This window comes from Oryx dammah, unplaced genomic scaffold (assembly GCF_014754425.2).
Source record: "Oryx dammah isolate SB20612 unplaced genomic scaffold, SCBI_Odam_1.1 HiC_scaffold_16, whole genome shotgun sequence".
NCBI classification, from domain to species: domain Eukaryota; kingdom Metazoa; phylum Chordata; class Mammalia; order Artiodactyla; family Bovidae; genus Oryx; species Oryx dammah.
The window spans coordinates 31,535,989-31,680,167 of record NW_024070200.1 but is presented as its reverse complement, the minus strand read 5'-3'; the positions used below and the strand labels follow the sequence as shown (position 1 = coordinate 31,680,167).

General features: G+C 37.6%; 1 long non-coding RNA gene and 1 other non-coding gene across 2 annotated transcripts; one reads left to right on the top strand and one right to left on the bottom strand.

The window, feature by feature from the left end:
- Positions 1-39,132: 39,132 nt before the first annotated feature.
- On the top strand, positions 39,133-119,705 carry LOC120875414. The gene is made up of 3 exons (XR_005723954.1): positions 39,133-39,346; positions 41,089-41,161; positions 119,547-119,705. It is a non-coding gene; the product is annotated as an uncharacterized LOC120875414 (long non-coding RNA).
- On the bottom strand, positions 43,602-43,703 carry LOC120875787. The gene has a single exon (XR_005724083.1). It is a non-coding gene; the product is annotated as a U6 spliceosomal RNA (small nuclear RNA).
- Positions 119,706-144,179: the final 24,474 nt, after the last annotated feature.

Genomic DNA, 144,179 nt, shown 5'->3' with positions numbered 1-144,179 from the left:
CCAAGGAGTAAGCGTCTTTTAATTTCATGGCTGCAGTCACCATCTGCAGTGATTTTGGAGCCCAAAATAAAGTCTGACACTGTTTCCACTGTTTCCCCATCTATTTCCCATGAAGTGATGGGACCAGATGCCATGATCTTCGTTTTCTGAATGTTGAGCTTTAAGCCAACTTTTCCACTCTTCTCTTTCACTTTCATCAAGAGGCTTTTTAGTTCCTATTCACTTTCTGCCATAAGGGTGGTGTCATCTGCATATCTGAGGTGATTGATATTTCTCCCAGCAATCTTGATTCCAGCTTGTGCTTCTTCCAGCCCAGCGTTTCTCATGATGTACTCTGCATAGAAGTTAAATAAGCAGGGTGACAATATACAGCCTTGACGGACTCCTTTTCCTATTTGGAACCAGTCTGTTGTTCCATGTCCAGTTAGTCAGTAGCAGACAATTACCACTGCCACGGTCCCCATCCCCTCTCTCCTGAAAGTCTGCCAAGTTCTGAACATTTTATTTTGTTCTGTTTTTGTTTCTCATTGCCTGTGTAAGATCAGAAATTTGTTTTGTGAACAGACACTATGTTTCACATGCACAGCTCTCCCTTGATTACCAAGAGAAAAATTCTGTTTTTGTTCCTGATACTGAATGTTGACGTCTTTCCTCATTTCCACTTTCATTATCATTACTCTAAGTCATATATTAATCATATACACCTGAGTTATTGCAACAAATCTTCCATTGATCCACTTGTCACTGTCTTTTTCTCTTTAATTCATTCTTTAACCTCAAATAATTCATTCCATGAGACCAGTATTATCTTGGTACCAAAACCAGACACATCACAAAAAAATGAAATTGCATTAAAGTTTTCTCTTAGGAAATCAGAGGCAGAAATCCTTGTCAAAATACTAGCACACTGAGTTTAACAACATATGAAAAGGGTTATACATCATTACCAAGTGGTATATATATCCATTGGTAAGACATACTGGTTTAGTATATGAAAGTCCACCAAGGTAACCCATACTACTAGAATAAAGGACAAAACAACATGGCCATCTCAACTGATGTAGAGAAAGCATCTGACAAAATTCAGCATCCTGTCATGATAAGAATACTTAACAAACTAGAAATAGAGGGGAACTTCCTCAACTTTATAAGGACATCTATTGAAAACTAACAGATAATACTAAGTAATATGAAAACACAAATACATTTTCCCTCTAAGATCAGGAAAAGTAAAAGATATTCACTCTTGCTACTTTTACTTAATATTGTATTGGATTTCTAGCCAGAGCAATTTGTCAAGAAGAAGAAATAAATGAGTATCAAAATTCGCAAGAAGTAAAAGTGTCTCTGTTTATGTTACCGACCAGGGTCCTTGAATTCCTTAATCAATAGAAATTGATAAGAGGCCAGATGAATTCAGGCAAAGTTTTACTGGGGTTCATGGTGCATCATGAGGGAGAGAAAACAAGTGACAGGTGTCCTTGCTCACTCCCGAGGGAGGCAACTGTTGCTTAAATGGAATGAGTGTGGGGGAGATCGGCGGGTTGGGGTGGAGGGGTGGTTTAGGTGGTCTGCCCACATCCTTGGTAGTGCTGTGTGCAGGGGTAATGCATAGTGCCCTAATTTTGCTCCCTATACCTCAGAAGTGGCAATTTAATTTTAGTCTTTTTGTATCCTTTTGTTCATAAAGTGAAAATGAAGTTGCTCAGTTGTGTCCGACTCTTTGTGACACCGTGGACTGTAGCCCACCAGGCTCCTCTGTGCATGGGATTCTCCAGGGAGGAGAATACTGGAGTGGGTTGCCATCTCCTTCTCCAGGGGATCTTCCCCACCCAGGGACTGAACCTGGGTCTCCTGCACTGCAGGCAGATTCTTTACCCTCTGAGACACCAGGGAAGCCCCAACTGTGCATGTCTGCAGTTATCTTTAGTCTCTTAGCAGTTTCTTTGTATTTTGTTGCTCAAGGAGACATTTGTCCAGGTGCAAGCACTGCAGTGATGGGTCCAGGGTTCTAGCCTGTCTCACTTATGCAACATGAGTGACATGATTTGTATATGTAAAATTCAGACTAATCCACAAAACAACTTTTAGAACTAATAGAGGAGTCCAGTAAGGTTCTAGGATATAAGATCAATATAAAAAATCCATGTATTTCTATATACTAGCAATAAACAATTTGGAAATAATATTAATAAATCAATTTTATTTATAATAGGATCCAAAATAATTTAAAACTCAGGGATATATTTAACAAAGAAATGTAAGACTTGTACACTTCAGACTAAAAATCATTGAAACAAAATAAAGAAGCCCTAAATAAATAGAGGAGATATCTTATGTTTATAGATTGGGAGACTTAATATTGTTGGGAGAGCAATACAACTCAGATTTGATCTACAGATTTACCACAATTCTTATTTTAAAAAATCCCAGTTTCACCTTTTTGCAGAAATTTCTGTATTGATCCTATCTCACCTCATATAAAAACATAAATTCAGAATGGATAAAAAACCTATACGTAAGAGCTGCTGCTGCTGCTGCTGCTGCTGCTGCTAAGTCGCTTCAGCCATGTCCGACTCTGTGCGACCCCATAGACGGCAGCCCATCAGGCTCCCCCATCCCTGGGATTCTCCAGGCAGGAATACTGGAGTGGGTTGCCATTTCCTTCTCCAATGCATGAAAGTGAAAAGTGAAGGTGAAGTCGCTCAGTCCTGTCTGACTCTTAGCAACTTCATGGACTGCAGCCTACCAGACTCCTCCGTCCATGGGATTTTCCAGGCAAGAGTACTGGGGTGGGGTGCCATTGCCTTCTCCGATATGTAAGAGCTAAAACTATATAATTCTTAGATTGAAACATAGAGAAATATTATTGTGATCTTGGATCATGCAATGATTTCTTATATACAATAACAAAAGAATAAGTGACAAAAAGGGTGTAAGCTGGACCTCATCAAAATCAAAGAGTTTTATTCTTCAAAGTAAAGTCAAGAAAGTAAAAATACTTGAAATTGAACTTGAGAATATATCATTTCAATAATAAGAAGACTAATAACCCAATTTTAAAAATAGGCAAATACTTGAAATGATAATTCTTAAAGAAAATATAGAAATAATTAAAAGCACAGGAGTGATGTCCAATATAATTAGTCATCAGAGAAATGCAAACCAAAATCACAATGAGATACCATGTTGTGAGATAGCTCACAATGAGATAACCACCCCAAGAAGGTTTAAAACATTTTAAAGATATAAAATAACAAAGATGGCAAAGCTGTGGAGAAAAGATAACCCTCATACACTGTTGATGGCAAGTTAAGTAATGTAGCCATTTTGAGGCAATTTGTTCCTCAGATTGTTAAATCCGTAGCTGTTATACTTGCTTGCATGATTGTGAAGCTGCTTCAGTCCTCCACAACTCCTTGCAACCCTATGGACTATAGGCCACCAGGTTCCTGTGCCCATGGGATTCTCCAGGCAAGAATCCTGGAGTGGGTTGCCATGCCCTGCTCCAGGGCATATTCCCACCCCAGGGTCAAACCTGCATCCCCTGTGGCTCCTACATTTCAGGCAGATTCTTTGCCACTGAACCAGAGCTATTATTCAGTTCAGTTCAGTTGCTCAGTTGTGTCCAACTCTATGTAACCCCATGAATCGCAGCACACCAGGCCTCCCTGTCCATCACTAACTCCCGGAGTTACCCAAAATCATGTCCATCAAGTCTGTGATGCCATCCAGCCATCTCATCCTCTGTTGTCCCTTCTCCTCCTGCCCCCAATCCCTCCCAGCATCAGAGTCTTTTCCAATGAGTCAACTCTTCATATGAGCTGGCCAAAGTATTGGAGTTTCAGCTTTAGCATCAGTCCTTTCAAAGAACACCCAGGACTGATCTCCTTTAGAATGGACTGGTTGGATCTCCTTGCAGTCCAAGGGACTCTCAAGAGTCTTCTCCAACACCACAGTTCAAAAGCATCAATTCTTCGGCGCTCAGCTTTCTTCACAGTCCAACTCTCACATCCATACATGACCACTGGAAAAACCATAGCCTTGACTAGACGGACCTTTGTTGACAAAGTAATGTCTCTGCTTTTGAATATGCTATCTAGGTTGGTCATAACTTTCCTTCCAAGGAGTAAGTATCTTTTAATTTCCTGGCTGCAATCACCATCTGCAGTGATTTTGGAGCCCAGGAAAATAAAGTCTGACACTGTTTATTGTTTTCCCATCTATTTCCCATGAAGTGATGGGACTAGATGCCATGATCATAGTGTTCTGAATGTTGAGCTTTAAGCCAACTTTTTCACTGTCTCTTTCACTTTCATCAAGAGGTTCTTTAGTTCCTCTTCACTTTCTGTCATAAGAGTGGTGTTATCTGCATATCTGAGGTTATTGATATTTCTCCCAGAAGTATTGATTCTAGCTTGTGCTTTATCCTGCCCAGCATTTTGCATGATGTACTCTGCATAGAAGTTAAATAAGCAGGGTGACAATATATAGCCTTGACATACTCCTATCCCAATTTGGAACCAGTCTGTTGTTCCACATCCAGTTCTAACTGTTGCTTCCTGACCTGCATACAGATTTCTCAGGAGGCAGGTTAGGTGGTCTAGTATGCCCATCTCTTTAAGAATTTTCCAGTTTGTTGTGATCAACATAGTCAAAGGCTTTGGCGTAAGCAATAATCAGGAGTAGATGTTTTTCTGGAATTCTCTTGCTTTTTCTTTGATCCAATGGATGTTGACAATTTGATCTCTGGCTCATATTTTGTTACATCTAACATTGTGAATGAAAAGCAGACCAGAAGTGACATGCCTTCATAGCTTTTTCCTTATGGTAACTTATATGGTATCTTAAGTATGGTAAACTTATGGTTTTCTATAAGATACCATATAAGTTACTATACTTGAATATAATTCCTTGTTTGATTTTGTGCCTCTCCCACTACACTGGAAAATCTATGAAGGTTGAAACTCTGTCTCTTCTAGTCCCCTTTTCATTCCCAACGTTAGATGTAAAAAAAATATATATTTGTTGAATGAATGCATCAATAAATGAGCTCACTCCAGTGTGAACAGCTTTCTTGATGATGGCTTCAATAATAGTTTTAATTAATGAAGCTAAAAAGCTGAACATTTTTCCTATAAAACATTACATTTCCTTAGGGAAGTTTTCTCTGAATTTGTATTCTATATTTATGATGTTGCAAAACTGATACTTTGATAGTCTTAGGTACATTTCTAACTACTGAATATCTGAGTCTTAACAGGCATCCTTATTTTTCATTTAAACAATACTTTAAAATTTCAATATTTCATTTATGCTTAATATAGTGATATAAATACATTTTCATGGCATTATATTGTTTGAAGAGTAAATAAGAATTTGGATTTTCTTTTAAAAAATAACTATATGGACACCTTATCTTTGACAAAGGAGGCAAGAATATACAATGGAGTAAAGACAATCTCTTTAACAAGTGGTGCTGGGAAAACTGGTCAACCACTTGTAAAAGAATGAAACTAGATCACTTTCTAACACTGCACACAAAGATAAACTCAAAATGGATTAAAGATCTAAATGTAAGATCAGAAACTATAAAACTCCTGGAGGAGAACATAGGCAAAACACTCTCCGACATAAACCACAGCAGGATCCTCTATGATCCACCTCCCAGAATTCTGGAAATGAAAGCAAAAATAAACAAATGGGACCTAATTAAAATTAAAAGCTTCTGCACAACAAAGGAAAATATAAGCAAAGTGAAAAGACAGCCTTCCGAATGGGAAAAAATAATAGCAAATGAAGCAACTGACAAACAACTAATCTCAAAAATATACAAGCAACTCCTGCAGCTCAATTCCAGAAAAATAAACGACCCAATCAAAAAGTGGGCCAAAGAACTAAATAGACATTTCTCCAAAGAAGATATACAGATGGCTAACAAACACATGAAAATATGCTCAACATCACTCATTATTAGAGAAATGCAAATCAAAACCACAGTGAGGTACCACTTCACACCAGTCAGAATGTCTGCGATCCAAAAATCTGCAAGCAATAAATGCTGGAGAGGGTGTGGAGAGAAGGGAACCCTCCTACACTGTTGGTGGGAATGCAAACTAGTACAGCCACTATGGAGAACAGTGTGGAGATTCCTTAAAAAATTGCAAATAGAACTACCTTATGACTCAGCAATCCCACTGCTGGGCATACACACTAAGGAAACCAGAATTGAAAGAGACACATGTACCCCAATGTTCATCGCAGCATTGTTTATAATAGCCAGGACATGGAAACAACCTAGATGTCCATCAGCAGATGAATGGATAAGAAAGCAGTGGTATATATACACAATGGAGTATTACTCAGCCGTTAAAAAGAATACATTTGAATTAGTTCTGATGAGATGGATGAAACTGGAGCCAATTATACAGAGTGAAGTAAGCCAGAAAGAAAAACACCAATACAATATACTAACACATATATATGGAATTTATAAAGAAGGCAATGATGACCCTGTATGCAGGACAGCAAAAAAGACACAGATGTGTATAACAGACTTTTGGACTCTGAGGGAGAGGGAGAGGGTGGGATGATTTGGGAGAATGGCATTGAAACATGTATAATATCATGTAAGAATCGAATTGCCAGTCTATGTCCGATGCAGGATATGGCACGCTTGGGGCTGGTACGCGGGGATGACCCAGAGAGATGTTGTGGGGAGGGGGGTGGGAGGGGGGGTTCATGTTTGGGAACGCATGTACACCCGTGGTGGATTCATGTCAATGTATGGCAAAACCAATACAGAATTGTAAAAAAATAAAATAAAATAAAAAAATAATAACTATATTCTTCCGTTCTTAGATCAAAAGCTTATTTTGGTCAGACAGGTCAGGTTCCATAAGCCTATGTCTGCTCAAAGTTAGTTATGCAGAGATCAAGATTCCATAGGCCTCCTACTGGTTTCTAGCACTAATGTGAGTGTGAATTGACCTTGAGTGTGAATTGAACTAGTGACTTGCTTCTAGCCAACAGAATATGGCAACAGTAATGGGAAAGTCCTTCTCTTGTTGTAAATACTGGATGTTATTCTGTCTTAGCAGACTGGAATAAGAGTTTCTCCTATTGATTGTGAAGAAGTAATTTGCAATATTATGAGTGTACTAACTCACAAAGAACTGCCAGGGCCTCTAGTTGCTGAGAGTTGCTAACAGCCATCAAGGAAGCAGCAACTTCAGTTCTAAAACCTTAAGAAATTAAAATTTGACAGCTGCAGCCTGGCAAACAACTAGATGGCAACCTATGAGATGTTAAACAGATGTACCCAGTTTAACCATGCCTAGACTGCTGATTCATCAAAACTGAGATAATAAATGTATGTTGTTCTAAGGCTCTAAGTTTGTAATAATTGTTAAGCAGCAGTATAATTATGTAATATTCCTATTGTCAAACTCTCCTCTAACCTTAACATTAAAAACTATTTTAACCATAATTTGAAAAGTGGATAGGCAAATTGCGTTTCATTATAACTTACTAGGGCAATGTAGAAGGTCCAAAAATTGGATTGAGAATTGAGATCTGTGCAGAGGCACGACTGAAAAAAAATTCCAATCTGAAAACAGTTAAGATTTGACTCAGAAATTTAGCATACAGCAAAAGCGTGTTGGCAGTAAGAGGAAAATGTATTCAATACAGTATGTAGGATAAGAGAACAGGCATATTTTGATATCTAAGCAGACACCTTATGTTGCCAAGTTTGTAAAACCATTGCAGGGGTTTGGCTTGCAGGCCCAACACTCAATTACCTCAGAGGAACTACACAAAGTCAAGGCTCTATACTAATGAGAGCCAGCAACCTAAGCAGGAACAGAATTTAGGGCTGTTTATAAGACAATTTCTCACTTATGAGAACTGGATTACATGTAAGAAATTCTGAAACTCAGGTATCTGTAATATAGTTACTTTTCAGCTCAGTTCAGTTCAGTCACTCAGTCGTGTCCGACTCTTTGCGACACCATGAACTGCAGCATGCTAGGCCTCCCTGTCCATCACCAACTCCCAGAGTCCAACAAAATCCATGTCCATTGAGTCAACGATGCCATCCGACCATCTCATTTTCGGTTGTCCCCTTCTCCTCCTGCTCTCAATCTTTCCCAGCATCAGGGTCTTTTCAAATGAGTCAGCTCTTCACATCAGGTGGCCAAATTACTGGAGTTTCAGCTTCAACATCAGTCCTTCCAATGAACACCCAAGACTGATCTCCTTTAGGATGGACTGGTTTGATCTCCTGGCAGTCCAAGGAACTCTCAAGAATCTTCTCCAACACCACAGATCAAAAGCGTCAGTTCTTCGGCACTCAGCTTTCTTTATAGTCCAACACTCACATCCATACGTGACCACTGGAAAAACCATAGCCTTGACTAGACGGACCTTTGTTGACAAAGTAATGTCTCTGCTTTTGAATATGCTGTCTAGGTTGGTCATAACTTTTCTTCCAAGGAGTAAGCATCTTTTAATTTCCTGGCTGCAATCACCATCTGCAGTGATTTTGGAGCCCAAAAAAATAAAGTCAGCCACTGTTTCCACTGTTTCCCCATCTATTTGCCATGAAGTGATGGGACTGGATGCCATGATCTTAGTTTTCTGAATGTTGAGCTTTAAGCCAGCTTTTTCACTCTCCTCTTTGACTTTCATCAAGTTACTTTTGGTTAAGTTTAATTCAGAGAGTTCTAGATTTCTTCCTCATCTGTGACAAAATAAATATCACTGGCATCTAAATAATTAAAGCAATGATCTTTGTACTAAAATGCAAACTAGAATACAAACACATATATACATAAAATGACCCTTTTATTCTGCACGATAACCTGCAGATCTTAAATGATAAGGACTCCCTTGAGAGGTTCTAGCTGCCTGATCATCACCAAGTACCCAGATTTTGGGCTCCAAAATCACTGCAGATGGTGACTGCAGCTGTGAAACTGAAAGATGCTTGCTCCTTGGAAGACACACTATGATGACCAACCTAGACTGCATATTGAAAAGCAGAGACACTACTTTGCCAACAAAGGTCCAGCTAGTCAAAGCTATGGTTTTTCCAGTAGTCATGGATGGAATTGAGAGTTGGCCCGTAAAGAAAGTTGAGTGCCAAAGAATCGATGCTTTTGAACTGTGGTGTTGAAGAAGACTCTTGAAAGACCCTTGGACTGCAAGGAGATCCAACCAGTCCATCCTAAAGTAAATCAATCTTGAATATTCATTGGAAGGACTGATGTTGAAGCTGAGACTCCAATACTTTGGCCACTTGATGCAAAGAACTGATTCATTTGGAAAGACCCTTATGCTGGGAAAGATTGAAGGCAGGAGAAGAAGGGGACAACAGAAGAAGAGATGATTGGATGGTATCACCGATTCGATGGACATGAGTTTGAGTAAACGCCAGGAGTTATTGATGGACAAGTAAGCCTTGTGTGCTGCAGTCCACGGGGTCACAAATAGTCGGACCTGACTGAGTGACTGAACTGAACTGAACTGAACCCAGAGTGGAGGAAGGAGTTTTGTACTAAAAGATAGATTTGGAGCCAAGCCCTTGCCTCTGATAATGTTCAGAAAACATCCACAGCAGCAATCCAAACTCTTTGCACAAGATGATTTAATGAAAAGTATTAACAGTTGGTCATAGGTTACCTCAATCCAAACTGAATCAGTCCACAAAACATTTGGCACTCTTTTTAACTTTATTTTTTTCCCCTCAATTGTCTAACAGATCCACATCTCTCTTTGCCTTTATTCAAAGAGCAGCAATCCTAGATTTTCTCTGCTTCTCTTAGATACACATTTACCTCATAAGGGATTGTAAGAAATAGTTATACAAGTTATTAAATGTTTGCTGAGGAATTCTCAATGTAAACTCATTTTTAAATCATCTCAATATCAAGAGCATGCATAAGCAGTACAAACACACAGGCGTATTTGGATGGAGAAAAACAACTTCAGATTATTTTATCACAATAGGACTCCCTGTCTCAGGTCACCCTGGTCCTAGAGAAAGAACTGAACATGTCAAATATCTGTAACTTAGAATAAAAGGAATATAGAGTCTATATACGAGACTCCAAACAATATTACTGAACTCAGCTCTTTCAAAGGCCAGCATTCAGTTAATATTCTCATTCAGATTCAGACAAAATTCCAAAATCTTGAACATTGTATTCCCAATTTCCCACCATCTAGACATACTACATTTTTCTAATCTTATGTATATTACTTTTTATTTTGTACTCCAGCCAAAATACATACTTTCATTTTAGTCTAGGAGGTCCTATCAATTTTAAACACTTCATATGCATTCTCTGTTCTTTTTGTCTGGAATACCCTTTAACTGATATCACTTGCTGGAATACTCCAATTTTCCTTAAGTTTTACATCTTATATTCTGCCTAGAATCATAGTAAAATGTTTTTGTTCTAAAATAAATATGTCCTAAATGCAGTTCTTGTTCTAAAAATTTCCCCCTATCTTTCATTTATACCCCAAATCATCTTACAGCATCACTGCCAGCAAGATAGTTGACTAGATCTCCTAGAAAAAAAGTATTCCTCCAACAGTAGATGTTCTAAAAATGCTGAGTAAACTATAACCTGCTCTCAAGAAAGTAAGCGAAGTCTATAGGTGATGAGTGTGATAAAGTAGAACTCAAGTCTGTTATGAGGATGTTGGAACTACAGGTGCCTTGAGGCTGTTTACAGATCTCATTAGCCTAGAATCTTGGGAAAATAAAACCTTTTCTAAGGTTTCCATATGAAGGTCTTTATCCTTTCACTGGAGATTGAAATTTGCTATTTATATTACCTATATGATTCAAGAAGGACTTCCCTGGGGCCTCAGACAGTAAAGCATCTGCCTACAATATGAGAGACCTGGGTTGGATCCCTGAATTGGGAAGGTCCCCTGGGGAAGGAAATGGCAACGCACTCCACTACTGTTGCCTGGAAAATCCCATGGATGTAGGAATCTGGTAGGCTACAGTCCGTGGGGTCGCAAAGAGTTGGACACGACTGAGTGACTTCACTTAACCTTAACCTTATGGTCCAAGAAACCCTAAGTCGAAGCATGAATTTAAAACTGCAATTGCTTAGTGGTGCCTAGCAGAAAGAAATACAAATATTCTCTGAAGGGATTCAACGTCAATTCAGAGCACATAGATTCCCACATGTAAATCCCTGCCAAACTTGAGCTCACAATACAAAATTTCCAAAAAGTACAAATAAGCCACCACAATTAAGAATTACTAGAAATAAGAAGCAGAAAAATGAGAAATTCTAAAGCTACAGATAATGAAAATTTGAAAACAGAATATATGGTAAAAGATTGTACTTGAAGAAATAAGGAAGTAAGAAACTTTGAAAACATACCTAGCGTTGTTCAGTGAAGAAGAGTTGTATCCACACTTCAGAAAAATATTCCAACTGGACCAAAGATTTCCACATAAAATATGAAATGATGAAAGTACAAGGAAGAATCATGGAAGAATATTTTATAACCTCATGGTGTGTAAATTCTTTCTGAAAATAAAAATTCCAAAAATCACTAAAGAAAGGGCTAAAAGATTCCTTTATAGACAAGTTAAAAAAAAAAATTCTGCATGGTAACACTGAACAACAACAGAGTGCAAAGAAAAATCACAAAATGGGGGGAAATTATAACTCATAGATGAAAAAAGATGAGACAGCTTCCCATGTATTAATAAAGTATGTCTACAAATTAAAAATAGAAAGATTAAAATTAAGGATAATATGAGTATAGGATATGAACATGTAGTTCTCAGTAACAGAAATGTAAATATCTCTTAAACATGAAAATGCCTTTCAAACACGAATTCAAGCTCAATGCCAATAAAACAATTAAGAAAAGGCATATCTCAGGTATCAGATTAATAATATTGCAAAAGTCTGATGATACATTTTACTATTTAGACTGCAGTTTACTAGACTCTTAACATACATTGCAAATGAAACTACAAATGTCTGCAATCCTTAAAGAATGGAATTTAGCAGAATTTTTACAACAGATTCATATAACTTTGACCCAGAAAATCTACATGAACATTAATTTATATATTTAGTTATTTATTTAAAAATTGCTAGTAATCACATGATAGTGTTAGTCGCTCAGTCATGTCCAACTCTTTGTGACCCCATGGACTAGAGCCTGCCAGGCTCCTCTGCCTATGGAATTCTCCAGGCAAGAATACTGGAGTGGGTATCCATTCTCTTCTGCAAGGGATCTTCCCAACCTAGGGATGGAATCTGTGTCTCTCACATTGCAGGCAAATTCTTTACCATCTGAGCCACCAGGAAAGCCCAATAACATGACATAAATAATCTAAATATATATTATTAGAAGGCTGAAAAATAAAGGGAAAATATTAATAAAACGGACTGCTTTGCGTCTATGTACTGACAAGATCACAAGTTTAGTATGTTATAATAACTAAAGATAAGAAGCCAAGTTAAAGAAGTGACACTTGTATATCAATATTGTGTATTGTATATTTTATATCAGTACTGTTTATGTAAATAGTGATAATGTTTATCACCAATTGTGATAAAAAAAGGAGAACAAATAAGTTAATCTCTTTAATAGGTATTAAAATATCTCTATGTTAGTTCCAAATAGCATCAACAAACATATTATATTAACAGTAAGTGATGGGAATTAGGTGAATGAGGATCATAAGAGTTTTCATAGTATATATTTGTATTGTTCAAGGTCATATTGGGAAGGTCAATCCAATAGTTGGTTAAACTGAAGGTATTTTCAATCCAGAGGTTTTTACTATGTATTAGGCAAGGTTAAAGAAATTAACAAGAAAGATTGAGGCACCTAGAAATTAACAACTGTAGGAAGCCATTATCATACATGGTACCCACAGAAAAGGGGAGGAAATAGATTTGCAGGAATTCAGTAAGAAAAGACCACCTGATCAGATCTGTAGCTGGAGTGGGACTCAGTAACTGGCAGAATCCCTGTGCCAAAGCAGAGGAAAGGGGGAAGAAATATTTATATTTCCCTTCCTTCCACCCCTCTCATATTCTCCCTGTGCCTTTCATTAGACAACCTCAATCAGAAGTCAGACAGCAAGGAATCCCAGCAAGGTAGTCCATAAGGGTGAGACTCTAGGAACACAGAGCATGAGAAAGAAGAATAAGAATATATTCTTACATGCAAATTAATATCAGAATTATTGAGCGACTTCACTTTCACTTTTCACTTTCATGCATTGGAGAAGGAAATGGCCACCCACTCCAGTGTTCTTGCCTGGAGAATCCCAGGGACGGGGGAGCCTGGTGGGCTGCCGTCTATGGGGTCGCACAGAGTTGGACACGACTGAAGCAACTTAGCAGCAGCAGCAGCAGCAGCAGCAGCAGCATACAGATTGAAGAACCTAAGTTTGACAACTCTGTGTTAGTAAAACTTTGGCTCACAAGCAATTCTTGTACATAACCAATGGATATGTGAATTGTTGGCCCCTTCAGAAAACAATTCAACAATATATCTAATTAAAGTTGAAGATGTACATTCTCATGAACCAGGAATTCCATCCTAAAATAAATCATTCAGGGAACTGCACCTGGAGACATGTACCAGAATGTTCACCACAGTTTCTCTGTAATAGTATCCATGAGAGTGTGCTAAGTCGCTTTAGTCATGTCCTACTCTTTGTGACCCCATGGACTGTCTTTCTCTGTAATAGTATGTGTGCATACATGCTAAGTCACTTCAATCGTGTCCTACTCTTTGCGGCTCCATGAACTATAGCCCATCAGGCTCCTCTGCCATGGGATTCTCCAGACAACACTGGAGTGGGTTGCCATTCCTCCTTCAGGGGATCTTCCTGACCTAGGGATTGAAACTGCGTCTCCCGTGGCTCCTGCATTGGCAGGAACGGTAAAGAATTTGCCTGCAGGAGCCCTGGGTTTGATTCCAGGCTTGGAAAGATCCCCAGAGTGGGAAATGGCAACCCGCTCCAATATTCCTCCTTGGAAAATTCCATGGACAGAGGAGCGTGGCGGGCTACACCCATGAGGTCTCAGTGAGTTGGACCTGACTGAGGGACTAAACAATAAGATATCGAAAGAGTGGTGCCCTAATCCAGGAAAACTAGTGTCCTTATGAGAACAGAAAGTACACGGAAGTGGTGGTAAAAGTTCACACAAAGGACATCAAGATGTCTCAGAAATAAGACAGGCTTCTTAAAATTAAGGAGAGAAAAGTCGGGAGAAAATAAACCAGTCAACATTTTGAGCTTGGACTTACAGCCTCCAGAACTATAAGAAATCTGGTTTTTAGCCACTCAAACTGTGGTATGTTGTTATAACAGCCCTAGCAGACTAATAGAGCATACAATTTATTTTTTGGTATCCACAGACAAAACTCTGAAATTCAGATATTTCTTGGCCTTTCAATTGAATTTTCTTTCATAATGCTCATAGGTATAACTTCCTAATAGTAAAATTCAGTGGCTCTTTATATATATATATATATATGAATGTATACACACTTCAATGTAACACTGAAGAAACGACTACTGCTACCCCTTCTTTATATTCTTTTTTGCCTGTGTTCATCATGTTGAGTTTTGCTGATTCTCCTCCAAAATCTTTAATCTGTTATTTACTTCCACATTTGTTCTCCATCTGCTGAAATATAACTTCTCCCAAGTCTATATCTTGCCTCTATTGTGTCTCTTCACTTTCCTCCATGGAATATCATTCAAGTAAGTTATTTTCATTATCACACTCAAGTAAATAATTCCCAAAGTCATATTTGAAAGACTTCTCTCTCTCTTATTTCCCCAGGACAGAAACTAACTTCTGTTGTCTACTGCTGGGTAGTAGTCATTTTATTATGCACTGACATATATTGTCATTTAGTGTCTACAATTACTCTAGGAATATCGTACTCTTAGTCTCTGCTGTTACAGTAGCAAAGGCTGATTCAGTGTTGTGAGTAATGCAGTTTAATGGAAAGGAGAAATAAACCCAACTAATAATGAGAAGACGAGTGCAGAAAGGATCTTAGAGCTAACCACATGTAGAGATGTGTTTCAGCCCTTTTTAATGCAGATTTTGCTATGGACTCTCAATCCTTCCCTATAATTACCAGCTCCACATTCCATTAATGCCTCTAAAAACATATTTCTAAAACCAACTTCATAATTTTATCTTCATGTTTGTTTTTTCCGTTGTCTTTACCACCTTTATTTCCATTGCCATCTTCTGAGTCACTTAAGTGTAAAAACTTTGTATTGTTTCTAATTCCTTTCCTCTTTCTTGCTTTCCACGTGGAGTAAGTCACTTCCCCAACCCTTTTATTCACTTCCATCTTTTGCTTCCTATTGGTATCATTTCTCATAAGGCTTTTGAAATCATATTTTAACTGATCTTTTCTTTCCAGTCCCCTTCCTCTAGTAGCTTAATTACTAGAGTAATTTTTTTTTTTTAAACCGTACTGCATGGCATATGGAATCTTAATTCTCTGACCAGGGACGGAAACTATACCCGCTGCACTGGAAAATTGGAGTCTTAAACACTGGACTAGCAGCGACATCCTGAGAGTAATCTTCTTGAAACCTAAGTGTGATCCTACCAAGCCCCTGATGTAGAATTTCTATGTCAGGTCTAATACATTCCAGTGCTGCAGGGAAAATTGCTTTTAAGGCTTGACTGCCTCACCAACCCACTGTCATCTTATGCATTCACTTTCTTACCACTTCCTACTCTGCTTTCCATTGGCTTTGAAGTTCCTTTTGTGAATGCCATTCATTCCTGGTTAAAGCATGTCCTTGATTTATGATTTATTATAAAACAGAGCTTAATTCTGATCAAGTCCTGCGTATGAAAATATTTTTGGCTTGGTATCAATCATATATTTGTAACATTTCTTCAGTCACTGAAGGATTTTTCTAGCACGTTTTAAAGAAAAGGTTATGCCTATTTTGTAATGGAGGAAATACAATGTTTAGGAATTATCCACGTATGAAAGGGAGAATGTATCTTTACCTCATTGTTTCCAGGTGACCTTTTCTGGTGGACTGAAGTTTTAAATTCTCTTTGTAGCTGACAAAACTAGAAGCAGTGGCGCTGTTCTGTGTTTAGTCCCTCAGTCCAGTCCAACTCTTTGTGACCCCATGGACTGTAGACTGCTAGGCTTCTCTCTGTCCATGGAGATTCTCCAGGCAAGAATACTGGAGTGGGTTGCCATGCTGTCCATCGGGGGATCTTCTTAACCCAGGGATCAAACCCAGGACTCCCCCATCACAAGCAGTTTCTTTACCATCTGAGCCACCAGGGAAGCCCAAGAATACTGTAGTGGGTAGCCTATCCCTTCTTCAGGGGTAACCATGTCTATTTAACTAGCTTTATCTAATGGCTGTTCAAAGCCATGCATGAAATACACAAGGATACAGAATAGGATAGGATGCCTTCCCTATCATAGTACATTTGATTTCCCTTCTTTCACATCTGTGATCTCTATTTTTGAAAATTGGTAGGCACATCTATCTGTGCGTGTGCCAGCACTAGGGCTCTAGTTGTGAAAATCTGGTTTACTGTCTAGACAATATATGTGCATTATCACATACAACTTCAAATCTCAGTACTATCAGTGGCAGCAAAGCATTGAATTTTAAGATTACTTCCCCCCACCACCCCGCCCCCAAGGGCTTGCTAGAGTTGCTACACTGAGAATTCCAGACTGGGAGGACTGCTAACTGCCTCCTGCATGGAAACCTGCCAAAGAAGGAGAGGCTGTAGTTTAAATTAATCTTCAAGTGGGGGTAGGGAAGACCTCGACAGTCCCCTGGAGGATTTGAAAAACATATTTACACCTCCTGCTTTGCCAACAGAGAGCGCAAAACAAATCATTGCTCTGTGCAGGCAGCATGAGGGAAGCATATTTAACTGAGGGGAAGTTAAAAACAACAATTGCTCAGATTACCTCAGAACAAGGCATTTCAAGAAGGCATTCTGTTTTTTATTTTTTATTTTTTTTTCTGTTCCTTATCTTTTTTTCAGAGAGAACAGAATATTCTCCATCTTATTTGCCACCCCTCCCCCATTCCAATCTAAATGATACTCTGATCTCAGAGAGGGTTCTTTCCTAAGCCCCTTTCCCTAATCTTTCCCAATAAGTGAAAAATCCAGAGCTTACAATTCCAAAGCAAATATATCATTGACATTGTAATTGTATCATTGATATTGTAATTGTCAAAGGGGTAAAGAGTTGAATCTGGCTTCTGTAAGTGTTTGGCTCTTAATCCAAGGTTAACAGAGGCAGTACTGAATTCGTGGAGATGTGATTGGGAAGCGTTACAATGACCCGTTCCTCTTAAAATTCCTTGTTTTTCTTCATTCTGTTTCTTGATGTGGGATGGTAAAGAATGTGTTAAGATTTCAGGAAAATTTTCATTCATTTTATCTTATCTTTTCCCTGCTTATCTCCATTTAAGTATATATTTAACTCATGTTGTATTTCATGTTGCCAATTTGCCCGCCTGTTCTCTGAAATTTTCAGAAAGTCAATCCATAAGACAGTTCTGTGCATTTCCACAGTCTTGTAGACATCTGTGATATTACTACACTTGTGAACACAATATAACACCCAATTTTGTGGAAGTGAAACTCACATTCCATTATGCAGAGTCTCCTTTTGAGAATAGAAGAACCCTTAAGAACCCTTAGTGACCTCACTTTTCTGTGGGTTTGTTTTTTTTTGTTTTGAAATAAGGGATTTAGCTCTTCTAAATTGGCCAAAGCCTCTTCCTGTTTTCTGGCAAATAATATAGTTAACTTTCCTGACTTCTAATCAACTGCTTTACCTACCTTAGCCTTGATTTGGAACACATTTAATATTTCTCAGATGTCCCTAGTTATAATTTATCAGTTTTGATCAACTTAGTTGATAAAATAGCAGCAGTGTAGTTCCACCCTGGGTATAATTCTGCTATCAAGCAGAATTGTATGGTACAGAGAAACGTTTCATGAAACGAAGAGTCAACAGACATAGCCAACTTCATTGTTGTCCTTTTTTAAGAAATTTTCACAGTCACCACAATCTTCAATAATCATTATGCTGTTGTTCAGTCACCCAGTTGTATCTGACTCTCTGCGAACACATGGACTGCAGCATGCCAGGCCTTTCTGTCCCTAACCATCTTTCAAAGTTTGCTCAAGTTCATGTCCATGGCATTGATGATGCCATACAGCCATCTCATCCTCTGATGCCCTCTTCTTCTTCTGTTTTCAATCTTTCCCAGCTTCAGGGACTTTTCCAATGAGTTGGCTGTTTGCATCAGATGACCAAAATACTTGAGTCTGAGCTTCAGCATCAGTCCTTCAAATGAATTTTCAGGACTGCTTTCCCTTAAGATTGACTAGTTTGATTGCCTTGCTGTCCAAAGGACTCTCAGGAGTCTTCTCCAGCAACACAGTTCAAGAGCATCCATTCTTTGGCACACTGCCTTCTTTACGGTCCAACCCTACGTGACCACTGGGAAAACAATAGCCTTGACTATACGGACCTTTGTTGGCAGACTCATGTCTCTGCTTTTCCCCACACTGTCTAGGTTTGTCATAGCTTTCCTGTCAAAAAGCAATCGCCTTCTGATTTCATGGCTGCAATCTAGTCACCATCAGCAGTGATTTTAGAATCCCGGAAGAGGAAATCTGTCACTACTTCCACCTTTCCCCCTTCTATTTGATATGAAGTAATGGGGCAGAATACCATGACGTTAGTTTTTTAATATTAACTTTTAAGCTGTCTCTTTTACTCTCCTTCTTCAACTCAGTTCAGTTCAGTTGCTCAGTCATGTCTGACTCTTTGTGACCCCATGGTCTGCAGCATGCCAGGCCTTCCTGTCCATCACCAACACCCGGCGCTTACTCAAACTCATGTCCATTGAGTCAGTAATGTCATCCAACCATCTCATCCTCTGTCATCCCCTTCTTCTCCTGCCTTCAACCTTTCCCAGCATGAGTGTCTTTTCAAATGTGTCAGTTCTAGCCATCAGGTGGCCAAAGTATTGGAGTTTCAGCTTCAACATCAGTCCTTCCAATGAACATTCAGGACTGATTTCTTTTAAGATGGACTGGTTGGATCTCCTTGCAGTCCAAGGGACTCTCAAGAGTCTTCTCCAAAAACACAGTTCAAAAGTATCAATTCTTCGGCACTCAGCTTTCTTTATAGTCCAACTCTCACATCCATACATGACTTCTGGAAAAACCAAAGCCTTGACTAGATGGACCTTTGTTGACAAAATAATGTCTCTGCTTCTTAATATGCTGCCTAGGTTGGTCATAACTTTTCTTCTAAGCAGCAAGCATCTTTTAATTTTATGGCTGCAGTCACAATCTGCAGTGATTTTGGAGCCCCCAAAAATAAAGTCTGTCACTGTTTTCATTGCTTCCTCATCTATTTTCCATGAACTGATGGGACTAGATGCCATGATCTTAGTTTTCTGAACGGTGAGTTTTAAGCCAACATTTTCATTCTCCTCTTTCACTTTCATCAAGAGGCTCTTTAGTTCCTCTTCACCTTCTGCCATTAGAATGATATCATATGCATATCTGAGGTTGTTGATGTTTCTCCTGCCTATATTGATTCCAGATAGTAACTCATCCAGCCCAGCATTTCTCATGATGTGCTCAGCCTATAGGTTAAATAAACAGGGTGACAGCAGACAGCCCTGTCGTACTCCTTTCTCAATCTTGAACCAGTCAGTTGTTCTATACAGAGTTCTAACTGTTGCTTCTTGACCTGCATATAGGTTTCTCAGGAGACAGGTAAGATGGTCTGATATTCTCATTTCTGTAAGAGTTTTCCACAGTTTGTTATGCTCCACATAGTCAAAAGCATTAGCATAGTCGATTAAACAGAGGTAGATGTTTTTCTGGAATTCCCTTGCTTTCTCTATAATCCAGCAAATGTTGGCTATTTAATCCTTGGTTTCTCTTCCTTTTCTAAACCCAGCTTAGAAATCTGGAAGTTCTTGGTTCACATAATGCTGAAGCCTGGCATGCAAGATTTAAACCATGACCTTATTAGCATGGAAGATGGGTGCAATTGTCCAATGGTTAGCACATTCTGTAGTACTACTCTTCTTGGCAACTGGGATGAATATCGACCTTTTCCAGTCATGTGGCCACTGCTGGGCCTTCCAGGTTTGCTGACAAATTGAATGAAAAACCTTGATGGCATGATCCTTTGGGGTTTTGAATAGTTCTACTGGAATTCCATTACATCCACTAGCTTTATTAACAGCAGTGCTTCCTAAGGCCCACTTGACTTCACACTCCAGAATGTCAGGCTCTGCGTGACTGACCACACCATTGTAGTAATCCAGTTCATTTTTTGTTTGTGTGCCATTCTTCCATATATTCTTTCTATTTCTTCTTGATCTCTTAAGCATCTATTAGGTGTCTAGTGTTTCTGTCCTTTATTATGCTCATCTTTGGGCAAAATGTTCCCTTGATATCTCTAATTTTCCTGAAGAGATCTCTAGTCTTCCCCGTTCTGTTGTTTTCTTCTAGTTTTATGCACTGTTCATTGAAGAAGTCCTTCTTATCTCTCCATGCTTTTCTTTGGAACACTGCATTTAGTTGGATTTACCTTTCCCTTTCGCATTTCCTTTTTGCATCTTTTCTTTCTTCAGCTATTTGTAAGTCCTCCTCAGATAATCACTTTCTTTTTCTTTGTGATGGTTTTGTTTGCTGCCATTTGTACAATATTACAGATATACAATATTACAGACCTCTGCCTATAGTTCTTCAGGCATACTGTTAACTGGATCTAATCCCTTGAATCTATTCATTACTTCCAATGCATATTCATAGGCTATTTGATTTAAGTTGTACCTGACTGGATTAGTGGTTTTCCCCACTGTCTTTAGTTTAAGCTTGATGATATGCACCACAGTCAGTTCCGGGTCTTGTTTTGCTGGCTGTATTCAGCTTCTCCATCTTTGGCTACAAAGAATGTAATCAATTTGATTTCAATATTGGCCATTTGGTGATGTCCATGTGTAATGTCATCTCTTGTTGTTGAAAAAGGGTATTTAAAATGACCAGTGCATTCCTTTGGCATAATTCAGTTAAACTTTGTCCCACTTCATTTTGTTCTCCAAGGCCAAACTTTCCTGTTATTCTGGGTATCTCTTGACTTCCTTCTTTTGCATTCCAATACCCAGTGTTAAATAATTTTTCTGGTGTTAGTGTTAGGAAGTCTTCAAGGTATTCATCAGTTCAGTTCAGTTCAGTCACTCAGTTGTGTCTGACTCTTTGTGACCCCATGAATCACAGCACGCCAGGCCTCCCTGTCCAAAATCAACTCCCAGAGTTCACTCAAACTCACATCCATCCAGTCGGTGATGCCATCCAGCCATCTCATCCCCTGTTGCCCCCTTTTCCTCCTGCCCCCAATCCCTCCCAGCATCAGAGTCTTTTCCAATGAGTCAACTCTTTGCATGAGGTGGCCAAAATACTGGAGTTTTAGCTTTAGCATCATTCCTTCCAAAGAACACCCAGAGCTGATCTTCACAATGGACTGGTTGGATCTCCTTGCAGTCCAAGGACTCTCAAGAGTCTTCTCCAACACCACAGTTCAAAAGCATCAATTCTTCGACGATCAGCTTTCTTCACAGTCCAACTCTCACATCCATACATGACCACAGGAAAAACCATAGCCTTGACTAGATGGACCTTTGTTGGCAAAGTAATGTCTCTGCTTTTAATATGCCATCTAGGTTGGTTATAACTTTCCTTCCAAGGAGTAAGTGTCTTTTAATTTCATGGCTGCAGTCACCATCTGCAGTGATTTTGGAACCCCCAAAAATAAAGCCTGACACTGTTTCCACTGTTTCCCCATCTATTTCCTATGAAGTGATAGGACCTAATGCCATGACCTTCATTTTCTGAATGTTGAGCTTTAAGCCAACTTTTTCACTCTCCACTTTCATTTTCATCAAGAGGCTTTTTAGTTCATTTTTACTTTCTGCCATAAGTGTGGTGTCATCTGCATATCTGTGGTTATTGGTATTTCTTCCAGCAATCTTGATTCCAGCTTGTACTTCCAGCCCAATGTTTTTCATGATGTACTCTGCATAGAAGTTAAATAAGCAGGGTGACAATATACAGCCTTGACATATTCCTTTTCCTATTTGGAACCAGTCTACTGTTCCATGTCCAGTTCTAACTGTTGCTTCCTGACCTGCATATAGGTTTCTCCCTTCTTTTTCAGAATTTTCCACAGTTTATTGTGATCCACACAGTCAAAGGCTTTGATATAGTCAATAAAGAAGAAATAGATATTGTTCTGGAACTCTCTTGCTTTTTCCATGATCCAGCAGATGTTGGCAATTTGATCTCTGGTTCCTCTGCCTTTTCTAAAACCAGCTTGAACATCTGGAAATTCATGATTCACATATTGCTGAAACCTGGCTTGGAGAATTTTGAGCAATACTTTACTAGCATGTGAGATGAGTGCAATTGTGGGATAGTTTGAGCATTCTTTGTCATTTCTTTTCTTTGGGAGTGGAATGAAAAGTGACCTTTTCCAGTCTTGTGGACCCTGCTCAGTTTTCCAAATTTGCTGGCATATTGAGTGCAGCACTTTCACAGCATCATCTTTCAGGAGTTGAAATAGCTCAACTGTAATTTCATTACCTCCACTAGTTTTCTTCATAGTGATGCTTCCTAAGGCCCACTTGACTTCACATTCCAGGATGTCTGGGTCTAGGTGAGTGATCACACGATCATGATTATCTTGGTCATGAAGATCTTTTTTGTACAGTTCTTCTGTGTATTCTTGCCACTTCTTCTTCATATCTTCTGCTTCTGTTAGGTCCAGACCATTTCTGTCCTTTCTTGTGCTGATCATTGCATGAAATGTTCCCTTGGTATCTCTAATTTTCTTGAAGAGATCTCTAGTCTTTCCTATTCTGTTGTTTTCCTCTATTTCTTTGCATTGATCACTGAGGAGGCTTTCTTATCTCTCCTTGCTATTCTTTGTAACTCTGCATTCAGATGGGTATATCTTTCCTTTTCTCCTTTGATTTTCACTTCTCTTCTTTTCACAGCTATTTGTAAGGCCTCCTCAGACAGCCATTTTGCTTTTTTGCATTTCTTTTCCTTGGGGATGGTCTTGTTCCCTGTCTCCTGTACAATGTCACAAACCTCAGTCCATAGTTCATCAGGCACTCTGTCCATCAGATCTAGTCCCTTAAATCCATTTCTCACTTCCAATGTATACTCATAAGGGATTTGATTTAATATAATCAATCTGATTTTGGTGTTGACCATCTGGTGATGTCCATGTGTAGAGTCTTCTCTTGTGTTGTTGGAAGAGGGTGTTTCCTATGACCAGGGCGTCCACTTGGCAAAACCCTATTAGCCTTTGCCCTGCTTCATTCTGTATTCTAAGGCCAAATTTCCCTGTTACTCCAGATGTTTCTTGACTTCCTACTTTTGCATTCCAGTCCCCTATAATGAAAAGGACTTTTTTTTTTTTTTTTGGTGTTAGTTCTAAAAGGTCTTGCAGGTCTTCATAGAACCGTTCAACTTCAGCTTCTTCAGCATTACTGGTTGGAGCATTGACTTGGATTACTGAGATATTGAATGGTTTGCCTTGGAAACAAACAGAGATCATTCTGTCATTTTTGAGATTGCATCCAAGTACTGCATTTCGGACCCTTGTTGACCATGATGGCTACCCCATTTCTTCTAAGGGATCCCTGCCCACAGTAGTAGATATAATGGTCATCAGAGTTAAATTCACCCGTTCCAGTCCATTTTAGTTCGCTGATTCCTAGAATGTCAACGTTCACTCTTGCCATCTTCTGCTTGACCACTTCCAATATGCCTTGATTCACGGACCTGACATTCCAGGTTCCTATGCAATATCGCTCTTTCTGGCATTGGACCTTGCTTCTATCACCAGTCACATCCACAACCGGGCATTGTTTTTGCTTTGGCTCCATCCCTTCATTCTTTCTGGAGTTATTTCTCCACTGATCTCCAGTAGCATATTGGGCACCTACTGACCTGGTGAGTTCCTCTTCCAGCATCCTATCATTTTGCCTTTTTATACTGTTCATGAGGTTCTCAAGGCAAGAATATTGAAGTGATTTGCCATTCCCTTCTCCAGTGGACCACACTCTGTCAGACCTTTCCACCATTACCTGCCCGTCTTGGGTGGCCCCACAGGGCATGGCTTAGTTTCATTGAGTTAGATGAGGCTGTGGTTCTAGTGTGATTGATTAGATTGACTAGTTTTCTGTGATTATGTTTTCAGTGTGTCTGCCCTCTTATGCCCTCTTGCAACACCTACCATCTTACTTGGGTTTTTCTTACCTTAGATGTGGGTTATCTCTTCAGGGCTGCTCCAGGAAAGCACAGCCGTTGCTCCTTACCTTGGATGAGGGGTATCTCCTCACTGCCACCCCTTCTGACCTTGAACTTGGAGTAGCTCCTCTAAGCCCTCTGCGACGGCACACAATTGCGGCTGAAAGGAGATACCCCACATCTGAGGTCAGGGGCAGAAGCTGGGAGGACTCCATGCCCAAGGGGCAGCAGCCAAGAGGAGCTACCCCACGTCAGAGGTCAGGGTCAGCGGCCCAGAGTGCCAGGCTGTGACGGCACAAGAACAGCTGAGAGGAGCTACCCCACATCTGAGGTCAAGGGGGGTCTCTAGGTCTTCATAGAACTGATTAACTTCAGCTTCTTTGGCATTGGTAGTAGGGACATAGACTTCAATTACCTATAATAATTATTATATACAGAAACAAATAAAGAATGAAATTACAGGAGGGAGGGGGAGAGAGAGATTAAGAGAGAGAATAATATTAAGTGGCAGGCATATCATACACCTGTAGTGAGACAGTACTCAATTATCAATACCATTTACATATTTATAAATCACATATAGGGAATATTTATGTAACCTAAATGACAATGACAATATAACTATATCAGAAGGAGGAGGGTTTAGGAAGTCTTTATTGGTTATGAGGGAGAGGTGGTACTGTGCAAATGACATCTAGATACTCATTCTCCATGAAGGGATGCCAACAGAGAACTGATTCAGTTCAGCCGCTCAGTCGTGTCTGACTCTTTGCGACCCTAAAATCACAGCACGCCAGGCCTCCCTGTCCATCACCAACTCCCAGAGTTCACTCAGACCCAGGTCCATCGAGTCAGTGATGCCATCCAGCCATCTCATCCTCAGTCGTCCCCTTCGCCTCCTGCCCCCAATTCCTCCCAGCATCAGAGTCTTTTCTAATGAGTCAACTCTTTGCATGAGGTGGCCAAAGTACTGGAGTTTCAGCTTTAGCATCATTCCTTCCAAAGAAATCCCAGGGCTGATCTCCTTCAGAATGGACTGGTTGGATCTCCTTGCAGTCCAAGCGACTCTCAAGAGTCTTCTCCAACACCACAGTTCAAAAGCATCAATTCTTCGGCACTCAGCCTTCTTCACAGTCCAACTCTCACATCCATACATGACCACAGGAAAAACCATAGCCTTGACTAGCCAGACCTTAGTCGGCAAAGTAATGTCTCTGCTTTTGAATATGCTATCTAGGTTGGTCATAACTTTTCTTCCAAGGAGTAAGCGTCTTTTAATTTCATGGCTGCAGTCACCATCTGCAGTGATTTTGGAGCCCAAAAAAATAAAGTCTGACACTGTTTCCACTGTTTCCCCATCTATTTCCCATGAAGTGATGGGACCGGATGCCATGATATTTGTTTTCTGAATGTTGAGCTTTAAGCCAACTTTTTTGCTCTCCACTTTCACTTTCATCAAGAGGCTTTTTAGCTCCTCTTCACTTTCTGCCATAAGGGTGGTGTCATCTGCATATCTGAGGTTATTGATATTTCTCCTGGCAATCTTGATTCCAGCTTGTGTTTCTTCCAGTCCAGCGTTTCTCATGATGTACTCTGCATAGAAGTTAAATAAGCAGGGTGACAATATACAGCCATGACGCTCTCCATTTCCTATTTGGAACCAGTCTGTTGTTCCATGTCCAGTTCTAACTGCTACTTCCTGACCTGCATACAGATTTCTCAAGAGGCAGGTTAGGTGGTCTGGTATTCCCATCTCTTTCAGAATTTTCCATAGTTTATTGTGATCCACACAGTCAAAGGCTTTGGCATAGTCAATAAAGCAGAAACAGATGTTTTTCTGGAACTCTCTTCCTTTTTCCATGATCCAGCAGATGTTGGCAATTTGATCTCTGCTTCCTCTGCCTTTTCTAAAACCAGCTTGAACATCAGGGAGTTCAAGGTTCACGTATTGCTGAAGCCTGGCTTGGAGAATTTTGAGCATTACTTTACTAGCATGTGAGATGAGTGCAATTGTGCGGTAGTTTGAGCATTCTTTGGCATTGCCTTTCTTTGGAATTGGAATGAAAACTGACCTTTTCCAGTCCTGTGGCCACTGCTGAGTTTTCCAAATTTTCTGGCATATTGAGTGCAGCACTTTCACACGACCCAGATAATCATGATGATGTGATCACTTATCTAGAGCCAGACATCTTGGAAAGTGAAGTCAAGTGGGCCTTAGAAAGCATGACTACGAACAAAGCTAGTGGAGGTTATGGAATTCCAGTTGAGCTGTTTCAAATCCTGAAAGATGAACTGAACTGGACTGAATACTATTTACATGAAAAGAAAGTGGAAGTTGCTCATTCGTGTCCAACTCTTTGCCATCCTATGGGCTATACAGTCTTTGGATTTCTCTGATGAGAATACTGGAGTGGGTAGTTTTTCCTTTTTCCAGGGGATCTTCCCAACCTAAGGATCGAACCCAGGTATCCCACTTTGCAGATGGATTCTTTACCAGCTGAGCCACCAGGGAAGCCCAAGAATACTGGTGTGGGTAACCTATCCCTTCTCCATGGGATCTTCCTGACCCAGGAATCAAAATGGGTTCACCTGCATTGCAGGTCGATTTTTTACCAGCTGAGCTACCAGGGAAATCCCATTATTTACATACATGTATATACATATATATATAATAAATTTACATAGAATATATTTTATATATATATAATAAATTTTAAAAGATGAAAGTGGTTACCTCTTCAGTAAAATTGAAGTGGGGATTAATTGTTGATTTTTGTTATAAGTCATATAGTATTATTATTTGAGTCTTTAAACTATATGTAACTACTAGTTAGAAGTAAAAATAAAATCAAAAGAAATGGCATAAAATTTCCATAAATTTTATATTCTCCCAGAAGAGTACTTGAAGTGCTAATAGTCTATGTTGCATTTTTATTATAATCTTGTATCCTGAATAATCAAATGAGCTAAAAGTATATTTTTGCCCTTATTTGAACTTTCTTGGTTTCACCACCTATAAAATAAATATAGTTGTATGCAGTCTTGTATTACTTGCTTGAATGTTCTGAGGATACTTGACATACCAGAAGATAGAAGTATAATCTGTTTAGATCAACTGTAGGTAATTTAAATGTTGTATATTATTTGATCAGTGTTGAGAGGAGAAATACATGAGCCCATCGGAGGTTAATAACTTGCATGAGAAATTTCTATTGGCAAATTGTCATAATAACAGGAAAATTCTTTAGTACCGTTACATGCTTAACAGAAGCATCCAATTATAACATTTTTCTTCTCTTGTTCACACCAAAAAAAAAAAAAAAAAAGAGAGAGAGAGAGAGGCTATACTTAAGTTTTAATTCAGATTGTTTTCACAAAAAATTGAGGCAGCTTCTCTATAGGAATATCCTGGAGCATTTCATAAATATAGCATACTGCATGATAGTTCCATTAATTTGAAAGTGTCAGCATGAAAAATCTTTGATTCATAAAGAATTTAAAAAGTATATTTCTGATGTATTTTTTTGTTTTGTTTTGTTTTGACATATCATAGTTATGTTAGTCTGCCAGCTCATAACTAGATGACTGCTGTTGGCAGAGCCAACTAGCCAAGAGTCAACCTTGATCCTCCTATATCCCCGCTACACAGCACTTTCCTTATCATCAGTCCAGAAAGATGCTATTTATCAAGGCTCCTCAGGCAGAAACTCCCTAGGGTAAGGTGAGTTCCAGAGTCTACTTTGGTAGTACAGAAGAAACATAGTTGAAATACATACTAAGGAGAAATTCAAACAAAGAAATAAGTCACAAAAGGGCTGATGTACAAAAATAGGGGAATATAAGGTATCTAAATGTTCTTTTGTATACCACACATCTTTTTACCCCCCACTTATTGCAAAGGGAAATTCAAGTATTAATGTATCTAAACCCTGTAGTCTCTCCAAGATATATCAATTATTGGTAAGAATGTTTATTTTTATTTGGAAGCACACAATTTCTTCTTGACAAAATTAGGTTGCTGTAAATCTTCAGTATTTCTATCAGATGATTCAGTCAAGGTTTTTTGTTTTTTTTTTTTGATAATAGGAAATATTCAGTAGACAGTACTTATTATTAGAAGTAAAGGTTAGCTTAGATTAAGGTCTTAAATTTTTTCTATAAAGGATCAGTTAGTAAATATTTTCAGTTTTGCAGGCCATCCAGTCTCTGACAACTACTCAACACTGCCATTGTAGCATAAGAGCAGCCAGAGATGATACACAAATGAATAGGTGTGGCTATGTTCCAAAAAACCTTTCTCCACAAAACAGGGAGCCAATGGAATGTGGCTTATGGGCAGGAATTTGCTGACACCCTGGATTAGAAGATTTTATAAATAAGTAATCAGAGGTGACTGAATCTTCTACCACTTCCTAAGTAGTCCCCAAGAAGAATACACACATTAGCAGTAGTCATATGGGAAATTAAATACCAACTTAGGAGGGTTGAAATCAAGCAAATTCCAAAGCTATGGATCTACCTGGCTGAATCACATGAATAAGCATATGGGCCAAAATGGGGGTTTCTTTTCTGTCTACATCAAAAGAGAATCTGACTATTTGGATATTATTGATCTCTTTCTGGTCATATCCCACAAAAAAGAGTAACAGTAACAATCAGGCAGAGGTGAAGAGTGTTGGTGTGGTTCCTGAAGGGAGTTGAGCACCCACTAAGCAAGCACCCATGCTGGGTATAGTAGGGATGGATGGAATGAAGCAGTTCCAGCTCCAGACTGGCCACAGTTTAATTTACTGAGATAGCTAGATACCCAGAGAAAGTATAAAAGATGTCATCCATGAATTAGCTTTTCAGAGAATGGTGATCATGATTAGTAGTGACTATAGACTAATCAATCATTAGGTATTAATCATTCAGATGATTAATTTTCCATGCCTGTATGGGGAGCCAAGGAATAGAATAAAAGACTGAAACTCCTTCCAGAGAGAGAAAGAAGAGGGGAAAGAAACTTTAAATTAAAGATATGAAATTTTTCTTTTTCAAATCTGTTCCCAATGCTTGATAATGCCTCAATAAATGTTGCTTATACTTCTCCTTGAGATCTAGCCTTGGCCCTTCCACGGATTAGCTGCATATATGGACAATTTAGGAGAAGGCAATGGCACCCCACTCCAGTACTCTTGCTTGGGAAATCCCATGGATGGAGGAGCCTGGAAGGCTGCAGTCCATGGGGTCGCTGAGGGTCGGACATGACTGAGCGACTTCACTTTCACTTTTCACTTTCATGCATTGGAGAAGGAAATGGCAACCCACTCCAGTGTTCTTGCCTGGAGAATCCCAGGGACGGGGGAGCCTGGTGGGCTGCCGTCTATGGGGTCGCACAGAGTTGGACACGACTGAAACGACTTAGCAGCAGCAGCAGCATGGACAATTTATAAACATTCCTAGGTTCTAGCTTTGTTAACTGAAATCTGATTATATTAAATCAATTTTACCCAAAGCCTCCTCCTGACCTCAGCTCAGTCAAGAAAGCCTGATGTAATCTCCTCCTGACTTAGGGAAATCAGCGTAATACACCTTTCGTTGTGCCATCTACCACATATCATGTATCTTTTCTTTACTATCACACAGTAATCGCCATGTTGTTTAATATTCATTTATGTAGTTATTTGATTAACCTCTCTCTCTTCTCTATACCATAGGTCTACTGGGCAGATACCTTATTCACTTCCTAGCACTGATTTTGGAACTCTATTCTGTTAGTAATTCCAAGGAATATGCACCCAGATACGAAACTATGATTCTGTGATTCTTGAGAATCTTACAATACTACTCATTTTTGTGTTTATTCATACTTCTATTGATTCATCACGGAGCTACTCCCATTCTGTGACTGAGCATTGCATTAGGTCCTGGTGAGACAGGCATGGAATGGTAGAGAAGGTCACTCCTTCATGGAGTCAAGAGTAGAAAACTGTACACGTCAACACACAAATACCTATTCAAGCATAGTTTTCAAAAAAGGTGTTGAAAGACCAGTGTAGCATTGTGAGCATATATAATTAATAGATGTGACCCACTTTGGGAGTCATGTGGGTAGATTTTAAAGAAGAAGTGACATTTAAACTTGTGTTGTGCCTGAAAGATGCATGAGCAAGCAAAACATTAAATATACAGATAAATTAAATACACATATACAGATGCGCACACACAGTCTAAAGGCAGTGTGTGATAAATGCACCTACTGTGATATAATAGCTGTAGATTTTAATAAGAGAAAACAGAATGACTAGGAGTAGCCTAAGCTTATATTTGAGCCATTGTTTGTTTCAGATCAAGACAAGAAGTTATGGTCAGAATATTACACTAGTAATGAATTTAAAGGCAATCCAGATTAGCATGCAGTCTTTCTCTCCCTGCTCTGTCCATGCACACGTGCAGACACGCACCACCACCCCCCACCCCCTGCAACCCCAACATTTACCATAACTCAGCATGGAAAGTCTAAAGTACTATAACTAACAAAAATAAAATTTCTTAGATAATTTGAGATTTTACTGATATAAAATATGTTATTCATATTCAGATAGAGCCTAATTTTTTAGTTCCCTATTTTACAATCTTTATTTATGAGAACTGATCATCCACATTGTCTTCTTTCTGAATTTTAATAAGGGATAATTTAAGGTATGAGTATTCTCCTTTCCCATCTTAGATTTTTTTCAAGGTAATTAAAGTAAATGGGGCATAATAAAGAAAGAATATAGCTGCCAACCAAGAGTTTCTAAAATGAAAAGAAAAAAAAAAACTGAGTATTTTGGACTAATTTAGAGCCAGTTTAAATTGCAAGCCATTTAAAAAATGTATATTTTACTTTTTTAACTACATTAAGTAAGTAAAATTGAATGTCAGAACTATGTGTTGGAAATTGCTTTAAGGAACAGATGAATGATTTATAAGTAAACACATGATAAGATAAAAATTACTTCAGAATACTAGAGAGTACTTAAAAACAGTTTTTCAAATAACAGATGATTTGGATCTAATAGTATGCAGGTTTTTAAAATTTTTTTCCTACTGTCATAAATACATAGGGGATATTTTCTTCATAATTAGTGAAAAGATCAGTGTCAACTCAGGCATTTATTTTATCATCTGAAATCATAAACTAGTGAAGTTTCTTCTTTGTATTTTTATCTTTATGCTATAAACCCATGATATTACTCTAGGCATATCACCATGTCTAATATGTTAAAAAACAAACATGAACAATTTTGATGCATGTACAACTCTTTCACCAAATCTGATAACAAAACTTTAAAACGTTTAGCAGTTTTCTTGTTACTGTTTAACCCTGCTCCAAACATAGAGGTTATTTGACTGCAAAACAGATGACTTTTTTTTTTTTTTCGTTTAAACAAGTGAATGAGTCATTGAAAGGGAAATAAAATTTTACCCTTATTTTAAGGGAGCCCTTTGTGGGTTTTAAAAACAAACCTTGGGGAAAGGAAGAAACCCTTGGGTGCTGAGCTGTCAATCCAAAGATGATAATAACACATGTTTTTGGAATACTGCTGGCTCAAAGATGTTATAATGTGTCAGAAGCAAACAGCCCCACTCATTCTGGTAGCTTTATTGCTTCTGGCATGTTATGATTAAACATGTTTTAAAACTACAAAGATTAAATTGCCTAACACTATGTATTGGAAGGCCTGGACCAAACGGCAGCTTAATCAGCATTTTTCTTCCTCTGTATGTAAATGGTATAATGCATGTCCTGCAAATGATACTGTTTATCATATACTGACAGAAGATGCTGCTGAAATCGGATGCATTTCCATTTGTTTCCTTACTTGGGCTTGATTTGTAAAATCAGATTTAAACAGTGAATAAAATTGAGTCTAAATTTCAAGGACAGACAACTTAATGGTATTTATCATAACTGGAACCAAGGCTAGAAATGGTTATTCGAAGTCCAACTTCTACAATTTGAAGGAACAATGTGTCTTTATATTTACCTTTAAAATAATTCGTCCAAATATAATACATTTTATGGAAATTACAGGAATTAAATTACTGGAAACCTAATATCAGTCAACATGTTCATGTGTGCACTGCATTTTGTATACTGAGCTGCAGTGTTCACTCTAGTTTAGTAGCTCAGCTGTGTGCAACTCTTTGTGACCCCATGGATCACAGCATGCCACACCTTCCTGTCCATCACCAACTTCCGGAGTTTACTCAAACTCATGTCCATTGAGTTGGTGATGCCATCCAACCATCTCATCCTCTGTCATCCCCTTCTCCGTTCTTAAATCTTTCCCAGCATCAGGGTCTTTTCCAATGAGTCAGTTCTTTGCATCAGGTGGCCAAAGTATTGGAGTTTCAGCTTCAGCATCAGTCCTTCCAATGAATATTCAGGACTGATTTCCTTAGGATGGACTGGTTGGATCTCCTTGCAGTCCAAGGGACTCTCAAGAGTCTTCTCAAACACCACAGTTCAAAAGTGTGAATTCTTCAGCACTCAGCTTTCTCTATAATCAAACTTTCACATCCATACATGACTACTGGAAAAACCAGAGCCTTGAATAGATGGACTTTTGTTGGCAAAGTTATGTCTCTGCTTTTTAATATGCTGTCTAGGTTGGTCATAACTTTTCTTCCAAGCAGCAAGCATCTTTTAATTTCATGGCTGCAGTCACTATCTGCAGTGATTTTGGAACCCCCCAAAATAAAGTCTGTCACTGTTTCCAGTGTTTCCCCATCTATTAGCCATGAAGTGATGGGACCGGATGCCATGATCTTTGTTTTCTGAATGTTGAGTTTTAAGCCAACTTCTTTACTCTCCTCTTTCACTTTCATCAAGAGGCTCTTTAGTTCTTGTTTGCTTTCTGCCATAAGGGTGGTGTAATTTGCATACCTGAGGTTATTGATTTTTCTCCTGGCAATATTGATTACAACTTGTGCTTCATCCAGCCCAGCGTTTCTCATGATGTACTCTGCATATAAGTTAAATAAGCAAGGTGGCAATATACAACCTTAACATACTCCTTTCCTAATTTGGAAACAGTCTGTTGTTCCATGTTCAGTTCTTTTTTTTTTTTTTTTTCCATGTTCAGTTCTAACTGTTGCTTCCTGACCTGCTTACAGATTTCTCAGGAGGCAGGTCAAGTGGTCTGGTATTTCCTTCTCTTGAAGAATTTTGCACAGTTTGCTGTGATCCACACAATCAAAAGCTTTGGCATAGTCAATAAAGCAGAAGTAGATGTTTTTCTGGAACTCTCTTGCTCTTTTGATGATCCCATGGATGTTGGCAATTTGATCTTTGGTTTCTCTGCCTTTTCTAAATCCAGCTTGAACATCTGGAAATTCATGGCTCACGTGCTATTGAATCCTGGCTTGGAGAATTTTGAGAATTATTTTGCTAGTGTGTGAGGTGAGTGCAACTGTGTGGTAGTTTGAGCACTCTTTAGCATTGCCTTTCTTTGGGATTGGCATGAAAACTGACTGAACTGCTAGAGAACTTTTTTTTTTTCTAACATATTTACAGTACCACAAACAATTTTAAAATGTGACAGAGACATTGCTTTGATTTATGAGTATTTTATAATTATAGTTATTCTTATGTGAATTCTTTACTAGCTTGGAAAACATAGGGCAATCTGTAAATACAAATCTCTTTGGCAGATAATCATATACTTAAGAAGGTTAGAAAATCTTGATATACCTTACCCATCTTCTTAGCAGACTATACACAGTGTAAAATCAATGTGAACCCTCCCCCGCTAGGCATGCCAAAAGCCTGAGATCTTTTAAGACTTTATTCTGAATACTGTTATAATAAATGTATATCAAGATTGCAAATTTTAGAAATCAAGGCAGTGCCATTCTTAGCTACAAGCATCAATAGCTCTTTACAGATCCTCTGCAAATCACTAACACTGAAATACATCATTTTTCCCTATTATGCCCAATGGAAAAAATTTTAATGTTTGCTAACAAATTCCAATTGTGTTAAAAAGTCACTTGAACCAAACTGCTGTCCGCAGGCAAGAGGATAAGGGATTGTGCATTTTAAAATGTTCACTTGCAAGTGAAGGGAAAGGAGAGTATTCAAGCTTGTGCCCCGAGGAAACACATGAAAAGGTGGTGATTTTGTTAAAAGTTCACTGTCCAAAGATGCCCAAAGTGTTTTCTAGGTTTGTGCTACTTCTTTTTGGTTGAGGTAGTTTAGAGAAGCCCTTAAAACTGCCCTGGAAATTCTGAATTGGGGAAGTGGGGCAGGTGGAGGGGACCTAGTTCAACCTGGCTAGTTGGGAAGCTTGGCCGACTTCACTAACATCTGGACTGGGGCTAGGTACAGTCACTGTCCAGCAATCCTGGGCTCAGTATTACTTTATACAATGCCCTACCCTGCCCTGCTCCATGAAATCTCTAGCCTTGGGGAAAAACAGATCCTTTGGATTGCAATGGAATTCATGCTGAATGGGCTCTGAGCCCTTGGTAGGAATGCCAGCTGAGTCATAAGTATACCTGGATTTACACATTAAATATTTGGAGTATGTATCTTGATTTGTACTCTGGCTGCAGATCTCAGAATATTAGGTGTGGGCCTGAAACAGGGGACTTTATTGGCATCATAATAAGACAGCTTTGGATAACCTAAAAAAAAAAAAAAATCACTGACTCCACATGTTGGCATTGACGAGGAAACATCACTTTGACTAAGATTCATTGTTCATACATATTTAGAGCCTCCAAGCCTTAACATACTATGATAAATTTTACTTTATTCTGAATGTGTCTCTGTGTGAAAGTCTTTCAGTCATGTCTGACTCTTTGCAACCCCATGGACTGTAGCCTGCCAGGCTCCTCTGTCCGTGGAATTTTCCAGACCAGAATACTGGAGTGGGTAGCCGTTCCCTTCTCCAGGTGATCTTCCCAACCCAGGGATAAAATCCAGGTCTCCGGCATTGCAGCCAGATTCTTTACCAGCTGAGCTACAAGGGAAGCCCTTATTCTGAATACTGACTCATGAAATAATGATAATATACATTTGCCATTCATAGAATCCTACATTGCTGGACACTACAGTATAGACATCTTTAGGGCTTTGAGGAATAATAGTACTTTAAGTTCAGTACCACTTGCTTAGAAAAAAATAATGCAATCAATTATAAAAACATAATTTGCTAATTAAAACTTCAGCATGATATATACTTAAAACTGGGAAAACATAAAAATGTTACCTTTCCTTCCCAGTACTTCTTTATTTCATAAAGTCTACTTTTTCTACATTTTTGAAACTTTTAGAAACCAAGGACTATGCTAACAGATATTTCCCTGATTTATTTGTCTAAGCCAATAACAACATGGTTTATAGCATGCACTTTAAAAGCATATGTGAGACATGGGACTTCCCTGGCAGTCTAGTGGTTAAGACTTGCCAGGGCGTACAGGTTTGGTCCCTGATTGGGGAGCTAAGATCCTACATGTCTCACAGCCAAATAACCAAAAGCATTCCAGTCCCAAAGAAAGGCCATGCCAAAGGATGCTCAAACTACCGCACAATTGCACTCCTCTCACATGCTAGTAATGCTCAAAATTCTTGAAGCCAGGCTTCAGCAATATGTGAACCGTGAACTTCCAGAGGTTCAAGCTGGTTTTAGAAAAAGTAGAGGAACCAGAGATCAAATTGCCAACATCTGCTGGATCATGGAAAAAGCAAGAGAGTTCCAGAAAAATATCTATTTCTGCTTTATTGACTATGCCAAAGCCTTTGACTGTGTGGATCACAATAAACTGTGGAAAATTCTGAAAGAGATGGGCATACCAGACGACCTGACCTGCCTCTTGAGAAACCTATAAGCAGGTCAGGAAGCAACAGTTAGAAATGGACATGGAACAACAGACTGGTTCCAAATAGGAAAAGGAGTACGTCAAGGCTGTATATTGTCACCCTGCTTATTTAACTTCTGTGCAGAGTATATCATGAGAAACGCTGGGCTGGAAGAAGCACAAGCTGGAATCAAGATTGCCGGGAGAAATATCAATAACCTCAGATATGCAGATGACACCACCCTTATAGCAGAAAGTGAAGAGGAGCTAAAAAGCCTCTTGATGAAAGTGAAAGAGGAGAGCGAAAATGTTGGCTTAAAGCTCAACCTTCAGAAAACAAAGATCATGGCATCTGGTCCCATCACTCCATGGGAAATAGATGGGGAAACAGTGGAAACAGTGTCAGACTTTATTTTGGGGGGGCTCCAAAATCACTGCAGATGGTGACTGCAGCCATGAAATTAAAAGACGCTTACTCCTTGGAAGGAAAGTTATGACCAATCTAGATAGCATATTGAAAAGCAGAGACATTACTTTGCCAACAAAGGTCCATCTAGTCAAGGCTATGGTTTTTCCAGTAGTCATGTATGTATGGATGCGAAAGTTGGACTGTGAAGGCTGAGCGCTGAAGAATTGATGCTTTTGAAATGTGGTGTTGGAGGAGACTTTTGAGAGTCCCTTGCACTACAAGGGGATCCAACCAGTCCATTCTAAAGGAGATCAGGCCTGGGATTTCTTTGAAAGTAATGATGCTGAAACTGAATCTCTAATACTTTGGCTACCTCATGCGAAGAGTTGACTCATTGGAAAAGACTCTGATGCTGGGAGGGATTGGGGGCAGGAGGAGAAGGGGACAACAGAGGATGAGATGGCTGGATGGCATCACTGACTCAATGGACGTGAGTTTGAGTGAACTCCAGGAGATGGTGATGGACAGGGAGGCCTGGCGTGCTGCTATTCATGGTGTTGAAAAGAGTCTGACAAGACTGAGCAACTGAACTGAACTGAACTGAAACAGAAATAATATTGTAACAAATTCAGTAAAGATTTTAAAAATGGTTGATATCAAAAAAATCTTTAAAAATATCATATGAAAGTTTTGATAATTGGTTAAAACATAGTGAAGAAAATGTTTAATGTACCCTATCATAAGCTCTTAGAATTTGGGAATTAGGGAGAACTCCTCACCTACTGGAGAACATGCATAAATATTAATGTATATATATTATATATGTGTGTGTGTGTGTTTGTGTGTGTGTGTGTGTGTGAAGAGCAATCTTGATAGAGTACAGAGCATTGACTATGGTGGGTAGGAGCGAAGAGAACAGTGCGAATGTTTATGGTGATGTATAGAGAAGTGGCTCTGAAGTCCTGAATATAAGCAGTGACAATGTGTTTGGTGAAAAAATGTAATATTTCATTCATTTTCTCAACTTACTGAGAGTGAGTCTAATATGAGTTATTCACTATACTAGGCAATAGGATAGAATTTTGAATATAATACATGAGTTGTTCACTCTGAGATATTTTGAAGATAGATATTTCAGGTCCTAGTAACAGAGCAAGAGAGTGTGGGTATGGCTTGGTGGGAAGAATTAGAAAAAGAAAACAGGAAATAATTTACAATTAAATAATGCAATATACTAACACATATATATTGGAATTTAGAAAGATAGTAACGATTACCCTGTATGCGAGACAGCAAAAGAGACACAGATGTATAGAACAGTCTTTTGGACTCTGTGGGAGAGGGAGAGGGTGGGATGATTTGGGAGAATGGCATTGAAACATGTACAATATCATATACGAAATGAATCGCCAGTCCAAGTTCGATGCATGATACTGGATGCTTGGGACTGGTGCACTGGGACAACCCAGAGGGATGGTACGGGGAGGGAGGAGGGAGGGGGGTCCAGGATGGGGAACACGTGTATACCTGTGGTGGATTCATGTTGATATATGGCAAAACCAATACAATATTGTAAAGTAATTAACCTCCAATTAAAATAAATACATTTATATTAAAAAATAAATAAATCATAATTTTTAACAATGCACTAATGACAGAAAAAGACTTCCCAGGTGGCGCTAGTGGCAAAGAACCCACCTGCAAATGCAGGAGACATAAGAGATGCGGGCTGGATCCCTGGGTCAGGAAGATTTCCTGGAGGAGGGTTCTTGCTGGGAGAACCCCATGGACAGAGAAGTCTACCAAGCTACAGTCCACAGGGTCACAAAGAGTCAGACACGACTGAAGCAACTTATCATAGATGCACACAATGACAGAAAAATGGGCCTTTAGAAAAAATGAAACAGTTGACTTAGGCATGTGTTTAATGTGTTTGTGTGTCACATGGAGAGATGTCATTTCTAGGATACTAAAAACTGTCAGTTTTAGCATGACAGTTTTTAATCCAACAAAATGAGTGGAGATAGCTTACATTTGGGAGACGATGTACTGAATTATAGGAATGGAAGGAAATCACCTTGGGGAAAATATAGGAAGAGAAAAACCTGAGGGCTATAAGCAGATTCCCAAGAGAAGGCCATCATTGAGGGGGGTATGCTATGGAGGGAGGGGGGGGGAATAGTTAAAATGGTACGAAGTAGCCAAAAATGAGTGTTATGATAGATGCCTAGGAAAGAGTTGGAAAAACATGAAATATTCACAGGGACCAATGTTAGAGTGAGAAATATTACAGTAAAGAAAAAAGGTGAGATTAGTTCTGGACAATTAATAAACTCTTAGTTTCTTTAGCAAAAACATGTTTAAAATAAACAAGAGTGGAAGAACTCAGAATTTAATTTGTAGAGGAGTCAGTGAGCATTTAGACTGTTGAATGAGAAAGGAATAAATAAATATGATAGTAGATTAAAAATCAAAGGGGTGTTTTGTGTGCTTGTTTTGTTTTTGTTTTCATAGGAGAATCTAGCCTTTTAATTTCTTTATTTTCTTTTTTTAGCTAGGGAAGCCAGAGGAGATTGCAGCTATCAGAAAGAGGGGATATAATTAACCAGGCAAGATCTCAGAGGGAAGACTGAAAAACATAAAGCCCAATGGATCAGGAGTAGAAAGAAGAAAATCATCCTTTATTTGACAAAAGGAAGCATTTCAGGTAGATCATTCTAGTGCCATTTTAATCTAAAATTTATAGAAACCTTATTGAGAGAAAAAAAATATTACCTTCTTTTAAAATGTTCATAGGCTGCTGACATCCCATTTCAGTTACATAATTAAATCACATTGATAACAATGGACATAGGCTGTGTCTATGCTGAGCCCTTATATAAACTCTCCCAAATATAGGGATAATTTTTAATATTAATACATATAGACTAGAACTCCACACAAGCAGAGTTTTCATTAGCTGCTAATGAAAATTTATGTCCACACCTCCCACATACTACTTTTAAATATATGATAATCTTAGTCCTAATAGGACAATGGGAAAAATATATAATATACAATATTGTATACAATACACATGTATACATGTGTATGAGAAATATACAATATGTTGATGCTATCTTATAAAATCTAGTGTAGCAACAACAGAGCTAGGAACTTTGACACTTGAGTATTTAATGAAAGTCTTTTGACTTCAAGAAAATTTGGGAAAATCTCCCTCAAATATTAATTTAACTTTTTCAAGTGATTACACTGACAAGTGGTGAGATGTGGCTGTAAGAACACACATCTCACCACGTGACAACAACACTAAATTCTCACAAATTTCAGAATTTTGATATTAGAGCATGTGCAGACCTTAGCCACATGAATAATGGTTTCTGTATAGATCCACTGTCTATTTCTCCTTATTTTGCTTTTCTTCTTTTCTTTTCTTTCATTGCATGCATTTTGTTGCTTAAGCTAACTTTTGAAACCAGTGAAATATATAAATGAAAAAGAAAATAGCATGTCCATATCAGTTTTGCATTCACTTGATAAATGCAGATTAGTTCCTTCAAGGATGCATAAGGAATCAGAGCAACAGCTGCCTCTGAGAAAGCAAAAATACCAGTGAAGCAGATGAAAGCTCTGGGCATCTCCCATGCAGGGCGACCATTTGAGTTAAATGTGTCCATGATTCTGGAAGGTATGGGTTGGGCGCTGTGGCAGAGACAACAGAAGGAGAGCGAACCCTTTGAATTCTGGCCCCAGCTCTGGAAGGGGGCAGAAACCTGGTATATTCCTGTGGAGCAACTGTTCCTCTCAACTTACACAGCACCCCTCCAGGTAGAGTGTCTCATGGAGGAACAGCGTATCCTGGTAAGAACATCCTTTCTTAACAAAGGGTGGATGGAGAATGGGTCCCCTCAGCCCACTTCTGCCAAGGCTCAACTTCTCACTTTGACTACGCAGTGTGCCTATTTGCATCAGAGGAGTACCCTGTCTGCCCGCCTACTGTCTCTAGAACTACAGGTTCTACTAGGCTCTTTCAGTGCCCCCACCTGTATTCCTATGGCAGCCTCTGTGGTCTGTAGAGAGGGAAGAGGGGACATTGCCACTGAGTGGAACATTCCACAAATGAGTCTAGTCAGGGCAACCCATGCATGTGAACTGCAGTCACTATTCAGCCCAACACTGACACCATCTGGGTGGAAAGAGGAATGAAGTGAAGCAGCCAGTGGACTGAACCCTGAGGTTTGGCTGGTGATCACTCAGGAGCCATGGCCGTTAGACTTTTGCGCTGACAGTTGGGTTGTCTGCAGAACTCATGTGAACAATGTGAGTGGCCTGACTCCCAGCCTAGAGGACTTAATAAATCAGTGGTTCAGATCCAGGGTGGAAGGAATTATTACTTATTTTGGGAATTATTATCTTTAATCTTGTTTTTTCTCTTGCATGTGCCTGCAGGACAACCAAATAGCCAAGTGAGCCACCTCCATGGAAGTAAAACCTGCTGACTGCTCAGGGCACCATGTGGAAGGTGGGGCATGTAAGCTTGTAAGAGCTTGTCACTAGGGACGGCATGATGCAGAAGATCATCAAAAAGACATGGCCCACAGCCAGTTGATCCTGTAGTAGGAGCCGGGCCACAGTCGGAAGCTCCTTACCCACTCGTGTCCTTAAAATGTAGGCTCTGCACTAGGAACTACTTCAGGGAGGCAGCCTTGAGAGAGTACTGTGTTACTGAGACCTTCTGGACCGTAGAGGAGACAACACTCTTAAGGCCTCCACATAAACTCTTAAGATTCTGTTGGGCACCTGTAGTGACTTACTCCTCTTGTGGCCACCCAAAACAAGCCTCATATTGTAAGTTCCCTCGTTTATTAAAACTGCCTACGAATCTGCAGTGTCCCCCCTTCTTTCTCTTGTGTCTCCTTGCCTTTCACATACATGGGTCAGTTGTGAATTTCACCTGGAAAATCTCAGAGTTGCTAACCCTACCGGGTCAAATCTGTACAGGGCTCCCTTTCCTTCGGCACCCCGAGGATACAGTAAACATCATATAAAGGGAAGCACCTTGAACAGAGGATTGTAAACAGCATTGCAACAATGGCCCCTAAGGTCATAGCCTTCGTACTGGAAAGCTTCTACATCTTTAGTCTTGCTTCTACAATCTTTGTCAGCATAACAGTCTCCAAGAAAACCTCTGCCTTCAAGGAATGTTTTGTTTGTTGATTTGTAACATTTGGGGCTGCTGCAGGTGTGAATTGAGAACCCACTCAGTCGGTATCAGGAGCAACAATGGAAAATCTTCCCCAGCCATTGCCAATATAGTAATTCCCTTGCAAACATCGGTTGAGGAGCGTAGTTGCTCGGAGCAAGCGCGGCTGAGATTCCCCGGAGGCGCCCAGAGCTGTGGCGAGGGAGGGCGGTATGGGCCAGGCTACCCTTCCTGGCTTCTGCTGTCTGGTTAGACTCCAGCCGGAGCCATTTCTAACTGCTTTCGGGTCATGGTCTTCTCTGGAGAATCTGAATTGCCTCAGATGACAGTTCTCCAAGTTTCCACTTGGTATTCTCCAAACTATCTGTTCACCAGGATTTAGAGGTAAGTGATGCATGTATATTCAGAGTTTGTTGATATTTCGGTGGCATATTTTTATTTAGGGAAAGCCTCTGCTGTGAAAGTTAGTTCCAGCACGCCTGGAATGTTTTGGTGAAATGAGACGGACCAAGACAGTGTTGACTCCTAGTCAAGGCTGAATTGTAGTGATTTAATAGCGTTGCTTTTCAACTGAGGGGCCACGGTGAGTTTCTGGTGCTTTATCGAGGCTTGTGAGGCATCGTTTATGGATAGTGGTGAGGATGGTTTACACCTGGTGTTAAGTGAGACCCTGAAGGGTTCTGCCACTGGGGTTGGTTACTTAACAAGAATATGCTTAGACTAGGGCCCCGGGTTTTTAGTTGCTCTCTGCCTACTGGGTGGTTTGAGGTTTGAGAAAGTGCGTTCAGGGCAGTCCTGCAGGTGGAGGAAGGTCGGAAGGAGTACCTATCTTCTGACCTGTGCTGTGAGGCAGCCTTTCGTTGAGATGCGTTTCCTGACCTCAGTGCCTCTGCTATTTTGTATTCCTTCCTGGCTGTAACTTGTAGATTCTGAAGCGTTTTAATGCGAGTCCTGAGAGAGCCTTTAAGCAATTGAAACTTGTCTGATTGCCACCATTCCTAAAGCCTCCAACAACAAAAACGAACAAAAATAAGTAAACAAAAAAAGTCAGAACCTGAGGGAATGCGGAGGGAAAAAAAAAAATCTCTAGCTCATATCCTCAAGAAGAAAAGGTGTTTGCTTATTGTGTACAAAACAATAGATTTAAAGGTTACTTAAAAAAAATGTAGAAAGTTTGGAAGAGAGAAGAAACCTAAAAAGCAGAAAAAATGCAAAGCAATGGAAAATAGTAGAGAAATGCTTTTCCAAAGCAGTGGAAAATAGTAGAGAAAGATGCTTAAATACTGTCTAATGGAAGTTTTAGAATATCACAGAAAATGAGGTGGGGGAAATTGACAAAGAAATAATTCATGAAGTCCCTAGAGAGGAAAAATAAATGGCTCCATATTTAAAAGTCATTCACTAAGTACCAGCCCCATGAATTAAAATGGTCCCAACCAAAATACACCATTATCATGCAATTTTGTAATATCAGAAATAGGGAGAAAAGTTTTCACAGGGAAAAAAGAAAAGACACCAAAACATCAGATTGTGTGATTATAGAATTCAAGCATTACAGGAAAAAAAATCTAAAATATTTCTGATGAAATTTTTAAAAGTTATTTACAAAGACTTACTTAAAAATTTAGAAAATTACAAAATTTTAAAAACATATCTGTATTTGTAAGTCTTGGGCATAGGCATATGCCTCCCTATGTATATCAAGATTCTTTTTCATGATATGAAGCAAGGTGTTATATAGTTGTTTTAGCAAGTGTGTGTGTGTATAGAATGCTTCATGAATTTGCATGTCATCTTTTTGTGGGGCATGCTAATCTCTGTATCATTCCAGTTTTAGTATATGTACTGCTGAAGCAAGTACACATTTAGGATTTTGATTAATATAAATACTAATAACTAAAATAATCAGAAAAATTATTCTAAGTGTTACAAATAGAGATCACATATTACTTCAGTAGGAGAGTCAACAAATCTTTCTAAATCACTAAGTACCTTGTGTTTGACCTAAGGGTGCTAGAAAGTAAAATGTTGATGTATTGACCATTATTTAAGCGTTAGATGTTTAGAAAATATTAAGCATTTTAATTTTTAAAAAGATAAATTGTGGAAATTTACTATTTTGATCACTGCAGCAAATGATAATGACTGGGTATCATCCCTGATAATCATTAGTTTTTATGTAACAATGAAATATAGTTACCAAAGAACAGCCATTATAAAAAGCAAAACTTGAATAAAGGTATTTAGCATTTTATCCCTTGATTCATTCCTACGTTAAGCAATCTTGGTACCAGTGTGCCAGAAAATTTAGCCTCTACATTTCCAAAAAAACATTTTGATAGGCACTGTGGATATTCTGGTTTGTGTTCCTTCTCAAAGAAAGTCATCTCTTCCCTTTCCTTCTCTTTTACATTGCATAGTAGGCACCTTGGTAGCAGGGAATGAAGGGGAGAAATATGTTTCTTTGCTATTTATATAGAAGAGGCTTTCATAAACACTGTTTCTATGGCCATAGTGCCTGTGCTTATGCTGGTGTATGTGTGTTAACCTCATCAACCTTTAATCCTTAACTGTACTATAGGAGATTATTGAGATTTCTTTTTATAACCTCATGAAAGAGATTTTTGAAGAAGGAATAATTTTTATTTACTGCATGCAGTGCAGCCCAGTAAATAAACTGTACTTAGATATAGTTTATTGTATAAAGAAGAACTCTATCCAGAGCAAAGATAACTACATTTGCATGCTCAGCACTAATCCCTCATGCTTTTTGTATTTGTGCCAAAGTACTTTTGGTAATATTAATTGAAAGGGAACCACATGGTATTTTAAATAGAGTCATGGGAGTTTGTCCCATTATACAGCTGAGTAACTATACAAAACATCCATCAGTACTGACCACAACATTGAATATTGTATCATGGCATCAAACCAAGACATTACATTTATCTAATCATTGACTTCACATTTATCTCAATCTATTTCAAGACAAGAAATGAAATGCTTGCTGCAAAATTACATTTCCAGCAATTTCTGATAAAGGAAGGAGCTGAATTTTGAATGGAGCAGTTGTTTTCTAAATGGATTTTTAAGACATGGTATATTGGGTCTTGAGTTCATTGATTTGTACTGGACCAAAAGGCACAGGTTGAAAGGAGACATCTCTCCAGTAGAAGAGAGAGTTGGAAGGTTGCTTGTTCCCTGAATCAGAGGCCTCAAGCCAAATTTAAAAACCTGCTCACAGAGCAAATTTCTTTTGATTCTTTAAAATAAAATTGCAAAACTCTATAAGCAGAGTGACATCTTATATCTTTTGGGACATTTTAAAGAGAAAAATACATTACTTCAGTAGATAGGTTAAAGAACTGGAAATAGGATATAGGACCTTTCACCCTTGTATTACCATTTGATGACTGACAGCCAGGGTTAAAGTGATCATAATTCTTTTCATTCTGTTTCACTGTGATCATTTAAGAAGTAGTCATAAGATTTTCATTGAGATAGAAACCCTTGGATTCCTGGATAGGAGTCTATCTTAGGTCATTTAATATAATTTCCAAACCTGTAAGGCTATGCTAGTTGTTAGAATATATTGACTTATCACAAACCAGAGTAAAAGACAACATTCTCTCCCGCTTAGCATTTCAATTTTATTACTGAAGCATGCAAACATAAAGCCTTAAATTGTTTTATCCCCAGCTAAAATAACTACAGATTCTCTTTCCATTAACTAAATCAAATCCATTTTTAATGCCATTGAACTATTTGCTTCAGTATTATCCTGTGGAAATAAATTGCATTAATAAAAACAAAGCTTAATTCCTATCGCTAAATCCACTGTCTTCCTCAGCCTTTTAGCAGACAAAAGTAAGAAGGCAAATAAGAATATAGAGATAGCATTTTCTCTTCCATTTTCATAATTTGGGTAGTTATATTTCTCCACTATTATGGCCAATAAGGTTTTTGGTTTTGGTTAAGTGCTTCCTTTTGGAATTTAATTTTAAAACATTTATCAACATAAAGCATCCATACAAATCAGTGGCATGGAAATTCCAAGATATTTTGAAGAGAACCTGAGAGGTTCTTGTGTGGTCAATAACCAGTCATCCCTGTCTTGCTTTCAGGTTATTGAATTCAGGGAATGGTTGTATTACAGAAATATCTTATCAAGGCATCTTGGTTTTAAGGGCCTCAGATTGGACTGTCCAGTGATCAGTTCTTTTATTCAGTGAATACCTTTTATTCAAAGAATCAGGCTATGAACTCCTCTGGTACAGAGAATTGTTTTATTTTTCTTGTGGAAGGCTATTCAGTTCAGTTCAGTTGCTTTAAAATGGAAAATGAATTATTATTGGCCATTTCAGATTTGTAAATAATCCACTCAAAGGCTTACAGACAGATGGCATGCAAATTCCAAGCTATTTTGAAGAGAACCTGAGAGGTGTTATTTTAATAATTTATAATGGAAACTAATGCGATGATATATTCAAAATGAGTCTAAGCCTCTCATTTCTTCAGTCTCCAGTATTCGGACCTTCTCTCCCTCCTTACCTTCCTTATTCTCTTTCTTCTCTCTCTCTCTCATTCTCTTTCATGTCCAAAAGGAAATCAGCATATTATACTTTTAACTTTTCCATTTTTGCTTCAGTTTTGGAAAGAGCCTAGATGATAGATATCCTACAGAATGTGAAAGTAGAATTTAAATATATGGCATTACAAGCAGGTTGATGTCAATAAATTATATAGCTGAAGAGCCTAAGCTCATAACAAATTAGATTATTGTGATGATTTGAATTTCATATTTAATGGTAGAGTTTGAAACTAGTAAAATTTATAAAGATCATACTTTAATTGATGTAATGATTTCAGTGTGTAATTCATTATTTTACATTCTTTCATCAAATCTGCATCTCAAAAGACAGTCTATATCTATGGAAAAATATTATTAATGTTAAATATAAAATCAGATTGTCGGAGACTACATTGTATAATATGAAGCCATCTAAATGATAACTAATAATATACTCTATGCACTCTTCTTCAGTTTTGACTGAGATTCTATAGGATTGTAAAAATATTAATGTCACCTACAGATAAATGTATGGAAACACTTATTTTTAGTATGTTCCAGATGTGGAGTTACTTTTGTGGTGTTCTTTGTTTTAGAATTTTGTTCTTATTTAAATGAGTTTAGCTCTTAGCTGTTGTCACTCTGCCTTAAATTATCCATGATATTGGCTCATCCATATTTTATGTTGTACAAAACAAATCAATGACAATTTACACCCACTCACCTGTGCCTCAAAATTAGGATAGTTACTTTTGTGGCTTATACATCACCATACATAGTCTCTGTTTAAAGCTTTTTCCTCAACACGTTAATTTCATGGATGACCTCAGTATCATATCCTTGCTTCCCATTACACACACACTTGGATATGAACTGTCCACTCATAAAATTACACACACAATCTCACGAGGTATTTGTGTGTGCTGCGGAATTTACTGAACAATTTAGGGAATGGTAACGACATCCCCCACATTGTCTGTTTCTTACTAAATAATAGCTTTTGTTCTAAAAATAGGGATTTTCCCCCAAGTTTTTTTTTGCTAGTAATTATTCATTTGTCATGCTGCTCAAATAATGTCTGTCCTCATGACACAGACATAAGGACATTTTTTTTTCTTTTCCCTGTTCATTATGGAGAAAGCATTAAAGAAACAAAAAGATTCTGTGTTTTTCATGCAGAGTAATTTAGTACTCCCTCATTTTCCTCTTCCCATGTAGACTATGAGAATAGCCCTTTTCTCCATCAAAGACATTTTTAAGCAAAGACAGTTAACCCTCAGGACAAATTCTTGTTCCATTTTTCAATACTGTAAGTATTTATATAGATGAAATGTGAGACAGTGAAATCTGTTACCCAAATACCATCCACTTGGTTAAGATCACATCTTCTCCCAAGAATATAAGAACCTGGTAACCACTCAGCAAGTTGTCACTGGTTGTTCCATCACCAAATAGCATGTAATTAATTATTATCCTGAAATAAGTTTTCTGCTAACCTCAAGTGTATGGGAATACCACCAAAGGAATTTTGCTAAATTCACATATTAGAATGCTGATGACTTCAGTGGTACATTTAAAAAAAAAATTTAGGTCCTGCTATGTGCCAGTCAAAGTCATCTATGGTGTCGCACAGAGTTGGATACGACTGAAGCGACTTAGCAGCAGCAACAGCAGCAAGATTATAGCAGTGTATACAAAAAAACACAGAATATCTCTCACAGTGTTCACTAACAGAAAAGTTAGATCTTTCTCAAAGCTGTCTCCTTCTGGTGATAAAGCTTCCAGTGTCCTAAAAATGGATGATTCCAGAGCCAGTGAGCTTCAGCTGAAATTTTAATATAGCTTGTGAATATTTCCCAGCAGTAGTTCAGTTCATTTCAGTTGCTCAGTAGTATCTGACTCTTTGCAACCCCATGAATCGCAGCACGCCAGGCGTCACTGTCCATCACCAACTCCCTGAGTTCACTCAGACTCACGTCCATCGAGTCAGTGATGTCATCCAGCCATCTCATTCTCTGTCGTCCCCTTCTCCTGCCCCCAATCCCTCCCAGCATCAGAGTCTTTTCCAATGTCAACTCTTTGCATGAGGTGGCCAAAGTACTGGAGTTTCAGCTTTAGCATCATTCCTTCCAAGGAACACCCAGGACTGATCTCCTTCAGAATGGACTGGTTGGATCTCCTTGCAGTCCAAGGGACTCTCAAGAGTCTTCAGTTCAAAAGCATCGATTCCTCGGCTCTCAGCTTTCTTCACAGTCCAACTCTCACATCCATACATGATCACTGGAAAAACCATAGCCTTGACTAGACAGACCTTTGTTGGCAAAGTAATGTCTCTGCTTTTCAATATGCTATCTAGGTTGGTCATAACTTTTCTTCCAAGGAGTAAGCGTCTTTTAATTTCATGGCTGCAGTCACCATCTGAAGTGATTTTGGAGCCCCCCAAAATAAAGTCTGACACTGTTTCCACTGTTTTTCCATCTATTTCCCATGAAGTGATGGGACCAGATGCCATGATCTTTGTTTTCTGAATGTTGAGCTTTAAGCCAACTTTTTTGCTCTCCTCTTTCACTTTCATCAGGAGGCTTTTTAGTTCCTCTTCACTTTCTGCCATAAGGGTGGTGTCATCTGCATATCTGAGGTTATTGCTATTTCTCCCGGCAATCTTGATTCCAGCTTGTGCTTCTTCCAGCCCAGCATTTCTCATGATGTACTCTGCAGATAAGTTAAATAAGCAGGGTGACAACATACAGCCTTCACGTACTCCTTTTCCTATTTGGAACCAGGCTATTGTTCCGTGTCTGTTCTAACTGTTGCTTCCTGACCTGCATACAGGTTTCTCAAGAGGCAGGTCAGGTGGTCTGGTATCCCCATCTCTTTCAGAATTTTCCACAGTTTCTTGTGATCCACACAGTCAAAGGATTTGGCATAGTCAATAAAGCAGAAATAGATGTTTTTCTGGAACTTTCTTGCTTTTTTGATGATCCAGCAGATGTTGGCAATTTGATCTCTGGTTCCTCTGCCTTTTCTGAAACCAGCTTGAACATCCAGAAGTTCATGGTTCATGTATTGCTGAAGCTTGGCTTGGAGAATTTTGAGAATTACTTTACTAGCGTCTGAGATGAGTGCAATTATGTTGTAGTTTGAGCATTCTTTGGCATTGCCTTTCTTTGGGGTTGGAATGAAAACTGACCTTTTCCAGTCCTGTGACCCCTGCTGAGTTTTCCAAATTTGCTGGCATATTGAGTGCAGCACTTTCACAGCATCATCTTTCAGGATTTGAAAAAGCTCAACTGGAATTCCATCACCTCTATTAGCTTTGTTCGCAGTGATGCTCCCTAAGGCCCACTTGACTTCACATTCCAGGATGTCTAGCTCTAGGTGAGTGATCACACCATCGTGATTATCTTGGTCTTGAAGGTCTTTTTTGTACAGTTCTTCTGTGTATTCTTGCCACTTCTTAATATCTTCTGCTTCTGTTAGGTCCATACCATTTCTGTCCCTTAGCGAGCCTATCTTTGCATGAAATGTTCCCTTGGTATCTCTAATTTTCTTGAAGAGATCTCTAGTCTTTCCCATCCTGTTGTTTTGCTCTATTTCTTTGCATTGATCACTGAGGAAGGCTTTCTTATCTCTTCTTGCAGTGTATTTAGCAGTATCAGTAAATTAACTGTATGAGGAGCTCCCCAAAAGACCTCCAGAAAAATATATTGAAGCAAATCTAAGTTTGTTACACTTACCACAGTAAGATAGAATACATTTTTTAAACATAGTTTTAGTGGTGTCTCAGAAGAGGGAATTCAGGAAAGGATATTTATAGGATTCTTAGAGCCAAGGATAGATGATTACATGGTGACTTCTAAGTTAGGAAACTGGTTGGTATTGATAGAGTTTGTGAGCTAGTAGTTTTGGATTGGAGAGCAAGTGTCTTTAAGCAAGACTTGAAAAGTCATTTTTTTATAAGTAAGGTTTTTTAATTGCTTCATAGTTTTCCAAGAGTATGTATTTTATGGGGCAGATAGCTAAGTTATTTGTGATTATTTTCAGCATTATTTAGCCTAGGAAAATTAGTGTATGCCCAATATCAGTTTTATATAATATAGGACTCAAATTATGTTGTTTCAGTTTTTGGCTCACTTAGGAAAATGACATATTAGAAGGTTCTTAGAACATTTTTAGTGAGGCATTTTTGTGAAACTTTTCATTGTGATAGGTTTTGCCTTTGAAGCTTTTTTACTATGTACTTTAGTGATACAGGAACTATTGCATGTTAAGTCACTTCAGTTATGTCCAACTCTTTGCAACCCCATGGACTGTAGCCAGCCAGGCTCTGTAGTGGGTTGCCGTTTCCTCCTCCAGGGGATCTTCCTGACCCAGGGATCTAACCTGAGTGTCTTATGTCTCTTGCACTGGCAGGCAGGTTCTTTACCACTAGTGCCACCTGGGAAGGCCAGATTAGGAATTTTATATATATGTATATTTTTTTTCTCTCAGGAAGCTGATGATATATGTGGCAAAGAATCCACCTGCAATGTGGGAGACCTTAGTTCAATTCCTAGGTCAGGAAGATCTGCTGGAGAAAGGATAGTCTACCCACTCCAGTTTTCTTGGGCTTCCCTTGTGGCTTAGCTGGTAAAGAATCTGCTGCAGTGCTAGAGACCAGGGTTAGATTCCTGGGTTGGGAAGATCCCCTGGAGAAGGGAAAGGCTACCCACTTCAGTATTCTGGCCTAGAGAACTCCGTGGACAGCATAGTCTATGGGGTCACAAAGAGTTGGACATGACTGAGCAATACATATATATATATATATGTACACACACACACATATACACACATACATATATAATACTGCATAATACATAATATACAAATATTTTTGTGATTTGATGATTTTCCTTCTTGTTTTACTTCTGCAGGGGGAGGTCTTTCCACAATATTGTAACAGAGGTTCTACAGCCTTACTACTATCAAATTCTTTTATTTATGTTTAATCCTGCATGTTTCATCTATGATGAGTCAGTTATGAAAAATAAATTCAACATTACTGAATATATTTTTATCTGTTTTTCTCTCTTCATGAAGTTCCCTTCTTTCTTTGTGCACCTAGTTAGTGCTTTGTTTCCTTCAAAACTAATTCAAGCATTTCATTCTTAGGGAAAACTTTTAATGGCTTCAGGCCTTTTAATTTTATTTAATCTTCCCTAATTAATGCACTATACACAGTTTTGGAAGGAAATGGAAACCCACTCCAGTACTCTTGCCTGGAAAGTCCCATGGACGGAGGAGTCTGAGAGGCTACAGTCCATGGGGTCACAAAAAGTCAGACACAACTGAGCAAATTCATTTTCACTTTCAATCATGCATGTTTCATCTATGGTGAGTCAGTGCTGAAAAATAAATTCAACATTACCGGATATATTTTTATCTGTGTTTTTCTCTCTTCATGAAGTTCCCTCCTTTCTTTGTGCACGTAGTTAGTGCATTGTTATCCTTCAAGACTGATTAAAATTATTTCATTCTTAGGAAAAACTTCTATTGGCTTCAGGCCATTTAATTTTATTTAATTTTCCCTAATTAATGCACTATACACAGTTTTGGAAAATAATTAATAATCATGAGATACATTTATTGACAATACAAATAATGACAAATATATATTTTAAAATGTATTCATTCATCAAAGATAAAGCAGAGAAGGGAAAAGGTGGTATCACAGAAACCAAAGGTAGAAAGCTGCATTGGAATAAATGAAACCTAAAGAAAACCAGTTTGCAAAGTGTCAAAAAATGCTGGGAAAACTGGTCAACCACTTGTAAAAGAATGAAACTAGATCACTTTCTAACACCATACACAAAAAAAAAACTCAAAATGGATTAAAGATCTAATTGTAAGACCAGAAACTATAAAACTCCTAGAGGAGAACATAGGAAAAACACTCTCCGACATAAATCACAGCAGGATCCTCTATGATCCACCTCCCAGAATACTGGAAATAAAAGCAAAAATAAACAAATGGGATCTAATTAAAATTAAAAGCTTCTGCACAACAAAGGAAACTATAAGCAAGGTGAAAAGACAGCCTTCGGAATGGGAGAAAATAATAGCAAATGAAGCAACTGACAAACAACTAATCTCAAAAATATACAAGCAACTCCTGCAGCTCAATTCCAGAAAAATAAATGACCCAATCAGAAAATGGGCCAAAGAACTAAATAGGCATTTTTCCAAAGAAGACATATGGATGGCTAATAAACACATGAAAAGATGTTCAACATCACTCATTATCAGAGAAATGCAAATCAAGACCACAATGAGGTATGATTTCACACCAGTCAGAATGGCTGCAATCCAAAAGTCTATAAGCAATAAATGCTGAAGAGGGTGTGGAGAAAAGGGAACCCTCTTACACTGTTGGTGGGAATGCAAACTAGTACAGCCACTATGGAGAACAGTGTGGAGATTCCTTAAAAAACGGCAAATAGAACTGTCTTATGACCCAGCAATCCCACTGCTGGGCATACACACCGAGGAAAACAGAATTGAAAGAGACACGTGTATCCCAATGTTCATTGCAGCACTGTTTGTAATATCCAGGACATGGAAGCAACCTAGATGTCCATCAGCAGATGAATGGATAAGAAAGCTGTGGTACATATACACAATGGAGTATTATGCAGCCATCAAAAAGAATACATTTGAATCAGTTCTAATGAGGTGGATGAAACTGGAGCCTATTATACAGAGTGAAGTAAACCAGAAAGGAAAACACCAATACAGTATACTAACACATATATATGGAATTTAGAAAGATGGTAATGATAACCCTGTATGCCAGACAGCAAAAGAGACACAGATGTATAGAACGGACTTTTGGACTCTGAAGGAGAGGGAGAGGGTGGGATGATTTGGGAGAATGGCATTGAAACATGTATACTATCACGTAAGAAACGAATCACCAGTCTATGTTCGATACAGGATACAGGATGCTTGGGGCTGGTGCGTGGGGATGATCCAGAGAGATGATATGGGGTGAGAGGTGGGAGGGGGGTTCAGGATTGGGAACTCATGTATACCTGTGGTGGATTCATGTCAGTGTATGGCAAAACCAATACAGTATTTTAAAGCAAAATAAAGTAAACATAAAAATTAAAATAATGCTATATACTGAAAAAAAATGCAGACTAGAAAAGTACAGTAACAGTGAATTGAACATAAAAGTTTTAAGAAATTCGAGGTAATAAGTTTGTCAAAGTAGCTTAAATGTTAAGGGTGGAGATAAAAGTTGGATTTAAGGGGCTGAGATGTAACTGAGAAGGGAGGAACAATTATAGTCCATACTCAAAAGGTTGAGCGTGATAGTGGAGAGAAATTAGATAAAGGAAGGGCCCATAGTTGGGACTGGGAGCTCTTTTGCTTTGTAGGATGGACAAATAACAGATGGAACATTTATAACTTAGAAAGAAGGTAAATAATATGAAAATCCAAGAAAATGTCAAATAAGGTAATAATGAGGTAAAACATGAGTGGTAGTATTTCTCTTGAAGTGGAAAAGTGGTATAGGTTACAAAGATGGGGAGAAAGAAGGAAAGAATGGCTGCAGATGTAAATAAGTGCCTACATCAAGATTAATGTGTATATAAGATGGATGCAAAGGAGTCTAAAAAAGAAGGGTGTGCTGTATGAGTAGGAGACTTGAGGGAAGGAGGTCTTGAATAGCAATTACAATAATAAAAGTTGCTCATCATGGATAACTAAAAAGATTAATAAATTATTTGAGAGATCTAAGTTTGGAAACTTAGAATTTATCATGGCAACCAAGTACCTATTTCTATAATTTTTATCAGAAGCTCTTAGAACGTGAATTGGTGTCAGTTAGGGAAAACCATAAGAGAAGGGAGTGGCACCCCACTCCAGTACTCTTGCTTGGAAAATCCCACGGATGGAGGAGCCTGGTAGGCTGTAGTCCATGGGGTCGCTAGGAGTCGGACACGACTAAGCGACTTCACTTTCACTTTTCACTTTCATGCATTGGAGAAGGAAATGGCAACCCACTCCAGTGTTCTTGCCTGAAGAATCCCAGGGATGGGGGAGCCTGGTGGGCTACCGTCTCTGGGGTCACACAGAGTCGGACATGGCTGAAGTGACTTAGCAGCAGCAGCAGCAGGGAAAACCATATTTAAGGATGGAGATCTTTTTGAGGACTTTTTGCATGTGAGGCAGAAAGTCAAGGAGGAGAAGAGAATGCTGGTGAGGATGGAGATCTTTTTGAGGACTTTTTACATGTGAGGCAGAAAGTCAAGGAGGAGAAGAGAATGCTGGTGAAAGATACTTGGCCAGTAGGGCTCAATTTGGGTATGTGAGTCAGCTTTCCCTGTGACAACCAAAAACCCTAAAATCTTAGTGGATAATGGCAAAAAGCTTTTAAGTTTTGATGACAGATCTTTCAGGTCAGCCTGGGTTTGGTTCCATTCTACTCTTTGTCTTCCTAAAAGAATGTTTTCTAATATTGTACTTGTGGCCACTGACATCTGATTGGCCAAAGCAAGCCGTTTCACATGGTCAAGCCTGATCATGGGATATGTTAATACATGAATCCTATAGGGAGGCCTGGAAGATTAAGAAATATAAAACTATTCAGGGAAGGGGGTGGATACTTGGAAGAATAATAAAATGTATCACATTGAACTGGAAAAAATGTATGGCTTAGCGGTAATTTATGGGTTAAAATGAAATGGAAAGGGATTGAAGATTAAAACAGTAACAAGTTTAAAGAGAAGAAAGGACTGAGGCAGCTCAGATTTATAAGGGATGGTTGCTAAAGTTTCTAACATTCTAGACCTTTGCACTGATGCTAAGTGGTCTACTGTAGAAACTTCAGCTACCTTCCGACAGAAGGTCTAGATTGAGGTCTTGATAAATGTTGCTTAAATAGTAGGATGGTGGTGGATTTTATTATAGCTTGGAGGGTATTTGTGTGAATAGAATTTAGGATTGTCACCATATTAATGTTGAAAATATCTAATTTAATAAGAGAGAAGTGGGGGGAAAATAAGTCAGTGAAATTCCCGAACTTCCAAAAAAGTGGAGGAGTAGCCTGGAGGGTAAATACACATCTAAATGTAGAGCAGGTTTTGAGGACTTTAGTTTTCATTTTCTGGAAATTAGCTTGAAAGTCTCCACTCTGTTCTAACAACAAATAAAAAGCTAAACAGACTGGAAAATTAGTAACTGTTCTTGGATCCTTAAGAGAGGGGAGGACACAGGGCAAGCTACTGCCCTGAGAATGGACAGATAGACTGGCAAATACACCAAGTCTCACCTTACCAGAGCAGAGACTCATGAGCAGAAACTGCTGTGGGAATCAGCACCGGCAACCAGTACCTGCATGAGAAAGCCAGAACTATAATCGATGAATTGCTAGAAGCTAGGTGTGGACAAATCTAAGAGTTTAAATCCATGGGGACGCACTGCTAGGTGTCCCCCTGCAGTCTTGTGTGGTTTATGTCTAGCTCAATGAAATTCCCACAATAAATATCAGAGAAAAATTGCCTCAAACTGTGCTGGAGGAGAGAAAAAGGAATCTTTTTTTTTTTTTATGGCTTGCTTGGGAGGCAGGTTGGGGAATTGGAGGTGGGTATGGGGAGGGCTGGCGGGGGTGGGGGCGGGAGGGCGGAGAGTAAGAAGCCAGGGCACTTGTCTTTTCTCAACAAGGCCTGTCCTCAGGGGAAACCAAAGCTTGAATGGCTGGGATATTATCAGAGACTGCCTTACCCGGGGAAGGAAAATATCCAACTCTAGCCCATTCTAGTCATCTTCTTCTACCTAAGGGGTAGAAAAAAAAATTAAACACTTGTGAAGTTAGTTCAAAGTCCAGAAGCATAGGCTCACTAAGAGACTGAGACCCAATCATAAGACTATAGAACCCTTCCTCTCCTACCACACATCACCACCATATTTTTAAAGATCTATTTATAGCCGTTCCTTTTACCCAGTACATCTAGTCTGACTATCAAGAAAACTACAAAACATACAGAAAGGCAGAAAAACACAGTGGATAAATACACAAGGGTAACACAGGAGTTTAATACAGATGGTCATCACAGAGCCAGTCCAAACAGAGTTTCTCCACTGGAAAAAATCTGCCTCAGAGAGATGTTATTGTTTGAAGTTACTCATAGCAACTTTGAATGTAATCAGGAAATCAAGGCATGTCTTAGCCTTTTTCCTCTACATTTTTACTGACCTTCTAAGGTTATTTTATAAGAAAATGAGTTTCAACTCTGTGTTCTTTTGTAAGTTAAGCAAACATTGTTATTTGCATCTTACAAAACTTTGAAAACCCTTGTCCAAGCCTACAGCTATATAGGCAGGTTGTAAGCTTTTAACATTGCAAATTACATACCTTTTTTCCTTTTAGAAAAAAGGTCTTAATAGTATTACTTGATTCCATTAAATTTTTGCAAAACTTCTTCAAATATTTACTTGTCACGTACTCATAAAAAAAAAAAAGAAAAAATCAATTCCATACAAGCTTCCAAATGTAAAATACACAACAGATGTCTGTTGCTGCTTAACAAATCACACCAAAAATTAATGACTTAAAACAACTTAACTGTTGTATCTTAGTTTCTATGGCTCAGGCATCCAGGTATGGCTTGCTAATGTTCTCCGTTTAGCCTATCACCAAGTTGCAACCAAGGCCAAAGTCTGTGGTTTCATCTGATAGCTCAACTAGAAAAGGATCTAATTTCAAGTTCAGAAAGGAGTTGTTGACAGCGTTTGGTTCCTAAGTGTTGTTGGACTGAGGACCACAGCTTCTCATTGACTGTTGGTCAGAGGCCCTGTAGTTCATTACCATGTTGGCCTTAACTGCCTGGCAGTTTCCTACATCAACCATATAAACCAAGAAACCAATAGTGAAACCTGCTAGCAGTAAAGAAGTCACAGTATTTTATGATACAATCACAGAAATGAGATCCGTCTCCATGTCGCATTCTACTGGTGGAAAACAAATCATGTGTTCCACCAAAGCCCAGAGTATACAAGACATGAGTACTGAGAGATAGAAAGCACTGGGGACCATTTTAGATGTCAACCTATCACATTTCCTTAGTTTTGTCTTTCTTTCTGTTTTCTATTTTTCACTTTTTTTCAGATTTAGATATAATTGACATATAATATGTGCAAGTTTAAAGTATGCAATATTATAATTTGATATGTGTGTGATGTTGTGAAGTGTTTATCATGATAAAGTTAGTTTATACATCCATCACCTCACATAGTTACAATATATTTTTTTTTTCTGCAATGAGGATTTTTTGAAGATTTACTCTTAGTAACTTTCATATGTGCAGGTGGATTCTTTACCAGCTGAGCCACAAGGGAAGTCCAAGAATACTGGAGTGGGTAGCTTATCCCCCTCCAGGGGATCTTCCTGACCCAGGAATCGAACTGGGGTCTCCTGCATTGCAGGTGGATTCTTTACCAACTGAGCTATCGGGGAAGCCTTTCAGATGTGTAATACAGTATTATTAACTCTTCATACTGCACATGATATCTATATCTTATTTATCCCATAGCTAGAAGTTTATACCCTTTTACAGCCTACACCCATTTATTACCACCCACCCCCATCCACACACACACACACACACCCACATACCCACACACACACACACACATACACATCCACCCACCCACCCACCCACCCACCCCTGGCATTTACCAATCTGTTCTCTGTTTCTATAAGTTTAAGATTTTTTAAAATTTCATATAAAAATTAGATCATAAAATATTTGTCTTTCTCTGACTTATTTCACTTAACATAGTGTCCTCAAGGTCATCCATGTTGTGGCAAATGTCAAGACTTCCTTCGTCTTGTGGTTGAATAATATTCTCCTGTATATATACCACATTTTCTTCATCCATTTATTTGTATGACACTTTGGTTGTTTCCATGTCTCGGCTATTGTGAATAATGCTGCAATAACAAGGGAGTACAGATACCTCTTTGAGATATGGTTTTGTTTCCTTGAATGTATACCCCAAAGTGGCATTGCAAGTGCATATGGTAGTTTTTTGTTTCATTTTTTTAAGAATCTCCATACTATTTTTTCCAATAATGGCTGTACCAATTTATATTCACACCAACTGAACAAGAGTTTCCTTTTCCCTGCATTTTCAGCAGCAATAGTTAACTCTTGACTTTTTGATAACAGCTAATGTGTGGGGTAATGTCTCACTATGGTTTTGACTTTCATTTGCTATCATGTACATAAAATCCTTTCTAAGACCAGTGTCAAAGAGGTTCTCCCCTCTGTTTTCTTCTGGGAGTTATATAGTTTCAAGTATTACATTTCAGTCTTGAATCCATTTTATGTTAATTTTTCTGAGTGGTCTAAAATAGGGGTTTAGTTTCATTCTTTTGCGTGTGAACATCCATTTTCCTCAATACCATTGTTGAAGAGACTATCCTTTTCCCATTGTTTACTCTTGGCACTCTTGCTGAAAACCAGTTGATTTTAAATACATGGGTTTATTTCTGGGCTTTATAATTAATTCATTAATATGTATGCCAGTACCTAACTAGCTTGAATACTGTAACTTGTATTTTGAAATCAGGAAGTGTGATACTTATAGGCTTAGGTAACTGCACATAGGTTTATCACCATGATTTTTGTTCAACATAGGATGTTATTTAATATTGGATATTAATAGATCCAGTTTACTACTACATTGAAAGCAGTCTGTCTCTGGATTATGTCTCCTGTATTAAAAAAAAAAAGTGTTTCAATAATGATCACTTAGTGAATTGCTTCTTTTACAACTTGGCCTATTAGACTTAGGCTGTCATTGTGAACAGTTTTGCAAAATTCAGTTTTATTTTTTTTTATTTTTGGGAGTATAGTTAATATACAGTATATGCACTTTATTTAAATATACATATATTCTTCTATGGGGCTTCCCAGGTAGCTCTAGTGGTAGAGAACCCACCTGCTAATGAAGGAGATGTAAAAGATAAGAGTTCAATCCCTGGGTCAAGAAGATCCCCTGGGGAAGGGCATGGCAACCCACAGCAATCCCATGACAACCCATGGATTCATGCCTGGAGAATCCCATGGACAGAGGATCTTGGTGAGTTACAGTGCATAGGATTGCAAAGAGTCAGTCATGACTGAGCAGCTTAACACACACATTCTGGCTTCCCTGTCCTTCACTATCATGGAGTTTGCTTAGACTCGTGTCCTTTGAGTCAGTGGTACCATCCAACCATCTCATTCTTTGTCATATATATGTGTGTGTGTGTGTATCTCACAGTTTCTTTTTCTGTTCATTTTTTAATGGAATGTAGGTTGTTTCCATGTGCTGGCTATTGTAAATAGTGCTGATATGAACATAGAGGTGCATGTATCTTTTTAAATTATAATTTTGCCGAGGTATACGTCCAGGAGTGGGATTTCTGGATCATATGGCAACTCCATTTTTAGATTTTTGAGGAACTTCCATACTGTTCTCCATAGTGGCTGCACCAGTTTACATTCCTACCAACCGTGTAGGAGAGGTCCCTTTGTCCCACACTCTAGTCAGCATTTGCTAGTTGTAGACATTTTAATGTTGGTCATTCTTACTGGTGTGAGGTGGTACTTCATTATAATTTTGGTGGGCATTTCTCTAATAATTAGCCATGTTGACCATCTTTTCATGTGCCTGTTGACTACCTGTATGTCTTCTTGGAGAAATGTCTATTTAGGTCTCCTGCCTATTTTTAGCTGGATTGTTTGTTTTTCTGTTATTGACTTGTGTGAGCTATCTGCATATTTTGGAAATTAAGCCCTTGTTGGTCACCCAGTCACTGGTTGTCTTTTGTTTTGTTTATGATTTCCTTTGTTCTGCAAAAGTTTATGTTTGATTAGGTCCCATTTGTTTATTTTTGCTTTTATTTCTGTTGCGTTGGTAAACTGATCTAGGAAAACAGTGGTACAATTTATGTCAGCAAATGTTTCCCTTCTGTTCTCTGGTAGGAGTTTTATGGTGCCCTATCTTTATTTAAGCCTTTAAACCAGTTTGAGTTTATTTTTGTGTGTGGTGTTGAAGGTTTGTTCTAACTTCATTGATTTAAATGAGGCTGTCCAACTTTATCAACACCACTTGCTGAAAAGACTGTCTTTTCCCCATTGTATATTCTTGTCTCTTTTGTTGAAGTTCAATTGACTATAGGCATGTGGGTTTATTTCTAGATTCTCTATTCTGTTGAAGTTCAATTTTAAAATTTATATGATTTGGCAACAGGTTGCACAAAAATATACAAAGAAGCAACCAATTATCATCCAAGAATTTGATCTCAATTTATTCTGAAAATGAAAGTGAAGCCACTCAGTTGTGTCCAACTCTTTGTGACGCCATGGACTGTAGCCCACCAGGTTTCTCCATCCATGGAATTTTCCAGGCAAAAGTACTAGAGTGAGTTGCCATTTCCTTCTCCGGGGCATCTTCCTGACCCAGGGATCATACCTGGGTCTCCCACATTGCAGGCAGACACTTTTACCATCTGAGCCACCAGGGAAGCCCAATTTCTTCTGAGAGTCTATCAAATACCAACATTCCAGCTTTAATTGGTGTCCCTGTTGTTCCAGATGCACCTGAAAATTTCATTGACAGAACTTTTAAATTCATTTCTACTATAACTATTTTGATTATAGACAATAACAAAAACATGTATTTACTAGGATCTTTCCCAGAACCAGTAACTTTATATATATATATATATATATCATCTAGCCTAATTCATTAAACTAATCTACAATACAAATTATATAAGGTGACTATTTTAATTGAGAAAAAAATTACCTAGGGGTCAAGATTGGAATAGATGACTTTGAAAAAACTTTTGTATAATGGAAAGTTACTGTCCTTTCTAATTCAAAATCCTTTAGATATGGCATTAAAGGTAAATGTAGAGAATAATTACAATGAAGTATATTTGTAAAGCACCATTCATATGAATAGCTCAAAGCACTTTTTATTGCATTACCTCATTAATCTTTGTGGTATCCTACTGAGTGAGGGTGGCAGGAATTTTATTTCTCTTTTATGGATTTTTCTTAGTGAAATAAAAACTTTTAACTTCCAGGTGTTTTCTCTGTGGCATATTCATGAGTGCTTGAACTAAGAAGTGGTAGGCTTAGATTTCCTATTCTAAAATACTTCATTAATTTATTAAATCAGACTTTCAGCTAGTAGTTATTGAGTGCAAATGTACATTCTATAATTATTAAAATGAAGGCCCTGAAAGCTACAATCTAACAGAGAAAAGTCTTCAATATTAGGCTCTTTTGTTAATGGATATATTACATAGTGGGGGCCCTGGAAGGGCTTAAATTGGGGGTGAAATAATAAAACCTGCAACCTAGAATTTGAAAATTTCGTTTTTATCAAGTATATAGGGAAGCAATCTCTGAGCTTTGTGAAAAAGCACTCCCTAGAACTTTGTCTTAACAACTTCTGTCCAAGATTTGTATCTAAGCAAGGCTTAAGGAGATTTAATCTGTTGTCTTAATTCAAGACATATCAAGGAAGCACCTGTTGTAGCCAAGGTGCTGAATGTAGAAGTGAGTGAGAATATCTGTTCCTAGAAAATATTCAGTCCCGTAGGGAGGATGAAACAAATACTTAAAAATCTCTAGTATGTGGCAGATGATAAACATCAGTAGAGAGGTGAAACAAGGTGCAGTTGATACAAAAAAGAGGAAGAAAACTCATGCAAATCAAGAGAGATTTCAGAAAGTAACTCCTCCAGTATAACACATACACCTGTGAATGAAGCCATTTGTCTGTATTGTACCCATGGTGGTTTGAAGAAATAGAATTACAGTGTGCTCATATGACATGAATGTGAGAGGACATTTCCCCAAAGGAAAACCTTTTTTAAAAGGCAAGAATAAACATTTATTGTGCAACAATTACTACTCATGAAATTTACCTTGAGAGCAATTATATAGAAAGAATTTATCACCATCAGGAAAGATGACTTTCAAAGGTTTTTAATACCAAATTTACTTCATTTATGGCATGATATTGTATATGTGGTTCATCACAAAGCAAAGTAATTTATAACTAATAATATGTTATTTTTTGTAATGATTTTTTCATAGTTTCTAATTGCTTTATTTTAAATTGTATTTTACCCTTTCTTCTAACACCTTGCCTTTACCATCTGGACACTATTTTCTCCTGCTTTCAGTTGTAATGTTTATGCTGGACTCTTGGTGTATAACTATTAATGTCATTGTGCACGTCCCTTCAGTATCTCCTGCCTATTTGCTGTTCCCTGGGTATTCTGTCTTCTTCCTCATTTTGATTTACTCTTTTAGTTTGCTTCTGTACATCTGCAGGTAACTTCCTAGATGGAGATGGATAGGAGATAAATTTTCTTATGTTTAATTCTGTATTCATACTTTAAAATTTTAATTTAATGGACATATAACTCATAGAGAAAATTGCCTCCATCTAAAGCTTTGGAGTAATTTTCCATTTTCTGTTATCTTCCACTATGTAATTTTTTCTGATGCAAACTCCATTCTAACTTTTGTTCAGTTTTTGTTTTAGATTTTGGTATTTGTTTTGATGGTGTTTGTTTTTCCTTTGCTTTCTGTAACCTATTCTTCATCCTTGGCATATGGGAAAAATCATGGTGAGATGTTTATTTGAAGTCATTTGTAGCCATGTGTGTTCATGTGTATATATACTTAATCCCTTTCTGTTTTTGAGGCCCTACCAATTTTAAGGCTCCTGTCACTTTTTATTACTGTAAAATTTTCTTTTATTAGTTTTGTTTTACAATCTATATTTTCTCTCTTCAGGAATTCTATTATTGTTTGTCTATTTGTCAGTATAGAGTATACCTTTATGTCTCTCACATTTTCAGTTTGTTTTGCTCTAAGTTCTACAAGATTTTCTCAGTTCTATCATTTTCTCAGTGTTCCTAATTTTGAGAGGGAATTTTGCATTCCATCTTTTCTTCTCCTGATATTTCATAGAATGTCATTCTGTTTTTTTTTTAATGAATAAAAACTTAAGGATTTTTCTAAGGATATCAGTTAGATATAGGTTTTTTCTTTTCTCCCTCCAATGTTTGAAATAACATTCCTTCATCTGGGACTGGGGGTTAGCTTTCTTATTTGTATTGAAAGTTTCTTTCACATGTTTGGTTATACTTGAATATCCACTTTCTCCTAGTGGATGGGATTTTCAGGCTGGCAGACTTCAGCTAAGAATGTGCTGGCAGGAATTTAGCTATTTAGGTTTACCGAAACCCATAACATCAAACAAGCATGGAGACTCGTCACTGTGACATATATCTCATCACTCTATTTTTTCTAAGAGTGTTTGTTCAAACTCTTTAGAGATGACTTATTTTGGATGTGTGTGCTATTTTCTGTAACTGGACTAGAAAAAGTGGGTCAAGAGTGAAGGGAAAGTGGTATTTACATGTACTCAGAGCCTCCAGTTCCCATCACTTCTCATCTCTACCTCTGCTATCATTATATTACTGGAACCCAATCATCCTTGGTATTCTTCAGGGCCATCATACTGTATCTTCAGCTACTGTTAACATTTTTTTAAACCCTTGTTTTTATTTTATCTGTCCACTCACCTCTATTTTTCATCTTCCAGAGAAGTTTTAAAACTTCTTACCCACATCCTACATTACATAAAGTTAATTGATGTATATACTTTTCTATTTTATTCTTGTTTTAGTATATTCTTAAGTGGGAGAGATTATAAACATTTAATAATAATTTAATAGTGAGCTCTGTCTGAGGCCTCTGATCTCCTCAGAGGCTCTCACTTGAAGGAAATCTTGGCCTGCATCAAATACCTGGGGCATGGAAGGCAGCTAGCCAAACAAGGCCGCATTGCTGAAGACTGCTAGAGCAAGGTGGGGCACTAAGTATGGTAGGGGTGGCAGAGGCAGGCAGTTCTGAACTGTTGTTCAGGTTGTAAGGCTTTCCACAGGCTGACCAACACAGCATTGGGTTGTTGGTTTATCTTTTTAGGTTGGGTTCCAGCAGGAATGAGGTCAAACCACTTTTGACTTCCTCAGTAGTTTTACTGGACCCTTTACAGTGAATTTGCATAGACTTTTGGCTTCTCAAGCTGTCTCTGTCTTGGGTCTTTCCCATGGCCACCTGTACCCATCCCCAGGATTCATCCATTTCCCCCAGATCAGCAATGAATTGCCCAACGTCATAAATATCTTGTCCCACAACTGGGCTCAGCATGGGATATCAGTACCCCATACCAGGTGCTGGAATGAGCTGGAGTATTTTAGCTTTCATCCCTGCAGTGAATGTGGCACAGAAAGGCTTTCAGAGACAGGGATATAGGTAGTCTGTCTTAGTCCCAACTCCCTTAGAGTTTGTTGTACCTCATCTATAGATTTCAAAGGCCACATATCCCTGATCACTGGCCTGGGCTGCGTTGCAGGTTAGAATAATCCAGTCAATAAGGGAGAGAGTCCCTTGAACCCCCTAAGTGCCACACAGGTGCTGGAGGGCAGAGTGTGTGGTGATATTGCTTCTCCTCTGTCTCCTGCCTGAGAAGTGCCATGGCTTCCTGTATCCCACAGCAGGACTCGCCATCCCTGGTACTCATGCCTTTTGCTGGAACTTGGAAGCAATATCAGTAGCTCAGCAGATGTACCTTTTCTCCCCATGACTGCTTCCTGAATCTGAGGCTGCCCTGCTGGCTGGGCTTGTTGCTGCTGGTCGTTTCTTCCCTTTGTTTTAGGGATCAGATGGCAGGGGTTGCCCCATTTGTTTCACTGTCAGTCACGACAACATCTTTCTCCTGTTCTCCTGACTTTCCCAGAGACTCCGCCTCTTAGCATCCCAATCAGGCTTTGTAAAAAGTGCTCAGACCTTAATCTAAGAGAGTCCATACCATCCTAGTTTTGTAAAATGACACATTTATTATCCTGCTCTCCCACTTTGTCTGCCAGCCTTAAAGCTGGTAGAGTAGTAGAAAACTTTAAGTCCTTCAACTTCAGCTCTTCCAGCTTTCTAACTTGAGCTTTTAGCCTCTCATTGGGCGTTGGGTGTCCAGTGAACTGCCAGCCCACCGTGGCAGCCATCGGTTTCCCTTCTTTGCTACAGTGTGCTGTGTGTAGTTCTTCAAGCAAATATATTAAACCAGCTGGCATTCGAGGGGCATCCCTGAATTCACGTGGTGATTCATGAGCATCTAACATTCAGGCAACCTCTCCTCATGTGGAGGTCAAAGCCAACCTAGGATTTCACCCCTTGGATATTTTTCACAAGACCAGTTTCTTCTGTCTCCTGGTTGGTTTACTGGTTGCTGGTTTACAACCTCAAGAGTTCCCTGGGGGAAATTCAGCAATGGCCTGCATACAAAAAGAGACCAAAGAAAGAGGCAGACCATTCCAGGTTGATTTTGTTGTTGTCAGTAGCTAAGTCATGTCTGACTCTTTGGAACCCTATGGACTGCAGCACCTTAGGCTTCCTTGTCCTTCACTTTCTCCCTGAGTTTGCCCAAACCCATGTCCATTGAGCCAGTGAAGCCATCCAACCATCTCCTCCTCTGTCGCCCACTTCTTCTCCTGCCCTCAATTTTTCCCAGCCTCGGGGTCTTTTCCAGTGACCCACCTCTTTGCATCAGGTGGCCAAAGTATTGAAGCTTCAGCTTCAGTATCAGTGCTTCCGATGCATATTAAGAACTGATTTTCAGATGGATATGGTGCAGTTTTAATAAGTAAGGGATCAGGGACTGCAAGATGAATTGATCTCTGCACCCACTTGCCATAGTCTTTAAGAGTTTTATTCTTAATGGGGTTGAGTCACAAACATAGTCCAGATGATTTCAGGAACACAGTACTCTCTCAAAGGCGTGTCCTTGAAGCAGCTCCTAGTGCAGAAACGGTGTGCAGTCTATACATTCCAAAGACAGGGGAGGAGGCAAGTCGCCTATGTTTTCCTAAGACCAGCTAGAAGGTCATCTGACACTCATATCCTCTTGATGATCTCAATGATCTCCTCCAACAAGGTCTTAGCAGAGAGTTTCCTTCAAATCTGGAGGCTCAGCAAATACCATGGTATCACCCCTGCTTGACAGCCAGGTGGGTTTTAAGAACATGCAGAATGTGGAGCATATCCCAATGTCTTTAGAGCCATGTGGCTTTTCATTTCTACAACCGAGAGAGAGCCATGTACACTGGGGACTCCCTTGGGATCTGCATTGTGATCATAGAGAGCATCAGGAAGGAGACGGTTCCCCTGAGGAAAGATTGATTTGTGTGATTCCCTGGTGGCTCAGATAGTAAAGAATCTGCCTGCAATGTGGGAGACCTGGGTTCGATCCCTGGGTTGGGAAGATCCCCTGGAGGAGGGCATGGCAACCCACTCCAGTATTCTTGCCTGGAGACTTCCCCTGGACAGAGGAGCCTGGTGGGCTACAGTCCATGGGGTCGCAAAGAGTCAGACATGGTTGAGTGACTAAGCACAAATCACACAGTTCAAAACTGGTGAAGGAATAATTTGTTTTATTAAAAAATAAAATGTGGAGTACTCATTTTGTCACAAACAGAATATTTGTATCAGTGGTTAAGAATCCACCTGCCAATGCAAGAGAAGTGGGTTGATCCCTGGGTTGGGAAGATCCCCTGGAGGAGGAAATGGCAACCCATTCCAGTGTTCTTGCCTGAGAAATCCTGCGGACAAGAGGGAGTCTGGTGGGCTACAGTCCATTGAGTCACAAAGAGTTGGACATGACTTAGCTACTGAACAACAAAAATATACATAACACAGGCACACAAGTACACACATCCCTACCTAGGAATATTAGCTTGGATTGGTGTTTTCAGCAGGGAAGAGGGAGAGGAATTTGGAAACTCACTGTATAGTGTGTAGAACTGTACTTTGTGCTGTGCTGTGCTTAGTTGCTCAGTCGTATCCAACTCTTTGCAACCCCATGTACTGCAGCCCTCCAGGCTCTTCTGTCCTTGGGAATTCTCCAGGCAAGAATACTGGAGTGGGTTGCCATGCCCTTCTCTAGGGGATCTTCCCAACCCAGGAATCGAATCCAGGTCTCCCACATAGCAGGCAGATTCTTGACCATCTGAGCCACCAGGGAAGCCCAGAACTGCACCTTATGTCCTTATATTCAGTATCCCTTTGTTGCTTTCATCCCTCTTTTAGGTAGATCTGAGTTTGGATCCCTCTAGTTCATTTATTTAGACTGAAAGTTACATACTTTTTCCTTAAAGAGTCAGATAGCATGTATTTTTGACCTTGTGGAACACATGGTCTCTTTTACAACTGCAGTTGACCCTTGAACAACACATGTTTGAACTGCAGCTGTCCACTGAACAGGCATTTTTCTTTTTTTTCAATAGAAATAATATAATACTACATAATCCATAGTTTGATTGATGTGGAACTGTGGATATGGAGGAACTATGATTACAGGGGGCCAGCTATATGTTTTATGTGAATTTTTGATGGCAGAGAATGTCAGCACCCCAACCCCTGCATTGTTCAGTGGTCAACTGTGTTCACCTGCACACACAAGCAGTGATAGAAAATATGTAAAGGGACAGACATAGCTGTGTTTCACTAGTTATTTACAAAATCAGTGGCAGGATAGATATGACCAGCAGGTTGCAGTTCTCTGACTTATGATCTACAGTATAAAAGTCAGATTTTCTGCCTGATGAGAGAGTATAGAATTGTAAATGGAAGGTTAACTTCTTTTCCACATCCTAATCAAAATCTGAATTTTAACCTCAAACTACCACTTTCCTGTACTTCCTGGCCTCTCTGGAGTTCTACAAGTAAATTTGTTTACTTTCTATCAGTTTATGCCTGTGTAGGAATTGAAATATTCTCAAAAGTTCTTGGAATTTATTTGCTCTGAAAAGTCAGTAATTTCTCATACACCTGTTTTCAGTCTTTGCAAAAGGCAAAGGATAAAAAACAGACCACTTTTATTGACACTTTTTATTTTATGTTTTGCCTTTACCCTTTTGAGCTTGCACTTTATACCTGAGCTGTATTTTATTAGAGTAATCAGAAAGAAGTAGAAGGAAAGGCATGTCTTTAGCTGCTTGTCTTCTGCCAGAAGCTGACCTCCTTCTCTTGAATCCAGTTTTCTCCTGGTTAGCTTCTCTAAATTTTGCAAGTTTTAATTTTAGTATAGTAATGATTATTTAATGATAATTTAATTCCTTTATGAAGCACTCTTTTTCCCCAGTGAAATTGTATTGAGTGTATGGTGAGCATGACAGTTTGCAACTATATATTTGTTGTAACTGAATCATGTGTGTTGACATTGCCTCTTATCCAGAAGTTTGTCTTAATCTTTTCTTCTTCTAGAATGTAATTAATATACGTAACAAGAATAATAACTAGAGCTTGAGGCCTGTGTGTTTTTTTCTACTTAGTTAAAAAAATAAGTTATTATAGCTATAGTAGATTTTACAAAGGCATGTGTGTTAATAAGCCAGTTTGATTCTATTTAATAAGTACTATGGTAATTAAAATGGACTGTTCGAATATAATTAATTCTTTTGGTATCAGTTATACTATGTTTTTTCCAATTAATTTTTAAAATAAAATATTTCAGATAGTTGACCTTCATCTGGATATAGTCTAAGTTTATATAGTGAAGGTTGTATATTATTAATTTTGTATAACAATCAGTTGCTCAATCTTACAGTATCTTTACATTTTATCATTTTGCCAATAGGCCTCCTACCTCCAAAGAATATTAAAGAGAAACTGAGACTGGCTTCTATATATTTTTTTTAACTCCCCTTTAGTAAAAACAGTGGGATGATATTTTAGGATATGAACCAGTGCCAAAATTTAACTCTCCACAGTTATTTGTTTCATCTTCAAGTTTTCTTTTCATTTTATAGCAAAAAGATCAATTGTATAAATTAAGCTTAATCCAATCCATTTCTCATCTTGACTGCTGTAAACTAGGGTGGCATAGTGTGTCTGCTGCTGCTGCTGCTAAGTCACTTTAGTCGTAGTGTGTCTAGTTATATTCTATCCATTTTATTCAGCTATATGGGGAGAAAACCTTACATTAAGGTGTATTTATGATCTAAAAGGAACTTTTCCATCTCAGCAAGCTGTAGGGGCTGATAAGTCCTTCAGCTACTCACCCATAAACCACTGTGCAGTGACAAGTTTTCTCTCACTGAGATATTCTGTAGCATTCTGCACAGAAGCCAGTACACTGTGGAAAGAACTGAGAAATGGTAAGCTCAGTCATGAGACCAATTCCTCTCATGGTAAGAATCTGAATAGAGAGACTAAGTCTAGAATCATTGAATTTTTATCTTGGCAGCACACACATACATTGATGGATGATTTATAAACCTACAATACAAACTAGACATTATACTGTATTCTTATATTGCTTATGAAGAGCCTGGAGCCCAGTAAATCTCCTGAGTTATTATACACATTTGTAAGAAATATGTTCTTTGTTTTCTGTTAAACTAAGCCTAGGGTGTAGGCATAAGATAAGTGTATCCTATACAATATACTCCCAACCAAAGAGGTAATCATAGAGAAAAATATTATGGTAATTGGTTCACTCTCTAAGTTTCAGAGATTTTACCACTGTGCACATATCCTATCAAGCAGAAATGGTTGACCTTATAGAAAGGTGGATTGGCCTACTAAAGGCTCTATTAATATGCTTACTGATGGTAGAGGGATGTTGTACAAACTTCAGTATATGCTTTGAGCCAGCAGCCAGTAAATAGGTTTCTTTCTCCTCTAAGTGTAAAGTGTGAGTTCAGGAACTAAGCGTGAATGTGGGATTGGCTCTCTGTTGATTCTATTAATCATCAGTGTGTTCTTTATTGTGCCCAGTTGTGCATGGAATGTCCCCTTGGTATCTCTAATTTTCCTGAAGAGATCTCTAGTCTTTCCCATTCTATTGTTTTCCTTTATTTCTTTGAACTGATCACGGAGGCTTTCTTATCTCTCCGTGCTACTCTTTGGAACTCTGCATTCAGATGGGTATACCTTTCCTTTTCTCCTTTGCCTTTCACTTCTCTTCTTTCCTCAGCTATTTGTAAGGCCTTCTCAGACAACCATTTTGCCTTTTTGCAATTCTTTTTCTTGAGGATGGCTTCGATCACTACCTTCTATACAATATTATGAACCTCCGTCCATAGATCTGGCACTCCATCAGATCTAATCCCTTGAATCTATTTGTCACTTCTACCATAATCATAAGGGATTTGATTTAGGTAATTCCTGAATGGCCTAGTGGTTTTCCCTATTTTCTTCCATTTAAGTCTGAATTTGGCAGTAAGAAGTTCATAGTCTGAGACATAGTCAGCTCCAGGTATTGTTTTTGCTAATAGAAGCAGAAGGTATTAAGATGAGGTGGCAGGAATACACAGAAGACCTATAAAAAAAGATTGTAATGACCTGGACAACTGTGATGGTGTGATCACTCACCTAGAGTCACACATCCTGGAATGTGAAGTCAAGTGGGCCTTAGGAAGCACTACTACTGACAAAGCTAGTGGCGGTGATAGAATTCAGCTGAGCTATTTCAAATCCTAAAAGAGAATGCTATGAAAGTGCTGCATTCAATACATCAGCAAATATGGAAAACTCAGCAGTGGCCACAGGACTGGAAAAGGTCAGTTTTCATTCCAATCCCAAAGAAAGGCAATGCCAGAGAATGTTCAAACCACTGCAAAATTGCAGTCATTTCACATATTAGCAGAGTAATGCTCAAAGTCCTTCAAACTTGGTTTCAATAGTATGTGAACTGAGCACTTCCAAATGTTCAAGCTGGATTTAAAAAAGGCACAGGAACCAGAGATCAAACTGCCAACATCTGCTGGATCGTAGAAGAAGGAAGGAGATTCCAGAAAAACATCTACTTTTCTTTCATTGACCACACTAAAGCCTCTGACTGTTTGGATCACAACAAACTGTGGAAAATCCTTAAGGAGACAGTACTACTGGACCACCCTACCAGCCTCCTGAGAAATCTGTATTCAGGTCAAGAAGCAACAGTTAGAACCAGATATTCAACAGACAGTTTCAAAATTGTGAAAGGAGTGTGTCAGGCTGTATTTTTTCACCCTGCTTATTTAACTTATATGCAGAGGACATCATGCAAAATGCTGGACTGAGGAAGCTCAAGCTGGAATAAAGCTTCCTGGGAAAAAATTCAGTAACCTCAGATATTCAGGTGATAACCACGCTAATGGCAGAAAGTGAAGTGGAACTAAAGAGCCTTTTGATGAAGTTGAAAGATGAAAGTGAAAAAGCTGACTTAAAACTCAGCATTCAAAAAAAGATCATGGCATCTGGTCTCATCACTTCATGGCATAGAGATGAGGTTAAAGGAAACAATGACAGACTTTATTTTTTGGGGCTCTAAGATCACTCTTGTAGGTGACTGTAGACTTGAAATTAAAAGACGCTTGCTCCTTTGAAGAAAAGCTATGACAAACCTAGATACCTTATTAAAATGGAGAGACATCATTTTGCCGACCATGATCCATATAGTCAAAGCTATGGATTTCCAGTAGTCAGGTATGGATGTGAGAGCTGGACCATAAGGAAGGCTGAGTGCCAAAGAATTGATGCTTTCAAACTGTAGTGCTGGAGAAGACTCTTAAGAGTCCCTTGGAAAGCAGGGAGATCAAACCAGTCAATCCTAAAGGAAATCAACCTTGAATATTCACTGGATGGATTGATGCTGAAGCTCTAATACGTTGGACACCTGATGTGAAGTGCTGACTCATTGGAAAAGACTCTGAAGCTGGGAAAGATTGAGTGCAGGAGGAGAAGGGGAAGACAGAGCATGAGGTGGTTGGATGACATTGCTGATTCAATGGATATGAGTTTGAGCAATCTCCGGGAGATGGTGAAGGACAGGGAAGCCTGGCATGTTACAGTCGGTGGGGTCACAAAGAGTCGGACATATTGAGCAACTAAACAACAACAATCATCAATGTTACTTTCCAACTTTACAGGGTTAAATACTATCAGTCTAAAATTTTTAGTTTACAAAGAATAATATATTCACTAATATGAACAATGTTTCACCAGACTCAATGCTGAGACTACCAACTGATTCCTTATATACTGAACTAATACAGAGGGACACTGTATTCTAGCACTCCTGTCAGTGATTAGCCTTCTGCTACTTATGTACTGAACTGATTCCTTATATACTGAACTAATTCAGAGGTACACTGTATTCTAGCGCTCCTGTCAGTGATTAGCCTTCTGCTACTTATATACTGAACTGATTCTGTATATACTGAACTAATGCAGAGGGACACTGTATTCTAGCGCTCCTGTCAGTGATTAGCCTTCTACTACTTATATACTGAACTGATTCCGTATATACTGAACTAATACATAGGTACACTGTATTCTAGCACTCCTGTCAGTGATTAGCCTTCTGATACTTAGGTTAGTTTATTTTAAAGTGTGTCATCAGGGCTTCCCTGGTGGCTCAGTAAAGATTCAGTAAAGAATCTGCCTGCAATGCAGGAGATGTGGGTTCAGCCTCTGAATTGGGAAGGTCTCCTGAAGAAGAAAATGGCAACCCACTCCAGTATTCTTGTCTGGAAAATCCCAAGTGTAGTGCATGGATTGTAATCCATGGCCTATAGTCAGTTGCAAGAGTTGGACATGTATAGTAACTAAACTACCACCACCAAAGTTTATCTTCATTTACTCCCCTTCCCTGGTCTCTTTAATATCCCCATTCTTCACTCTGTTCTGAGATGCTGAATAGTATAAACCATATCAACAGCCTCTGATTTCAGTTTGGTTTAAGCCTACACTGGAGCAACTGTGAGGAGATACCCTACATCCAAGGGCAGAGAAGCCCCAGCAAGATGGTAGGAGGGGCAAAATCACATTTAGAATCAAACCCCATACCTGCCAGCGATGCTCAGAGGGCTTAAATATACCTGTGCGCACCAGGGCCCAGAGACCCCACAGGAACTGAGACAGAACTGTGTTTGGGTGTCTCCTGAGGAAGGAGCAGGGGGGGTTCTGGGTGCAGCAGACCTGGGTGGAGCATAAGCTCTCTTGGAGGAGGTCACCATTAACCCCACCACAGAGCTGCCAGAACTTATGCAGGACTGGGGAAACAGCCTCTGGGTGGGCACAAACAGAACCTTGTGCACACCAGGACCAAGGAGAAAGGAGCAGTGACCCCACAAGAGACTGACCCAGACTTGCCTATGAGTGTCCAGGAGTCCCTGGTAGACATCAGTGGGTGGTGCCCTCTGCAGGGCTGGGGGCATTGAGTGTAGCAGTGTATGCATGGGACCTTTTGAAGGAGCTCAGTCATTATCCTCATTACCTCCACCATAGTTTCGCCTCAGGTCAGATAACAGGGAGGGAACACAGCCCACCCACAGAATATTGGATTAAAGATTTACTGAGCATGGCCCTGCCCATCAGAACAAGACCCAGGTTCCCCCACAGTCAGTCCCATCAGGAAGCTTCCATAAGCACCTTATCCTATTCCATCAGAGGGCAGACAGTCTGAAAATCATAAAAAACTAACCGATCTGAACACATGGACCACAGCCTTGTCAGACTCAATGAAACTATGAGCCATGCCATATAGGGCCACAGATGGATGGGTCGTGGTGGAGAGTTCTGACAAAACATGGTCCACTGGAGAAGGGAATGGCAAATCACTTTAGTATTCTTGCCTTGAGAACCCTATGAACAGTAAGAAAGGCAAAAAATAGGACACTGAGAGATGAACTCCCCAGGTCGATAGGTGCCCAGTATGCTACTGGAGATCAGTGGAGAAATAACTCCAGAAAGAATGAAGAGACAGAGCCAAAGCAAAAACGACACCCAGTTGTGGATGTGACTGGTGACAGAAGCAAAATCTGGTGCTATAAAGAGCAATATTGCATAGGACCCTGGAATGTCAGGTCCATGAATCACAGAAAACTTAAAGTGGTCAAACAGGAGATGACAATAGTGAACATTGACATTTTAGGAATCAGCAAACTAAAATGGACTGGAATGGGTGAATTTAACTCAAATGAGCATTCTATCTACTACTGTGGGCAAGAATCCCTTAGAAGAGATGGAGTAGCCATCATAGTCAACAAGAGTCCAAAATGCAGTACTTGGATGCAATCTCAAAAATGACAGAATGGTCTCTGTTTCCAAGGCAAACCATTCAATATCACAGTAATCCAAGTCTATGCCCTGACCAATAATGCTTAAGCTGAAATTGAATGGTTCTATGAAGACCTACAAGACCTTCTAGAACTAACACCCAAAAAAGATATCCTTTTCATTATAGGGGACTGGAATGCAAAAGTAGGAAGTCAAGAAACACCTGGAGTAACAGGCAAATTTGGCCTTGGAGTACAGAATGAAGCAGGGCAAAGGCTAACAGAGTTCTGCCAAGAGAATTCACTGGTCATAGCAAATACCCTCTTCCAACAACACAGAGAAGACTCTACACGTGGGCATCACCAGATGGTCAATACTGAAATCAAAATGATTATATTCTTTGCAACCAAAGATGGAGAAGCTCCATACCGTCAGCAAAAACAAGACTGGGAACTGACTATGGCTCAGATCATGAACTCCTTATTGCCAAATCAGACTTAAAGAAAGTGTGGAAAACCATTCAGGTAAGACCTAAATCAAACCCTTACAATTACACAATGGAAATGAGAAATAGATTCAAGGCATTAGATCTGATAGATAGAGTGCCTGAGAACTATGGACAGAAGTTCTTGACACTGTATAGGAGGCAGTGATCAAGACCATTGCCAAGGAAAAGAAATACAAAAAGGCAAAATGGTTGTCTGAGGAGGCCTTACAAACAGCTCTCAACAATCTATGCCAAAACCAATACAGAATTGTAAAGTAAAAATTAAAAATAAATAAATAAATTAAAAAAAAAAGTGAAAGGCAGAGCAGAAGAGGAAAGATATACCCATTTGAATGCAGAGTTCCAAAGAATAGCAAGGAGAGATAAAAAAGCCTTCCTCAGAGATCAATGCAAAGAAATAGAGGAAAATAATACAATGGAAAAGGCCAGAGATCTCTTTAAGAAAATTAGAGATACCAAGGGATCTTTCATGCAAAGATGGGCACAATAAAGGACAGAAATGGTTTGGACATAAGAGAAGCAGAAGATATTAACAAGAGATGGCAAGAATACACAGAAAAAAACTGTACAAAAAGGATATTCATGACCCAGTTAATTATGATGGTGTGATCACTCACCTAGAGCCAGACATCCTGGAATGCAAAGTACAGTGGGCCTTAGGAAGCTAAGGATTACTGTATAACTAAGAATTAATTGAACAAGAATTTAAATAAAGCCTCAGTAGAGGAAGACTATGAGAAGTGTGGCATTGAAGGAAGAAGCACCTCATATATGAGAATGGTGCAGATTTTGATGTTACAGGAATGTTTTAGAGTGGTAAGAGAGGATGCTGGGCTGAGGTCATGTAGAGCTGTGTTGCCACTCTAAAGCTCTTAGACTTTGTCCTGTATATGATGTGAAACTAAAGCTGGAAGTTTTCCAGTTGGAATGGGATAGATGGATTCAAGGCTCATGAATTAAAAACATCATCACAGGTTTGTGTTATAAGTGTGTCAGCAAATTGTATCTTGCTATTGGTATATATTTGTTTTATTAAAAAAAAAATCACTATTCACAGGACACGTTGATTGTCCCTTAAAATAGTGCAGATTAATTTATCTATGAGTAAAAGTCTCCTTCCCTATCCGTGCTATAAATTAGGAATTGACTGTAGTCATGAAATATGATGGCAGCACTTAGACTTTTCATTGGCTAATTAAATTTAAGTTCTATTTTTGAGCCTTTGCTCTAGTTGGTCATTCATCACAATTACAGAAAAACATTCAGAAAGAAAACAATTCTAACTTGAAAGGTCTCACAGGATACTCAGTTATACTTCTAGACATTCAATCTAATTTGGTACATGAAGTCATTGTGAAGACTTTCTTAATCACTTAAATATTTATATATCACAAACAAACATTATTCTTTGATTTTTCTCCTTTTCACTCACAGATACAAAAACATTCTATTTTCCACAGAATATCTAAGGGGTAAAGTAAAATCTCCTTAAGACTTTATTATTATTATTATTTTTGGTGAAAATTTGTACATGAGTGTGTAGACACACATAATTGACTTTTCTATTAATTTTTTAAAGTTGAATAAACCCATAGGTTTTTAAGGAAGAATATTTAAAATATTGATGTTACCCACCCCCAATAAGGCTTGTTTAAAAGTCACTAGCTATTCTTATCTTGTTATCTGAAAAATGATCTATGAATGTTTCATAAATAATATTTAGTTTAGTTTTACTACTTAGCTGTATTCATAAAATTTCATTTCCATAGGAAATGCATAATTCAGTATTTATGCAGATTCATACTGATCCATTTTACTAGTTGGAGATGTTAAAATTAAATTTTACTTAGTTTTCTATAATAACTATATATAGCTCATTAAATCTGTTTATTTGGATAGCCAATTCAGCTTGTTAGCAGAAAACATATGGGAGGTATTTGACACCTAATATCACGTATGAGAGGTTGTTAATTAACTCATGTCAAAAATCCAAATGTGGTTATAATATTTCAAGAATCTGGTGTTATATTCTCCTTGTAATCAATATATGCATTAACTTAGTAGAAAATAATTGCATTCTGTAGATTGAAAGGTTGAAACAAAAATAACCCATATGAGAATATTTTCAGGGTAAACATTGTAATTCTTCTGTGTGACAACTTAAAGATTAGGCCAAAATTTGGCCCCCAATTTGCTAATATTTCTCACTCTAATTTACAGCTCTGTCTAGGCCAGTGAGTTGAATAGGTAGATGTCAATCTGTCTAATAAAATAGAGTCATCATTAGGAATACTGTTACGTTAGGAACACTATTTTCAAAATTAAATTTTCTAAACTCTTGGCATGCATTACTTTTCTTGGAAGCAGGCAAAAAGTAGTTACATATTAACATGAAAGTGGAAGGCAGAAATGAAGAGAACAATCAATAGCATTGAGGTAGCTGAACGAAAATCAAGGATTTAAGCTGTCAATTCATCAGTAGATTTCCCTTGGTAGTCATGGAGTTTAAAGTTTGACCTTCAGTGGAAGTAAATGTTCTTACAAATTGTTCCAAATTGAGAGTCAAAATCTGAGATCACATTAGAAAAAGTTCATTATACTGTTTCTGTGTATGTTAGAAACATACACATTAACTAGCTATATCTAAAATAACCTAGTTACATGAGCAACTAACTACAATATTATGTAATTTTGTTTTATGAGTAAAATAAAGGACCAAAATTGATATAAGGAGAAACACAAATCAAACTTAAGTTTTTTTTTTTTTTTTTTTTTTTTGGTGTGTTTCCTTTTCTTTTATTTTGGGATTCTAGTTTCCTGACCTGGGTAGCACCTGTGCCCTCTACATTGAGGTGCAGAGACTTCACCATTGGATCACCAAGGAAGCTCCCTCAAACTTTAGATTTTTTTTTTTATATGGAGTAATACTATGACTTCCTTTGCCTTCCAATCACAGTTCAGTATCATCTTTAACTTTATAAGGAAAATGTTTGAATTTCTACCAATACTTTCTATAACTGAGTCAAACTACCTCTTCAGTTTGTTTATGTCTTATCCTAGTGAATTTCATGTCACTTAGAGATCATCCTTAGAAGACTGTCTCTAAATCTTATTGAAATAACTGCATTTGGGGGGATAGGCTCTTCCTCTTCCTGAAAGTGCTATATATTCAAATATTTATCAATATGAATATTTATATTCAAAACTATCTAATGTGCCTCTAATCAGCAGAGTGAAATATTAGATGCTATTTCTTCCATACAAATGTATCTTTGATCTATCGTAGTCAGATATGTGTGTGTGTGTGCTCAGTTGTTCAATCATATCTGACTCTTTGTGACCCCATGGACTGTAGCCTGCCATGATCCTCTGTCCAATAGTCAGATATAGCAGTTTCCAAATCTAAAGATGTAGAAAGAGCAGTTTAAGAGGTGCAAACTGATTAATTAGATGTCCATATTACTGTGTTTTGTACATCTTTAACTCTTTTTGTCAAGATCTTAGAAATCTCACTATGAAGCTATGTCACTGATGGGATTTCTGGTAAATGGCCAATCCAACCTATGTGCTAGCACTCTTTGCTCAGGTAGAAGCATCGCCTTATGATGCTCTCTTTCTTGATGCCTAACCCTATTTATCAGGAAATACATGTAGATAAAATAAGACTCTGTCATAAAATTGGGACATTATTTGTCAATATTGGACTTTCCTGGTGGCTCAGACAATAATGAATCCACCTGCAATGCAGGAGACCAGGGTTCTATCAATGGGTTGGAACATTTTGCCCTGTAAAAGGGAATGGCTACCCTCTTCCAGTATCTTGCCTGGAGAATTCCATGAACAGAGGAGCCTTGTTGGCTACGGTCCATGTGGTCACAAAGAGTCAAATTATGTATTTTATTATAATTAATACTCATTAATTTCAGAAATTTTGAGAGCTAAATGTGATCTGATGACTCAAAGCACAAGGGTATACTTTTGAAGACAGAGATAAAAACACAAATTAGTTTGCAGAAAACTTTTAAAAAGTAACATTTCTGGAGATGATAATATTTACTGTGGTAGAGGCTTTCACATGATACACCTGATGATTATAAAGAAACTTCTGTAAAACAAAGAAATGTGGTTTTAAATCACAGTTTTAAAATTCAAACTCAGGTTTTTTTTTTTTTTTTAAATTACTTATTTGTGGCTGTGCTTGGTCTTCGCTGCTTCCTAGGCTTTTCTCTAGCTGTGGCAAGCAGGAATTACTCTCTAGTTGCAGCATGTGGGCTTTTCACTGTGGGAGCTCCTGTTGTTGGGGAGCACGGGCTTTTGGGTGTGTGAGCTTTCATGCCTGTGGCGCATGGACTCAGTAGTTGACGCTTCCAGGCTCTAGAGCACAGGCTCAGTAGTTGTGCCTCATGGGCTTATTACTCTGCGACATGTGGCTTCCTGGATTAGGGATCATAGCTGTGTTCCTGCACTGGCAGGCAGATTCTTTATCACTGAACCATCAGGGAAGCCCTTCAGATTCAACCTTTCAAACTCAAAATTTTAAGCTCAAGCTATAATAATAATAGATATGTTTCTATATATTTGACATACCACAATTATGTTTACAAACTAAAAATGATAGATTCTGATATGAATTTTTAGTTTTCTGTCATTTTACATAAATCATTTAAACACTAACATAAGAGCAAGGAAATGGTATTTATTCAGTTTGGATCTTCTGTGTTCTGTTCATTAACTTCTGAGAGTCCTGAGCAGTGTGTGCATTCTTCATACCTCTCTGGTTCACTGTTTAATCACCAGGACTTGATAGAAAACCTGGAATATAGACTGCTCTTAGTAAATATGGTTGGGTGACAAATTCAAATTTGGAAGTGGGTATTACTTTTTATACTGAAAGTAGCATGGTCTCAGTTATTTTATCCATAATTATTCAAAATGTATTAAATAACTTGGTTTTTATATCTGATATTTCTAAGGAATTTTAGTTAATCTCTGCAAAATGCTTCTTACTTCATACTCAGTATATGAGTTAGGATTGTATTTTCTATCTTTTTGCAAGGAATTAAGTAAATGAGTTTAAATATGTAATTTTCTTTGGCTAGATTTTGACACTTGTTTTAATTTTTGCTTTTTACTAACTGCCTTTGAACTGATCATGCTGGGCTCTATGTTTGTGCACGGTGATGAAGGAGTAGAGACTTGCTTTATTTACTTTGGTAAGAAAGAGGAAGTTCCTGAATAGGCTCTAAGCAGAAAATGGATTGACTGTTGGGTAGAAACATGGGTTTTTTTGAAACTTTTATTTTGCTCACTGAAGTCAGTATTTTTGTTTTGCTTTTGATTTTCAGTGTAAAAATGGTAGCTTTGTATTGAGCAAGTGATGTGTTAAATCACACCAGCAATGAGCATTTTGTGTAGAATGAAGACTTACTCCCCAGGAAAGGGTTCTTATACTAACCAATTTTTCATGTCGTGGCATCAGTTACCAATTCACTCTCTAACAGTCTTATCGTGCAGTACTCAGTGTCGCTGCTCATATTATAATCTTTTGGTTACTCTGAAATACTTCTATCTGCTCCAGATAAATTAGTCTGGATTCTATTTGGAGAAAAAAATATTGGACTTCATGAAATCTCCAGCTCATTCCCATCTTGTCATTCTATGATCAATCATGTTGGTTACAAAGCCAATTGTCCTCTGGGGACAAATATAAAATTACCCTACAAATATATTTATGCCATGCATCTCTTTTTTTCCAATGAATGTTTGCTTTTTAAACTCAGTCTCAATATAGGTGTCTTTCAGAGATGCAAAGTAACCTATATGCATTTGTTAGTGTTCTTAAAAGTACATCTATTCTTTATTCCTTTAATAATAGACATTAAATGGTATAATTAAGGTATTAAAAAAAACCTTCATATTCTTCTATAAACAGAGCCCTCCATTTCAGTCAACATATTTAGAATTGAACCCCATAATTTTAACCTGTTTCTTTTATCTATCCTAATTGCTTTCAAAGAAAATGAGATTCCTGCTCTGACAATTGCTTTACAAAATTAACAAAACAGAACTTAGGCTTTGATTCTCTTAATGTAAATAAAAACAGAGATTAGTAACTTTAACTGATATGGCTCAGTTGTAAAGCATGGCTAATATGCTCTAAAATTATCATAGTTGGAGTTAAAGATAAATAATTCTATATAATTCTAAAAAGGAAATTATCTTATATATGCTGATTTTCTAATATCTTTGTAGACAATGTTTTGGTCTGTGAATGACAGAAATTTATATTCCTACTGTAGCTTCAATATACTAGCTATGTGACTACAAAAAGAATAATTTTTATAATACTCTATATTGCCTGGCATACATTTTTTATATTTTACTCACATAACTGTAGCTATTGCTATTGTTGCCAATTACTGAAGCCATTCTCTTCCACTGAAGTCACAATGATACAACAAGAAAGTGCTGAGATGCTGTATATTTTCTGTTTTTGCAGTGGAGCAACTGTCACTAAGAGTAATGCCTATGAAATACAAAGTACAGTCAATGCTCTCAGTAAATCTATAATCCAGTCATGACACAAGTAAATATCTGTATGTCAAGTGACACAGGAAAAACCAACATAGAGATTAAGAGAAGGGAGTAGATCACTGTGAACCTGAAGAGTAAGATAATAATAATAGCGAACATGAAAAACTCTCTGTATATTTTCATGAGCTTCCCCTGGTGGCTCAACAGTAAAGAATCCACCTGCCAATGCAGGAGACGCAAGTTCAATCCCTGAGATGGGAAGACACCCTGAAGAAGGAAATGGCAACTCCATCCAGTATTCTTGCCTGAGAAATCCTATGGACAGAGGAGCCCAGCAGGCTACAGTCCATGGGATCACAAAGAGTCAGACACGACCGAGTGACTAAACAACAACAACATATATTATCACACTGAAAGACTCAAAGGAATAAAGCTGAAATATGAGTTCTTAATTTACAAAAATGGAAATGGAAGCTTAGTTAGTTAGTTCAGTCGCTCAGCTGTGTCTGACTTTTTGTGACCCCATGAATCGCAGCACACCAGGCCTCCCTGTCCATCACTAACTCCTGGAGTTCACTCAGACTCACATCCGTCGAGTCAGTGATGCCATCCAGCCATCTCACCCTCTGTCGTCCCCTTCTCCTCCTGCCCCCAATCCCTCCCAGCATCAGAGTCTTTTCCAATGAATCAGCTCTTCACATGAGGTGGCCAAAGTACTTGAGTTTCAGCTTTAGCATCATTCCTTCCAAAGAAATCCCAGGACTGATCACCTTCCGAATGGACTGGTTGGATCTCCTTGCAGTCCAAGGGACTCTCAAGAGTCTTCTCAAACACCACAGTTCAAAACTTAGGAAGGCTAATTGTCTTGTCCAGAGTCACTCAGTTACTGAGTAAGATTTGAAAGACAGGGAGTCTAAATTAAGAGCTAATGTTCTTAATAATCACAAAATATACCTTTTTTTTTGCTTATATAACCAAAGGAGGAGGTTATATAACCAGAGGAGGCTTCAGTTAATTTATGTATGGCAAATAGCCAGAGCAAAGCAATAGTATGATTAAGCATGTGGTATTGTGGGAGCAGTGAAGTCTCAGCCTGTGACAGGGGAGATATTAGATTGAGTTACTCATGATGGGACTGGTAGAGATAGCCTGAAGACCCTTTTTTGAATTCAGGCAACAGAAGAATTAGTTCCAGCTTCAAGCAAATATATGCACATGAGTATATACAATTTCAGAAATTCCAGTTGAAAGTATACTGAATTACTTTGATTATCCTGTACTTTGATATCATCTTTCTCGTACTCAAAATTGGCTGGAAATATCCATTATTCTTTGTTACTTCAATATGGCCACCATAGTGCCAGGTCTTCTGCATTGCAGGCAGACTCTTTACCATCTGAGTCAACAGGGGAGCCCAAGAATACTGGAGTGGGTAGCCTATCCCTTCTCCAGGGGATCTTCCTGACTTAGGAATTGAACTAGGGTCTCCTGCATTGCAGAAAAGTTTTTTTTTTACCAGCTGAGCTACCAGGGGAGCCCTTTATTTATATAGGACCTAGATATAGTGAAAACTGACTTACAATATAACTGATAATCATAATGATTGCTCTGAGGCAAAGCAATATCATAGAGTTCTACTTAAACTTGTGGAAAAGATTTCATAACTTAGCAAAGGGCTATTTTTTAAAACCTGATATCCATTGGTAGCATATTGCATATGACTTGTAAAAACACCATGTAAAATTGATATTCTAAACATACTATTTACAGATGTGTTAACTATAGTTTTTCTTGTTGGGATGATACGTTTGAGATGAGAAGGAAGGTCTCTCCTATTACTTTTATTTTCTTGATATCATGCACTATAGTAGGTGGTGTTAATGTAAATAATGTAGTTGTGGAAAGTTCAGACAGGGGTTTTCATAGAAATAATAATGTTGAGTTACACTCTGGATGCCCTCAAGATTTAATATAACCATATGTAATTTGAAAAATATTAGCTGTGTATTTTAAGTGTATAGTGATTTCATTTTCATGAACTATTGCTGTCTTGCCTTTATTGTATACCAGCCATGATTTTGGTTAGATTTAATCAACAATGCACTCAGATAGTCTATTGTGCACACAAGAGGAATAAGGAGAGAGGGTAAGGAAAGGGAGGCAAATGGAAGGGATAGAGGCGGGAGGAGTGACTCCACAGGATTCACGTTTATTTATGTATGTATTTATTTACTTTTAATTTTATATTGGAGTATAGCCAGTTAACAATGTTGTGATAGTTTCAGGTAGAGATCAAAGGGAGTCAGTCTTAGACGTAGCCATTCTCCCCCAAATTTTCCTCCTGTCCCAGCTGCCACTGAGCAGAGTTCCCTGTAGGTCCTTGTTGCTTATCCATTTCCCCAAATCCCTAACTATCCTTTCTCCACATCCTTCCTTCTTGTTAACCATGAGTTCACCGTAGGATTCAGTTTTATCCAGGTAAGTTGTTCTTTCACTTTGGAATGTATAATTACCAAGCTTCTTAGCATTTGCTAATGCCTATAGTTTTATCCTATCATGTACTCTTGGCTTTTGAATGATTAATCTATAAAACTGAATAAAACTTCCTTAGAGTCCTTCTATGCCACACCTGTTATTTTTGATACTTGTATGGAGTTTTATATTTTCTGTAAATTTTCAAGCCAAATTACATAAACACATCTGTTCATCTAAGATATTTCATAAACATTAAATATGGTTATAATAGGATGGCTAATTTCCCAACAGTAATTGCAGAATAGTCTCTGATTTTAGAGCACAAGAGCAAGATTATACTTTCCAGTAGGAAATAATTTGCAGAACAGCTCTACTCTTTGTTTCAGTCTTTTAACAGCAATATACTAGATTATAACTGACTGATTCTTAATGCAAAGGCAAAATATGAAAATCTAATTTACATGTCAAAGCAAAGACAAGATGGGAAGAGAGGTTGAGAGGCTAAATTAATCATTTTATATTTATAATTAGAATGTGTCTGTACCTATAATCATGACAATATGCATACTTTTATATGAAAATAGTGATTATATCAAATCATGAGTTTGCTTTTCTTCTAGTGAAGGAACTTCCCTTCATTGGTTTCATGTTATTTTCACTAATGAAGGAAGACATTATTGATGTCTTTCAGAGAAACTTTCTTCAAAACCAACTCCTTGAAATTTGAAACTTATCTAATCAAAATATCCCACTTTAGAAGCAATACCCACTCATTTTATTACTATAAGCTTAATGGTTCTAGAGGAACTGCATTTAATATTCCCTTTGAATCTGATTTTTCAAAATCAATTAATTCTTAATTCTAATTTCAGTTCTTCTGGGCCATTGATTCTTTTCCTCATTAGGCACTTTTAATCACTCAACTTCCTCAAAAAGCAGCAGTTGAAGTTTCTTGGAGAAAAGTTTCCTATGAAAAAAAAAAATTAAATGAATATAAATGTATCAACATAAATATGCCTTCACGACTAGTGCTCTTTCTCCGCACTTGTAGTGCAAAGTGTATACTAGACAAACAAAATGAGTAACATCCCCATTTCCTTCAGCACATGTCTTTTCTACCTTCACTAGCACTCTTGGAGCCACTTGGCACTTCATAAGAATATTCAGTGCAGTACTGATTTTGTACTATGTCCTGCAAAGGGTGTAGTGATTTTTTCAGGACGTGGAAACAGACTAGAAAAACTTTTTTCATACACTGTCAAATATGTAAATAACTTTTCTTAAATGTTTGTAGTTTTTTACTTAATTTGGATGGAATGTGTGTGTGTGTGTATAAATTTAACTGCCTTTTTGGGACTTACACTTACCCTGTTGTTTGTACTATATTTCTCAAAAATTTTTCTATCTTTACAATGTTCCTATTTTGAGAACATTATTTTACAAAGTTGTTTCTAGAGTCAGTGTTCCAGAGTCTGTCAAATTCAATTCAATTATCCATAAATTCACAAAACTGCCTGAGAATTGGGGGCAAATAATTATTGACCAGGCTTAGGGAGACTGACAAAGTCAATGCTAGGTGACTCAGGACACCCATTTACTTATTGAATCATTCTTTGAAAAGTTTGAATATCTACTCTGAATGGAGCTAGGGGCTTAGATCTTTGCATGATCTTGTGAAGTCAGTTACCTGTGTTAATGACATTCAGGATGTGGAGAAGTCAAAACAATATTTCTCTTCCATCCTTCTCTCTTACCCACTCTTCTCCCTGTAAATACTTTGTTTTCTTATGTTGTAGAGTCATAAAAAATGGAAATTTATTTCTTGGGAATTTATTCCTTTAAGTGATGAATGTCATTATCAGTTTTTCTTTTTTCCCACAGTACAATGCTCATACCTCTATTAAAGTATTGGTTCATATTTCCTCTATTCTCATCATATTTTTGTAACTAATTAGTTTTATATTGACGCCCTCCCAACAATGATAGCAAAAGTTCTCTGAAGGCAGGGTATTTTTCAAATCTAATTTAGTTTTGGTACTTGGCAACTACACAAGGGTCTCAGATGAAATGGAGACTTGCCCAAAGAAGAGTCAAGGACATAAGGAGAATGAATAATACCAAAGGTGTTCAAATTGCCTCAAGAACACTTTAATTAGAGGCCAAATTTCTATAAATGTAATTTTAAAAAATAAATACAAAGTTTCCCTATTTCTAGGTTATTTCTCTCCTGCAGTACCATTTCAGTCTCTGTTTCTGGGAGGCTGATGACCATATACTTTCCTTAATGCTTTTTCTCTTAAGGTCTGTTTCTGAGGTAGAATCCTGCAGAGAACAGGGAGGCACTGTTGGAAGGGAGTATACTCTTGACAAGGATAATGTGTTACCATTCTAAAGTAGATGTGAAACTCAAGCAGGGGGTATATCCTTAACTATAAAAATAGGCCTCCAATTTTGTAAGTTTCAGCAAACGTGTGAAATGTATTCTTGAGTCATGATAACAATTTGGCACCCATAATATAGCATATTGAAAAGCAGAGACATTACTTTGCCAACAAAGGTCTGTCTAGTCAAGGCTATGGTTTTTCCAGTGATCATGTATGGATGTGAGAGTTGGACTGTGAAGAAAGCTGAGTGCCGAAGAATTGATGCTTTTGAACTGTAGTGTTGGAGAAGACTCTTGAGAGTCCCTTGGACTGCAAGGAGATCCAACCAGTCCATTCTGAAGGAGATCAGTCAGTCCTGGGATTTCTTTGGAAGGAATGATGCTAAAGCTGAAACTCCAGTACTTTGGCCACCTCATGTGAAGAGTTGACTCATTGGAAAAGACTCTGATGCTGGGAGGGATTAGGGCAGGAGGAGAAGGGGACGACAGAGGATGAGATGGCTGGATGGCATCACTGACTCGATGGACGTGAGTCTGAGTGAACTCTGGGAGTTGGTGATGGACAGGGAGGCCTGGCATGCCGTGATTCATGGGGTCGCAAAGAGTCAAACTCAACTGAGTGACTGAACTGAACTGAATTTTATATAAAATTATCTAGTTTTGTTGAGCAGCTTTAAGATAGTGTGACTGTTGCTTTACACAAATTATTTCATGAAATCCTAGAGCAATACTATAAGAAAGGTGTTGTCACAAGTTACTAGAAGAAACTGACATCAAAGAGATTAAAAAATTTGCCTGAGATCACACAGTTTAAAAAGAGTGAAGGAGTCATATTAGAACATAGTTCCTTTTTTTTTCCCCCTCCAAATCTAACGTTCTTTCTACTGCTCTGCTTGCTTTCTGGATTCAGACAATTTTTTCTAAAAATTAGATGTTATACTAGAAATAAAGAAGAATTGTTGGTCTTTATATTTATTAATTACATTATTGTTATCATTTATTATAAAATCATGCATATTTAATATTTAATTTATATTAATTTTATATTTTATATTTCATATTTAATTACCAGAATTGAGAACCACTACATATGTAATACATATGTGCACACAATATAATATGGAAAGGAAATTTTATAAAGATTCTTCATATGGTCTGTTTTCAGAGTAGATTTTCCAAAGTGTTCACTATTATCTGTAAGCACCATACATATATGATCAGCATTTGTTGCTTCTTCCTTATGGCCTGAAAGCTCAAAACCTAAGTACATCAGAGTAGGCTAGGCTGTTCTGCAGTAACAGCCTCAACCTCTAAGCAGCTGAATGCAGTGGTTCATTTCTCACAGGTGCAAAATCCACTGTGATTCTCAATACCTTTCCAGGTTTTTATATAATGACAAAATGATCCTCATCACTTCTTGTTGCCTTTTTTAGTCCTTGTGATGAAGGAAGGAATCACAGGGAGAGAGCTCTGCTCTTTGTGAGAATGGATGTGTATTCATCATAGGCCATTTGTTAGAACTATTCACAAGTCCTCACATAATTTCAGGGAGTCTGAGTAATGTAGTGAAGCACATGGACTGTGTGGTTGACTGTGCTGTCTCTGCCACAATAACTGAACTAAAGGGACAGGTTCATTTGGTTTTAATTAGAGAGAGTACGCAGGAGGGGAGCTAGGTAGATGTTCATGTGTTGGAAGGCTGTAGATAGTAGTACTGGCAATAGAATTTAAATGTCCTATATAGCTTCTCTCTCCTCAAAATACAGGTTTTCAGTCGATGTTTTTTTTTTTTTTTTTTTTTAAATTTTCCCCTTGAGTGCGCTGCTGTTTATGTTCCTGTTTTCTTTCTTGAAAAATTATCTGTTGAAAATGTTGAATTGTATCTATCTATGTTAGAGTGAAATGAAGCAAGAAGTTTCCTCCTTGCATTGGCAATATAACCCAACAAACACAACATGAGTCAGATGGCAAAAATGGTACATGTGACACGCATGGGGATGAGAGTCAGTTTGTTTGACAATATTCCAATGTGACTGTCTGTGATGATGGAGATGAGTGAATTTGGATCTCCTATTTAGTACCCATTAGATGAAAGTAGATATAATGGTCCTCTGGGTTAAATTCACCCATTCCAGTCCATTTTAGTTCGCTGATCCCTAAAATGTCGACGTTCACCCTTGCCATCTCTTGTTTGATCACTTCCAATTTGCCTTGACTCATGGACCTGACATTCCAGGTTCCTATGCAATATTGCTCTTTACAGCATCAGATCTTGCTTCTATCACCAGTCACATCCACAACTGGATATTGTTTTTGCTTTGGCTCCATCCCTTCATTCTTTCTGGAGTTATTTCTCCACTGATCTTCAGTAGCATATTGGGCACCTAATGACCTGGGGAGTTCCTCTTTTGGTATCCTATCATTTTGCCTTTTCCTACTGTTCATGGGATTCTCAAGGCAAGAATACTGAAGTGGCTTGCCATTCCCTTCTCCAGTGGACCACATTCTGTCAGACTTCTCCACCATGACCTGCCCGCCTTGGATGGCCCCACAGGGCATGGCTTGGTTTCATTGAGTTAGACAAGGCTGTGGTCCTAGTGTGATTAGATTGACTAGTTTTCTGTGAGTATGGTTTCAGTGTGTCTGCCCTCTGATGCCCTCTTGCAACACCTACCATCTTACTTGGGTTTCTCTTACCTTGGGCATGGGGTATCTCTTCATGGCTGCTCCCGCAAAGCACAGCTGCTGCTCCTTACCTTGGACGAGGGGTATCTCCTTACCACTGCTGTTCCTAACCTTCAGTGAGGGATAGCTCCTCTAGGCCCTCCTTTGCCTGTGTAGCCACTGCTCCTAGAGTTGCTCCTCCTAGCCGCCAGCCCTGGTCTCGGGCATGGGTGGCTCCTCCCAGCTGCTGCCCCTGGCCTCGGGCTTGGGGTGGCTCCTCAGGGTCACCGCCCCTGGCCTCGGGTGCAAGGTGGCTTCTCCTGGCCGCCCCGACCTTGGACACGGGGTGTCTCCTCCCGGCCGCCACTGGCCTCGGATGCGGGGTAGCTCCTCCTGGCCACCACTGACCTCAGACGCGGGGTAGCTCCTCTTGGCCGCCGCTCCTGAAGTCGATGCAGGATAGCCCCTCTCGGCCATTCCTGTGCCTCACAGCCCGGCACTCTAGGCCGCAGCCCCTGTCCTCAGACATGGGGTAGCTCCTCTCGGCTGTGCTCAGTGCACTGGCTCACAGCCACCTGCGCTCAGTGAGCCGGCTCGCATTATATCTACTACTGCAGGCAGGAATCCCTCAGAAGAAATGGAGTAGCCATCATGGTCAACAAAAGAGTCCAAAATGCAGTACTTGGATGCAATCTCAAAAAAGAGAATGATCTCTGTTCATCTCCAAGGCAAACCATTCAATTTCACAGTTATCCAAGTCTATGCCCTAACCAGTAACGCTGAAGAAACTGAAGTTGAACAGTTTTATGAAGACCTATAAGACCTTTTAGAACTAACACCCAAAAAAGATGTCCTTTTCATTATAGGGGACTGGAATGCAAAAGTAGGAAGTCAAGAAACACCTGGAGTAACAGGCAAATTTGGCCTTGGAATGTGGAATGAAGCAGGGCAAAGACTAATAGAGTTTTGCCAAGAAAATGCACTGGTCATAGCAAACACCCTCTTCCAACAACACAAGAGAAGACTCTACACATGGACATCACCAGATGATCAACACCGAAATCAGATTGATTATATTCTTTGCAGCCACAGATGGAGAAGCTCTATACAGTCAACAAAAACAAGACCAGGAGCTGACTGTGGCTCAGATCATGAACTCATTACCAAATTCAGACTTAAACTGAAGAAAGTAGGGAAAACCACTAGACCATTCAGTTATGACCTAAATCAAATCCCTTATGATTATACAGTGGAAGTGAGAAATAGATTTAAGGGCCTAGATCTGATAGACAGAGTGCCTGATGAACTATGGAATGAGGTTCATGATATTGTACAGGAGACAGGGATCAAGACCATCCCCATGGAAAAGAAATGCACAAAATCAAAATGGCTGTCTGGGGAGGCCTTACAAATAGCTGTGAAAAGAAGAGAGGAGAAAAGCAAAGGAGAAAAGGAAAGATATAAGCATCTGAATGCAGAGTTCCAAAGAATAGCAAGAAGAGATAAGAAAGCCTTCTTCAGTGATCAATGCAAAGAAATAGAGGAAAACAAGAGAATGGGAAAGACTAGAGATATCTTCAAGAAAATTAGAGATACCAAGGGAACATTTCATGCAAAGATGGGCTCAATAAAGGACAGAAATGGTCTGGACCTAACAGAAGCAGAAGATATTAAGAAGAGGTGGCAAGAATACACGGAAAAACTGTACAAAAAAGATCTTCACGACCCAGATAATCATGATAACGTGATCACTAATCTAGAGCCAGACATCTTGGAAAGTGAAGTCAAGTGGGCCTTAGAAAGCATCACCACGAACAAAGCTAATGGAGGTGATGGAATTCCACTTGAGCTATTTCAACTCCTGAAAGATGATGCTGTGAAAGTGCTGCACTCAATATGCCAGCACATTTGGAAAACTCAGCAGTGGCCACAGGACTGGAAAAGGTCAGTTTTCATTCCAATCCCAAAGAAAGGCAATGCCAAAGAATGCTCAAACTACTGCACAATTACACTCATCTCACATGCTAGTAAAGTAATGCTCAAAATTCTCCAAGCCAGGCTTCAGCAATACGTGAACCGTGAACTCCCTGATGTTCAAGCTGGTTTTAGAAAAGATAGAGGAACCAGAGATCAAATTGCCAACATTAGCTGGATCATGGAAAAAAAGCAAGAGAGTTCCAGAAAAACATCTATTTCTGCTTTATTGACTATGCCAAAGCCTTTGATTGTGTGGATCTCAATAAACTGTGGAAAATTCTGAAAGAGATGGGAATACCAGACCACCTATCCTGCCTCTTGAGAAATCTGTATGCAGGTCAGGAAGCAACAGTCAGAACTGGACATGGAACAACAGACTGGTTCCAAATAGGAAAAGGAGTACATCAAGGCTGTATATTGTCACCCTGCTTATTTAACTTCTATGCAGAGTACATCATGAGAAATGCTGGATTGGAAGAAACACAAGCTGGAATCAAGATTGCTGGGAGAAATATAAATAACCTCAGATATGCAGATGATACCACCCTTATGGCAGAAAGTGAAGAGGAGCTAAAGAGCCTCTTGATGAAAGTGAAAGAGTAGAGCAAAAATGTTGGCTTAAAGCTCAACATTCAGAAAATGAAGATCATGGCATCTGGTCCCATCACTTCATGGGAAATAGATGGGGAAACAGTAGAAACAGTGTCAGACTTTATTTTTTTGGGCTCCAAAATCACTGCAGATGGTGACTGCAGCCATGAAATTAAAAGACGCTTACTCCTTCGTCCATGACTGAAGTGACCTAGCAGCAGCAGAAGCAGCAGAAGCAACATTAAATGATCGAAAGGCATAGTGGAACATAAACTGAACTGTAAAGGATGGTGAGATTTTTCACAAGCAGAGGTGGGAGCAAGGATAATTACTTAGAGCAATAATGAGGGAAAGGTGTAGATATGGGGACATGTTTAGAGTTGGGAAGATTGTGATCAAATACAGTGGACAAAGTCTCATGCAGGTCAACTAGTCTGCTTGAGAAGGCAAATTTTCTGTAAAGTATATGTTACAGCCTGTTCAGGAAGGACCTACAATTTTCATTTTAAAGGGTAAGCTCATCCTGGAAGCAGTCAATGATTCTTGGGCTGTGGGTGATGTGATCATGCCAGGCTCTGTGCAAACTAATTAAGTATGGAAAAGAAATTTAGTAAGGAAAACATTTAAGAGGTTGTTGAAGTTTTCTTATGAGAAGTGATGAGCAGTAAAATAAAATCAATAACATAAAAGAAAGGGGATGAATGTCAAAGACATTTGTGAGTAGATGCACTTATTGTTTACCATAGAAGGGTATGAAAAATTAAAAGAATTGTCAATTGAATAAGTCATCTGGTGTTTCTGGTGGCTTTGTCAAAGATTAAGGTAAAAGCACTACATTTTGTGGATAGAATGTCATGAATTTAACTTCATATATTTAAGAATATGGGTTTGGAAAAGAGAATCACTTTGGTTCAGCAAGTAGACTGGACTTTGCTTTACCTGATTAGCCATACTCAGTACATCTTATTCCAGCAGGAAATGGTAAAAATTCTGTACAGTTGTAAGGTCAGATTTTTCTTGAACTGAAAGTCCTCTAATATCTGTGTGCTATATCTGATTCTCTTATCCAAAATCTTGTCTGACTGAACAAATTGATCTCTGTTTTAGGCATACTTCTTGATAACCTGCTTGTTGGATGGTTTTTGAGCCATATCTCCTTCTTGATGTCTGCTTTTTCAAACTCCCTAATCTGTTACCACCCTACTGATTTGCCATTTGCTGCCATCTCATCACTGTATCTGTCTCAGTTGTTCTGGTTCTGAATTTCATCCTTTTATCCTTCACCTACCATTGCCTCTGACCCAGAAATAGGGCTTATCCCTCACTCTTAGATAACTATTATATATGAATAAAGAAGCATGAAAGTAAAATTAAGATAGAAATAGTCATTCTGGATTAGTTGCTAGGGTCATTTCACTTCTTGGTAACATTTTTGTGTAAATGGAAGGTATTAGTGAACATTTGGGGAGGAAATTGTCTAAGTCAGGGGCTCATTTAGTGCTTGATGTATAGATCAGAGATAAGAGAGAACCTCAGGGGAAAACTTATGTGAAAGTGAAAACTGGTCTAGTTCTCTTCAGTGCCCTCCTACTAATATAACTAGTATTAGTAGCTAAGGGACTAACATAAAAGCATAGTTTGATACAGTTACTGGAAATTTGTGTCTACCAGGATACCTCTACTCATGACATATTGAAGTTGGTACTTGTGTATGATTTTATTCTGTAATTTACTTGAGGATAGGATGGCTACCTTTACTTTTTCAGTTCTGCTGTATTATGTCCTACGGCTCTGTGTACAGTGAACAGTAAGGGATGAAGCCAAAAGTGTGAATTGTATTGATTAAATAAATATATTATTTCAGCCCAAATATCAGACTTTTCCCCCATACTTATTTTATGATGAATTTAAAACAAACTGAACATTTGAGAGATGGTGTTTCTCTCTCCACATAGCACATACAATCCTCAGAGGATGGTAGTTATGTTTCTTTGAATGGCAGTCAACACTGTAGAAATTCAGTTAGAAAAATTGTAGGTCAAAGATCTTGGATGTGAATGACATTGGCAGCATAAAGAAATGATCAGGGAATAAGTTTTCTTGAACTTTGCCAGTCAATTTTTAAAAGTCAGAAATCTTATAAAGAATCTAAAGAAAGGTTTGTCAAATGAAGTTATGTTCTAGAAAAATGGAAACAATATGAAATAAGACAAAACAAAAGACAAGCTGAACTTCAGGTCACAATTAGTGGTAAAAAGGAACTTGTTTTAGGTTTTTGGTTTTTTACTTTCCATTTTGAAATAATTTTAGATTTACTGAAAGTGGAAAAAAAAAAAGAAAGTCTGACTCCTGTGACCCCATGGGCTATAGTTCCCAGGCTCCTCTGTCCATGGAATTCTTCAGGCAAGAGTACTGGAACGGGAATTGCCATGCCCTTCTACAGAGGATCTTCCCAACCTGGGGATGGAACCTGGGTCTCCTGCATTGCAAGTGAATTCTTTACCGTCTGAGCCACCGGGAAAGCCCTCAGATTTACTGAAAGGTTGCCAAAATAGTACAAAGAGGTCCCATATGCTCTCCATACAGTCATCCCTAATGTCAACAGCCCTTATATCTGGTACTTCTCAAAACTGCCATTAACACTGATGCAATGCTATTAGCTAACTACAAACTTGTGTTTCACAAATGTTTTCAGTCATACTCTTTTTCTGACCCAGGATTCAATGTAGGATACCATGATTCATTTGACCAACTTTCTTAGTCTTCTTCAATCTGTGCTTGTTTGTCAGTCTTTCCTTGTTTTATTATTTATGTGTTCATTTTACCTTGTAACTTTAAAGCATACTATATGACAGAATGTCTCTTGGCATGGATTTGTCTGCTGTGTCTCATACTTAGACTTGGGGTTTTGGGGAAGGATACCACAGAGCTTAGTGACTTTCTTATATCATAATGTCTACATGAATGTTTACTGTTGATTTTAGCCTTTATCACTTGGTTAAGATGGTATTTCCAGGCCTATCCATAATAGGTTTTACATTCGTGGTATTACTTTTGAAGTCTTTTAAAACAAAAATGACCTTGCTGAAATACATCTGGTGATGTTTTGCAGATATCTGGTCTAGAACTGCATTTTACCATTACAACAGGAACTAGACTAACTATTATAGTGTTTTATTCTTTTTAATGCCAAAATTTATGTTTCAGTGATTTGTTTCACTGATTGAAATAATAATGGTTACCATTCATTAGTCATCTAAATAACTTTAATCTGCCAAGCAACCCCCAAAGTTATACATTACCATCATTTTATTATGAGATATGACCATCAGAACTGTTTAAAATTAGTGACGTAAAGTACCACTGGTAAATCTAAGTTTAACATCTGCAACTTCCATAATTTCTCCTTTCCTCATGAAGCACTGTTCATTAATTAATTTAAACATGTAAACAATTTATTGAAATTCAGTTGGTTTACAATGTTTTGTTAATTTATTCTTTTTAGCAGAGTTATTTATGTGAGAAAAAATCTCTGATAAGTATTGTTAGAGAGAAGAGGGAATTAGAGTCCAAGATGAAGTTCAAATCCACCTGGAGTAACTATAGTACTCAGATCTCTGTGTTCTAAAATTTAACTTGTGCTTTGTCCCTGATACTGTTTGTTAACATTATTCCCAAAGTCTGCAGTATAGCTCACCAAATATACAATTTTAAACTACATGCTTTGAATTTTTACAGTAGTGTTTTTTATCAGTTATATTTTATGAGATCCTTACAGCAAAAATTCATAGACAGTCACCTGACAGAGTGTAGAGGAACTTTCCACCCTGACTTTGCATGATTGCCAGAAGTTTCCTTGTTGAGTAATATTTATCTGTGTTCCCTGAATATACAGATTTTGGTATCTAATTTGAAGATCTGTGCGAGTGCTAAATGTGATAATAAACGAGGTTTATAGTAGGTATGCAATCTGAATTTAAGTAAAATTTAAGTCACTGCCTCTCCCAATAAAAATGAATATCTACCTTTTAACACTGAAAAAAATATGTGAAACTTACACATTACATAGTTGCCTTCCTGAAACCTATACTAAAATTAGTTCTAATATACAGTGTAATGAATTATTTGGTAAGACATCAGCAAGGTCATATTCAGGCAAGGATGGGTTAGAAAGTTATGCAATATTCCCTCATTTCTTCTATTTTTTTTTTTTTTTGGTTTGTTCTTTATGAGGGTTTTCTTTTTGTATATTTTATATTTGCTTTATATGCTTTGTCTTGTAAAAATAACTGAAGAAAATAAAAAACAAATAAATGGGTGAACTTTTAAAATTAAATTATCAATTTTTGAAGTTAGTGTATGACATTTTCCATAGTATCAAAACATTTTTTTTGGTATATGTCTACATGTTGGTTTATGCATTCCATGTAGGTCAAATTCATGGAGTTTTTAATGTTTTTGTTATTTATTTTATTGTGCCTATTTTATTTGAATTTAGAACCCAGAATGTTCATTTCCAAATTGAGACAATTTTTAAAGATATTTGCAGAAACCAACAGTGTTATTTAGTTTTTATTTTCTTTTCTTTTTTCCCCTCTTATTTCTGCTTTTGGATCACTTGCATTACTAAACTAGTCAGGTTAAAAGAGGAATACTGGGTTCAGTTGGCTTTTCTATAAAAAATTGCTGCAATGTACCAATAACTGTCCTAATTACACAAAGCTGGTTTTATCAAAGTTCTTCATCTAATCCTGATATAATACTTGAGAAAAATCTTTATTTCTATGATAAAGATAATACTCATAATTTATAAACTCATGGCAGTTGATTCAGTGAATTATCTGTGGAGTGTTTGCCATATACAGAGTTGTTCATTTGGTGGTGTTCATTTGTTCATGCAGCAATGAACAAACCAAACCTGGTCCCTGCCTTTGTGGAATTTGCATTCTATCTATTCTAGTGAGAAAGCCAGATATTTAGCAAGTAATTACTCAAGTACTCATTAAACTACAATTGTGACTTTTGTTTGTTTGTTTGTTTTTTATTATTTTGTATTGGTTTTGCCATACATTGACATGAATCCACCACAGGTGTACATGAGTTCCCAACCCTGAACTCCCCTCCCACCACCCTCCCCATATCATCTCTCTGGATCATCGCAGTGCACCAGCCCCAAGCATCCTGTATCCTGTATTGAACCTAGACTAGCAATTCATTTCTTACATGATAGTATACATAGCCTCATATCATGTCAAAGATCTAACCTATCAAGTAAATGATATTTGTGTTGATCTCTGGAAGATAACTTGATGAATACTGTGGATTGGGTTGTCCACATTACACACTTCTTCTACAGTGTTGTTGTTTTTAATATTTATTTATTTGTTTATTTATTGGAAGAAAAGTTATGACCAACCTAGACAGTGTATTAAAAAGGCAGAGACATTACTTTGCCAACAAAGGTCCATCTAGTCAAAGCTATGGTTTTTCCAGTAGTCATGTATGGATGTGAGAGTTGGACTATAAAGAAAGCTGAGTGCTAAAGAATTGATGCTTTTGAACTGTGGTGTTGGAGAAGACTCTTGAGAGTCCCTTGTACTGCAAGGAGATCCAACCAGTCCATCCTAAAAGAAATCAGTCCTAACTATTCATTGGAAGGACTGATGCTGAAGCTGAAACTTCAATCCTTTGGCCACCTGATGCGAAGAACTGACTCACTGGAAAAGACCCTGATGCTGGGAAAGATTGAAGGCAGGAGGAGAAGGGGATAACAGAGGATGAGATGGTTGGATGGCATCACCAATTCAATGGACATCAGTTTGAGTAAACTCCGACAGTTGGTAATGAACAGAGAAGCCTGGTGTGCTGCAGTCCATGGGTCTCAAAGAGTCGGACAGGACTGAATGAACTGAACTGATTATTTATTTGGCTGCCTCGGGTCTTAGTTGCAGCACACTGGATCTTCAGTCTTCGTTGTCGTATGCCAACTCTTAGTTGCAGCATGTGGGATCTAGTTCCCTGACCAGGGGTAGAACCTGGGTCCCCTGCATTGAGAGCTTAGAATCGGGCACCAGAGAGGTCCCAGATGTGATTCTTTACTAAGTAAGAAAACAGAGCGGGTGCTAATTCCATGGACTTTATTGGGTTTAAATGCAAATTGGTTCCCCCCTTTAAATGGAGTGATAGAAGCTTTGGTAAGCTTATTGAGAGTCAAGGGTCATTCACAGTAGAGGCAATAATTGCATTGGCTTGATTGAGGATTCTTGACACCGTAATTAGTTTAACAATGTGCTTAGTTGCTCACCCGGGTCCGATTTTTTGTGGATTCATGGACTGTAGCCTGCTAGGCTTCTCTGTCCATGGAATTCTCCAGCAAAGAATACTGGAGTGAGTTGCCGTTTCCTACTTAAGGGGATCTTCCTAATCCAGGGATCAAACCCAAGTCTCTTGCATCTCCTGCATTGGCAAGTGTGTTCTTTACCACTGTGCCACCTGGGAAGACCTAATTAGTTTAAGAACTAATTCTTCTTTTTATTTTTTAATATAAATTTATTATTTTAATTGGAGGTTAATTACATTATAATATTGTATTGGTTGTGCCATACATCAACATGAATCTGCCACGGGTATACATGTGTTCCCCATCCTGAACCCCCCTCCCACCTTCCTCCCCATACCATCCCTCTGGGTCATCCCAGTGCACCAGTCCCAAGCATCCTGTATCATGCATAGAACCTGGACTGGCAATTCGTTTCATATGTGATATTATACATGTTTCAGTGCCATTCTCCCAAATCATCCCACCCTCTCCCTCTCCCTCTCCCACATAGTCCAAAAGACTGTTCTATATATCTGTGTCTCTTTTGCTGTCTTGCATACAGGGTTATCATTACCATCTTTCTAAATTCCATATATATGTGTTAGTATACTGTATTGGTGTTTTTCTTTCTGGCTTACTTCACTCTGTATAATAGGCTCCAATTTCATCCACCTCATTAGAACTGATTCAAATGTATTCTTTTTAATGGCTGTGTAATACTCCATTGTGTATATGTACCACTGCTTTCTTATCCATTCATTTGCTGATGGACATCTAGGTTGCTTCCATGTCCTGGCTATTATAAACAGTGCTGTGATGAACATTGGAGTACACGTGTCTCTTTCAATTCTGGTTTCCTTGGTGTGTATGCCCAGTAGTGGGATTGCTGGGTCATAAGGCAGTTCTATTTGCTGTTTTTTAAGGAATCTCCACACTATTCTCCATAGTGGCTGTACTAGTTTGCGTTCCCACCAACAGTGTAAGAGGGTTCCCTTTTCTCCACATCCTCTCCAGCATTTATTGCTTGTAGACTTTTGGATCGCAGCCATTCTGACTGGTGTGAAATGGTACCTCATTGTGGTTTTGATTTGCATTTCTCTGGTTATGAGTGATGTTGAGCATCTTTTCATGTGTTTGTTAGCCATCCGTATGTCTTCTTTGGAGAAATGCCTATTTAGTTCTTTGGCTCATTTTTTGATTGGGTCGTTTATTTTTCTGGAGTTGAGCTGCATAAGTTGCTTGTATATTTTTGAGATTAGTTGTTTGTCAGTTGCTTCATTTGCTATTGTTTTCTCCCATTCAGAAGGCTGTCTTTTCACCTTGCTTATAGTTTCCTTTGTTGTGCAGAAGCTTTTAATTTTAATTAGGTCCCATTTGTTTGTTTTTGCTTTTATTCCCAATATTCTGGGAGGTGGGTCATAGAGGATCCTGCTGTGATTTATGTCGGAGAGTGTTTTGCCTATGTTCTCCTCTAGGAGTTTTATAGTTTCTGGTCTTACATTTAGATCTTTAATCCATTTTGAGTTTATTTTTGTGTATGTTGTTAGAAAGTGATCTAGTTTCATTCTTTTACAAGTGGTTGACCAGTTTTCCCAGCACCACTTGTTAAAGAGATTGTCTTTTCTCCATTGTATATTCTTGCCTCCTTTGTCAAAGATAAGGTATCCATAGGTGCATGGATTTATCTCTGGGCTTTCTATTTTGTTCCATTGGTCTATATTTCTGTCTTTGTGCCAGTACCATACTGTCTTGATGACTGTGGCTTTGTAGTAGAGCCTGAAGTCAGGCAGGTTGATTCCTCCGGTTCCATTCTTCTTTCTCAAGATTGCTTTGGCTATTCAAGATTTTTTGTATTTTCATACAAACTGTGAAATTATTTGTTCTTGCTCTGTGAAAAATACCGTTGGTATCTTTATAGGGATTGCACTGAATCTATAGATTGCTTTGGGTAATATACTCATTTTCACTATATTGATTCTTCCTATCCATGAACATGGTATATTTCTCCATCTATTAGTGTCCTCTTTGATTTCTTTCACCAGTATTTTATAGTTTTCTATATACAGGTCTTTAGTTTCTTTAGGCAGATATATTCCTAAGTATTTTATTCTTTTCATTGCAATGGTGAATGGAATTGTTTCCTTGATTTCTCTTTCTATTTTCTCATTATTAGTGTAAAGGAATGCAAGGGATTTCTGTTTGTTGATTTTATATCCTGCAACTTTACTATATTCATTGATTAGTTGTAGTAATTTTCCAGTGGAGTCTTTAGGGTTTTCTATGTAGAGGATCATGTCATCTGTGATTGTCCAGGTTGTATTTTGATCCTTATGTCAGGGGCAATGTCAGACGTTAAAGTTGTTAAGCCTGGGAATAATATGTGTGTGAAGATCATTCTAGTGCTTGTGTAAAAGATGAATTTTCAGTTTTTAGTATAGTTCTGGGACTTAGGTAGAGTTTATTTGCAAATAATCACTGATGAAATAATGGCACATGGACTAGCATGTTTGCAATAAAGGTTGAAAAAAATGTAGATTAAAGAGATACTTAAAGATTTGAAGTTTCTAGGACTATAAGTTGAATAGCCATGGAGATTAAAGGGAAATGAGATTGAAACATGATTTCAAGTTTCTAGTTGAGAAAATGGATTGAAAGCTAATGACTTTAATGGGGACATGAATCATTCAAGTCCAAGGATTAAAACTCATATTTGAACATGTGGAATTTGACTTACCTGTGGGAAATTTAAAAAAGAGGCTGAATTTTAAAACATTACTATATTTACAGTGCAAAACAATGAGATAAATGATGAAAAACATAAATATAAATGTTATCTTAATTAGGTTATCAAATATTAATAAAGAGTGAGATCAAATACAAATCTTAAATTTCTAAATTCTATAATTTTAGGTAAAAATCTAGTAATAAACCAAAATTTAAAAACTATGAGTCAGATTGTCTGATTTTTAATATCTTCCATAAAATAATGTTTCTCAGAAAATGGTGGAGATTTACCCATCAGTTTTAGCCTAAAATGTTTGTGTCCTTAAAAAGGAAAAACATGGACAGAGTGTCTAAAGATTAAACAGAACAATATATGATGTTTTTAGGATTATAATTAAATAATAAGGGATACAAGTTCATTTGGATTAATAGCTAACTAAATAGAAAATGAAAAAAAGGCCATTTTCCATTCTAATCCCAAAGAAAGGCAATGCCAAAGAATGTTCAAACTACTAAACAGTTGCATTCATCTCACACGCCAGCAAAGTAATGCTCAAAATTCTCCAAGCTGAGCCTCTACAGTAAATGAACTGAGAACTTCCAGAAGTTCAAGATGTATTCAGAAAAGGCAGAGGAACCAGAGATCAAATTGCCAACATCTGCTGGATCATCGAAAAAACAAGAGAGTTCCAGAAAAACATGTACCTCTGCTTTATTGACTACACCAAAGCCTTTTACTGTGTGGATCACAACAAACTGTGGAACATTCTTAAAGAGATGGAAATACCAGACCACTTTCCCTGCCTCCTGAGAAATCTGTATGCAGATCAAGAAGCTACAGTTAGAACCGAACATGAAACAATGCTGCTGCTGCTGCTGCTAAGTCACTTCAGTCGTGTCCAACTCTGTGTGACCCCATAGATGGCAGCCCACCAGGCTCCCCCGTCCCTGGGATTCTCCAGGCAAGAACACTGGAGTGGGTTGCCATTGCCTTCTCCAATGCATGAAAGTGAAAAGGGAAAGTGAAGTCACTCAGTCGTGTCTGACTCTTCGCAAACTGGTTCCAAATTGGGAAAGGAGTGTGACAAGGCTGTGTACTGTCACACTGTTTATTTAACTTACATACAGAGTACATCATACAAAATGCCAGGCTAGATGAAGCACAAGCTGGAATCGATATTTCTGGGAGAAATATCAGTAACCTTGGATATGCAGATAACACCACCCTTATGGCAGGAAGTGAAAAAGAACTAAAGAGCCTCTTGGTGAAAGAGGAAAGTGAAAAAACTCACTTAAAACTCAACATTGAAAAAAACAAAGATCATGGTATCCAGTCCCATCACTTCATGGCAAATAGATGGGGAAACTATGGAAACCCTGAGAGGCTTTATTTTTTTGAGGCTCCAAAATCACTGCAGATGGTGACTACAGCCATGAAATTAAAAGACACTTGCTCCCTGAAGAAAAGCTATGACCTACCTAGACAGCATATTAAAAACTTTCCAACAAAGGCCTGTTTAGTCAAATCTATGGTTTTTCCAGTATTCATGTATGGATGTGATAGTTGGACCATAAAGAAAGCTGAGCATGGAAGAATTGATGCTTTGAGCTGTGCTGTTGGAGAAGACTCTTTGAGACTCCCTTGGACTGCAAGGAGATCAAGCCATTCCATCCTAAAGGAAATCAGTCCTGAATATTCATTGGAAGGACTGATGCTGAAGCTGAAACTCCAATACTTTGGCCACCTGATGTGAAGAACTGATTCCTTAGAAAAGACCCTGATGCTGGGAAAGATTGAAGGAGGGAAGAGAGGGGGATGACAGAGGATGAGATGGTTGGATGGCATCACCAACTTGATGGACATGAGTTTGAGTAAGCTCCAGGAGTTGGTGATGGACAGGGAAGCCTGGCGTGCTGCAGTTCATGAGGTCACAAAGAGTCGGACATGACTCTGCAACTGAACTGAACTGAGATAGAAAATAGATATTTGGCTGTTTGATTATAAATTGAAGTAATAGTCTATCATAAGAGCTAAAACTGAATCTTAGTACAAAAACATCTGATTAAGGTAAAAATTGAAGACTGTTAATAGGAATGAAACTAAAAATAAATTAATTCTTAAAGGGACATAAAGATAAGTTCTTTTATTACTTGGCTCATATTTGGCCTTTTTATGTCTCTTATTCTCTTGGCAGCACAATAAAATGCCTTGACATACTCTGGTCTTAATAAGATGTATACATCAAAACCCACATTGCCAGTAATATTTTCCTCTTTCAGAATGTAATGTTTTAATCATAAAGGAATAATACAATAAAGGGAAATATGATCTTATATAGGATGTGTTGACTCACTAATCCACACATCAATAATTTGTATAAATCAAGGTGAATGGATATAAACTACATAAAATTACAGGTTTAAGAAGATTTTCAGGAACTCACTTGGTTTCTAATGAATTTTTAATACATGCAAATTTTAATAGAAGGAACATAGCAAAGGCATTTCAAAATTTATGTTGAGATACACTCAATTTAAATTAATTCATTGCACCACTGAAGCAGAAAACAGTTGGCTTTATGAATATTAGGAATATTGTCTGGTTGGGCAGTATCATATATGTTACATTTGACTTCTACATTGTGTAACAGAATGGAAATAAAATTATTTCTGATCCTACATAAAATGATTAATTGTATATACAATGGCTGTTTTGATATAACTTTAAAGTGAAGCACTGTGTTTTGTTTGATGATATCTCGTGTCATTTTGCCTTATGCTAAAGTTCACTTGAAAGTAAAGAAATGATTGGGTATCTTAACATATAAACATGAATTTAAAGTTGAGAAAGGTATTTTTTTCATAATACTCATAGAAAATTATAATTTGCAGAAATATTAGAGCCTTTCTCTAATACTCAATGCCCTCACTTTGCAGATGTGGAAACTTACATCCTCAGAGGTAGATGGACTTTGAAATAGTGAGTTAGAAGTTTACTTTATCTAACCATCCATGTAAAGGATAAAACCTTCTTAAACTCAAGGTGAGTTTACTGATGGTACCTGATATCTGTCAGTGACAAAAGATTTCATCACCTTTCAAAATGATCCCATGTCACAAGGGCAGTGGTGGGGCCACACCTTCTCAGATGCAGTTCATGTTTGCATCCCTTTGAGTCACCATGCATTTATTAATCAATTGGAGGTGGTTTCTGACTTCATTTACAAAATGAGAAAATAATTTCTTTCAAAGCCCATGGTAGATGTGTATGGTACCTTTACTCCAAGTAATAAGAGAAAGAAAAAATATCCTAAAAGCAGGAGTTTAATGGATAGTACATTTAAGTACATTAATCCTTAACATCAGGAGCTTCTGTGGTAATGGCTTTACTCTATTAAACAACTCAGTCATGCTTTACTTAAAAACCTGTATCCCAGTTAATGAATCCATTTTACCTTCTTAAACATATTTTCCCTCTGTGTAAGGGAATGTCATATTTATTTTAAATCCTTGATTTATGTGTAACACTATTGCTTTTAAAAAGTCAAGTTTCAGTAAGATATGTAGTAAATATGCATTAGATGACACAGAACAACAAATTGAATCTTAAAAGGGAAATATGTAGAAAATTTTAAAATGTATCCATACACATAATACAGTATAATATGCAATTATTATGCATAATAGATTATGAGTATATAGATTTATCCTCATGAGATATTATAAATTATTGGAAGAAATTATCAGCACTCATTTAATTAGATACTTTTATAAACAATAAAATATTTCAGTAAGTCTGAAAGGAGTAGAATACTACTTCCATGTTCTAGGAATATAGGGTGACCATGATGTATTAGGGTGTTACAGGAGTCCCAAAATGAATGGTGAATATTCACATATATACATATATACATGAGAATGTATAGATCTGACTATATCATAATCATGAAATCACAGACGTTTGGAGCTGGAAAGAAATTTAGAAACCAACTAGTAGAAAGGTAAAAGACACCTCTGAAATTCTGTGAAGCAAGAGTATATAGGTTTCTGCATTTCTAAGGAGAATTTTCTTCAGATATTCAAGTGATGTGTATACAAGAGGTCCAGAGAATCAGAGAATAGTTAAATATCTTGTTTTATGCAGAGCAGATTTGAGGCTGAAAATAGTGAGTTGCTCATGTTAGTGTGTATAAGTATGTCTGTATGCATAAACAAATGGATGTTATTCTTCTTTTGTCCAGAAGTCTTTTTGCATTTATTTATTAATTATAATCTACTTAAAGTTTTCTACATGTACAAAATTGTTGCCTATGAAAGATGGTAGTTTTCCCCCCCAATTTCTACTTTTTTTTTTCTTTTTCCTATATCATAACTCTGTTTTTAGTATTTCCCAAGACAGTGTTCATGGAGATTCTGGACATTTTCATATCACTTTTGGAAAATTTTTCCAAATTTCACCAACTAAATATAAAACTTGATATATGTATTTTTATAGTTATTCTTTTCAGTTAAAGCACCTTTTTAACTATAGTTGACTAAAAGTTTTTATAATATTAATATGTTGAATTTTACAATATGCCTTTTCTATATCTGTTAAAATTATGTTTTTTTAATCCTATATGAAATTAATGTGCCAAATTGTTTGATTTATTGAATGTTAAATTAATCTTGTCCATGGGGAAAATATGTACCAAGTCATACTATATTATCTTCTATATATGCAACTGGAATTAATTTGTTTATAATTTGTTTTATAATTTTCTTGCATATTCACCATAGTGATTAAACTGTGGTTTTCCTTTATTGTAATGACCTTGTGAATTTTGTTTGTCATTGTTATTCTCACTTCATAAAATGACTATCAAATAGTCCACATTTTTTGATATTATAGGAGAATTTGTATGTGATTTTTCTTATCTCTAATACTTTCATAAAATAATTATAAAAGACATCTGTGGTTAGCTGCAGTCCATGGGGTGCTAAAGAGTCAGACACGACTGAGCAACTTCACTTTCATCTTTCACTTTCATGCATTGGAGAAGGAAATGCAACCCACTCCAGTGTTCTTGCCTGGAGAATCCCAGGGATGGCGGATCCTGGTGGGCTGCCATCTATGGGGTCGCACAGAGTTGAACACAACTGAAGCGACTTAGCAGCAGCAGCAGCAGAGACATTTGTGGCTAAGATAGACTCTGTAGGAATATTTTAAATTATTTACAAATATAATTTTACACTAAGTTCAGTTCAGTTGCTCAGTTGTGTCTAACTCTTTGCGACTCCATAGACTGCAGTGCACCAGGCTTCCCTGTCCATTACCCACTCCTGGAGCTTGCTTAAACTCATGTCCATCAAATCGGTGATACCATGCAACCATCTCATCCTCTGTCGTCCTCTTCTCCTCCTGCCTTTAACCTTTCCCAGCATCAGAGTCTTTTCCATTGAGTCAGTTCTTCACATCAGGTGACCAAAGTATTGGAGTTTCAGCTTCAGCATCAGTCCATCCAATGAATATTCAGGACTGATTACCTTTAAGAAATTTTATACTAAATACAGAATTATTCAGATTACATCTTTAAGCAATTTTAGATTTTCCTAGTACACTTTCCAATTTTATGAAAATGTTAGTATCATATTAACTTTAATGTCCTGGTGTACACAAACAAAACCCTCTGAGCATCTCTGATGGGTATGAAGTTTGATTCTAAACACAATTTGAGCAAAGTAATACTCACAATTCTCCAAGCTCGGCTTCAACAGTATGTGAACCAAGAAGTTCCAGATGTTCAAGCTGGATTTAGAAAAGACAGAGGAACCAGAAATCAAATTACCAACATTTGTTGGATCACAGAAAAAGCAAGAGAATTCCAGAAAAAACACCTACTTCAGCTTCATTGACAATGCTAAAGCCTTGACTGTGTGGATCACAAAAAACTGTGGAAGATTCTTAAAGAGATGGGAATACCAGACCACCTTCCCTGCCTCCTGAAAAACCTGTATGCATGTCAAGAAGCAACAGTTAGAGCTGGACATGGAACATCAGATTGGTTCCAAATTAGGAAAGGAGTTCATCACTGTATATTGTCACTGCTTATTTAACTTATATGTAGAGTACATCATACAAAATGCTAGGATGGATGAAGCCCAAGCCAAATCAAGATTGCCAGATAACCTCAGATATGCAGATGACACCACTCTTATGGCAGAAAGCAAAGAGGAAATAAAGAGCCTCTCGATGAAGATGAAAGAGGAGAGTGAAAAAGCTGGCTTATACACAATGGAATATTAGTCAGCCATAAGAAAGAACACACTTGAGTCAGTCCTCATGAGGTGGATGAAACTGGAGCCTATTATACAGAGTGAAGTAAGTCAGAAACATCAATACAGTATATTAATACATATATATGGAATTTAGAAAGATGGTAATGACGACCCTTTATGCAAGACAAGAAAAGAGACATGGATGTAAAGAACAGACTTTTGGACTCTGTGGGAGAAGGCGAGCTTGGGATGATTTGAGAGAATAGCATTGAAACATGTATATTACCATATGTAAAATAGATGACCAGTGTAAGTTCAATGGAAGAAGCACGGCAATCAAAGCCGGTGCTCTGGGATAACCCAGAGTGATGGGGTGGGGAAGGAGGTGGGAGGGGGTTCAGGATGTGTGTGTGTGTGGGCGGTAACTTGTACACCTCTGGCTGATTCATGTCTGTATATGGCAAAACCACCACACTATTGTAATTAGCCTGCAATTAAAATTAATTAATTTTTAAAAATTCAAAAAACAAAGGTCATGGCATCCAGTCCCATCACTTCATAGCAAATAGATGGGGAAACAATGACAAACTATTTTCTTGGGGTCCAATATTACTGCAAATGGTGACTGCAGCCATGAAATTAAAAGATACTTGCTCCTTGGAAGTAAAGCTATTACAAACATAGCATAAAAATAGAGTTATTACTTTGCCAACAAATGTCTAGTTAGTGCTATGATTTTTCCAGTATCATGTATGGATATGAGAGCTGGACCATAAAGAAGGCTGAGTCCTGAAAAATCGATCCCTTTGAACTGTGGTGTTGGAGAAGACACTTGAGAGTCCCTTGGACGGCAGGGAAATCAAACCAGTCAGTCCTAAAGGAAATCAATCCTGAATATTCATTCGAAGGACTGAAGCTGAAGCTTTAATAGTTTGGCCACGATGTGAAGAGCCAACTCATTAGAAAAGACCTTGATGCTGGGAAAGATTGAAGGTGGGAGGAGAAAGGGATGACAGAGGATGAGATGGTTGGATGGCATCACCGACTCTATGGACATGAGTTCCAGCAAACTTTCGGAGATCGTAATGGACAGGGAAGCCTGGTGTGCAGCAGTCCATGCTGTCGCAAAAAGTTAGATATGACTGAGCAATAACTTTATGTAGGCTATATTATGTTTCTTTTTTATTCCTGATATTAGAAAATTGTGCCTCCTCTTCCTCTCACCCTTTTAAAAAATCAGACTTCTAAAGAGTTTATTTGTTGTATTAATATTTTCATCAAACAAAATTTTGGTTTGATATTGTTTACAGTAAATTTTTTCCTTTACTAACTCCAACTTTGTGTTAACTTCTTTCTGTATTTTGGCTTTAATATGTCAACCTATTCTAATTTCCTGAAGTATCATTTAGTTCATCTTTTCATTTTTTGCTATTGTGTGCTTTTAAGGCTGTAAATTATTACTATAATAACTTTGATATAATCAGTAAGTTTTAATATATACTTTTTTATTATTCTTTACATAATGTCTTATAACTACCAATGAAACATTTTTTTCATCCAGGATTATTTTAAAATATATTGCTAACATCCTTTCTTTTGGAGATTATATAGGTTTCTTCTTGGTAATTTCAGTTTCTACTGCAGCTTTTAGAGATCTAATTTGTGGCTTCTATATAGTCAATTTTTCATGCACATTTTGAAACAATGAGCATTGTCTTTTCTTGATTATGCAGATTTAGGTATATTGAATAGGTCAAGCTTGATAATTGCATTGTTCAGTTTTTCTTTATATTTTCATATTTTTGTTTGCATGTACTGACAGTTATTGTGAAAATAATTTTAAAATTTCTTACTGTAATTCAGATTTGGATTTTTTTCATATTTTACAGTTTTAAATTCTTATAATTTGAATATATATTATTTCTAAATTCTTATTTTCTAATGGTCATAAAATTCCTCTCAACTTCTAATTTTAACCTATTTATCAAATAAAATTGCCTTTTTAAAATTACCTTCTTTAGTTTACTGTACTTACAATGTACACTTTATCCTTATATTTTTATCATTTCTTACAGTAAAAGTGTGATTTTTAGTAAGCACTATAGCAATTGATGTTTCCTTTGTTTTCTTTCAAGTATAGTTGATTTATAATACTAGTTTTAGAACTATAGCATGGGGATTCAATAGGCTTCCCTGATAGCACAGTTGGTAAATAATATGCCTGCAATGCCACAGACCTCTGTTTGATTCCTGGGTTGGGAAGATCTGCTGGAGAAGGGATAGGTGACTCACTCCAGTATTCTTGGGCTTCCCTTGTGGCTCAGCTGCTAAAGAATCTGCCTGCAATGTGGGAGACCTGGGTTCAATAACTAGGTTGGAAAGATGCCGTGGAGAAGGGAAAGGCTACCCACTCCAGTATTATGGCCTAGAGAATTGTATATATAGTCCATGGAGTCACAAGAGGAGGACACAACTGAACAACTTTCACTTCACTTCTCATAGTGATTCAGTATGTTTATAGTTTCAGTTCACTTCAGTTCAGTCACTCAGTCATGTCCAAATGTTTGTGACCACATGGACTGCAGTATGCCAGACCTCCCTGTCCATCATCAACTCCCAGAGTTTACTCAGACTCATGTCCATTGAGTTCGTGATGCTAACCAACCATCTTATCCTCTTTCATCCCCTTCTCCTCCCACCTTCAATCTTTCCCACCATCAGGGTCTTTCCAAATGAGTCAGTTATTCACGTCACATGGCCAAAGTATTGGAGTTTCTGCTTCATCATCAGTCCTTCCAATAAATATTTAGGACTGATTTCCTTTAGGATGGATTGTTTGGATCTTCTTGCAGTCCAAGGGACTCTCAAGAGTCTTCTCCAATACCACAGTTCAGAAGCATCAATATTTCAGTGCTCAGCTTTCTTTCTTTATAGTCCAACTCTCACATCCATACATGACTACTGGAAAAACCATAGCTTTGACTGGACAGACCTTTGTAGGCAAAGTAATATCTCTGCTTTTTAATAAGCTGTCTTCCAAGAAACAAGCGTCCTTTAATTTCATGGCTGCAGTCACCATCTTCAGTGATTTTGGAGCCTCCCAAAATAAAGTCTGTCACATTGCCACTATTTCCCCATCTATTTGCCATGAAGTGATGAGACTGGATGCTATGATCTTAGTTTTCAGAATGTTGAGTTTCAAGTCAATCTTTTCACTCCTCTCTTTGACATTCATCAAGAGGCTCCTTAGTTCTTCTTTGCTTTCTGCCATAAGGGTGGTATCATCTGCGTATCTGAGGTTATTGATATTTCCCCCGGGAATCTTGATTCCAGCTTGTACTTCATCCAGCCCAGAGTTTCTCATTATGTGCTCTGCATAGAAGTTAAATAAACAGGGTGACAATATACAGCCTTGACACACTCCTTTCCTGATTTGGAACCAGTCTGTTGTACCATGTCCAGTTCTAACTGTTGTTTCTTGATCTGCATACAGATTTCTCAGGAGGCAGGTCAAGTGGTTTGGTATTCCCATCTCTTGAAGACTTCTCCACAGTGTGCTGTGATCTACACAGTCAAAGGCTTTAGCATAATCATGAAGCAGAAGTAGATGTTTTTCTGGAACTCTCTTGCTTTTTTGATGATCCAGCAGATGTTGGCAATTTGATCTCTTGTTCCTGTGCGTTTTCTAAATCCACCTGGAACATCTGGAAGTTCATGGTTCACGTACTGTTGAAGCCTGGCTTGGAGAATTTTGAGCATTACCTTGATAGCATGTGAGATGAGGGCAATTATGCAGTAGTCTGAGGATTCATTGGCATTGCCTTTCTTTGGGATTGGAATGAACACCAAACTTCTCCAGTCCTGTGGCCATTGCTGAGTTTCCCATATTTGCAGACATATTGAGTGCAGCACTTTCACAGCGTCATCTTTGAGGATTTGAAATAGCTCAACTGGAATTCCATCACCTCCACTAGCTTTGTTAGTAGTGATGCTTCCTAAGGCCCACTTGACTTCATATTCCAGGATGTCTGACTCTAGGTGAGTGATCACACCATTGTGGTTATCTAGGTTGTGAAGATCTTTTTATTGTTCTTCTGTGTATTCTTGCCACCTATTCTTAATTTCTGCTTCTCTTATGTCCATACCATTTCTGCCTTTTATTGTGCCCATCTTTACATGAAAATTTCCCTTGGTATCTCTAATTTTCCTGAAGAGATCTCTAGTCTTCCCATTCTATTGTTTTCCTCTATTGTTTTGCACTGATCACTGAGGAAGACTTTCTTATCTCTCCTTGCTATTCTTTGGAACTCTGCATTCAGATGCATATATCTTTCCTTTTATCCTTTGCCTTTTGCTTCTCTTCTTTTCACAGCTATTGTAAGGCCTCTTCAGATAACCATTTTGCCTTTTTGCATTTCTATTTCTTGGAAATGGTCTTGATCACTGCCTCCTGTACCTTGTCACAAACTTACGCCCATAGTTCTTCAGGCACTCTATCAGATCTAATCCCTTGAATCCATTTGTCATTTCCACTGTATAATAATAAGGGATTTGATTTGGGCCATACCTGAATGGTTTAGTGGTTTTCCCTTCTTTCTTCAATTTAAGTCTGAATTTGGCAATTAGGAGTTCATGATCTGAGCCAGTCAGCTCCCAGTCTTGTTTTTGCTGATTGTATAGAGCTTCTCCATCTTTGGCTGCAAAGAATATAATCAATCTGACTTTGGTGTTGGCCATCTGGTGATGTCCATGTGTAGGGTCTTCTCTTGTGTTGTCAGAAGAGAGTGTTTGCTATGACCAGTGCATTCTCTTGGCAAAACTCTGTTAACCTTTGACCTGCTTCATTCTGTACCCTAAGGACTAATTTTCCTATTACTCCAGATGTTTCTTGACTTCTTACTTTTGCATTCCAGTTCCCTGTAATGAAAAGGACATATTTTCTGGGTGTTATTTCCAGAAGGTCTTGTAGGTCTTCATAGGACCATTCAAATTCAGCTTCTTCAGCATTACTGGTCGGGGCATAGACTTGGATTGCTGTGACACTGGATGGTTTCCCTTGGAAACGAACAGAGATCATTCTGTCATTTTCGAGATTTTTTTTGATATTTATAGTTTATATTCTATTAAATATTATTACAAAATAATTGCTATTAGTCCCTGTACTATACAGTATACCCTTGTTGGTTATCAACTTTATTCCTGGTAGGTTCTATCTCTTAATCCTGTCTATCTAACATATACCTTCCACTTCCTTCTTACCACTGGTTACCACTGGATTGTTTTCTATATCTTTATGTTTCTGTTTTGCTATATGCCTTTGTTTGTATTATTATTTACATTCCTCCTATAAGCAATATCATTCAGTATCTGCCTTTCTGAGACTGATTTCACTAAGTATAATAATCACTAGGTATATCCATGTAGCTGCAAATGGCAGAATTTCATCTTTTTTATGGCTGAGTAGTATTCCATGTGTATATATACCACTTCTTCTATATCCATTTCTGTTTACGTAGGTTACTTCTTTCTTTTGGCTCTTTTAAATAGTTCACAGTTCAGAGAATTTAGGAGGACATCAGAGATTGTGCAGTGAACAATGCAAATAAATAGAGGAAAGTAATAGGATGGAAAAGACTAGAGATATCTTCAAGAATGTTAGAGATATCAGGAGAATATTTCATGCAAAAATGGGCACAATAAAGGATAGAAACAGCAAAGACCTAAAAGAAGCAGAAGATTAAGGAGAAGCAGCAAGAATACACAGAAGAACTATACCAAAAAAGGTCTTAATGACCTGGATAACCACAATGGTTTGGTCACTCACCTAGAGCCAGACATCCTGGAGTGTGAAGTCAAATGGGTTTCAGGAAGCATTGCTATGAAGCTGGTGGAGGTGATAGAATTCCAGCTGAGCATTTCAAATCCTAAAAGATGATGCTGTCAAAATGCTGCATTCTATATGTGAGCAAATTTGGAAATCTCAGTAATGATCACAGGACTAGAAAAGGTCAGTTTTCATTCCAATCCCAAAGAAACCAATGCAAAGAGAGTTGAAACTGCCACACATTTGTGGTAATTTCACATGCTAGCAAGGTAATGCTCAAAATCCTTCAAGCTAGGCTTCAGCAGTATGTGAACTAAGAACTTCCAGATGTACAGGCTGGATTTAAAACAGAAGAGGGACCAGAGATCAAGTTGCTAACACATGTTGGATCATAGAGAAAGCAAGGAGGTTTCAGAAAAAAAAATCTGTTTCTGCTTCATTGACTACACTAAAGCCTTTGACTGTGTGGATCACAAAAAATGTGGAAAATTCTTAAAGAAATGGGACTACCAGACCCCCTTCCCTGCCTCCTAAGAAACCTGTATGGAGATCAAGAAGCAATGGTTAGAACCGGACATAGAACAATGGGCTGGTTCAATATTGGGAAAGGACTATGTCAAGACTGTATATTGTCACTTTGCTTGTTAAACTTTTGTGCGGAGTACATCATGTGAAATGCCAGGCTGGATGAATCCCTAGCTGAAATCAAGCTTGCTGGGAGAAATATCAACAACCTCAGATATGCAAATGATACCACTCTAATGGCAGAAAGCAAAGAGGAACTAAAGAGTCTCTTGATAAGGATGAAAGAGGAGAATGAAAAAGCTGGCTTAAAACTCAACATTTAAAAAGCTAAGATTATGGCATCCCATCACTAAGGTCCCATCACATCATGGCAAATAGATGGGGAAAAAAATGGAAACAGTAACAGATTTTATTTTGTGGGGCTCTAAAATCTCTGTGGACAGTGACTACAGCCACAAAATTAAAAGACACTTGCTCCTTGGAATGAAAGCTATGAAAAACCTAGACAGCCTATTAAAAAACAGAGACATCACTTTGCTTTGAGTGAATTCCAGGAAATGGTGAAGAACAGGGAACTCTGGCGTGCTGCAATCCATGGGATCACAAAGAGTTGGACAGTGTGTATGATGTCATTGGTGTTTTGATAGGGATTGCATTAAATCTGTAGGTGTGTGAGTAGTATGGTCATTTTAACACTAATATTGAGAACACAAGATATCTTTCCGTTTTTGTATCATCTTCAGTTTCCTTTGTGAATGTTTTATAGATTTCACAGCATAGGTGTTTTGTCTCAAGTTTATTGCTAGGTATTTTATTCTTTTAGATATTATTTTAAATGAGTTTTTTTAACTTTTTTTTTTTCATAATTCATTATTAGTGTATAGAAATACAACAGATTTCTGTATATTAATCTTGTATCCTGCAACTTTGTTGAATTCATTTGTTAGTTATAAAGAGTTTTGGGGTAGACCTCAAGGATTTTTATATGAAGTATCATGTCATCTGGAAATATGACAGGTTTACTTCTTCCTTTCCAATTTGGAGGCTTTTTATTTCATTTTCTTGTCTGACTGATGTGTGTATTATTTCCAGTACTATATTAAATAGAAGTGACAAAAGTGGGCATCCTTGTCTTTTTCCTGAATTTAGAGTACATGCTTTTAGCTTTTTACCATTGAGTATGATGTTAACTATGAGTTTATAGTAAACAGTCCTTATTATATTGTGTTATGTCCCCTTCGTGCACATGTTAAGAGGTTTGGTTTTTGTTTTTATCATGAACAGGTATTAAATTTTGTCAGTGGTTTTCCTGTATCTGTTCAGATGATCTTGTGATTTTTATCCTTCATTTTGTTCATGTGGTGTATCATACTGATTTGTGAGTGTTGAATAATCTTTGTGTCCCTGGAATAAATCCCACTTGATGATTGTGTATGGTCCTTTTTCTATATTGTTGGATTGGATTAATTTGAGTGTGTTCCATCCTCTCCTGGTTTTTGGAGTATTTTGAAGAGGATAGGTATTAGTACTTATTTTATATCTTCTATAGAATTCCTCTGTGAAGGCATCTGATCCTGGACTTATGTTTGTTGGGAAGTTATTTTTGTTTAATTTATTACAAATTTAATTTCACTGATAGTAGTCATTCTGTTCAAATTGTCTGTTTCTTCTTGATTCAGTATTGTCAGGTTGTATGTTTCTAGAAATTTGCTCATTGCTTCTAGATTGTCTGATTTGCTAGGATGTAACTTCATAGTATTCACGTATTTCTTGTATCTCTGTAGTATCAGTTGCTATTTCTTCTCTTTCATTCTTTATTTGGATTCTTTTTTTATTGGTAAGCCTAACTAAAGGTTTATCAATTTCGTTTATGTTTTAAAAAATCTAGCTCTTAGTTTCATTGATCTTTCCTTTTTTGTTTTATCTCTGTTTCCCCTCTGATCTTTGTTCCTTTCATCTGCTGATGTTAGGCTATGTTTGTTTTTCTTTTCCTAGTTCCTCTAGGACATAATTTCAGTTCAGTCCAGTCACTGAGTCGCATCTGACTCTTTGTGACCCCATGGACTGCAGCACGCTAGGCCTAACTGTCCATCACCAACTCCCAGAGTTTACTCAAACTCATGTCCATTGAGTCGGTGATCCCATCCAACCATCTCATCCTCTGCTGTTCCCTTCTCCTCCCACCTTCAATCTTTCTCAGCATCAGGGTCTTTTCAAATGAGTCATCTCTTCACATCAGGTGGCCAAAGAATTGGAGTTTCAGCTTCAGCATCAATCCTTCCAATGAATATTCAGGAGTGATTTCCTATAGGATGGACTGGTTGGATCTCCTTGCAGTCCAAGGAACTCTCAAGAGTCCTGTCCAACACCCCAGTTCAAAAGCATCAGTTCTTCTGTGCTCAGCTTTCTTTACAGTCCAGCTCTCACATCCATACATGACTACTGGAAAAACCATAGCCTTGACTAGACAGACCTTTTTTGACAAAGTAGAGTCTCTGCTCCTCAATATGCTGTCTAGGTTGGTCATAGCATTTCTTCCAAGGAGCAAGCATCTTTTAATTTCATGGCTGCAATCACCATCTGCAGTGATTTTGGAGCCCCCCAAAATAAAGTCAGCCAATGTTTCCACTGTTTTCCCATCTATTTGCCACGAAGTGATGAGACCAGATGCCACGATCTTCGTTTTCTGAATGTTGAGCTTTAAGCCAACTTTTTCACTCTCCTCTTTCACTTTCAAGAGGCTCTTTAGTACTTCTTCACTTTCTGCCATAAGGGTGGTGTCATCTGCATACCTGAGGCTATTGATATTTCTCCCAGCAATCTTGATTCCAGCTTGTGCTTCATCCAGCCCAGAGTTTCTCATGATGTACTCTGCATATAAATTAAATAAGCAGGGTGACAATATACAGCCTTGATGTACCCCTTTTCCTATTTGCAAAATAGAAATGTCCAACTGGTCTGTTGAATCATTTAAAACTGCTTTTACCTTATTGATTTTCTGTCTGGATGATCTGTCCATTAATGTGAGTGGGCTGTTAAAACTCCCTACTACTATTGTCAACTTCTACCTTTCTGTTTGTTAATATTCACTTTATATATTTAGGAGCTCCTATATTGGGTACACCCAACATGCTATGCATATATATTAACAATATAATATCCTCCTCATATATTGGGCTCGCTATCATTGTATAATGCCCTTCTTTGTCTTTACTCTGAAGTCTATTTTGTCTTTTATGACTGTTAACCCTACTTTCGTGTTTCCCTTTACGTGGATTGTCTTTTTCCCTCCTTTCACTTTCAGTCTTTGTGTGTCTTTAGCACTGAAGGGAGTCTCTTTGGTCAGGACATTTTGTCCATTGACATTTAATAATTGATAATTATTTACTTATTACCACTTTATTACTTGTTTTCTAGTTGTTTATGTATGTGTTTCCTGTTCGTTCCTTCTTTTTTTCTTTCTTCTGTGGTTTGATTCTGTAAAAGTATGCTTGTGAGCCTTTTTTCTTTCTTAGTTTTTGTGAGTCTATTAAAGGTCTTTGATTAGTAGATACTTTGGGGTTCATGTATGTTCACCTATAATATATCTACTTTTTTAAAACTTGTCATTTAAGTTCAAATACATTCTAAAATATTATATATTTTTAAAATTTTCTTCCCCCAGATTCTGTTTTTGATGTAACATTTTACATCTTCATGGTTATCCTTTTAGTGTTTATTTTAGTTAGTAGTTGCTTTTACAACTTTCTTTAAGTCTTTATGCTGGCTTATTTAAATGACTTTCAGTCTCTAATATAGCCTTTCCTATTGGAATTTTCCGTTTCCTATACATTCTTGATTCTTTCCCATTTAGCAAAGTACCTTCAATATTTCTTTCAGAGTAGGTGTATTGTTGCTGAGTTCTTCTAGTTTTTGCTTGTCTGATGAACTGTGTATGTCTCGTCTTACTCTAATTGACAATTTTGCTGAGTATTGTAGGTTGCATATTTTTTCCTTCCAGGACTTTAAATAGATACTTCCACTCCCTTCTCATCTGTGAAGTTTCTGCAGAGAAATCAGTTGGTAACATTATAATGTGCATGCGTGCTCAGTTGCTTCAGCTGTGTTTTACTCTTTGACCCTGTGGACTGTAGCCCACTGGGTTCATCTGTCCATGGGAATTTTCTGGCAAGAATATTGTAGTGGATTGCCATGCTCTCCTTTAGGGGATCTTCCTGACCCAGAGATTGAACCCATGTCTCCTGAGTCTCCTACACTGCAGGTGAATTCTTTACCACTAAGCCACCAGGCTAGCCCAGCCTTATAGGGGTCCTCTTGTATATGACTTTTTGCTTCTCTCTTGCTGCCTGTAAAATTCTCTGTCTTTAACCTTTGTCATTTTAACTGTACGTCTTGGTGTGGGTTTCTTTGGGTTCATCTTGTTTTGTACTCTGTGCTTGTGTATCTGGATATCCATGTCTTCCTTCAGGTTTTGGAAGTTCAGCCATAGTTTCCTCATGTTTTCAATTCCCTTCTCTCTCTCTTCTTGTTCTAGGACTCCTATACGTGGATGTTATTCATGCTTACTCTTATCTGAGAGATGTCTCAGACTGTTGTCTTTTTTTTTTTAAACTTGCTTTTATTTTTGAAAAGAAAAAATGTTCTGATGGGACATTTCCATTATTCTATCTTTCAGTCGCTTACTGCATTCTCCTATTTCACTTAATATGCTTTTCATTCCTTGTATTATGCTTTTTATTTCCACTGTTGAATTATTAACTTCTGATTGGTTCTTTTAAAATACTTTTTCTATTTGCTTATTGATGTGTTCATTGTGTACATCAGTTTTTTTTTCCCCCAATTCAGTTATTTTTTTTAACCAATACTTTGAATTCTTTATCTGGTAACCTGTTTATTTCTGTTTCATTAATTTTTAGGGATTTTCTCTTGCTTTCAATTGAAAGTCATTCCTCTGCCTTTTCATTTTGCTTTACTTTCTCTGCTTTTATGAATTTGGGTGAAACATTGACCTCTTGTGATCTAAAAAGGGTGATCTTATGTGGGAGTGTCCTTATATAGACTTCGTGTCCCTAAAGCCTTTGAAGGAAAAACTAGATTTGACGTGGGTATAATTTACTTCTTTCCTGAGAGTGTGCTGGCAGCTCTCACCTTGGTAGGGGATAAAACTGGAGATGGAAGTGCTAGAGCTGATGTTTGGTGTGAGGCTGGACTGCTCAGTGGCCATCACTGCCCTTTGGGAAGTGGGGTCTGACCCCAAGTTGCTCGAGCAGAAACCCTGAGGATCAGACCCAAGCTGGCTCTGTTCCTTTAAGTGTGTGTTTTCTTTTTTTCCCCTACACAAGGATCTTTGCTAGAAAGAGGGGGATTGCTGATACAAGTGAGGTTTGTGTGGGCTCTTGTCTGTGTCCCCTGCAGACAGTTCTAATGAATTGAATGTGCAGGCATCCACACCTCTGCACAGATGCAACCTCTGTTGTAAGTCCCTTTTGTTCTTCACAGAAGTACCTCCAGCCTCTGCTGCCCCTGTCCTGGTGTGAGATCTCTGCAGTACAGGTGGTGGTGCCCACAGGGCCTCTTGAAATGTGTCTGTGAGTTGTGGTGGAGTGGCCAGTATCAGAAATCTGGGCTGCTTCTGAGGAACTGTTACTTGAAAACTGCATTTGTTTCTTGTTGATTGTCAAGCCAAGAGACACAACCAAGCCAAAGACTGGGAGAAGAAAGAATTTATTACTTGGAGTAAATAAGGAGAACACTGAGGATCTTTCCCAAGGCAGTTTCTCTCCAAACAACACAATCTGGGAAATTTTAATCTAAGACTGTATTCATGAAGTTGCTTGGGTGGTTGACAGTCTAAGCTTTAGTTGACTAAAGTCACAAGGGTCAGAAAAGGTCAACATCTTCCCTTAGGTTCTCATTGATCTGGTGATTGAGTACTTCAGGCTAATCTTTACCACTGGAAGAGATCTGGGAGTTTTACAAATGATTTTTATCTTTGCTATTGTTATTTCTCTTTCCTGAAAATGGTAATTTCTTTCTCTCTCTCTCTCTTTTTTTTTTGTTCCCTTAAAATCATGCATGATTGAGACCTATTCAAAGGCAAGCTCTCTTGCCAGGCTTAGATCACAAAATGGCATAGGCCCCAAATGGCTTCTCTTAAGAAAGTTACGCATGATTTTCTTTCTACAGGGACCTCCTACCTTATTGGCTGACAGCTGCTTACGTAAGGGCCAATGATGGCTGCTGACTCGCCCACCAGATCTGCCTTGGAACTGGATCTCCTCTGTGTCTCACAATCAGGTGTTTTTTCCAGTCTTGACTGACCCACATCCACAGCTGCACTGTGACACACAGTGAGTACGTCTAGAGCATTGCTTGGCTTGGACTGGGACACAGATTGGGATGCAGTCATAGAAAACCCTGCAACCACTAGAGGAGATCTCTGTCCACCTTGCCTTGGGGGGCAAGTCTGTGTGTATACTCCTCATGAGGAGAGTCTAGGCTTCTTCTATTAGTCCCAGTGATCCTCCAACCAGTCAAGGGGACTCCTGTGTCTCCCCTAAGTAGAACCCAGTGATTGCAATGTGCAGTCTTTGGACTGAATTGTTCACTTCCCAGGGAGGTGATCATCCCTGTAATCTCCCTTTTCCTCTGAGTTCCCCCTCAAGGGACTGTCCCTGATGTCTTTCTTCCCTTACCAAGATGGGTGTGCATCTTATAGCTTTGGTTATGCAGGGGTCCTTCTGCAAGTTTGCGTTCAGTGAGAATTGTTCCACGTATAGATGTATTTTTGATGTGTTCAGGCAGGGAGGTGAGATCTGTGTCCTTACTTTGCCAGCTTGATCCATGACCTCCAGGTATTGATATTTTCTAACTCACTCTACAAGTTTGACCTAAACATTTAGCTTACGTTTTGTAAAAATTCCCACTGAAGAGACACTACTGATGCTACCCTATTGGTATCCTTAAGCTTCTGTCATCTATCATCCTTTGAAGCTAAGTCTGAGATAGGATACTCTGTTCACACAAAGATCTTGCTAATGGTATTCATGCATACAGTGGTAGTGAACCCATATATTATAATATGCATCCTTAACTTATAATAATGTAATGATACCATTTATCAGATGGCCTTGGAACATTTTAGGACTTCCTTGGTGGTTCAGTGGTAAAGAATCCTCCTGCCAATGCAGGAGACATAGGTTCAGATAACCTGGAGAAGGAAACGGCAACCCACTCCAGGGTTCTTGCCTGGGAAATCCCATGCACAAAGGAGCCTGGTGGGCTACAGTCCATGGGGTTGCAGGTCAGACACAGCTTAGTGACTAAACAACAACATGCATATATTTTAAACATATATGGATTAAATTATCCATATATTTTAAACATTGTTATGTTATTTATAGGATTATTTTCTTCACTCTATTCACTGGCTGCATTTCTGTACTTTGGAGCCATTGCTCTTTTGTGTGAACATGTTGATTTAGTATTTGTGTAATATCAGGTTTCTGGTAGTGAATCTTCTTGGTTTTTAATCATCTGCAAGTATTTTTGTTTAGTTTTCACTTTTGAAGAATATTTTTACTGGCTATAGAAGTCTATACTTGCAATGATTTCATTTCAGCATTATAAAGCTGTTACTCCATTGTTCACTAGATTTGGATATTACTCTTAAAGGTCAACTCTAAGTCTGTTTTTGCAAGATCGTTGGTACATCTGGTGTTCTGCACACATGCTGAATGTGCATTTTAGCCTATTGCTTTGTACAAAGAATTATAGTATGCAAAGGGGAAGGATGGTGAGCAGAGTATCAGTTAACCTGTTTGTGGTTGCTTTCTCTCTTTGATTTTGATTTCTCATTCCTAATTCCCTGTCAGATATTTCTTTTTGTTTCATTAGTTTTTACATTTTCTAGCTGATAATGCTGGTCTGAAGCAAAATATTTCTTTACTAACCATACTTGAAAGCCAAAATCTTTACTCAATCATATGTGACTTTTAAGCAAACCTGTCCTCGTTTTTTTTTTTGTTTGTTTGTTTGTTTTTCTTTTACTTTACCACATAAGTTTATGGTTGGCTGAAAAAAGGAACCATTTGCATATTCTTTGCCTAACTGCAGCTGCTATTTCAAATAATGGGGTTTTGTGCTAAATCATTTGTATTAGGTCATTTGTAGCTCCAAACTACCAAATTTATATTTTGGGTCTATTATTTATTAGTTCTAGGACCTTGATCAACTTGCTAACTGTCTCTGTGTCATAGTTTACCCAGATTTTGATTAGGGATGATAGTAGATTTTTATATCTTGTTATTTTATGATAAATTAATCTATATCATTAACTATTTTGATGATGATATTATAACTAAGCTATTAACTGGTATTGATATTATATACAAAAAAATAAAGTAAATATTATCCTGTAGGAGATCAGTTCAGTTCAGTCACTCAGTCATGTCCGACTCTTTGCGACCCCATGAATCGCAGCACGCCAGGCCTCCCTGTCCATCACCAACTCCCGCAGTTCACTCAGACTCACACCCATCGAGTCAGTGATGCCATCCAGCCATCTCATCCTCTGTCGTCCCCTTTTCCTCCTGCCCCCAATCCCTCTCAGCATCAGAGTCTTTTCCAATGAGTCAACTCTTCACATGAGGTGGCCAAAGCACTGGAGTTTCAGCTTTAGCATCATTCCTTCCAAATAAATCCCAGGGCTGATCTCCTTCAGAATGGACTGGTTGGATCTCTTTGAAGTCCAAGGGACTCTTAGGAGATAATTGTGTATTATTGTATATTAATAGTTATATATCCCTAACTAAACTTCCCTTGTGGCTCAGAAGGTAAGGAGATGCAGGTTCAATTCCTGTGTCAGGAAGATCCCCTGGAAAAGGAAATGGCAATCCACTCCACTATTCTTGCCTGGGAAATCCCATGGACAGAGGAGCCTGGTGAGCTATGGCTCATGGGGTTGCAAAGAATTGGATACAACTTAGCGACTAAACACCAACAACATACTAAGTACAAGTGTTAGTACTAGAACCAGTGTTATGACAGCTAATTTCTGTAGATAATTTTTTAATACTTTCACAGATAGTTCAGTTCAGTTCAGTTACTCAGTCGTGTCCGACTCTTTGCAACCCCATGAATGCACGCCAGGCCTCCCTGTCCATCACCAACTCCCGGAGTTCACTCAGACTCACGTCCATCGAGGCAGTGATGCCATCCAGCCATCTCATCCTCTGTCATCCCCTTCTCCTCCTGCCCCCACTTTCACCCTAACCAAAATTTTGTGTTAACATTTCCATTTATCATTTAATAGTTTATGTCTGTTTTTGATCTGGTATAGGGCTGCTTTTTAATATATTACTGTTGGTTTGGTTATTAATTATATTTATCTAGGAGGAGAAATCTTATGTACTTGAAATTTTTATCATAAATTAAAGGCACCTAGTTTTTCATTCTTTGTATATATTCACTCATGACATTTCTTTCATCTTGATCAGCTGCTTTCTCATTCAGCACTAGTTGTTTAAGAAGTACTAAGCTATGAATTACATTCTTTGATATCTTTGTGAAGTTCTATGGTATAAGAATATCAATTCACTGCAGTAGTTATGCAGTTTCTATGCATTGAGCATGAAGTAGCAGCTTTCATTAGCAGATTTTCACAGAAAAAACTGTTATTTCTCTACCAACATCTCTAATTGAAAATGCAAGCTGCTTGTTTGCAAACAGAGAAATTGGAACTTGCCAATTATGTTAATCATCAGTTATAAAAATGTCTTGAATGTCTCATATACTACAGAACAATTGAAAATTCACTTTTTTATGTGTACAACTATTTGCCACATTTGCTGTCATTCTGATTAAATTATGAAGGCTTTTTCTTTTAAGCCTTTTTTTCCAGTCAGTTGTATTATTAATTTTAAGAGCTTTAAGCTGAGTTTTGAACCCCTACATCATATTACTTTAAGATTGCTATAGATGAATAGAAATTGTGGATTATCGTACGGAAGCTTAGATTACTCTTTGTCATCCTCTATCTGTAATGTCTGGCTCAGAAATTTGGGTGTCATAGTGTAAACCTTTGAGATTTTTAAGTCACAAATTTAGTGCAATATTGTGAAAGTTTTATTAATTGATATTATTCTCTTCCTTTGTTTTTTCATTATACCAAGTTAGTTTTATAGCTTATTCTTATTGTCTATCTTTTAAAAAAAGATAGTCAATATTCTTAGACTTAGTCTTATTGTCTATCTTTGACAAAGCAAGGTATGTGTATGCAATACAATGTGACATTTTGTTACCACAACGCCAGTATTAATTCTTTAAATCAAAGTAAATTATTAAAAGTATGAATGCTCTAGGCACTCTTCATCTTTTTTTTAAAATTTAATTTAATTTTTTAATTTTTTCCTTTACTGCTTTCCTAAAGAAAACATATGTAGAAAAATAATACAAGTTTCAATTGAAACATTTTACATATATTTTCCTATTTCTTTGTTTGAACATTTTTTTCTACTTTAAAAATTTCTGTAATCATTGGATTACTCTGATCTTAAAATGCTAATGTAAGTAAAATAAGTGTTCTGTATAGAATTTAAAATCATATATCCTTTATACCATTTTTAGGGAAGTTCCAAAAGCTTCTCGTAGTCAGCCATGTTTCAGATGGTAAAGAATAGTCTGCCTGCAATGCAGGAGACCCGGGTTCAATCCCTGAGTTGGGAAGATCCCCTAGAGAAAGGAATGGCTACTCACTCCAGTATTCTTGCCTGAAGAAATCCATGGACAGAGGGGCCTGGCAGGCTACAGTACATGGGGTTTCAAAGAGTAGGACATTACTGAGTCACTAACACTTTCACTTTTCCAAAAGTTAGAGTATCGTTCAGTATATACTGTGAAAGGATATTAATATTACAATAGTAATAATTCCATGCCATGTTAACATAAATGAAACAATGTATGCTGGTTTTATGTGTTTTATTTGCTACAATAGGGATATAACTAGTACATTTAGAATTCTGGTTTATAGGCCCTTGGAAAATAAAATATAATTTTCCTCTTCTTGATTTTGTAATGGTCAGCCTTGTGCCTCATCACTTGTGAAAAACTCACAAAGGGGTTTAGAAACTGGTGCACATTTTAGAGAAGAGGTGTGTGGTTCTACAGCCCTTTTATCCAGAGATCCCAGAGAGTTTGAGTTCAGTTTTGCAGTTTCTGTGCATCTAGACTGGTATCCCTCAAAAAGGCTTTAACGTCAGTGCAAACATGTGAATGTCAATAAGTAAAGTCACAGATTAGCTGTTATTTGTAGAGCTTATGACAAGAAAAACAAACAAGGATTGTAGGTTAGTTAAAATTCCAGAGAAATAGCAGGTGTAGGAGGATAATGCATGATAATTATTTATTATCTATTAAGGCATTTCCACAATATTTCTATAGGCTAAAATTAGATAAAGGTTGAAAAAGAAAAGTTAAATATGCCATTCTATAAATTAGAGAATATACTATTACAACTCAATTATTTTATTTTCATCTAGAAGTTTTAGATTTTATATTTAAGTCTATGATCTGTTTTGAGTTAATTTTTGTATGTGGTAAAAAATAATGTATACAGTACCTCAAAAATATGGCTCAAAGTTAACTTCTTTTGGCATATGCAGATCCAGTTTATAACTCTATTTTAATTAACTATAACCTTGGAGTAACACAAATAAATATGTTACTGTTGAACTATTGGCAAATTGTCAACCCTAGAAAATTCTTCAGTTCTGTGCCTCAGTTTCTCCATTTGTAAAATGTCAGTGTCTCCTATAACTATAAAACACTTATACCCACTGTGTGACAAAATTTGTAGTAAACATAGAAATGTAGCTATATAGTAAAGAAAAATCAGATCTTAAGTGAGAAAAAAAAATTGGATCTCTTGAGGGGTGCTGTTTGTGTATTTAGCAAAGGTCAGGAAGAGATAACTTGTATGTAATAAGTATAACTTTTTAAAATATTCAATGTTACATGGTAGTTTCCTATAGATATAAAGGAATGTTTTTCTCAACAATAAATGTTTTAGGATTGAATATCCTCATCTTGCTTTTGGAATAGAAGTGAGGAAAAGGGGAAATTTTTCCTGCTTTTTCCTGCGTTCAGCTTAGAACTAACCACCTCGGATAAGAAATCATGATATCAAATGCTCACAATACATATTTTTATACACAAAATTATAGATGTAGGGTGGTAGTAAGGTGTTAGGCAGACTGTCAGTATAGTTAATGTAAGAATTAAATTATAATCATGCAACAAATGATAATCTTTAGGAGGCTAAATTGTGCCATGACCAGATAAGGAAAGAGTTAGATCCAATCTTAAAGTGTTGACACATGTAAAGAAAGAATATGTACATGATGGCTGCAGGGGTTGATTCAGGGGGAGGGCAGCACAATGGAGTAGAAGTTTAGAGAAAAAGTGTCCTTAGGAATGCCTTTCTTCTGTGCCCCAAGAGTCAATTTATCTAATATGAGAAACACATTCCAGGTCCCTCTTTGATGGTTCAGTGGTTAAAACTCCGCAGGGGGCTCAAGTTCCATCCCTAGTTAGGGAACTAAGATCCTGCATGCCATGAGAGATATGGGGGAAAAAATATGATGTACACAAGTCTGGTGTGCTAAAATACCAATTCCTTCTACTCTGGCTCTTACTCATCAAAAGACTGACTTTACAATTCTGTTCTCCCAGTGCCTTATCTAAACTGAATGTTAGTGCCCTTCAAAAGGTAGATTTTAAAGTACAAATTATCATTGCTATACATTCTAGCTTCTGTTTACCAGCAACATGAGTCAAATTTCCAAGAATAGTGAAGTCTGGAGCTTTTGAGCATTAAGTCGAAGGGTCAATTCAAAACATTAATAATCAATGCATGCAAAAAATAAACATTGGCTGCCTAATGTGTGTGTGGTATTAGAGATAAAAAATGAGAGGAGATATCCAAGAGAAGTTGATATTTTGTGTCTTTCTATTCCTGTTTCATGTTCAGAATCCTTCCAAAAATTAGAATCTCTTGAAAATTTAAACTATATTCTTATCTCGTTAATAACATCATGGATTCATATCTTTATTTGTATTGTGAATTGTAGTCAGTGAATACTGTTATTGCTTTTTTTTTTTTTGGAGGCCTTCACTGACTTTATCCGGTTCAGAAAGGAAATCTAAATATCTCAACACTTTCATAGCAAGGAACAGTCTCTAGAAGCGCTCCAGAGGACTTGACAAGTGACTATCAGTGGATTTCCATTAAAAGAAAATATTCTGTGTCTGAGAACTTTATTGAAATATAACCATTTATCATGTTTTCCCATGTTTGCATTAGTTTATATATAATACAATTTTACAGACTTGGTTCTATCTTTGAAAATTACACATGTCCTCAACTTTATATTATCAAAGAAAAAGGGATTTTAATTCCAAAGTAAGAAAGGAAAATGGACAATATCAGTTCAGTTCAGTTGCTCAGTCGAGTCTGACTCTTTGTGACTCCATGAACCGCAGCACCCCAGGCCTCTCTGTCCATCACCAACTCCCAGAGTCCACCCAAACTCATGTCCGTTGAGTCGGTGATGCCAGCCAATCATCTCATCCTCTGTCGTCCCCTTCTCCTCCTGCCCTCAATCTTTCCCATCATCAGGGTCTTTTCAAATGAGTCAGCTCTTTGCATCAGGTGGCTAAAGTATTGGAGTTTCAGCTTTAGCATCAGTCCTTCCAATGAACACCCAGGACTGATTTCCTTTAGGATGGACTGGTTGGATCTCCTTGCAGTCCAAAGGACTCTCAAGAGTCTTCTCCAACACTGCAGTTCAAAAGCATCAATTCTTTTGCACTCAGCTTTCTTTATGTCACTATTCAAATTATTTTTTGAATTCTGATTTTGATTTTGCATGTTGGAATGATGAATAGTAAATCATCCTATTCATAATTTATAGTAAATGCCCCTTCAGAAATGTTTTCATATAAGGTAGGTAGTACAGAGGGTAACTGACAAGGTCTATGTGCAGACACACAGTTAACCACATTATGATTGATCTTCTGTTTTTAGTGAAAATGACAGTTGGGTATGCCTTAAAACTGAAATCATCAACAGAAGATAACGAACACTTTGACATTACTTGCTAATCCAGCAAGTACATGACATGATAGATAGGACTCAGGCAGAACCCACTCCTTAAATATATGACTAGTTTGGGGCTAATTAATCCCATTATAGAGGCTGGTCCTTCCTGGTGATCAGTAGCTCCAAGGGACAAATAACTAAAGATATAGTGGGCTCCACTATAGTTCAAGCCATCATAAGCAACTTTAGGATTTATCCAGGGTGTGAGTCAGACTAGAGGCAAATCCGTGGTCCTGTCAAATAAGGAACAACTCAGTGGACAGTGCCCAGGATTTTGAGTGGTGTTTTGTAAAAAGCAGGAACAGATGCAGGTGTGTGCGATGCTAGAACCACCAAAGGCAAAGAAACCAGGCAAGATCTACCTAGTTTGCCAAGGTCTAACCAAGTGTGCAGTGCTGAGGGCTTGAGTGCTATCAGAGTGGAGGACTGTGATATTAGCCTAGGAAATTAGGATAATTACAGTCAGAATTAACTGCTGAGATAAAGGATAAAAGCAGTAGGAGAAATGTTTTGCCTCAAATCTATTCCAGAGCCCAAGACTACCACCTGGGCAATGGATCCTAGGTTTTCTCTAAAAATAAAAATGATTTGGCTAAGGAAAATGTAAACATTTTAGGTTATTGACAAGACAGGTAATACCAAAACCCATCAATTTGCAGAGGCATTGTGCTTTTTTTTTTCCCCCATGTAATTTTCTAAAGTATAGACCCCAAAAAAAGATTGATCCAAGGTATGATATGCTTGGGCCAGTAAATTTAACAAGAGATGAAATTATTAATGGAATGTCTCACTCCCCATCCACCATGACACGAAAGTTCTTGGTGACATGAAAGTCCTTAGAAATTGACAAAAGACTTCTAGTATAACACATCTAGCTATATGCTTAAAATGCATTAAAAATCACTTGGTGACAAATTGCAATGTAGTCAGTCTAACAGTTTAGTTACTGCACCTTCACCCTTTATTGAACTTTTAAATTCTATGAGTACTGTATACTCACTACTGAATGGCTCCATGTTGGTTAAAACAACATGGATGGCTTGGGGAGAAAGGGGGGAATACAGTGAAAAAGTCCAGATACCATTATTTTCTCTATTTTTATTTGCAAGCCATTAATACCACAGGGTTAAAATCTGTTCTTATAAAGGTTTAACCCAACTTTAGCAATGTGTTTTGAACAATACTTTGGGGAGGGCAGTTGCAAATGATGGATAGTTTTTGCAAAGAATAAAAATTAAAATTATTAAGTGTATCCTTGGGAATAATTTCTGTATTCAATAGTTTATAAATATTGTTGTAAATCATTGGAGGAAAATAAAGCTTTCCCAAACTAAGACATGATAAAAATTAACTGTATTTTTTTAAATGTTTCTGATGTGCAGTGTTTCTCTTTCAAGGAGTAAATATCATTTAATTTACAAAAAATAATAATAATTTAAAGGTCACAGACTCTTTTATTTTCTCTTTGACACCTTTGTGCATTCATCTCATTGTTTGACTGTTTACTTCATGCATTCAGTAATATAAATTCCTTGGCATTTAGCTGGATCTTTTTTCCCCTTGTGGTTTGAAGTTCTTTCCCTTTTTTAATTAGATTGACCTTTTGGTTCACTTGAATGCCCTCAACCTGACAAAGAATAACTGTTCTCTTCTAAGGCAACCCAAAATGAACAGAGAAAGAGTGAAAACACTGACATAAAAATGAAAAATTTTGATGCAGTGATCTGGGTGCTATAACTGTGTAATTGTTACTTTGTATAGTCACTAACATAGAAAATACCAGCTCTGCCCAGTTCTTAGGGCTTTAATTTTATAAGCTGCTGCTTATCTTCCCAAGAGGACACTTTCATAATGTTCCTTAACACTAATGTCATTTAAGTGTTTTTTAAATGTCTTGTAACAGCTGCCCTGCCATACTTTTCTAAAATCCAATGAGCAGTCTTGAAGAAATGAAAAATGTGACTGGTTTTCATTGTTATTCTGTGTATGTGCATAGGATAAACATATACATGTCTATAAATATGTATATATATAAACTTCTTTTAGAGAGTAAATTTTAAAGAACATTTTGAGGTATAGCTATCTGTTGAGGTTGAATCCATCCTGCATAATTATTCAGCAAACTAAGATTCAAATATTTATTGTACATATTTCTACATATGACCTATGATGTGTAACTCAGGAAATCAGGAGACCAGGTAATAACCAATTCACTATGACTGGTGCCTAAGTGTCTAAGCTTGAGACATAGAGGAGGTAAGAATTTAGTCTGAAAACTTGTGTTGAATACAACAGAGCAGTGGTAATACTAACACAAGTTACTCCTAATAGTCTAACATGTTACTTTTCAGGGCACCCCCCCAAAATAAAGATCACTTTAAAAATATATAAGATAGGTATGAACTAACTGATGCACACTCCATTATTTCTGAGTTATAAGTATAATTTAGGTAGTAGTTTGTTCAGCTTGGCCTGAACACAAGAAAATATGATAATTGAATTTCAAGATAGGTAAAGCAGTTATAAGACAACAGCAAGGTAAAGGCATCCTGTTCAAATTTCTAGGCTTTATGCAATTATAACTGGGATATGGACTTGAAGACTGAAGAGATATCGGAGCATAATCTATTTTAAAAGAGTGGCATGTAGGCACTGATGCCAGAGAAATACTCTATAATAGAAAATGAATAAGATTATATTGCAAGCTGCATATTATAGGACACTGTGAAGCTAGGAAAAAACATGTCTATGAATACCGGTGACATGTAAATACATTCATACTTTATTTTTGAGTGAAATAATATCAGAATACACAGCAGTATATCCTGTTGGGTATCCAGTATATAGCAGTAAGGTCCGTGTGTCTGTGTCTATAGGCATATACCTAATTTGGGCATTTATTTCACCATTATTTATAATTTGAATGTATAACATTAAAATACTTAGGGAATAGTGTTTGTGTCAGATGAATACCTTTGGATTATAAAATAGTTTTGAATCAAAGATTATTCCAACTCTGGAAAAGCTTGTGTAGGTGATTCAGGTGTTCAGATGGCTTTGTGCTTTTTATTTTAGTTTAATTATTTCTTTATTTTTTACTTTACAATATTGTATTGGTTTTGCCATACATCAACATGAGTCCGCCACAGGTATACATGTGTTCCCAATCCTGAATCCCTCTCCCACCTCCCTCCCCACACCATCCCTCTGGGTCATCTCAGTACACCAGCCCCAAGCATCCTGTATCCTGCATCGAAGCTAGACTGGCAATTTGTTTCTTATATGACATTATACATGTTTCAGTGCCATTTTCCCAAATCATCCCACCCTCTCTCTTTCCCACAGAGTCCAAAAGACTGTTCTGTACATCTGTGTCTCTTTTGCTGTCTCACATACAGGGTTATCGTTACCATCTTTCTAAATTCCATATATATGGCTCTGTGCTTTTTAAATAGAAACAACTGGTAACAATGAGTCTGGATAAGGTCCCTGTGCTAACATAATGTAGGATTCTACATTCTAACAAAAGTTGGGTGTAATAATAATAAGAGTAATTCTAATAACAATGTCAATTACCACAACAAAAATATGTGCCTGATTACTTTAAAGGTGGTTAAACATGCTTACCAGTGATGCCAAGACAATTCTATGGAAATGTCATGGCTATTCAGTGGAGAAAGGATTGTCTTTTTAAGAAATTATGCTGAGACATTCAGATAACCACATGTAGAATAATGAATTCAGCATATACAAAGATTAACTAAGATGGATGATAGAACTAAATTTAAGAGCTAAAGCTATAAAATTCTCGGAAGAAAATGCAGCAATAATTTTTGTGAACTTGAAGTGAGCAAATGTTTCTTAATCCCAATAGCAAAACTATAATCCATAAATTAAAAAAAATTAAATAGGACTTCATGAGAATTAAAAACTTTCGCACTTTGAGAGATACCAGTGAGCCATTAAAAAGACAGCCCAGAGACTTTGAGAAAATAATTACAAATCACATCTCTTAAAGTATGTGTATCTCAGAAATTTAAATAACTCTGCAATTCAGTATAACAAATAACCCAATTAAAATGTAAAGATGTAAAAATTCAAAGATTTTATTAGATATTTCTCCAGCAAAGGTATTCAAATGATAGTCAAGGACATAAAAGTGACCAGCACCATTATTTATTAGGGAAATGCAAACTAAAATGACAGTAAGACACCAGATTATGAAGAAACTTGAATTCTCATCCTTAGGGAAATGTCAGATGTACCAGCCACTTTGGAGCATAATTTGGCAGTTTCATGGAAAGGTAAACACAAATTTATCATACAAGACAATTCTATATGTAGGTATCTATCAAGAGAAAGCATATGTTAACACAAATTATTATATTAATTTTTATAGAAGCATTATTTATAATAATCAGAAACTGAAAATAATCCAAATGTATATTGATTGGTGAATGGATAAGTAAACTGGGATATATTCATACACTGAAAAGTTATTCAACAATATAAAAGAAAATAGTGCTGGTACATTCCACATGGTGGATGAACTTAAAAAACATGATAACTGAAAGATATTAGATACAAAATAATGACATATGGTATGCTTTCTTAATATGCAGTCTCTAGAAAAAGCAATCTATAGAGATGGGACATGGATTAGTGATTCCCTGTGGCTATAGATGGGAATGGAGAGTAACTGCAAGTGGGTAGAGATCAACGGAAATGTTTTAAAGTTGGAATATGGTTTTGGATGCACAGCTCTGCAACTTTACAAAAAGTCACTTGAATGTAGTTTTTATAGTATTCAAATTATTCTAAAATAAAGGTATTTAAAAAGTAAACTACTTAAATTTTCCCTGCTAATTCACATGATAAAGATAACTTCTGTCACCTCTTTTATGCTACACTGTAACATTACTAGAAATTGTAAGCATTGCAATTGTGCAAGAAAAATAAAACATAAGGGCTCAAGAAGAAATAAAATATCAACTGTTTTTAAAATGGCACAATTAGAATTAGATCAGTGAAAATTATAAACTTGGGAAATCTCAAACTCCTTGCCTCTAAATAAGAATGAATAAGTTTGCAAAACTGTCAGGATAAACTATTTCAATTCTAACATTTAATCAAAAACTTGACACAAGCAAGAGAATGCTTAACAAAGAAAAAAATTAAACATGAATTTTGATGAGAGTGCTGTAATTTTAACATACTCTATTATCAGCAGTGGCCACAGGACTGGAAAAGGTCAGTTTTTATTCCAATCCCAAAGAAAGGCAACACCAAAGAATGCTCAAACTACTGCACAATTGCACTCATTTTACATGCTAGCAAAGTAATGCTAAAATTCTCCAAGTTAGCTTCAACAGTACGTGAACTGAGAACTTCCATATGTTTAAGCTAGTTTTAGAAAAGGCAGAGGAACCAGAGATCAAATTGCTAACATCCTTTGGATCATCAAAAAAGCAAGAGAGTTCCAGAAAAACATCTACTTCTTCTTTATTGATTATGCTAAAGCTTTTGACTGTGTGGATCATGACAAACTGTGGAACATTCTTAAAGAGATGGGAATACCAGACCACCTGCCTCCTGAGAAATCTGTATGTAGGTCAAGAAACAACAGAACTGGACATGGTACAACGGACTGGTTCCAAATTGGAAAAAGAGTATGTCAAGGCTATGTATTGTCACCCTGCTTATTTAACTTCTATGCAGAGTACATCATGTGAAATACTGAGCTGGATGAATCAACAAGGTGGAATCAAGATTGCCGGGGAAAATATCAATAACCTGAGATATGCAGATGACACCACCCTTATGGCAGAAAGTGAAGATGAATTAAAGACCCTCTTGATGAAAGTGAAAGAGGAGAGTGAAAAAGCTGGCTTAAAACTCAACATTCAAAAAAAGATCATGGCATCTGGTCCCATCACTTCATGGCAAAGAGATGGGGGAAACAATGGAAACACTGACACAGTTTATTTTCTTGGGCTCCAAAATCACAGCAGATGGTGACTGCAGCCATGAAATTAAAAGACGCTTACTCCTTGGAAGAAAAGCTATGACAAGCCTAGACAGCTTATTAAAAAGCAGAGACATTACTTTGTTGACAAAGGTCTGTCTAGTCAGTTCAGTTCAGTTCAGTGGCTCAGTTGTGTCCAACTCTTTGCGACCCCATGAATCGCAGCACGCCAGGCCTCCCTGTCCATCGGTCGTGTCCATCGAGTCAGTGATGCCATCCAGCCATCTCATCCTGTGTCGTCCCCTTCTCCTCCTGCCCCCAATCCCTCCCAGCATCAAAGTCTTCTCCAATGAGTCAACTCTTTGCATGAGGTGGCCAAAGTACTGGAGTTTCAGCTTTAGCATCATTCCTTCCAAAGAAATCCCAGGGTTGATCTCCTTCAGAATGGACTGGTTGAATCTCCTTGCAGTCCAAGGGACTCTCAAGAGTCTTCTCCAACATCACAGTTCAAAAGCATCAATTCTTCAGTGCTCAGCCTTCTTCACAGTCCAACTCTCACATCCATACATGACTACGGGAAAACCCATAGCCTTGACTAGACAGACCTTTGAATATGCTATCTAGGTTGCTCATAACTTTTCTTCCAAGGAGTAAGCATCTTTTAATTTCATGGCTGCAGTCACCATCTGCAGTGATTTTGGAGCCCCAAAAAATAAAGTCTGACACTGAAGCTATGGTTTTTCCAGTAGTCATGTATGGATATGAGAGTTGGACCATAAAGAAAGCTGAACACTGAAGAATTGATGCTTTTGAACTGTGGTGTTAGAGAAGACTCTTGAGAGTCGGTTGGACTTTAAGGAGATCAGACCAATCAATCCTAAAGGAAACCAGTCCTGAATATTCATTGAAAGAATTGGTGCTGAAGCTGAAGCTCCAATACTTTGGCCACCTGATGGGAAGAACTGACTTACTAGAGAAGACCCTGAGGCCGGGAAAGATTGAAGGCAGGAATAGAAGGGACAATAGAGGATGCAGTGGCTGGATAGCATCACAGACTCAATGGACATAAGTTTGAGCAAGCTCCAAGAGTTGGTAATGGACAGGAAAGCCTGGCATGCTGCAGTCCATGGGGTCGCAAAGAGTCGGACATGACTGAGCACCTGAACTGAACTGATTATCCTCTCTCACTCTTCAGCTTAGGGAAACCTTGAAAACAACAGCCTGCATCTCTAGTACTGGTTGCTGTTACAGAAGGAGTAACAGATCTTCTTTTCCAAAACTTGTGGTTGTATCTCATGACATGTTTGTTGGTTCCTTGAAGAGTTTGCTTTATTTAATATTTTTTGAATTTATCTTTTATTTTTAATTGGAGTACAATTACTTTATAACATTGTATTGCCATATAACGTGAATTACATACATATATATGTATATACATATATATAGGGTGTGTTATATACATATACATATATATGTATGTATCCATATACATATGTAATATATATATGTATGTATACATATGTGTGTTATATACATATATATGTATATAACACACCCTATGTATAACACACCTATGTATATACATATGTGTGTGTGTGTGTGTGTGTGTGTATACCCTCCTTGTTGAGTTGACCTCTCTACGCCACTGCAGAGCACCAGGTTGGGCTTCCTGTGTTATATTACAGCGTTCCACTAGTTACCTGTTTTACACATAGCAGTATATATATATGTCAATGATACTCTCTCAGTTCATTGTACTCTCTCCTTTTCTTGCTCTAGGAACAAATTTGAGTCAGTTGTAGTGAGGTGGATGAACCTGTAGCCTGTTATACAGAGTGAAGTAAGTCAGAAAGAAAAAAATATTATATACTAACACATATGTGGAATGTAGCAAAATGGTACTAATGAACCTATTTGTATGGAAGGAATGGAGATGCACATAGAGGATGAATTTGGGTTTGCCTTTGTTTCATCTGCCTTGGACCTTCCCCAGAACTGAGATTACTTCCAGGGCAGCATTTGTTGAAAGCATTTAAAGACAAGTCAAATTAACCATTAACACATAGGGTCTGGTAACATTTGGGGCAAACAGAAAGCAGAACAAAAAGTTTGGCTAGGAAGAATCTTGGAAAGGAGATTTATGGAGAAATTTCAGTTTTGAAAAGTTCCTGCGTGTTTTGTGGAGTTTAGAAGGCCATGCATAAATCTGACACATCCTCAGAAAAGACCTGAGACACCTTGCTCTTCCACATTTGTCCTGAAGAAATAGTGAATGAAGTCTTTAAAGTCCTGAGAAAGGAAAACTGTTAAATAATAGTTCTATAACTGCCAGAGCTACCCTCAAGATTCTTTATAAACATATGATTTAAAAGACATGCATAAAATATTAACTATAAAGTTACCTCAGAGGGCTCACAATCTGTATAAAAAGTATAATCTGTGACAGTAGCCATATAACCTGGAGGGGGGTGGTAAGAAGCTACATATGAGCAACTTCTTATATACTATTGAAACTAAATTGTTGTTAATTTTAACAAGATAATTATAATTTAGGATAATTACAATCCCCAGAGTACCCACCAAGAAAATAGGACTACACAGCAAAAGAAATAAGAAATGAATCAAGATATGTATACAAAAAGAGAAATTAAACAAAAAACTTTAATAGAAAAATTGATTAGCAACAACAGTAAAAGACATAAATAATAGAAAACAAATGAGAGAAGTGTTTCCTTAATAATGGTTATATTAAAGATAAATACATTCTCCCCTTAAAAGAAGCTGACAAAACAAACAAACGTAATTGAACTACTGCTATCTACAAGACATCTACTTAAGAATGAAATATGAATACTTTGGAAATAAAATATGGAGAATAATATTATATGCAGATAAAATGCATTTGTATATTTAAAGTGACACTTTTATGTGACAAAGTGATAGAATGAATCCATTTTGAACATACAATTATGAAATTGTGTTGTTGTTTAGTTGTTAAGTCACATCTGACTCTTTGCAACCCCATGGATTGTAGGAGGCAAGGCTCCCCTGTCCTTCACTATCTCCCAGAGTTTGCTCAAATTCATGTCCATTGAGTTGGTGATGCTATCTAATCATCTCATCCTCTACCACCCACTTCTCTTTTTTGCCTTCAGTCTTTTCCAGCGTCAGCGTCTTTTCCAACGAGTTGGCTCTTTGCATTAGATGGCTGAAGTATTGGAGCTTCATCATCAGCATCAGTCCTTCCAATGAATATTTAGGGTCGATTTCCTTTAGGATTGACTGGTTTGATCTCTTTGCAGTACAAAGGAATCTCAAGAGTCTTCTCCAGCACCACAATTTGAAAGCATCAATTCTTTGGCGTTCAGCCTTATTCATGATCCAACTCTCACATCCATACATGACTACTGGAAAAACCATAGCTTTTACTAGACGGACCTTTGTTGGCAAACTAGTCTCTGCTTTTTAACATGCTGTCTAGTTTTGTCATAGCTTTCTTTCCAAGGAGCAAGCCTCTTTAACTTCATAGCTGTAGTCACAATTCCAGTGATTTTGGAGCTCAAGAAAATAAAATTTGCCACTGTTTGCACTTTTCCCCCATCTATTTGCTATGAAGTGATGGGACTAGATGCCGGGCTCTTCATTTTTTTTGAATGTTGAGTTTTAAGTCAGCTTTTTCACTCTCCTCTTTCATGCTCATCAAGAGGCTCTTTAGTTCCTTTTCAGTTTCTGCCATGAGAGTGGTATCATCTGCATATCTGAGGTTGTTAATATTCCTCCTAGCAATCTTGATTCCAGCTTGGGATTCATTCAGCCTTGTATTAGCATTATGTAATATGCATATAAGTTAAACAAGCAGGGTAACAATATACAACCTTGTTGTACTTTTTTCCCAATTTGACTTAGTCTGTTGTTCCATGTCTGGTTCTAAGTATTGCTTTTTGACTCACGTACAGGTTTCTCAGGTGGTCTGGTATTTGCATCTCTTTAAGAATTTTCTCCACAATCTGTTGTGATCCACACAGTCAAGGCTTTAATGTAGTCAGTGAAGCAGGAGGAGATGTTTTTTTGTAATTCCCTTGCTTTCTGCATGATCCAACAAATGTTGGCAATTTGATCTCTGGTTCCTCTTACTTTTCTAAATCCAAATTGAATATCTGGAAATTCTCCATTCATGTACTACTGAAGCCTAGCTTGAAGGATTTTGAGCATACCCTTGCTAGCATGTGTAATGAGCACAATTGTACAGTAGTTTGAACATTCTTTGGCATTGCCCTTCTTTGGAATTGGAATGAAAACTGACCTTTTTCAGTCCTGTGGCCACTGCTGAGTTTTCCAAATTTGCTGGCATATTGAGGGTAGTACTTTAACATTATCATCTTTTAGAATTTGAAATAGCTCAGCTGAATTCCATCACCTTCACTAGGCTTTATTTGTAGTAATGCTTCCTAAGGCCCATTTGACTTGCTACTCCAGGATGTGTGTCTCTAGGTGAGTGACCATGCCATGGTGGTTATCCGGGTCATTAAGAGTTCTTCAGTGTATTCGTGTACCTCTTCTAAATCTAACAACACAGCCTCCAAATATATGAAATAAAAATTGATGGAATTGAAAGGATAAATAGATTTTTTTAATAATAATAGTTGGAACTTTGGGATCCCACTTTCAGTAATGGAGATAAGAAATAGAATAGCAACTAGAATTAAAGAAATACACTATAAACTAAGGAGACTTTTTTATACATATATGGAACATTCTGTCAAACAACAGAAATTTACATATTCTTCTCAAGTACACATGAAACATTACTTAGGATAGATCTCATATTAAGTCAAAAAACAAGTATCAATAAAAAGACTAAACACGCAAAGTTCCTTTGCCAACCACATTGGAAACAGCCAGAAATTGGTAACAGAAGGAAACCTGGAACATTTACAAATCTGTGGAAAATAATTTTAAAATGTAAAAATTGCTCAAACAAGCAAAGCATCAAAGAAGAAATCACAAAGGAAATTAGATATGAGTGAAAACAAACATATCAAACTTTATGGGGTGCAGTGAAAGCATTGCTTAGAGAAAAATTTATAGGTATAAATGTCTATATTAATAAAGGAAGATACCAAAGCTGTAGCCTAATTTTGCAACCAAAGGAACTAGCAAGCAGAATAAAAGAAAGATGGAGATCAATGAAACAGAGAATATAAAAACTACAGAAATATCAGTACAACCAAAATTAGTTCTTTGAAAAGATCAAAATATTGGTTGTTCTTACCTAGACTGACCAAGAATAAAAGAGATATAACTCAAAATATTAGAATCAGAAGTAAAATTGGGGACATTACTAATCACCTTACTTAAAGAAAAGGATTTTTAGATAGTACTGTGAAAAACTATATACCAATAAATTAGCCAACATGAAACAGGCTTGTTCCTGAACCAAAACAAATATTGAAACTGACTAAAAAAATTAGAAACTGAATAAATATAACAGAAGAGTCTGAATAAATAAATAACCTCCCAACCAAGAAAAGTCCAGAGTGAGATGGCCTCACTGGTTAATTCTACCAAACATTTAAAGAAGAATTACCAATTCTGCTCAAAATCTAACAAAAAAATATGAGAGAACACTTCCTAACTCATTAACGTGATAATGAAGCGATTATAAGAAGCCATTATTGAAGGCATTACAAGAAAGCAAATCTCTTTATCTTTTCAGTATCTTTATGAATATAAATGTAAAAGTCCTCAAATACTAGCAAATGAAATCCAGCAGCATATTAAAAGAACTATATACTATGACCAAGTAGAACTTATTATAATACTAAAGGGTAGTTCATAGTATGAAAAATAATCAATGTAGAGTGAAGGAATGAAAAACAGGCATGGTCATCTTCACTGATGCAGAAGAGTTATTTCAACCTAACAATTTCATGATACATATTTTTTTTTTTAAGTAGAAAAACAGAAAACTAGGAATAAAGAGAATTTCTCGACGTAACTGAATGTTTATGAAAAATCCACTGTTACTCAATGGTGAAAACCTGAAGGCTTTCCTCATAAGATTAAGAAGAAGACAAGGATGAATACTTTTACCTCTGATATACAGCATTGCACTGGAGTTTCCATCTAAACCAGTCAGGTTAGAAAAAAGAAAGAAAGGCATTCCAATTGGAAAGGAAGATGTAAAACTACCTTTATTTTCAGATAACATGATCTTATATATGAAAAATATTAAATCCATGAAAAATACAAGAATTATTAAGTAAATCCAATAAGGTTACCAGATACAAGGTCAACATACATAAATCAGTTGTATTTATGTACATTAGCGATGAACAATAAATTTCTGAAAATAAAATTTAAAATCAGTTCCTTTTACAATTGCATCACAAAGAATTAAACCCTTAAGAATAAATTTAACCTAGGAGGTATAAAATTTAAACACTGAAACTGTAATTTCTAAAAGAAATTAAAGATCTAAATAAATAGAAAGATCTTGTATTCATGGATCAGAAGACTTAAATATTAAGATGGCATACCCTCCCAAAGTGATCTACAGATTGACTTCAATCCCTATCAGAATTCTAATGCACTTTGTTGAGGAATTAAAAACAAAAATCTGACTCTAAAATTCATTGGAAACTTAGGGTGATAGATGTATTCACTACCATGTTGGTGGTGATAATACACGTGTGAAAACGTAAACAGATATAATGCATTTTGCCTCAGTTGTATCTCAATAAATATGCTAGAAGTGAACATATTTATTTCTTTGTGTCCCAAAATGTAGGAATGACCATATAGGGAATTGACTTGAATATCAAAACATCATTTTTTATAGGATACTCCTATAATAAAACTCCTGGTTTCTTTTAATGCAGTGTTCTGGTTACTTTATCATTCTGTTAAATGCTCTGAAATTTTCAAGGGGATATACCACTCAAATAATTTGTGCTTGACTTAAGTAATACTTTTGACATTTTAACTCTTTCAGTAATATATTCTGAATACTACACTATAATCAGTAGTTGATATTCAACTAAAGTCTTCAATCCTTTCCTCTACCAGAGTAACTTTGACCGATTTATTTGTACTGTGTTCAGCTTCATTCCTTCTGTTAGCCTTTAGGGGTTATGTTAATGAGGGATGAAATAATCAAAATTAGGAAGAGAGCAATAAAGTTGAAGCAAAGGGGCCTGAAAAGTGCCCACAGTGGTACGTTTTCCTTGAATAATCAATGATAAACTTTGGTCAGAGCAATTGTAAAACACTGTAATACTAGGATAGCAGAGGCTTGCTTATATCCAGTATCAAACTAGCGAGCTTTTTGAAATCTCTTTTGCTATGATAAAACCAGTGTTACTTAGTGTTATTTTTTCTTTATTTTTATATAAATAATCACTAAATCTAAGGCAGTTACTGTATATGGTATTTTGAGTTCTCTGCTAAATATAATTATTTTTTGCTGTTTTATATTGTCTATGTAATTACTGCTATAAGACTCAGTAGTTATCAGAATGAAGTATAAGTGGTAATGATGGTGATTAACTTTCCTGCTTATATATATTGAGGTTTTAGTATCATGCTAGGATACTTTTTGGAGAAGGCAATGGCACCCCACTCCAGTTCTCTTGCCTGGAAAATCCCATGGGCGGAGGAGCCTGGTAGGCTGCAGTCCATGGGGTTGCTAAGAGTCGGACATGACTGGGTGACTTCACTTTCACTTTTCACTTACATGCATTGGAGAAGGAAATGGCAACCCACTCCAGTGTTCTTGCCTGGAGAGTCCTAGGGACGAGGGAGCCTGGTGAGCTGCCGTCTGTGGGGCTGCACAGAGTTGGACACGACTGAGGTGACTTAGCAGCAGCAGTAGCAGGATACTTTTCATGATATTCTTGACTACAAGGAACACATGTTAATTGAACTTGTATCCAATTTCAACTAAATTCATTAGTAGAATTTAGCTCATTTAAAGACAAAGGAAAAGAAAGAAAAAATTAGAACCCTTATTATGAAATCATAAAAAATTTATAATTAAAGTCACCTCAGAAGAAAGAAATATTTCCTCATTCCATGTCACTTTTTAATGCTTTTCTTGGATATTAGAAGAAAATATAGATAATACAGATATTATCTCTATATTTTTCCCAAAATAAAAGACACTCCATTGTCATAACTTTGTCCTATAATATAGACAGAACACATGGCCTCTTTTCACTTTTGTAATTTTACAGAATGACAATCATTCTGTTCACTTTTGCTGTCATTCTTCCCTCTGCTTCTTGCATAACCCTATCCATACCTCAAGCCTATAATATCTTACATTTTAAAAGGGAAGAAACGGGCTTACACAAATTACGAGGTGAAAATTGTGTGATGTTCTGGGGAAATTAAAAAAAAAAAAATAACACCACAATGTGCTTTTTAATGTTTTCTTTAGCAAAAATATAAAATGCTAGAAGAAATTGTTTCACTTAAAAAAAAAATCTTATTTTCCTCAGTACCTTACAGTTTTGGTCACTGATTCTGACACTGCTTGCTACCTACCTAATTTTAATCCCCTCCAATGATTTCCTCCTTCCTAAGAGAAAACGAGTTTGTTTTATCTCTTTCCTGGTAGTTTGTGCCTCAGGGGTGACTGGCACAGTCTTTTGCTGTAGGAGTAGGTCCTGGCTTCTCTAAGCTAATCACGGTGACCCCTTTCTTCTTGTAAGTGAATGGTTAAACTGAAGGTGTAGATATCACTCCAGCTGACAAAAAAAGACAGATTCTGCTTCAAAGAGAAATAGACAAATTAAACGTCTTCTCTAATTTTTCTTTTTCATTTCTGGAAGGGGCGCATAGATTTGTCAGAGTGGTCTAGTGTGAGAAAACACCTGTGATTCTAAAATGAATACAACCCGGAGCCCTCAGCATATGTTTGAGCACTGAGTAAAAGAAGTCTAGGTTCTTCCTATGCCTGATTGTCATAAGTTTCCTAACTGTTAAAAGTTTGAATTCTTAATCATTTTTTCTTGCAGCAGAATGTATCCTAACTAGTAAGGCACCTACTAAGTATTTTGTTAATTATAATAGTAATACTTATTCCACTAATACTTAGAATTATCTTGTTGAAAAAAAAATCACTCTGATGGGAAAAGAAAAATACAAGTCTATATTCCAAATACTTCTGTAAATGTATCTGTATTATTTAAATAGATTTTTGCTAAACATTTATCAAACATCCATTTATTGGTAATGAAGTGATTATAAAACAGACACAGGGGCAGTGTTATTGGCAATTAAAACATATGGTAAGGCTGACAGAGCAAAAAAGAAAACAGTGAAAGTAAGTTGATCATAGTTGTGAAAGTTGCAGTGAAGGAGCAGTTTCATGTGTTTGGGAAAGCATGTGACCAAGAGTAGGTGGGGTGAAAAGGAAAATGAGGTCAGCTAGACATGCTACATTGAGTACATGTCCTCCAGGGAGTGGAGTTGGACAGGTGGGATTGGATAATTTCAGATGGAGGGAATGGGATTCGTGAAGGCCTTCAGATCAGAACAAACGTGGCATCAAGAAATTTAAAAACATGCTGGCCAGGTTTTGTTGTTGCTCAGTCATTTAGTCGTGTCAGGCTCTTTGCCACCCAATGGACTGCTGCATGCCAGGTTTCTCTGTCCTTCACTATCTCCCGGAGATTGCTCACACTCATGTCAGTGATGCCATCCAGCCATCTCATCCTCTGTCAAACCCTTCTCCTCCTGCCTTCAATCTTTCCCAGCATCAGGGTCTTTTCCAATGAGTCAGCACTTCGTATCAGGTAGTCTGGTGGCAATCTAGCTGCATGAAGTGACAGGGGAACCACATCCTGTGCCTTTAAAAGCAGCCGTCGCTCACGGGATTCAGCATGCCTTTTCATGAACCCAGGTGGTTCTAGTCATACCTCACTCTGAGAAATGAAACAATTCAATTTTTTTTTTTTTAACTCAAAGCTATCCTATGAAAGCCTCTAGGTTCTAACGAATATAAAGCAGAAGTGGTTTGATTATAACTTACTGAAAGTCAGTGTATGTTTATCTGTGGAACTGCTGCTGAGGGGGAGAAACTGAAACAAAGATGGATCAGGGTGAATCTGGCAATTGATGCAACAGCTGCTCAAATAAATGCCTTTTTTTTTTTTTTCTGTTGATGGAACATGGATTTCTTAGGGATTGGATGTAACATGTGAGTAAGCCAAGTACTTCAATTACATAATTTCCAAAATTAAATAATTTCTTTATATATTCAGTATTAGACATACCACATTTATCTTTTTATTGCTAGAACAATTTTGTTTATTAGAAGTGAACTTTGAATAAAATATTTGATGCCTTAATGAAAATTAGTTTAAAAAGTCATTCCATTGAAGTACTATCTTTTGACTGGGCTGTTCATTTCAGCTAAAATGTGATAGATACAGGTATTCTACATGTGGGTAGTTATAAATTTGTCTTAAACACATACAAAATATTTTTAAATGCTTGTATGTATTTAGAAGGTAAAACATGTGAAATCAACTGGTTTAAAAGAAAATAATTTCATTTGTACTTGCTACAGTAGATAGTTTAATGCTTCAGAGGTAGCTTGTTTCTGCTTGATTTTTCAAGAAACCTACCCATTATCAAGATAAAGCAATAGAATGTGTGAGGTCCATTGACTGGAGTATTTCAAAAGGAA